This window comes from Martes martes (assembly GCF_963455335.1).
Source record: "Martes martes genome assembly, chromosome: 10".
NCBI classification, from domain to species: Eukaryota; Metazoa; Chordata; class Mammalia; order Carnivora; family Mustelidae; genus Martes; species Martes martes.
In genome coordinates this window covers 51,444,330-51,567,852 of record NC_137898.1, presented here as the reverse complement: position 1 = coordinate 51,567,852, position 123,523 = coordinate 51,444,330, and the positions used below count along the sequence as shown (strand labels likewise).

The window sequence follows — 123,523 nt, the reverse complement described above, 5'->3', positions numbered from 1 at the left end:
ACCGCTTAGGCCCAGACTGCTGCAGGATCTGCGCCGCAGCGGCACGACTGGGCTGGGCCGGGCCAGGTCTGGCCAGGCTCCGGAAGGTGTGGAGTTGGCGAACACCCTCCTCCACCGCCACCCCCCGCCCAGTAGCCTCCTCCGCCCGGGCATCCAGAAGGTGGGGAATTGCGGCGCTACCATCCTTATTCTGGGCGGCTGACCTCTAAGTCAGAGTTGTGGGGAGCGCTGACCGGTTTTCCTAGTGTGGGTCATCCTCTGCAGGTAATTGAAGAGAACCCTGGAGATGGCACAGTGTCTCCAATTAAAATATTTTTCAGTGAGTGGAGATAGTGTGGAGCGGGATAGTGGAAATGATACAGAGCTCATCACCACCACTGCAGATTTGCTGGATGACCTTGGGCAAAACACTTACCTTTTCTGGGCCTCTGGTTCTTGGTTCACTATGAGGAGATTGAACTCATCTATGGATTTCAAATTCTCGCATGGAATACCCATGTTTCTTTATTTAAACAATAGTAGTTAAAGGTAGTTCTTTTCCTAGTTTGTGGAAATGCTTTAATTAGAAAATTTTTTGATATTTTTCTCCCGTATGACTCTTTCTCCTTTACTTAAAAAAATTATTTTACGTAGGCTCCGTATCTAGCATATGGAACTCAAGGGCTGGAACTCAGGATCTTGAGATCTAGAGTCACGTGCTCTAGGACAGAGCCAGTCAGGTGCCCCTCCCACGTGATTATTGTTGCTACCAGAATCTAACACAGGGTGTCTGATACTGTGCCAAATTTATTTAGCCCCTTTCAGTCCCAAGTGGCAAGTGGTGCCTAGTCCCTGTTGGAACAGAGGGGTAGGACTGGATGCCCTTTCATCATAGCCCCTCCAGGCTGCTCTATGAAGGTACTGTTCCATTAGTGAAATGTTAAGTCTCTGTTGTTGGTGTTCTGCTGGCCAGGGAACAACCTTGGAGACACTTGGGGTTAAATGTGTCTGACTATGAGGCACTGTGGATCTGTGATTGCTAAAAGCAAGTTTGGGATCAATTTAGGGTTGTCTACGTCTGACAGTTAAACGGAGTGCTCACTCTGGCTAAAACCTTACAAGCCTTTTCTTCAAAATTGTTCTCTCAGGGACTTGATTGGGTGTACAAAGGCTTAAAGTAAATACATGGTAATGCCTCTGTCTGATGGGCCTTATCTGTTTAGTGAAGAATTACCAAGTACACTCATGGAAGTAGAATTTAAGTTAAACTGTTCAGTACAATAGCCACTAGCCACATATGGTAATTGAGCACTTGAGATGTGGCTAGTCAGAATTGAGTAGGTGTAAAATATACACTGGATTTCAAAGACTTCGTAAAAAAAAAACAAAAAACAACAAAAAAAAAACCTCAGTATTTTGAAGGTTGAAATATTTCAAATATATTGTATTAAAAAATTTATTAAAATAGTTTCATTTGGGCGTGCCTGGGTGGCTCAGTGGGTTAAAGCCTCTGCCTTCAGCTCAGGTCACGGTCTCAGGGTCCTGGGATCGAGCCCCGAATCGGGCTCTCTGCTCAGCAGGGAGCCTGCTTCCTCCCTCTCTGCCTGCCTCTCTGCCTACTTGTGATCTCTGTCAAATAAATAAATAAAATCTTTTAAAAAAAATAGTTTCATTTGTTTCTTTTCACTTCTTAAATGTGGCTACTAGAGAATGTAATATTTATGTTAGGCATCATTGTCCTAGAATATAGAATATGGCTACCATGAGTGGAGTGTGCCTGGCTGGAGACTGACTGAAAACTCAGGCTTGGGTAAGGAGAAGGGTTACTGGGAGGAACTGGCACAGCCAGAGCCAAGGGTTTGGGGGAGGTATATATCCACAAAGAAAATGAAACTAATTTTAGGTGATAGAATAGAAATAAAGAGGTTCCAAAAAAAAAAAAAAAAAAAAAGGAAGAGGTTAGTTCCTCTTGTTCTGCCCTGCTCACACCTAAATAACACTTTTCTCTAAGGTCAGGGATCTTCTGAGCTAGAAAGACTAACCTGACTTAAGTGCAATATAAACTATGTCTTCATATCTGCCTCTATATTCCCAGCCTCCACCCAAATATGGTGAGCTTTTTCAGGGCAGAAGCCTTGCCTTTTATCTTTGTACCTGGAAACTGGGATATTGTAAAAACTGATCAATGTTTGTGGGGACCCAGAAAAGAGAAAGAGTGAATGGGAGGGGCTTACAAGGTCTTGTCAAAGAACCAGGTCCCTACATGGTTCCTTTTCTGCCCATGAGAAGGTAATGCTGAGCCCAAAGAACTATGGATGGGCTCTGAGGTACCAGAGTAGGCAGGAGAGGAGAGAGTTCTGACCTACAGTCTTCCTAGATCTCTAGACCACATCAGAGTTCTTTTTACAGGCAAGGTGGACTTAGCACCCAATCTTCCCTTAGTACCCACTCTTCCCCTCCCTTTTCCTTGCTTCCCTGTGACTGTTTTTCTACTTCTTTTTTAAGGAGTGACACAGGTCCAGGGGCACCCACCCACCCGGACTGGGCTCTCTCACTTCTTTGTGAGGCCTGAAAAATTCCCTGGTGAGGGATTTAAGTGTGGAAGTCAGAAGGTTAGGAAGCAGAAGGGACCAGTTTTATGTATGTGGGACCATGGTTTTGCCAGGTCTGTCTGCACCCCCTCACTCTCTTTCCCCTCCAGTGATCAAACAGCTTTCTGGATGTCCCCTTCTTATTTTTCCACCTTACCTGATCTGCTCAACACTTTCCCAGGCCGTGCCAGTCCAGAACAAATGGAGTCATGCACAGCATCAGTGATGATGGTTTCCTTGGATTGTGCCTGTTAGTGGTTATGGCAGGACACTACACAACACACACACGCACACAACCAGTTTCTTCCAGTTATTTCTGAACATACCCAGGAATGTCTTCTATGAGCCATCTCCTTTACCATGTGCCTGGCCAGGATGCTTCCTCCTACTTGACCTCCTTCCATGAGATTTTCTGTCCTCCACTTCCTGTAAAGCCATGTACATGTGCCATGCCATCACTTGCTGGTCCCCACCTTGATAACAATAACGTATAGGGCAAGAATACTGTCTGTTCCTAGAGATGGTCCCCCTATTGCTGATAAGTTACTGAAATCCCTAGAATACCAAAGTAACACAAGGTTTAGTACCAAAGCAGGGAGAATTTTAAAACTTTCTTTCAGAGGAATGCTAAATGAGTATGGTTGGTTTCCCAGTGTCCTAAGGTAACACTTGAGGAAAACAGTCCCTCCTCTCTAAACACTAAGATTTTCAAATACATGAAATACATTATTTATATTTATTTTTACCAATATTGTATATTTTAAAAAATTGAACCACCTTTTTCTTATCTTTTAGCTATCTCTTCTGGGATATATCTCCATAATAATACGCTTATAACTAGTTCTTGATTTTTCAGTTTGGTCTATTATTCTACTTCTTCTTACAAGAAATAGACTATGCATATATACTCTAATGCCCTCTTGTAAACACATATATTATTTCTCTATCCTTCAATGTATCTCTATCACCTTGGGTAAATAACCTCAATATATTATTATGACTGTATGTATTATTCATAGTTGGTTCCATTAGCATAATACTACATTTTGGTTTTTTGACTGAAATTAGCCATTGCCTCTTTTTCCATGCTTTAAGTGGCTAGCACTTAAGTATCTATAATTCATTTATCAAAAACTCTCAATACATTCAAACACATCAGGTAGCCTATCAGTTTATTTTTCAAACTGGAGACAACCTCCAGGAGTCTATCATTAGCCTTCATTCTGGATTAGTTGTTCTCTAAGCCTGCTGTACAGTTTTTGTCCTAGGATAATTTATCATTTCTTCTTTTCTACTTCTTTTATTCTGAAAGATTTCCATATTCCAAGTCTTCTTTTAAATTTTTACATTTAAATTATCCTGTCTTGGGGCACCTGGGTGGCTCAGTGGGTTAAAGCCTCTGCCTTCGGCTCAGGTCATGATCTCAGGGTCCTGGGATTGAGCCCTGCATCGGGCTCTCTGCTCGTCAGGGAACCTGCTTCCTCCTCTCTCTGCCTGTCTCTCTGCCTACTTATGATCTCTCTGTCAAATAAATAAATAAAATCTTAAAAAAAATAAATTATCCTGTCTTACATTTAATAGAGTACCTTCTTGTCCACCCTTCCCTCACCGTTTAAATAGCATTCTGTTCCATCGGGGTATGCAATATCTTATTTCTCTGAGAATATATTTTTTTTAAGATTTTATTTATTTATTTGACAGAGATCACAAGTAGACAGAGAGGCAGGCAGAGAGAGAGAGGGAAGCAGGCTCTCTGCTGAGCAGAGAGCCCGATGCGGGACTCGATCCCAAGACCCTGAGATCATGACCTGAGCCAAAGGCAGTGGTTTAACCCACTGAGCCACCCAGGCGCCCTCTCTGAGAATATTTCTAATGTTGTATTTCTTGAATTGTCTGTGTTGAGTTTTTCAGTCCTTGTTTCTGTCTTTTGTGTTAGAAACTTTTCTTAAATGTCTGGAGATCCTTGACTATCCATTCATATGTAAGAGTGTGTTTAAGAAGGAGAGCTGATTAGAAGCCCTACGTACATAACAATGCTTGTAATTAGGACACCCTGCAGTATTTTTTGAAATTCTGGTTGCAAACCCATTAGTGATCTGTGAAATAAATTAGTCAGTTACAACCAACCTTCTTCCCACCTGTCCCAAATGACAGAGTAGAATGGAAAATATTACATAACATATAAAAAATAATTTTGTGAGGGGTGCCTGGGTGGCTCAGTGGGTTAAAGCCTCTGCCTTCAGCTCAGGTCATGATCCCAGAGTCCTGGGATTGAGCCCCACGTCGGGCTCTCTGCTCAGCGGGGAGCCTGCTTCCTCCTCTCTCTCTTCCTGCCTCTCTGCCTACTTGTGATCTCTGTCTGTCAAATGAATAAATAAAATCGTTTAAAAAATTATTTTGTGAAACTTTGGTTTTATGCATGTACACATCATATATGCATATTAAATACTGAGTCAATCCCATAAAATGGGGATTTGTTGTTGGTGTTTTTTCAAAGACTTTGTAAAATTACCACGTAGTGTGCTCAAGGAGATCTCCAAGTATCAAAATAGGTGAGTTTTTCTCTTGGAAGGAGAGGTAAGTTTCTCTGGAGAAAAATTCCTCCAAACTTCTGCTTGCTAGTCTGGTAGCCAGTGTTCATTCATTAAAGTATTTGCTGAATACTTACATGCTAAACACTGTTCTCAGTACTGGGTATACATCAGTATATAAAAAGACAAAACTCCCTACCTTCTTGGAACTAAGATTCTAGAGGGGAAGACAGACAATAAACAAACATGTTAAGTTACACAATGGTAAGGTACTGTACTACAGTAACACAGTAACAGAAGGGAAAGCTGCATATATGCATACAGATTCCAATAAAGGGGTAGATATGGTGGGGGTGGTGATTGTTACAATTATTTCATGAATGAAATTGAAAGCAAAGTAATCATCTAAGAGTGAGAATGGGGAAAGAAGTGTTAGAAATTTGAGAAGTAAAGAAGGTATGAAATAACCTAGGACATAGCCCAGCAAACTACAGCTGGGGGCCAAATCCTGTTTTTATATCGCCTGCAAGCTAAGGATAATTTTTATACTTTTAAATGGTTGGGGGAAAAATAATGATGAATACTATATTGTGACACACAAAGATTACATAAAATTCAAATTCAACTCATTTACATTTTGCCTATGTACTTTCTGCTACAATGGCAGAGTAGATTAGTTGTGAAAAAGACTGCATGACATGCAAAGCCTAAAATACTTATTATCTGGCTCTTTACAGAAAAAGTTAGTGAAGCTCTGATCTAGGACAATGGGAAGGGGAATGACTAGGAAGATACAATGTTGGGCAGCAGTAAGGGCCCAAGAGATATGGACATGAATTTAAGGTAAGACCAATCACATTAATTTTCGACAAAGGAGGCAGGAATATGCAATGGGAAAAAGACAATCTCTTCAACAAATGGTGTTGGAAAGCTGGACAGCTACGTGCAAAAGAATGAAACTAGATCATTTTCTTACACCATACACAAAAATAAAACCGATTAAGGATCTAAATGTGAGACTTAAACCATAAAAATCTTAGAAGAGCGTACTGGCAGTAATTTCTCTGGCGTCAGCCATAACATCATTTTTCTAGACATGTCTCCTAAAGCAAGGGAAACAAAAGCAAAACTAAACTATCGGGACTACATCAAAACAAAAAGCTTCTGCACAGCGAAGGAAACAATTGACAAAACTATAAGACAACTTACCGAATGGGAGAAGATAATTGCAAATAACATATCCAATAAAGGGTTAGTATCCAAAATATATAAAGACTTATGCAAATCAGCACCAGTAAAACAATCCAATTAAAAATGGGCAGAAGACATGAATAGACATCTCTCCAAAGAAGACATACAGATGGTCAACAGACACATGAAAAGTTGCTCAACGTCACCCATCATCAATGAAATGCAAATCAAAACCACAATGAGATATCACCCCGTACCTGTCAGAATTGCTAAAATAACTCAAGAAACAAGTGTCGGCAAGGATGTGGAGAAAAAAACTCCTGTGCTCTGTTGGTGGGAATGCAAACTGGCACAGCTAATGTGGAAAACAGTATGCAGGTTCCTCAAAAAATTCAAAATAGAACTATCCTATGATCCAGTAATTGTACTACTGGGTATTTGCTCAAAGAATTAAAAAACAAATTTGAAGGATATATGCATTCCTCTGTTTACTGCAGGATTATTTACCATATCCAAAGTATGGAAGCAGTCCCAGTGTCCCATTGGCTGATGAATGGATAAAGATGGAGTATGGGGGCACCTGGGTGGCTCAGTGGATTAAGCCCCTCCCTTCGGCTCAGGTCATGATCTCAGGGTCCTGGGATCGAGCCCCACATCTGCCTCAGCATCCCTGCTGAGCGGAGAGCCTGCTTCCCCCTCTCTCTCTGCCTACTTGTGATCTCTCTCTGCCAAGTAAATAAATAAAATCTTTAAAAAAAAAAAAAGATGGAGTATGTACACACACACACACACAGGAATATTATTCAGTCATAAAAAAGAACAACACCTTGCCATTTGTGACAACATGGATAGATCTAGAGAGTATAAATGCTAAGCAAAATAAGACACTCAGACAAAAACAAATACCATGTGATTTCACTCATGTGGAATTTAATAAACAAAACAAATAAACAAAGGGGAAAAAAGATAGACAAACCAAAAACACACTTTTAACTGTAGAGAACAGATGGTTACCAGAAGGGTGGTAGGAGGGGGCTGGGTGAAATAGGTGAAGAGGATTTAAGAACACACTTATCTTGATGAGCATTGAGTAATATATGGAACTGTTAAGTCACTCTATTGTACACCTGAAACTAACATAACACTGTATGTTAGTTATACTTAAAATAAAAAAGGATAAAATACATTTAAAAAAATAAAGTAAGACCAATCAGCATGGTTACTGCACAAGTTTAGGCAAAGAGCTGGCTTTAACCAATATTGTGGTTTTGTGAAATGACAAAAAGAGAGGGTAAATGGAGTTAAAAGTATATGCAAGTGAATCATTATACTGACTGATCCTGGGATCTAAACTGGTTATGAAGTGAGGAGAGGAACTCAGGAAGGGTATGGACAATGAAAGGTGGTAGTCAAAAGAGTGTTGAAATCAAGTTACTAGGAGATGGCTGGAAGATAAAAGGTGGTGGTCAGACAGTGAGATACATCAGCCTGACATTATGGAGGGGTTAGTTTTGGGAACTAAGAAAATCAAAGGTATGACCATGGGAATGAATGCAGGAAATGGGAGAGGATAATATCAGTGGAAAACTGTTATTCAAGGAATATGTCAGGATGTTGAAAGGATTATCCACGTATGTAATTTAATCACCAAGAATTAAATCAGGAGTAGTGTTGTGGGGAGTGAAATGAGCCAAGAGCTAAACTTTTTGAGAAATGAGAGTGAATGACCCAGAGATTTTTATGGATGACAGCAATAATGAAGGGAAATAAGTGATACAATTTGATGGCATGAGACTCAAAGCTGGGGAGTTTTAAAGGAATACAAAGGGAGAAATGTCTGGAAACAGTGATAAGGAACAAGAAGAACACCTACTTCCAACTCTTAACCAGTAATAGGACTGTGGGAGGAAAAAAACCACCTGAGAGGGCTGCAGTGAAAGCATTGTCCTAAGAAAAGAGCCAGGGACAGAAGTGCCTGATGCTTCAGAATGCTCAACTTTAAATTCCCATTTTCAGTGAGATGCCTCCTCCCAGGTCCCAGCTGTTCTTGGTGACTGGGAAGCATCCTGGGAAGAGTGAGCCAGTCAGACATGTCTGACCCCTTAACAAAAGTCTTACTGACAACACCTGATTAAAAATGTGGACTGAAAATACAATTTCCTCCTGAAACACCACTGAAATGACAGCAAAGCAATATTAAATGATATAAATCAATGAGGAAAGAACATGGGAGAAAAGATAATAGCACTCAAGCACTGTCAACAAAATCTTTGAATCTGGCAGGTGAAAGACAAGCAACAACTGTTGGAGCAGTTCAAAGAAAGCAGAAACCTAATGGGGGGTGGGGGCTGAGGGCAGGGGGACAATAATAATAATAAGCAAGCACATATATACCACAGAACCCCAGAAAAGACTGAGTGAGGAGTCTAATTCAGTTTCTCCAGAGGACAAAAGAATGAACAAATGAATGAGTAAGAGGAGAGGATTTCAGGTCTAATTTACTTTACAGTCTTTCAAGTAATCTTCGTGTTTTTAGCCCTCTACCCTTACCCCTTTCTATTCAGATAACTGATGTCTCCAACTCCTCACTCAGTCTTTTCTGGTTCAGACAGATCTGAATCACAGTGGTGGAATCAACTTAGGCCGATGCTGGGATTCCTGCTTTGTTTTTGTTTCCCTTTAATCATCACTCTTTTCATTGCTGCCCTTCCCCTTACTCCTAACTCCCGAGCCTTACTATTTCTGAAATTCTACTCTCCATGGGGCATGCCCAGCTGTTCATACTCTCTAGCTATCCTTCCTCAGAGCTTAGCACTGGCCCCCTTCACACACCCCTGTGGTCTAATTGGTCTTCATGAGACCTGTTCACTTTAATATACTCCCCACTGGTTCAAATCTGGCACTCAGATATGTGGGGGAACAGTTTCTGTAGAACTTTCAAAATAGAGCAATTGCTTCTTCATATGATCAGACCCAGCACTGATCAAATTCTCATGTCCTTACCCATTTTCAAAATAAGTACAGCTCCCCAAGTACAAGGTCATCCAGTATATCCATGGAGCCCAGCAGTTCATAACAGAATCCCAAGACATTCCACCTTAGTTTGTCACATGATGAAAGCAAAGTTAAATTCCTATTACTTAAGCTCATAATACAAAGATTTCATTTCCCCCTTCCTTTACCCTCCAAGTCTCTCCTCTGGCACAAACACAAGTATCTCCGCTAGGTCAGCCATACTCCATTTTCCCAACCTGTTTCTCCTGTTTCAGGAAACTGGCATGGTTTGAGTAAGTCAACATCAAAGTACGTGATTTCCTTAGAGAGTTAACTTTTCTGTATTAATACAAATTTGGAGGCTACTCTGGCTCTAGTAAAAGCAATGCCAAGGGAATGCCTGGATGGCTCAGTCGTTAATTGTCTGCCTTTGGCTCAGATCATAATCCCAGGGTCCTGGGATCAAGCCCCACATCAGGCTCCCTGCTCAACCAGAGAGCCTGCTTCTCCCTCTCCCACTCCCCTGCTTGTGTTCGCTCTCTCACTGTCAAATAAATAAATAAAATCTTTAAAAAAGAAGCTAAAAAAAAAAAAAAGCAACACTAAGATCGAATTACCCTTTCTGATTTTGGTGGCGGTGATTTGCTGGTTAGAGGCACAGGTCTAGGAAAGAGCGTGAAAGAGTGGGCTGAAAAGAAAGAACAAAGCTTGTAGTCATCAGGCTACTTGAATGTTTGGACTGATCACTACTAAAAAAATCAGATAAAGACCCATTTTTCTCCATTTTGGCCAGATATCTGGCAGCCCCAGTCTTCCAGAACATACCACGACCCATGAATAAACTTGTATTTAAGAAAACAGTTATCACAGTGTCCATATGCTTGACACAATGTGAGAAACAGCTGCCAGTAGGTCACTGGCCAAACAAATAAGACAGCAGCATAGTATAATTCAGGATGCACTAATAATGGAAGGAAGAGGTGGCAGCTGACAGAGGAGTTCAAACTATAATAAAAACTAGTTTGTCTCTGCTTTCTGATTCCAAGAGACCCTTCAACCCTTCCAATCTGGGTAAAGAAGATCATAACTCAAGGCCAAATTAATGAGTTTGTTTGTAGTGATGGCAGTGAGTCAATAAGAAACTACATTTGGTTTACAATGCCATTTAATAAAGATGTCCTAAATAATCAAAGAATTCTGGCATTAGAAATTACTTTGGAGGGACACCTGGGTGGCTCAGTTGGTTAAGCCACTGCCTTCGGCTCAGGTCATGATCCTGGAGTCCTGGGCTGGAGTCCCACATCGGGCTCCTTGCTTGGTGGGGAGCCTGCTTCTCTCTCTGCCTCTGCCTGCCATTCTGCCTGCTTGGGCTCTCTCTCTCTCTCTCTCTGACAAATAAAGAAATAAAATCTTTAAAAAAAAAGAAAGGAAGAAATTATTTTGGATGCTGTGAAATGTGTAAGCCTGATGATTCACAGACCTGTACCCCGGGGGCAAATAATACATTATAAGTTAATAAAAATTTTTTTAAAAATAAAATTATGCATTAATGAAAAGCCTTTAAAAAAAAAGAAATTACTTTGGGGGTCTCTTTATTCCACCTTCTATCGAATGCCAAAATCTTTCACAATATTGTTAGGAAATGATCATCCCACCTTTCACTTCCAGTGAAAGAAAATTTAGAGATAATTCATTTAATTCATTTTGCTAAATAGTTGTACCTTGATACCACTCTGAGCCTTAGCTTTTCCTTCTGCAAAACTATGACCAATACTACCTTCTTTGCAGGCATTCTCATAGGCCCTGGTTTACAATAGATGCTTCTCTCCAGTTGAGCCCAGGATATGTATGCCTCTCTGCAATCTCCACCTACTGGAAATGCTTGCCTTCTGGTGCCAGAAAGAATATTTTCCATGACAGCTCTGAAGACAAGAATCATGTTATCATTGTCCTTTTCTAGATGCTCCACAAATTGTAAAAATGTCTCTATCTTACAAATGACAACTACATACAGAGTCCTTAATACTTTTTTTTAACACCACACAAGCTTTATTTGTACAATCTGTAAGATTTCTAAATCTGTCAGTCCTTAATACTTTTATACTCCTTAACTAAACACCAACATCATCTTGACATAAACTTTTGTTAATCCAAGCTCTCCCCCACTGTATAAGAGCAATCGATTTTTTAAAAATGAAAGTCAAAATGTATTTTTTAACTCTTTTAAAACTTAATTTTCTTTATTTCATTTTATGAAGATGATCATGAATCTTGATTCAGTCCCTCATTATTTAAGGTTGGGTAAGTCTTTTTAATTTTTTATGTATTTTTTCATTTTAAATATTTTAAAAAAGAGTTTATTTGAGAGAAAGAGATCGTACGTGTGTACAAGTTGGGGAGGGGCAGAGGGAGAAGCAGACTCCTCACTGAGTGTGGAGCCTGATGCAGGGCTGGATCCCAGAACCCTGAGATCATGACCTGAGCCAAAGTCAGATGCTTACTGAGCCACCCAGGAACCCCCAATTTTTTATATTTAGAATAAATGGACAAAAACAAGACAAAATCTTTTGAGGTGGAATGGTAGTACCATCTAAGTAGTAGTGGAATTGTAATTCTAAATTGTGATAAGCATTGTCATAGCTAAAGAATGTTTCCTGTTGACTCTTTAATCTTACTGTTTCAATATTAAAATATTAATACTTAAAAATTTCTATCACCTGTAAAATGTATTTATTTGAAATGTCATTTAGGCAATGGCTTTAACTATATATTAAGGCTCATTCAATAGTTCTTCCCCTTCTGAAACCTGTCTTATTTGTTTGAACTAAATAAATATGTCCATTTCTAGAAAACTATTCTCTTAGACACTGCTGACCTACCATAAAAGATTGTTGTCATGTACTGTTAAATCTTTAAGTAACTACCACATGCCAACCACTTCACAATCGATACTGTGTAGCAAGTACTATCATCACATGTTTTATAGACTGAAAAACCAAGCTCAGAGAGGTTCACTGATATGACCAAAGACATATACCCAATAAGAGATTGCTGAAGGACTAGTAGCAATGGAAGAAATGAGGACCTCAAAGCCTTGTGTTCAGAGGACCCTATGAGAGAAACACTGATGCAATTAGGCTGTGCCTGGGCTCCCTCACCTTCCAGGGGCCCTGACACAGAGACTTTGTCAGACAAGCACACAGAAGGGAAGATTTCACTTTATTGTTACATCAATCTCACAAATAAACCCAACACAGCCAGAAACACTGAGCAGGTAGAAGTGCCAATGTAGAGGACTGGCAACAGAAGGAGGAAAGAATCCAGTTCATCTCCTCCATGTTTCCAGCCTGGAAAGATATTTCTATTACACAAAAGTCAGGGCATCTGACACAGTAAGTGATCCATTCTACAGACACTTTAGCTAAGGAATAGAAAATCTTACCAGGTGGGGTCTGTGCAAGGCAAGGAAATAGAAAAGTCAGAAAACATTTTTTCCTCATATAACTCTGGCACAGATATACCAAATAACAAAAAGAGTATTTTTCGAACTTCCTGTATTTGTGATGGACATCTAACAAGGAATGAGAGGGGTACTAGTTCTATAGGCTTACTTCCTGCTACTGCCTGTCTTCAGAATACAGTGTGGCTAGACACTTTCTTCCCCAATTCTGAGTCAGAGGCGCCAGAGATAATTTTCTAGGATTCTGGGAAGAACTAACCTTACCTTTTCACCTTGCCAGCCCCTGAAAGGTAGATCAGGCACTCCCTCATGAATATCAAGGAGATATGGGCTATCAGAACAATCAACTTGGCAGCATTTAAAGATTAATGAAGCTCAAGACTTCCCATAGTTGTCTTTAGACATTTTTAGGTACCTTTGTCAAGCCTGGGGTTTAAAGTACAATTATTTGGCTAGTGAATTCAAATGATCTGACTGCAGAGAGTGAGATTATGATACCATAAGCTCAGATCACCCCAACTGTTTCTACTCCAAAATTGGAAATTCAGTGACAGATTCTCAGAAGTCAAAAAGATCACTAAAGTTCATCTAATCATCCCTCTGATGCCAAAGAATCCTGAATTCAAAGGGCAGAATTAGTCACATCTTTCCAACACCTAAGAATTCCTGGCTTCACCTCATCTACACGGAATCCAAATAAGGATAAGCCAGGCCCAGGAACTTCCAACATGCCTTACTTGTGGCCAAGAGTCAAGGCTTAGAGTAGAATTTTCAGCCTCAGGAGGAAGGGGTGAAGTATTTCAACTCAGCCTTAGGATAAGGAGCAGGCCAAATTGGTGCCATGATAGGTAGAGGAGGAGAGTGGAGAGGCCTCAGTGGAAAGGCACAGACCCCCCTCCCACTGCCCTGCTCAGGCAAAAAGGGGGTGAATTTGGAGGGGGCACTGAAGGCTGATAAGGTGCGATCACCCCTGCTAAAGTTTAGATATGGCCTTCCCTGCTGTGGCTGTGCTTAGTTTTCCATCTTGCTTCCTCTATAAAGACTGATAAGGGGGTTTGGGGGTGACCCAGGCTGCAGTATGGCTGCCTAACTGTTCAAATGGGGGTCATTAAGTTCCTAGTCTTTAGGGAGCTTCTGTAAGTCTAAAAACATTCAGAGTTCCAAAGAGTTGTTTGATAGAGGCAGGAGCTGAACACTTGACAAGACTGTTGGTGGGACCTGGCAAAATTCAAAGTGGGATCCATTAAATGCTCTGGAAACTACTGCTATGAATCAAGGGCAGGCTTGGAAATCTCATAAGAAGATATTCGTAGCTGATTATTTTTCTGACTTCTCCATGTGCTTCTATGACCAAATTGAAGGGGAGATTTCATTACAGGTATCTGTGTGCCTAAACTGATAACCCCCCCAAAAGCTTTGAGACAACCCTGTGATCTCCAACATCTTGAGAAGGGTCAGCAGACATTGCGCAGCAGGAAAAAGTTGTCCTTAATACTGTCAGCTCTTGCCCTGCCTCTTTTCTTGAAGCAGAACAAGGCAGAAGAGTTTCCAACCTTCAGTTCCCTGTCTGGAAATTTCATTCCTGACCTCCAGCCCAGAAAGGTTTCCATAGGTAGGACTTCCCACCAACTGATTCTACTCAGTACTTCCTTCTATTCCGGATCTGCTTGGATTTTTTTTAATCTCCTTTCCCTTTTCCTGATCTTAGCTACTTGAGTCTGTGGCAGACAAATAACAGGCTGGGCAGAAATACTGACCAGATCTTGGGGGTAAAAATGTTTAATAATTATCCCCAGGTTATTTACCAAAGCCTTCAATTCCATCTCATAAAGTGATTATAGTTCTTCTTGCTGTGGTTCCTTCTCCTCCCCTCCAAGAAGTTCAGGTAAGACGTCATCCCACTCATTTTTGCACCTTCGGGTTTTAGGCACCAAAATAAGGTCCTAAATGCGACAATTTGGGGCAGAGAATTTTAGCAGACTTAGCACATGGGAGGAAGGGCTACCCAGAACCTCCTGGCATCCATCTCCAAAGCAGATCCTTCCCCTACCTTGCCTTTTTAAAACCCTTACCTCTTCATCCTCCTTCAAGGCCTGAACACAAAAGCAGCAGCAAGGGAGAATGAACATAGCCTTGGCTTGTCAAGTCTGAGTTCTAGGTTCCTCTGCCACTGACTTAGTATAACATTTTCGTAATTCATTTGCCTCTCTGGACCTATAAATGAAAAATTGGACTAGATAATCTCTCTGGGCTCTTTCAGATAAACTTATTCTTGAGAAATCATGAATGAATTAGAAGAAATTCTAATTCTGAGACATAGGTATCCTGCACCTCTTTGAAACAGCTGGAGGTAAAGATCAGTTTCCTGTTTATTATACATTTTAACTATAGGAAAAGAAGCAAGTGTATCTATGGAGAAAGAGAACCTGGCAGCCCCTATACTAATAAAAGCAAATTCCTGAAAGAAGCAGAGAAGTAGGCCACAAGTGAGACCTGGCAGTGTCAAAAGGTCTATAAATTAAGTGATCAGAGGAGTAAAAAACAATGGCTATAACCAGATAAGATCTCTAAGCACAGACTAAAGTCTAAAGAAGTCTGGGTGGGAAGGAGCCCCTGGAGTTTCTATTAGAGTGAAGGACTTGGTCCACAGCAAGTTGCTACTGCATTTGGTTCAAACCCAATTTTCTCAATCTGTCAACCTGGTATGTGTGCACACGTGCAGACACGCTGCAGTCTGTCGTTATGCTTCTGAAGTGCTGAAATGAGAAAGAAATAGAAGAAATGATACCAAATTCAAAGAAGTTAGGTTGAAGGCAAGTACAATTTTAGTTTAAAAGCTACTTATTTTCCCCACCACTCTGTGCAGTACCATCACTACTTATTCTGGAATGTGGGCTAGAGGGTTATTTAGGATGGTGAACTCTAGGGGTTGGGGATGGGTGTACTTGTGATAAGATTGAAGGACAAAGTCAAGACACAATCCAATATCCTGTGTGAGAACCCCTCCACTGAATGACAAATGGATTTTACTTGACCTGACCCATTTGGGCACTTACTTGTCTTCATTCAAGGAAACAGTCTCCACAAAAGGGATTTCTTCCTTGTCTGTCTTCCCCATGATCAGCCGGTGCTTATCCAAATTTATGATGCACTAAAAACAAAGGAGAATCACCGGTCACTGTCAGTGATCCCATGGCCAATGATCCATGTAAGAGGACCCCTGCCTCAGAAAGTAAGATTCAAAGGTAAAGTAGAATCAATCCTACCTTAAGGGATCGGAGAGTCTGGAGACCAAGGGACAAGTTTTTCTCATTGTCCTCTAAAAAAAAATTAAGATCCAACTATTGCTATGCTGGGTTAGAAGTCAGCCTTATCACCCTTGGATTCCATCTCATCTTCCTTCCTTCCTTCCTTCCTTCCTTCCATTCATTCATCCATCCATCCAATAAACACCTGTTAAGCATCTATTATATTAAGTAATTTTCCCAGATCATTATAGTTAAAAGGTAATAGAGCCAAGATTCAAACCTAGGTCTTTTAAACTCTAAAGGACAAAGGTCTTTAGATAAAACTCAGGAATCTTAAGTAGCCTGGAGTAGAGTACATAAGGGAAAAGAACATAAGGGTAGTCAACAATTTAAGGCAAAGGAGTAAGGGGATCTAGCCCTCTACCTCCAACTAGGTCAGAGAAAGCTCTCAGGAGCCACTTTCACTGGCACACAAAAACGTTTCTTGCTCCTTACATTTTTTTTATCCTGAATTACACACTCCTTTTTCTTAGTGATTCTAAATATTTTTTGAAGAAGTCAATATTTACAAACATGAGATTTTAATGAGGGTATGGTGGAAGTAGGGAGGGCGTTTACAATAGGAGTCCATAGGTCCAGTTCTCAATTCTACTCACCAACCACAGCTGCTGCACAGTCCAGGCGGAGGGAGCCCAGTGTGATCACCAGGTGCTCAATCTGGCCCACTACTTTCAGATGTCGGGGTAGAGAAAGCTTCTCTCCTTCATGCTTGTGAGATCTGACATGCTCCCTGAGTCTGCACCAGAGAGGGAGATATTGGAATCCCCTTGGCAGAGGTTTCTGATAGAATCGGACAATGTCTACCATACGACCCCACCCACACACCGTTGGACTTTTCCAGGGATTTCCTGGGATTAATTTACCAAAAAATGTGCTAGGCAGCCTATACTTTTGCTTCAGAACTTTGTCCTACAAATGCCAGGGGATATAAAAAAACAAAAGATTCGGCTCCTATTCTCAAAAAGCTATGTCACTATCTGTACTGGTGAAAAATGACAGTTGATACACTCAGAAAATCCTATTCTGCATCTTAACATCCCCACCTATATGCAAGGCAATTTAGTTAACATGTCCTGTTACCCATCTTTGGGTAAAAGATGTCAGAAAGGGCAGGAGTTTGTCCTAATTTTAGATGATGCTTTTTGTTCAGCATCTAATTTTCTCTTTGCCTTCTCTATTTCAGTTTATCCTCCTCAGTTAGTCCTCAGATACAAGATTAGTGGAAGCTGGTACTTATCTGGTAAGTGCACTGATATTGATATTGATATCAGCAAGGAGTATCATGGGGAAAGTCTTGATTAATTTAACTTGTCTCTGCAGGGGAGGAAGGAAAGGAACAGCACCCAGGTTTCACACAGTTATATAAGCAGATTGGAACAGCAAGCACCCAAGATATCATGGGTTGGTGGATAAAAACTTAATTATGGACTTTCTGTGCCAATACTTCTGCTTTACTCCATTTCCTCTCTTTTGGTGTTATAGCTCATCCAAAAGAAAAATAATTGCAGTTTTACAGATGGTTATTAATTCCTCTGGAACCATGGCAGACTGCTGCCTAATTATGCACCAGGACATTATTAGTCTTCCTGGAACCATCATGTTGCACTATATCTCATCTCTTCACCACATAAAAAAGCTCAGGATTCTTCCCACAAGAGCACTTGTGTCCTGGGCTTCTCCTGCAAGCCTAAATAGCAATGTACAAAACCCATAGAGCCAGCCTCAAAGAGTCACAGTGGTGGTGAGGGGTGAGGACAGGGTAGAAACAAAAGGGAACAGATCAGGTAACAGAGATCACTAATTATAAAAATCCAGTCTTGTTCAAGTCCTACCTAAGAGTAGTATGAGCAACTTGAAAGCAGCTTAGAATGAACCATCATATCTACCATAGAGATTGTTTCAATACAGAGATTAAGCTAGGGAATGATCTGTTGTTCTTAGGGCTAGGAAAGTGGAAAAGGACATAGGGTTGATCTTTACAATTCTAGGCTAGACCTTAGGGTCCACCTAGTACTTAGGAGGGAAGAAAAGGAAGAAGACATAAAAGTACAAATTGACTGAAAAGGAGGAAAGATATAAAATGGCTTTCTCTGACTACAACAGGAAGAACCCAATTCTAGCTGTTATAGAACCAAAGACATTCAATATATGAGGTACCTGCCTCACACGCAATCCCCAGCAGGGACAGCAGTAAGACTTGATTTTACATGTTCTTTACAGAGAGGAAAGGCGCTAAGAAACTATTAGTTAATCACACCATGATGGTTTAGGCCCAGCAGCAATAGCGACTCTATTCTAAGATCTGACTGATGCTTCTTCGGACAGGCAGTGTGGCCTCCAGAAGGACCCTGAGTAAGCTAAGACCAACCACATCCCTGCTTTTACTCATCTGGGGTATACCAACAGGACTGCTCCTTCTAATTTGTTGTCTTTGCAGGACATATATCAGGACCAGGGCATGGCTAACAATGAGCCAAGGATCTCACAGAGCCCAAAGGTCTTTGCTCAGAAATTAATAGGTGGGAGTTAATGGAAAATCTGATGCTTTCCTGGCTTGCTGATTTCTCTCAGGTGCCTGAGAATCCAGCTTATATTTGAACTCTGCATACTTTTCCTGGAACCTTGGTAGAGATCCTCACTATCTCTAACTTCAAAATAGATTCAGGCAAAGAGTGCATTAGCACCTGACTCCCACCCAGCACAAGTGGTTACTTACCCCAGTCTATCCACACAGGCTGAAGAGATGAGATTATATTGACAACCTGTGTCAACCAAGGCTTTCACATCTTTTCCAGCACACTGTGAAAAAGAAACATACTGCTCAGCAGGAGCCAGAGAAGCAAAAGGGAAGGGTGTAAGCAGCAGATGTCACATGAAAGCAGGGCTGGAGAGCATCTCATAATTACCGGTTGGTAATGTCTCAGCTTTAACCACTGCTGAGTCTCCTTTTAGGAGCCTTTTCCCACTGAATCTAGAGCTGACAGAGGATCCCAAAGGACTTTCTGTATTTAATTCTATATACCAAGTAGCTCTTAATTGTGCATGTGCGTGTGTGTGTGTGTGTGTGTGTGTCACACACCCTTTTGCAAATCTAATGAAAATCTGGTCCTTTCTCCCATAAAGACACACATACATAAAAATATTCCATACACTTCCTGTAAAACTCACTCATGAATTCTATGATAAGACCCAAGCTCTATATACTTTGGAGGAGGGGGCACCACTGTGGGAATCACAATGGGCCCACATCCTACTCTCCAGAAAACCCTGGAAAAACTATTCTCAGAACATTACCTGGCAAGAAACCAAAATCATGTCATCATCATCAGACTTCTTTAGTCCCTCAGACTTCGCCTGATTCAGTTTGTTGGTCTTGGAGGCCCAAGGGACACGACTACTTCGAAGTTTAGACAGGTTGGTTTCCATGAGGCGCCTCTGCAGAATGTTATGAGGTTGCTTGAGGAATAGAAAGCAGAAGATTCTTAGTGACGTCATTTCCCCATTTTCCCATTGTCCTCCAGGTACCACAGAAATAATAAAGAAGTCTCACATAACTGAGCTCTACCTTTGCTTCTTATTTATTTTTCCTTCAAGCAGAGACTTCATTGGTAGTTTCAGAGCAGGTACTATAAATCAGTTTGTAATAGGCCACCTTGAATGAATCAAAGAGTAAGGTGGAACACTGGAAAATGTAGCTAGAGCCAATGAATATTCTATGGCTAAAGAGAATTGAGGGATCCCTGGGATTTGGATTACCTAGGCCTGCTGTATTTCCTTCTCTTACAAGGGCATTTCAGGAGAAAAGTGACCCTAGTCTATGTGGAATAAATGTATCCTCCCAGGTAACTTATAGAAGAGGTAGTTCATTCTCACAGGCCAAAGAAACCTACCCAGTACTGGCTGTCAGAAGCTCTGCCTACTTCCATTTCAAGACTTACTTGAAGACTTACAGTCTCATCTTTTGGACCTAGTCTTCATAAAACTTGGTGGTCTGACTCTCCTGTGGGCTGAGTAACCCATGAGGTGGTTGGGGTGGGAAGATAGGAATTCCTATCTGCTGAGCAATCCTCCCAGGAGACATACTTTGGAACTTGTCAGAACCCACAGGAATAATCCTTACTAATATCTTCTGGACCTCAAGAAGTGTAATGAAACTCTTGCCATATTCTTGATATCCATTCTCTCTCTCCAATGGGCCAAAAAGTGGGAGTATAAAAGGGGCAGATACCAAGAAACAGGAGACTTAATTAGACTTTATATCTATGTCAAGATACCTAATAGGAGGCAGAATGAGGAATGTGAATTCAAGTCTGCTCTCTGACAGAACTTAGAGAGTTCACAGAGCAGCTATATCCATGCTCTGCTCTTTCTACCCAAAGTGGCCTCTAGAAAATATAAGTTACTTCATGATAAGGACTTATTTGACCTGAGGAATATCTATACACAAGCATCTTATCCTCAGTTTACAATAATATTTAAAATCTCTCAAAGGAAAGATTCCAAGTTTCTATGTAACACATACCAGATGCCTCTCAGTTTTAGGGGGAAGAAAATCACTCTTAGAAGCTCAGAGCCTAGAATTTTCCCAGGAAAGGGGGCAGAACTGGATAAGGTCTTCATTATCTACCACCTTACAATTTCTGAGGAAGAATGGAGTCAGAGCCATGACTCACTGTAACCCTGGTGAGGCGAAGAAATGGATTCCCAAAATACACAGATTCTTGGCAAAGCAGATTCTAAATTAGTATCTTTGGGAAAAGGAGAGAGAGAGGCACTTAAGAGAAAATGCAAGCTTCTTAACTTGATAAGGAGCTAGAGGAAGTGCTAACTCTGTCAGATTTCTTTGGAGAATGATTTGCTCCTCAAAAGAAACAAATTCTTCATTCTTATCTCTCTCACTAATAAGCCTGGATTCCTAGCTCAAGTCATATTAAAGCAGGGTGTTTGCTTCTGTCAAGTCCACACTCAGCAGAAACAACTGAATTTGTACAACTGTAAGCTGAACTTGTAGAACTGAAGATTAGAAAGGACTTCAAAGGCCAATAAATGAAAGCCCTCCTCACTGAAAATTTGGGGCTTTCCTTCCGCATCAGTCTTGCTGAACACAGCTTTACTTCTCTACTCCTAATCTTCCAAAGGAGTCTAATCATCATTGGACAGATGAGGCAAAGAGGAAAAATCTGAAATTATTTTCCTTGAAGTCATCTGTCTTCTAAATTTTCCTCTTTCCTCCTCAGGTTATAAAACATACTCAAAGTTCTCATATACTGGGGAGAAAACACATAACCTCAGACCCTGCCTCCTCAGCTCCTCTAATTACACCCTTGTCTTAAATGGTCATCTTTTAAAGAAGCCAAACATCTCCTGATATCCTTCATTGACATTACTTCTAATCCCACAACATCAATAAAAATCTCCTAATTTCCAGATCTGGTAGATATTTTTCAGTCTTCATTTTCCTTAACTTCTCTAAGGCATTTGACCCTGCTGACAACTCCTGTATTTGTTCTTTTCTTTAGTAATCAAAAAAGTATCAAAAATAATACACGCTCAGTGAAAAAAATTCAAGATTCACTGAAGTATATAAAATCAAAAGGGAAGGCCTCCCAACCTCTCAACCTTTTCTCGGTCCCACTCCCTACAAATAACCACCCTTAAATTTAGAAGTATAGGGGCACCTGTCTGCCTTCAGCTCAGGTCATGATCTCTGGGTCCTGGGATTGAGCCCTTTGGCTCACTGCTCAGTTGGGACCCTGTTTCTCCCTCTCACATTCCTCCTGCTTGTGTTCCCTCTCTCCCTGTCTCTCTCTCTGTCAAATAAATACATTAAGTAAATAAATGAATAAATAAATAAAAATTTAGAAGTATATCCTTCCAAAACTTTTTGTACATTTACAAACATATACAAAATAGGATTATACTATAACACACTGTTCTAAAATTTTCTATTTTAGTTTAACATATGAAAGACATTTTTTCTATGTCAGTACATATAATTCTCTTTGTTCATTTTCACAACTAAAAGTATTGATAGCACAGGAGTTGAAAATTCACAGCTGATAAACCCATATGAACCTCAGGAATATTTTTTTGTGGTCATTTTATTATGCTGACATGTTTTAAATGACAGTGTAACTGCACATTTACCTCTGCCCCCAACCAAAATTTTACTAAAATCATAATCAAGGAGTAAGAAAGGCCTAAATATACAAGAGCAAAAAAAAAAAAAAAAAAAAAAAAGAAAGAAAGAAAGAAGAGAAAAAGAAAACAACAATAACAAAAAGGAGAAACAAAAACAGACAAAATTTTGGAATCTGAGAAGCAAACAGAAAAGTGAAAACTGATCTAAGAGTAAAGAAAGCTAAGTGCTTCACACCATTCTACTTCACACAATGCTAGAGCGGCGAAGACTGCCAGTTGTTTACCAAAATCCATGTTCTCCTATTCTTACTGTATAAATACCTAGATTATGTTTTCCAGCCTTCTTTGCAGTTAGGCATGGCCAGAAGACTGAGTTCTAGCAAAGAGAATGTGAGGAGAAGTGACATATACCACTTCTAGACTTGACCCATAAAAGTGTTCTGTGAACACTCCTTCATTCTTTTCCTCTTCTGACTGGTTAGAATGGAGATGATCCTAGGGGTAACATCCTTGGAGGTCACATGTTGGAGACAGAAGAGCCACTGTCAGTCTAGGTTCCTAAAGTGACTACATGGAAGAGGGCTGTCTTGCTGACCTGTCTATTAGTACTGTTACTTAAAAAAATGAACTATCATGTTTGAGCTATTATATATTTTGGGGTTTAGCTGTAAAAGCAGTTTTCCTACTCAAACTAAAACTCAGAAAAGGCTGAGGAGTTAGAGGTATTAGAACTTCTACTGTTAGAGGGTGGGAAATAGATTAGTATAAAGCCTGCATAAAACTCCTACTTGACCCAGACAACCGAGAAGTATGCCAAAAGTTTATTCTTTTTGAAATAGTAACTCAGAAAACTCTGATTGGTTAATAGTTTGTCTAAGCTTAGCAATTATGTACTGTCAGATTTCTAGAACAGCTAAGGGTGAGGATAGAGTGCCATACTAAGCTAGAGCTGAAGGATATGGGTTTAAGGATTGAAAAAATCCTTCATATGATCCTTTCATATAATGAAAGAAAAAAGATCCACAACAATATCTCACATCACTATGAATTTTTGGAATATTATGAGTGACACAGATTCCAAAAGCTTCTAAGGAAAAAAAGATGATCCAAATACAAAAGACTAGGAAACAGAGTGGCATAGGACAATTCAACGGTATTAATGAAATCTAGAAGACAATGGAATACTACTTTTTAAAAAATCTGACAGAGCATAATTTCTTAACCTAGCCAAACTATAAATCAAGACTCAGGAAAATTAATTCCCAATCATCCTCAAGAAGCTACTGAAAGAAATGAGGGGAACCAATGAACAAAGAAAAAAATCATAGGGTTCTAGAATAAAGGACCCAACAGAAAAGAGAAGCAAAGGACATTCTGGGGATGGCCCTGAAGGAAAAATCTAGGATATAGGATGTGTAGCAGGCCTTGAGAGCAACCAGTACAAAATGAAAATTGGAGGATGGAGGGCTCCAGGAAGGATGTCTCCAAGAAAAAAAGAGATGGATCTGCTACATCATCTACAGTTTTAAGGTTCCTGGAGATTTAAATTTTACATAGAAAATAACTAGGCAATTATTAATTTTGAGAAAAAGAAATACTTGCATGGGAAAGGAAATATATGGTACATCATCTGAGCCAGCTGTGAATAATATGAGTATAGTCGTAATAACATAAGCAGTAAATGCTGATTGGACCCCAAACAGCTATTTAACAGAATATCGGTATAATAGAAGAGAGGGCATGATAAAGAAGTGTAAGAGAATTAAACCCTTACCTATTATAATAGAAAATCAATAGATTATGGTAAAATCAATAGGTCAAAAAATAGTAGTATCACCATTTACCTAGATATATGGAGATACCTAGCACAAGGAACAGTCAAAAATTTTTTAAAGTTTTAAATTATAGACATATTTTTTAAAAAGATTTTATTTATTTATTTGACAGACAGAGATCACAAGTAGGCAGAGAGGCAGGCAGAGAGAGAGAAAGAGGAGGACGCAGGCTCCCCGCCGAGCAAAGAGCCCAATGCGGGGCTCGATGACCCTGGGATCATGACCTGAGCTGAAGGCAGAGGCCTTAATCCACTGAGCCACCCAGGCGCCCCTAGACATACATTTTTTATAAAAATAAATATTAAGTGAAAAAATACATCCCACATATTAGGAAAGTGTTCAGTCACAAGAAAAACAAACTTACAATGACTTAAATGGAGGTGTATTTTTTCTCATATAACAAGAAGTCTGGAGGTAGGCAAACGTTAGCAATAATTCAGCAGTTTAACAGTTTCAGGGCTACTGTCTCTGTACTCTTGGATATCCCCTCATGATCATATGATGGGTGCCCCAGCTCCAGGTATTACATCTACATGTAGGAGGAAGAAGGAAGGGACTACATGCCATCTATCCCTTTTATCAAGAGAGCAAAAGCTTTCCCAGAAATCCCCTCAATACTTTCCCTAAATCTTTCTTGGTCAGAATTCCCATGGCCAGTCTTAACTAAAAAGGGGTTGGGAGAGAATCCAGCTTTTCTAATCTCTATAGAGGAATCAGGCAGATAGAAAAGGGCTGAGAATGGGTGATGATTTAGCTATCCCATAGTATCAGCCAAATCATGCAAAGACCAAAGTGTGTGTATGTGTGTGTGTGTGTGTACATACAATGTAACTTAGGCAGGTATAATGCCAGCTCACCCTTATAACCACCTTGGCACCTATTTTCTTACATCTGCCTTACTTTGTGCATTTTATTTTATTTTCAAGTATTTATCTTCTAGTTACTTAACATATATGGTAAAATTGGTCTCAGGTGTAGAATTTCATGATTCATCACTAACATATAAAACATCCAGTGTTCATTGCAACATGTATTTTCCTTAATACCTATCACCAATTCAGCCCACTACTTTCTGCATTTTAAGACAGCACATTATTGGGCCACCTGGGTGGCTCAGTGGGTTAAGCCTCTGCCTTCAGTTCAGGTCATGATCTCAGGGTGCTGGGATTGAGCCCCACATCAGGCTCTCTGCTCAGTGGGGAGCCTGCTTCCACCTCTCTCTCTGCCTACTTGTGATCTCTCTCTCTCTGTCAGATAAATAAATAAATTTTTTTTTTTAAAAAACAGCACATTCTTTGCAGACATTTGAGTTTGTGGTACAAATACACCTCAATTTAATTACTTAAATAATTTTTTAAGATTTATTTATTTATTTGACAGACAGATCACAAGTAGGCAGAGAGGCAGGCAGAGAGAGAGAGAGGAGGAAACAGGCTCCCTGCTAAGCAGAGAGCCCGATGCGGGGCTCGATCCCAGAACCCTAGGATAATGACCTGGCCTGAAGGCAGAGGCTTTAACCCACTGAGCCACGCAGACACCCCTAATTACTCAACTATTAATGGACATTTAGATTGTTTCCACATGTCTATCATTAGAAACAATACTACAGTAAAACTCAACATTCCATTTTATTGACACGCTCCTCACTGGCTTCTAAAATCACCTTTCTGTCTATTCTCCATCTCTTTTACCAGTTCCTTTGCCTCTGCTCATTTCTTAAAACATCACTCTGTCTCTAGTCCTTTTCTCATTGTACATATCCTTTCAAGGCAACCTTATCTACTTTCATTGCATATGAAATGATGATTTTATGATGATGACTATCTCATGCCCAGACCTCACTTTTGAGTTTCAGATGCACAGATCGAACTGCCACTTCGAATTTCCCACTTAGACATTCCACAGGTACTTTCAAACTTAACTTGTCCCACTGATCTTTGCCACAAAACCTGCACTTTCTCCCTTATTCCCTATCTTGGTGAATGAAACTCTGCCTCTTTAACACCTTATATTTCTCTCTCCATTTCTACCATTACTGCTAAATTCAAGCAATCTCCTAAAAGATTACTTTCATGGTCTCCTTACCCTACAGTGGTTCTCTTGCCAGCTATATTGAACACAAAATCTTCAATTTAACATTTAAGATCTTCCACTAACTACCCACTCATCTTCCTTCCCAATCTTACCTTTATTTCTCCATGAAGCCTATTTTTTTTTTTTTTAGGATTTTATTTATTTGACAGGGAGAGGGTGAGCACGAGCAGGGGGAGAGGCAGAGGGAGAACCAGGCTCCCCGGTGAGCAGGGAGCCTGAAGTCTTTCTACTTTCAGAAAAATGACCAGTTGTCACATACTACCTTGGGCAAATCGCTAATCTTGCTAGGCATTACTTTTCTCAAGCCTTGCTTTCTTCATCAGTAATAAAATAAATTTGAGCTCCAAAGTCCTGTTCACTTCTAACACTCTGGATTATTCCCTTTCCACCAACTTGTAAAATGGCACCACCATACACCCAACCATTCTTTTCTTTTCTTTTTTTAAAATTAAGATTCTATTTGTCAGAGAGAAAGAGCAAGCACAAGCAGGGGGAGCAGCATCCCAGGGAGAAGATTGGCATCCCAACACCCATCCATTCTTGATTCTTTTCTTTCCCTAACCCTCCCTCCCAAAGTGTTGTTGATTCCTCTAAAACAAATCTAGAATTGATCTACTTCTCCCCTCTTTACCTACAGTCTGATCAAAGCCACCATCACTTTTTTTCTAGTATACTTACAGAAAAGTTTCAAAGTTTGTTAGATCTTAAAAATGCAATGTAGGGATACCTGGGTGGCACAGTTGGTTAAGTGTCTGTCTTCCGCTCAGGTCACGAACCCAAGGTCCTGGGATCGTGCCCCACTGGTCAAGGAGCTTGCTTCTCCCTTTCCTGCCCCCGACTCGTGCTCTCTCTCAAATAAATAAGTAAAACCTTTAAAAAAATGCAATGTAACTTTAGTTGTCCTCATTCTATAAGTTTTATTTTAAATAATGCAATTTAAAAAAATTGAGGTATAATTACATTATACATACATTATATTAGTTACAGGTATATGACATAATGATTTCATATTTATATATGAAATATATATATATAAATGTTCACCACAATAAGTCTAGTTAATATCCATAACCACATATAGTTACAATTTTTTTCTTTTCTTATAATGAGGACTTCTAGATCTACCCTCTTAGCAACTTTCAAATATGCTGTACACTATAACTATAGTCATCATGCTGTGCATGATATCCCCATGGCTTATTTTTTTTATAACTAGAAGTTTTTACAATTTGACCACCTTCATCCATTTCACCCACCTGCCCTCCAGCAACCACCAATCTGTTCTCTGTATCTATGAGTTTGGTTGTTGTTTTGTTTTTCAGATTCCACATATAAATGAGATCATACAGTATTTGTCTTTCTCTGTCTGACCTACTTCACCTAGCATAATGTCCTCATGGCCATCCATGTTGTCAAAAATGGCAAGATTTGATTCTTTTTTATTAAAAAGATTTTATTTATTTATTTGACAGAGAGAGATCACAAGTAGGCGGGGGGGGGGGGGGGCGGGGGGGGAGGGGGTTGGAAGCAGGCTCCCCGCTGAGCAGAGAGCCGGATGCGGGGCTCAATCCCAGGATCCTGAGATCACGACTTCGGCAGCGGCTTAACCCACTGAGCCACCCACGCACCCCAAGATTTGATTCTTTTTATGGTTAAATATTATATACAACACACACACACACACACACACACTTTCTTTGTCCATTCATCCACAGATGGATACCTAGGTTGCCATATATATATTTCTCGACTCATCATTTCTTATCTGAATTGCAAAAAACTCCTAACTTGTTTTCTTCCTCTTTTCACCCTTCTTCCAACTCATTCTCTACATAGCAACCAGGGTGAGTTTTTAAAAATATAAGTTAGATAATACATTCCCTTACTCAAAACTCCTCAATGGCCTCCTATTGTTCTTTGAACAAAATTCAAACTTCTTACCATGGTCCATATGGTTCTGCATCATCTGATCCCTGTCCATTTCTCCAACCTCTATCTATATACCATATACATGCCACACTCCCTTTGTTCATCCACACCTTCTTGCTCAAAAACTTTCTCATTCCAGTGCTTTTGCACTTGCTATTCCCTCTCTCTGAAATGTTCTCCCACTAACACTTCAAGTAGTTAGCTTGCTCTCATCAGCTCAAATGTCACTTCATCAAAGATTTCCTTCTTGCCTATACTATTTAAAGTGGGTACCCCCACCACTTTAGCTATTAACATATCCCACTATTTCTTTTGTAACGATTATAAATTATTTTGCTTATTTACCTGTTTATTATTTTACTCCCCCACTAGATCGTTAATTCCACAAGGGCAGGGACCTTAACTGTCTTGATCACATCTGTATCCTTAGCTCTTGATACAGTACCGAACAAACAAATCTCTACTCTTTACTTCTTCAAAAACCCTTTCTTGATTAACATCATCTAGTTCTTTCTTTCAGAATCCCTATAATACTTACACATTCTATAATTTGTACTACCTACTTTCCCACTCCTTGACTACTGCTTTGTAAATTTACTTAAGTAGTTTATGTTTATTGAAATATCAGCTTTCTAAGAACTGTCTTCTATTTTCCTGATGTCCTTCAAAATACACATTAGTAATTAGCTAGACGGGTACTATAGGTACTCTGGTAACCTTTTGGACATAATTCTCAAGTCATCCTCCTGACATGGATCTTGCTTTATGCTTTACCTCAACAAGGTAACTACTAACCCAAGCAGTTCCTGGTTCTCTACTGTTCCTGGAATGTGGCTGCTAAACTCTAACCAGGGCTTAGGCATCTAAACCTTAGCAGTAAGCACAAATGTGCCGCCTTCATTATCATCAGGAGTTTCTGAAGGAAATGGGCTCTGTGGGCAGTGCTGTATTCTGGGTAGAAATAGCTGAGGTTCCTCAATCTGGCACCCAATATGCTTAAATATCTCTACTAATCAAGCTGTAGCGTGGGAAGAAAAGTGAGGTGAGAGGAAGTAGACTATACTGCAAGAATGCCACAAAATCATGATTTGAGCAAGAACTTCTAAGGCCACTTTCTCAATCCCTTTACCTATCTGCACTGAACCCAGACAGAATCAAACTAATGGAGTTTTGTGATCCACAGAATAGACCAGACTGGAAAATAGGGGAAATGACATAAGTCTACCTTCTTTGTAGCATTTACTCCCAGAGGAGAAACCCAACCTTTCTACCCAGCAATAGAACCACAGCTAGAACCACTTAGAAATAGGGGTTAGCAAATATGGTCCACAAGCCAAAGCCAGCTTGATGCCCATTTTTATAAATAAAGGTTTACTGAAGAAAAACCAACCCCACTCATTTACTGTCTATGGCTGCTTTTGCACTATGATAGCAGAGCTGAGTAGTTGAAACAGAGACAGTTTGCGCTGAAAATAGTCACTCTCTGGTCCTTTACAGAAAAAGTTTGCCAACTCTTGCTTAGAGTAGTGTTTAAAATATATGCTTTACAGAATTAGACCTATAAATACAGAGAACAAATTGATGGTTGCCAGAGGGAATGGGGTGGGAGGGGTGAGCAAAATGGGTGAAGGGGAAGTGAGAGATACAGCCTCCCAGTTGTGGAATGAATATGTCATGGGAAGAAAAGGCAAAAAAAATGATATTGTAATAGTGTTGTATAGTGAGAGATGGTAGCTACACTTGTGGTGAGCAAAGCATAACCTATAGAGAAGTTGAATCACTATGTTGTACACCTGATACCAATGTAAAAATAGTGTCATCTATTTTCAAATAAAAAATTAAAATTAAAGCAGTTTAAAAAATTAAAATTAAATCAATAAAAATAAAAATAAACTGTTGAGAGAAAACTCCACCAACCTCAAAATCTATACCTGCTAAATTATCCTTCAAAAGTGAAGAAATAAAGGCTGTCTCAGAAAAACAAAAATTGAAGAAATTTTTTGCTAGTGATGTGCCTTCCAAGAAATATTAGAGAAGTTTTTTAGAGAAGAAAATGATAAGTCAGAAAACTGAACCTCAATAAAGACAGGAAGACCACTATAAAATCAGTAAGTAAAACCAAAATAAAACCTTCCTTCTTCTTATTCTTAATTAATGTAACAGATAACAGTGTTTTCAAAATATTAACAGCAATAATATATTTGATTACATATGGATCTACTCATCTTAGTGATGCTCAAGACAAGCCTCATATGTAAGTTCCCTCTGCTTATTAAACTTGTCAACTATCAATAAATTAAATTAAATTAAGAAAAATAACAAAATAAAATACAAGCTTTAGAGTCAGACAAAGTTGAGTTCAAGTTAATAAAAACTTTGTAGGGTATCTGTGAGGATTAAATGAGATATCCATATGGAGCACTTAACACTGTGTCAGGTATACAGTAGCACTCAAATGTTGCTAAGTATATGTTTGTGTGTGTGTGTGTGTGTGTGTGTGTATATATATATATATATATATATATATATATATATATATAACTCTCACAGTCACCCTAAAATTGAAACTGATTACCATTCACCTTTTTTTTTTCTTAAAAGGACATGAAATCATCCTATTCCATTTTAGTCCTTATTTAAAGTTTGTAGATAAACAAATACTCCCAGTTGACTCTCATTTCAAGTCTAATATATATGTCTATCAGGTCTTGGAAATCTAAAAGAGGCACCAGTATCTGTGCCTTCCTCTTCTTTGTGTACTAGCTGAATATACAACATGTGACCCATTCTACCCCCTGGAAACATAGACAGATTTTCTCTGGGTTTACAGTTGCTCAAAAACACATGAGGATGTATCTAAAGCAGGCTGTCATATTGCACTAGACCTTCTGTGTGACCCACAGATATGTTATTTCAAAGAGAAGAGCCTTATTCCTGCTTGTTTTCTGCTTTGTGGATTGGTCTGAGACAGTGGTTTCTCAGGTGCCCATGGACTGCATTTTTGTTAGGAAGGTTTCACACATAGGCAGGGATTGAACCAGATAAACTGTTAAGTTCTTACTCTGAGGTTCTACAGGGCACACTCTGGCAATAGCCTCCTCTCTGTAACATCTCATAGTCGGCTGACTCACCATAAAATGATGAACCTGTAATCAAATGTTGATCTCCATCACTATTGTACCATCGGGTCAGAGTAACCACTTCTTTCTCTGAGCTCCTCTAATGCTTATTGACTGTAAGACCTTGGCAACTAGCATAGACTTCCTGGTGGTGTTACTTATTTTCTTGTGGACTGGTCTACTCAACAGCGACACTGGATTAAGAGATATTCCAAACTCAACTCATTCAAAAATCAAATTCCTGATTCTTATTCCTTATCCCTAATCTGCTCTTCCTGTAGTCTCACCCATTTCAGTAAATGGCAACTTTATTGTTCCAATTGTTAGATCAAAAACCTTAAGGTCATTTCTGATTACTCTTTCTTTCAGATCCTTAATCAAATCTGTCAACTAAACTTGTCAGCTTACCTTCAAAATATATCCAGGGCTTTTCTGGTCCCTTTCACCACCATCACACTGCTCTGAGCCACCTTCATCTGTCAACTGGTTACCATATAACAGCCTCCTAACCAGTCTCCTTGCTTCTACTCTTGCCCCTCTTCAGCCTAATCCACACAGCAGTCTGAATAATCTTTTTAAAAAATAGGTCATGTCATGTTACCCCTCTGCACAAAGTCTTCTATTGGTTTCCCAAAATGGATTAAAAGCCAATATCTGTACAATGACCTATAAGGCCCTGAGTGGTCTGGCCTCCCACTACTCCTCTGATATTATCTCTTATCACCCTCCCACTTGCTCATTTGGCTCTGGCCACAATGACCTTACAGTTTTTCAATCACATCAGTTACACTGACACTTCAGGCCTTTGCACTTTCTGTTCCTTCTGTCCAGAACATTCTTTCCCAAGATATTTTGTTCTCTGACTTCCTTCAGTATCTCCTAAAATGTAATCTTATCAGAGAAGCCTTCCCTGACTATATTTTATAAAGTAAGTTTGCACTCCACCTTACCCTGGCATTGTACTCTCTATTTTCCTTATCCTGGTTCATCTTCTCCATAGCACTTATTGCTACTTGTTATATTACAAATTTACTTGTTTTTATTTTCTGTCTTCTCTCACAACAATACAAGTTCCATTAGGACAGAAACTCCACTTTGGTTCACTATCATATCTTTTTTCTTTTTTAAGATTTTATTTATTTATTTATTTGACACAGAGAGAGAGAACACAAGTAGGCAGAGTGGCAGGCAGAGGGAGAGGGAGAAGCACGCTCTCTGTCAAGCAGCAAATCCGACAGAGGGCTCGATCCCAGGGCCCCAGGATCATGATCTGAGCAGAAGACAGATGCTTAACCGACCGAGCCATCCAGGCGCCCCATGTTCACAATCATATCTTTAATGCTTAGAGTACTGACCAACATGTAAAAAAAGCATTCAATAAATATGTGTGGAATAAATGAATGAATCTATCCTGTCCTTCCCCCTAATCTATATAAACCTCGTAGAAAGAAACTTTGCTATCTTCGTGGTCTGAGCACCTAGCACTGTATCCTGAACACAGTAAGTGTTCAAATAATGTTTCCTATAATTAGGACACAATCATGGCTCTGGAAATCTTCAGTTTGCACCAGATCCTGGCATTTTATTGGTATTTCAAGCTCCTCTTCTAAAGCTCCAAAGTTCTCTGATTAAAAACCCGTGGTATTATGGATGTCTTGTGGCATTCTGATCAGGTAGATCAGATACTCAGAGTACAGAGCTAGTCATTTCATGGTCATTTTGCTTTGCTATGTTTCATAATCCTTGCTCTAGCCTCCATTCCTAATTCTAGTGAGTATTCTAAAGCATTTGGCTATAAGCAGACTCAGTCACAGATAGGAAAGAAAAATGCTCTCTCTATTCCTGGACAACTAAGGATGTCAGTAATATCATACAGGAAAAACATCATGAGAGGACTGGTTTGTTTTTTGTTTTGCTTTTTGTTTTTTTGGGGACAGGACTATTTTTTTTATATCAAAAATACCATTTTTCACTTTTGTAAAACTTTTTCAGTAATACTGTTTGATATTTATTAGGTAGAGGTGAAACCAGGAAGTGAAACCATGTTGCTGGTGGGATATAAATTGACCAATTCTATAGGAAAGCAGTTTGGCAATGTTTCCAAAGTGATGAGACTGTTTTTAAAAATCAAAAGTCCCTACCTCAATGAAAAGGACATTTATGAAACTGATAGCTACGACAAAAGAAATTACAAGAGCCAAAACTCCAAGAGTGGAGATTTTTTTCTCCAGCTTCATCAACTTTTAAAAAAATAATAAATCACATAAAATATTACTCATATCCCTGAATTTGGTTCTTAATCTAATACAGAAAAAAAGCCATCACAAAATGAAAGGATAAGCAAAATAAGATAATCAGACATAAGAAATAGGATTAATATCCACACAAGACTTTGTAGCAGCCAACTACACACAAACAGGAATAGGACAAATGTACTCCCCTGGGGCCAACAGAGGACCACATCTGACTGTCTATGGGTGCTCTCTGCTAATCCAAACAAAAAGTTGGAGGCTGGTATCAAATAGTGAATGTTACAGAAACAGCATGGTAAAGGTAGATAATTCATAAAATCCAGGAGTATAATTCTAATATAGGTCACTAGTGTGAGGAAAACAACCCACAGTCTCCTCCACTGGCACAAACCCCAAAGTCAATTAAAACTAATTTGTCCTCTATTTCTAATTTGTCCTTCACACTATCTCCCTCTGGTGCCATCCATTCCTTTTTCCCTCTTCTGTTTAGTTTGCACTACAAACGTATTGAATCAGTTTTGGCATCCTCAGAATTTCACTTCGGTGAGAGGAAATTGAGTCAACACTGGTCTATGTTACCAGATGTATCCATGAAGTAAAGTGATCAGGTACCTATAAGGTTATTTCTTAGATTGTACTGAGGCAGCAACATCAGTTCTAAGAGAGCTTAATCATGCCACCACACCTCAGTACTCACAGCTTTCCTTTCCCTACCTCAATCTGCCTTGGTTTCTGTGACCTGTTCTAGCTCTTCTGTGCAATAATTTGCACATTAAGGGTGTGAGAACAGTGAGAAAGGGATATCAAGTCCATGGCAATGGTGGGGATGGAGGTGGGGAGGGAGAGAAAGTGTGAACTCCAATTCAGCGTCTCACAGTAAACTGCTGTGCGTCAGACCTATGGCAATAACTTGCTTCTTAAGGATGCTTCCTCATTCCAGCCTACTGCCTGTTTTATGTTATCAGCTCCTGTGTGGCTCAACTGACACAGACTGGAGTCAGAAGAGCAGATGGGATTCTCCCTACACAGGATGAAGTAATATAAGGAATGCTAAGCAGAAGGATAGAGTGGTCATTCCTCCGGGCCAGGGAACTCTGAAAGCCCAAGACAACCAAATTCAACCACTTCTTAAATCCAGTCTATGGGAGAAAAAAACGTTCCACACTTTACTTCTTTTCCTAAATACTCCCTCTTTATTCATTCTCGAGGCTTCTAGGAACTAGGATTATTTTGGTCTGAAGATAGGAAGACTTAGACCTGGTTTGCTAAATGAAATGAGACTACTTTAAATTGAAAGAAGGGAAAAAAGAGAGTTCTCTTTTCTAGGAATGTATTTCAGTCACTCACCACTCTGAGTAAGCATAAATTAGATTGACTATCCTGTGGCTTTAGCAGGAAAACTACCTCAGGGCGGGGGAAGGAGGAACAGAGCAAAATAACTGGGTAGCCAACCCCTGCCCAAAAATAACTAAAATTGGGTGCCTGGGTGGCTCAGTAGATTAAGCAGCTGCTTTTAGCTCGGGTCATGATCCCAGGGTCCTGGGATTGACTCCTGCATCTGGCTCCTTGCTCAGTGGGGAGCCTGCTTCTTTCTCTCCCTCTGCCTGCTGCTCCCCCTGCTTGTGCTCTCTCTTTCTCTTTCTTAAATAAATAAATAAAATCTTACGAAAACAAAACAAAACAAAATAACTAAAATTATTTTTTATCAAAATGGGGGAGGGCAAATCTGATATTAGTATCTGTCATTAGAGATATTTTTTAAAAAAGGAAGTAGATTCAGAAGTTCTTCATAGTCACCTGGGGTTTTAAATGGCAATTTCAGTGAACCAGGTGACACCATTCCTCCTTCCCTGCCAAATTAAATATTCCAAAATCTCAAAAAATACTGAAAAAATTGTACAGAGCACCTACCTCATTTGAACGACATTTAACTAATGCTTCACAAGTTATTGCCCAGATGCATAAAGTGATTGTGAAATTCGAGAAAACTACAAGACTCCAGATAGGGGCACCTGGGTGGCTCAGGTGGTTAATCAGCTGTCTCTTAATTTCAGCTCAGGTCATGATCTCAGGGTCCTGGAATGGAGCCTGTGTTGGGCTCCACAATTAGCAGGGAATCCTCTCTTTCTCTCTCCCTCTGCCCCTCCCCTCTGCTCTTGTGAGCTCTCTTTCTCACTTATAAATAAATCTTTAAAAAAGGAAAAGAGGGGCTCCTGGGTGGCTCAGTGGGTTAAAGCCTCTGCCTTTGGCTCAGGTCATGATCCCAGGGTCCTGGGATGGAGCCCCGCATCGGGCTCTCTGCTCAGCAGGGAGCCTGCTTCCCCCACCATCTCTCTGCCTACTTGTGATCTCTGTCTGTCAGTTAATTAATAAAATCTTAAAAAAAAAAAAAAGGAAAAGAAAAGAAAACTTCAGATAAAACCACAAAGCTAAACATATATTTGGCCCAGTACCACTACGGTGACTGAAGGATGAGTCAAACACGGTTCTTTAGTGACCCTGGACCACCCACCCACCCCCTGTAGAGGACAACATGGTCTTTGAACCCAGACCTCCAGTCCTAGAGTTCCTCCTTCTTAAGGCAAAGAAAGACCCTGCCAGAAAAAAAGCTTGCACCAGCTCCAGCTCCAGACGTTAACTGGTCAGTGAGATGGAGCAGCCTGATTTCCTCTCTCTATTCACTATTTGTGCGTAGGGGGAGAGATGAGATTGCTGAAGAAGAGATGTTTGGGGTTCAAGAAACCTCCTTCACATTCGACCCTTTCTCTCCACCACTCCCCCAGGATGGAAGGTTAAGGCAGATAAACCCAAAATCAAACGGAAAAGTTGATTTTGCATAGGGAGAAAAGGATTTAACAAAATCATCTGGGTACGGTGACTGCCAAGAGACCACCCCCTCCCCATTCCCACTTCTACCTCTCCTTCCCAAACCCATTAGGAATCACCTCTGTCTGGGTCACTGGACCAAGCAGCCCGGCCAAGCGAGGCTCAATCAGGCAATCAGATTCGGTACTACGAGTAAAAATAACGGGAAAGAAAGGCGCCACAGGGCCAGACGGCAGGGCAGGGTCTCCTACTCAGAGAGGAGAGAGGTACGAAGGGAAGAGGCAGAGCGGAAGGCAGCGCGAGCTGGTAAAGCTACGACGGAATCCCGAGGGAAAGCGAAGCAGGGAGATGCTGGATGGAGAGGAATTCGGAACAGCAATAGCAACAGAGAGGACAGCGCCAGGAGGGGGCGGGAGCGGGGGCCTGGCCGGTGACTCAGTGAAAGCGGCCAAGGGCGGGCCCCGGGAGCTGCACCGCGCGAAGGTGACCGGCCGCCGCGCGCGGGCATCCCGAGGCGGGCGCGGCCGCGGGGGCTCACCGTGTCCTTGGACGAGCCCAGCTTCTTGAGGCCGTCCAAGGGCAGCAGGTCGGCGGAGTCCTTATGAATGAACTGCACGGCCTGTTTCATCCGGCGCTGCTGCCGCAGCGACGCCGCCTCCCGCATGTCCGTCTCCTTGCGGCCGCCCTCGCTGAGGAGCCCTGAGTAAAACATCGCTGAGGCGGCCGCGGCCCAGCGACCCCCGTTGCTCCGCGCTCACCGGCCACCCTCAGCCTCGAGCTCCTCCAGCGCCGCGAGAGCCGCGCGCCGAGCATTTTATAGCCGAGCGTGACGTCAAGGGGAGCAGCCAGTGCGCGCGCGGAGGGGCGGAGCCAGCACGGTGCCCCACCTAGCGCGCAGCTCCCAGGCCTCCACCCGCGCTGTGAGTCTCCGCGCCGCCTCCGTGAAGGGAAGGACCCGCGGGGAAGGGTGAGGCTGGCTGGACTGGCTCAGAGCGCCGAGGGTCTACCAGGACCGCTTTATCCAACCGCCTCTCCCGTTGTGGGTGCCCTGCATCCCCTGCACCGGGATAGAGTGTGGTGGCCCCACGGTGGAGCAGCCTCTCCCACCCCAGCCGCCGCCGCCGCCCGCGACTCACGCTTACCTGGCCACGACGTGGCCGACCCCGGGATCACCGCCAGCTGCGCCATGCCCCAAATCCCTCCCTCCGCGCAGTTGCTCCGCGGTGCAAATTCCCACCTCCGCGCCCCTTGGGGATCCCCAGCGTCCACAGCGCACTTCAGAGTTGGGAAGGCTCAGGATTTCTGCAACTTCAGGTCGGTCCCCACCCACCAGGCCACGTGACTGGGGAGGGGGCAGCCCCTGCGGGCGGGCGGGAGCCGGCTTCCCGGGGACCCCACTTCAGTGCACTGGCTCTTGGCACCCTCTTTCCGCACTTGCAAGTCCGGGCCGCAGTGGCGGCTGGAAATCTGCGGGGTCAGCCGAGGGCTGAGAAGTGGCGATGGTCCCCGCCTCTGTGCAACTACACAGGAGTGCGTGCCCCACACCTGCTCTTCGGAACACAGGCTAGAAGAGCACTTTTATCTCAGCCAGCGATTCAGGGTTACCGTTAGGGAGGGTCTTTCACTCTACTCTCCAGCATGTTTCCAGAAGAAACAGGAACCCAGTATTCTTTTGAGTCCTTCCTACTCACTCTCAACCCATTCTTAAAAAACAACGAACCCCCCCCAAAACTAATAGACTTAAAATTTTTTTTATTTAAATTCAATTTTTTAAAAAAGATTTTGTTTATTTATTTGACAGACAGAGATCACCAGTAGGCAGAGAGGCAGACAGAGAGAGGAGGAAGCAGGCCTCCCGCTGAGCAGAGAGCCAGATGCGGAGCTCGATCCCAGGACCCTGGGATCATGAACCTGAGCTGAAGGCAGAGGCTTGAACCCACTGAGCCACCCAGGTGCCCCTTACATTCAATTTTTTAAAAAATTTTAAAGGTTTTATTTATTTATTTATTTATTTGAGAAAGAGTGGGAGAGCATAGAGGGAAAGTGAGAGGGAGAAGCACACTCCCGGCTGAGCAGGGAGCCAGATGTGGGAACTGATGCCAGGACCCTGAGATCCTGACCTGAACAGAAGACAGCCGCTTAACTGACTGAGCCATCCAGCCACCCTATTTAAATTCAATTTAGTTAACATATAGTATAGTATTAGTTTCAGGGGTAGAGTTTAGTGATTCATCAGTTGTATATAATAACCAGTGCTCAATACCCCAAGTGCTCTCCTTAATGCCCATCACACAGTTACCCCATCCCCCTACCCACTTCCCCTCTAGCAACCCTGTTTGTTTCCTGTAGTTAAGAGTCTCTTATGGTTTGCCTCCTCTGTTTTCATCTTATTTTATTTTTCCTCCCCTTCCTCTATGTTCATCTGTTTTGATTCTTAAATTCTACATGAGTAAAATCATATGGTATTTGTCTTTCTCTGACTTATTTCATTTGGCATAATACTCTCTAGTTCCATCCACATGGTTGCAAATGGCAAGATTTCATTCTTTTCAATGGCTGAATGATATTTCATTGTATACACAATAGCTTCTTCATCCATCGTCTGTGGATGGACATCTGGGTTCTTTCCATGCTTTGACTATTATGGACATTGCTGCTATAAACATTGGGGTGCATGTGCCCCTTCAAATTGTTATTTTTGTATTGTTTGGATAAATACCTAGTAGTGCAGCTGCTGGGTCTAGTTCCATTTTTAACTTTTTGAGGAACCTCTGTACTGTTTTCCAGAGTGACTGTACCAGTTTGCACTTAAGCCATTCTAATAGGTCCTTCAGGCTTCCTGGCTTCTGGCCTCTGTGTTGTGACTTAATACAAACCACATTTCCATCACCCCTGCCCCTCTCCCACCCTGTCTCACAGGAGGAAACAGAAAGCAGAAAGATCTGCGCTCTGAAGAGAACCAACAAAATAACAATAATGACATTTACTGAGCCTTTACTGTGTGTCACATACTGGCATAAGCACTTAAAATGCCATATTTCATTGAGTCCTGGCAATAGCTTTTGAGATAGTATTATCCAATATCCCCATTTTACCCGCAAATAACTGAGACCTCCTAACTGGTCTCCTGAATGTTCCTTGGTTCCCTTCCAATCCATAGTTCTTTGCTGCCAGAGAAACCTTTTCAAACTACAAGCATGATCATCTCACCTCTCAGTTTAGAGCATAACAGAAAAGTTCATATTGCTCTTAAGATTCACATTCCTTTTTTTTAAAGAATTATTTATTTATTTTAGAGAGAGAGAGACACAGTAAGAGGGAACACAAGCAGAGGGAGTGGGAAAGGGAGAAGCAGACTTCCCACTGAGCAGGGAGCCAGATCCAGGGCTTGATCCCAGGACCCCGGGATCATAACCTGAGCCAAAGGCAGACGCTTAATGGCTGAGCCACCTCAGTGCCCCAAAGATTCACATTCTTGCGTGGTCTATCCCCATGTGGCTCTCCAGTCTGTACTTCAGCCTCATGAGTTTTCTTCCAGTTCCTTGGAGGAGCCATTTTTGCCATATGGCATACCTTGAATATCCTGTTCTCTGTGCATGGAATGTCCCTTCTATCCTGTTCAGTAAACAGACCTCAGTTCCATTATCATTTATTTAGGAAAGCCTTCTCTGACCTCCCAGAGTGGGTGAATTTTCCCTAGATATAAGCTCTGCAACTCTCCTGGACGTTTTACTTTTCTCAGTGGTAATGGTGGGGGTGTTATGGGTGGTTTGATTCATATTTATCTCCTTCCCTAACAAGGCAACTGAGTCTTATTTTTTGCTCTCCATTAAATCCTTAGCACAGCACATAGAAGGTGGTCAATAAATACTAGTGTAAGCATGGCAAGAAGTTAAGGTCTGGCCCAAGGAAGGCAAGTGGTACAGCTGGAATTTTAAACCCAGACTGTCTGCCCCCAGAACCTGTGCTGAACTTCCCAGACCTGGAAGGACTGGGTTGCACTTCATGAACCTGCTCCTTGTCTTCCATTCCTATCTTCAATGCCTGCCCTAGATTCACAGCTCACAGACTGCTGTGGGAAAATAAATCCAGAAAGCTGCTCACCTGGCTTCAAGAAAGCCTGCACCCCCCCAGCCCCATTCATGGAGGGCAGGATCTCTTGGGAGAGACAGGCAAGAAGGAGGTGGGATTGCGACTCACCTTCCAGTCCCTTGGCATGCTTCCAGCAGTGAACAACAGTGGCTGCCCTGGCCCCTTCTGTCCTGTTGCCTGGCTTTCTGCCTGGTCACTCCTCCAGGCAAGTCTCGCCCAGGGAACAGTGAAAGACAGCCTTGCCTTGTCTCTCTAGGACAGGTACCTCCAAGCTCAGTGGCAACGCATCAAGGCGGGCCCAACAATTCCATCCCCTGGGGCTTACCCTGGGACAGCTGCTTTCCTCTGGGAGGAAGCCAGGCAGGCAGATTCCAGCTCCCCTCTCTTCAGGCAATTCAACCCAGTCTTACAGCCTTTTTCCTGAGGATGACCCAATGGAAGAAAGGGGCTCTTTTTATAGCAAGATTCCCCCCTCTGGGAACACCAGAAAGCTGAATGTCTCTGAATGAACTGAATTTGTCCATATCAAGTGTTGCTGAAAAGTAAACAGGGCTTTGACTGGAGCTAGGGATCTTTGTGAATGCAGAGCCCTTTGCTGTAGTGGGATTTGTGTTCTGCAACTGGATCTGTGGGGAAATCACAATTGGCCCCCTTATCTCTTGGAGATCTTTGTTAGCCAGACTGATATCATCAGCACGGGTCCATGTGGTGAGGCTAGCCTACACATATGAGTTTCTGCAGACTCCAGCCTGGCTGCTCCATTTGAGGAGCCTCACCTCTGCTCAGTTTATCCCGTTTGCCCAAAGAATATGAGAAAGTCACTTCCTGCCTCTAAGCCTCAGCTTCCTTATCTATAACATGGATGTCGTGAGATTGCGTATAAAATTGGGCTTTGTGAACTCTGGAGGGCTTTACCATCAGAAAAGATCATTATTATGATCTATTATTAATTCTCCATAAAGCCAACCTTCCCTGCCCTATTGACCTATCTTGAAAGAAGTATCATATAGTTGTTAAAAGCACAAGTTTTGTTGGAGTTTGACACACTAGGCTTGAGTCCCTGCTCTCACACTTACCAGCTATGTGACTAGTAACTTTACTTCACTGCTGTGTTTACGTTCCTCATCTAGAAAATGATGCCAGTAACACATCTACTTCTTAGGGCTGCAGTGAGGATTAAATAAAACAATATACGTAACACACGGTGGCGCATAGTAAGGGCTCAGCAGAAGGTATACCATCATCAGTGCTTGAGACAGACTCGGGAGAACCTGTAGGCTGCTGAGTCTCGAAGTAGGCCCTCGCCTATGCCTGCTGCAAGCCTTTCTATGAAACTCCAGGCAATGCGAGTGAGACCTGAGTGCCTTATCCCATCTCTGGAGCCAAGGCCTCCCAAGGCAGGGGCTGGCCAGCTCTCTTCCTGTCCCTAGTGCCTCTGGATTCTGAATTTCCCATGTCATGTGGTTTCTAATACTAAAGTTCTCTCCATCCTGCCTTGGCCATTGTAGATGATCAGTCCTTGAAAATTGTTCTAGTCAAGTCAATTGTTTCAATCAGGATTTTATTTGTGATGTTCATATGATAAGTGACAGAAGCCCTGTTGAAATTTTCTTAAGCAGAAGTGTAAACTTTTTGATTCCATTATCTAAAAGTGCAGGGACTTCAGGCATGGCTGGATCCAAGGGCTCAAATGACATAACCAGTATAGGCACCAAGGTGATGCCACCATAGGCAGGCTCTTCCTGTCTCTTCACTGTCAGCAGCTCCCTGCTTATAATCTATTCTCCCAACACCCCTCTTTTGGGTCTTCAGCTAACAAGGAGACCTCTGAGAATGGATACACGATGAGTGCTGGGGCCAGGAGGCCAGAATAGAAGAGAAGAACAGAGGGGAAGAGAGATTATCAAGAAGTTTTTATCCTTCTCCTCTCCTTCCCACCCACACAAATTTTGCTCTGACTTTGCCCTTGGGCACCCTTGGAAGTAATGGCCCTGCCCAGATCCCCCTTTGCTCACCACCCCCATCCTTATAGCTGCAGAGTCTGCTTTCTTCTCTGGTGCCCTCCCCACCACCCCATCTCCCTCTGTCAGGAAGATTGTTCAAACAGCTGTGCACTGCAGGTACTATATGTGTGCCAGGATCTCTGGCTACACAGAGCCCATGACTTGGCACCCAGCTCTGCAGATTGTGTCTACTTTGGCAGGTTAAAGCAAAGACGAGATATTTCTGTCTTCTTCCTTCGGAGTGATTCCCAGCATCACCGAAGCCTCATAAAACAGGGCTGATGGCAGCCCTGCTGGTGTTTTCCAAAGTTGGCTGAGTTTTGGATTCATTCCTGTTAGCAATGATTTTGTTTCATTTCTTGGGATAAGGACAGGCTGTGACCTCAAATCAGACAGCAAAGAGGAGAGAAAGAAGGGGGGGAAATCCAGTATGTGAAGCAAGAGAACCTGGGGGAAAAAGGGGAGACTGGGCTTGGCTTTGAATCTGTTCCTTGCTCACTGTGGGACCTTGGCCAAATTACTGCAGTTCTTGGAGCCTCAGTTTACCCATCTGGCAGGGCTCTGTGTGGTTTAAATAAAATAACATGTAAAGCACAGGGCTGGGCACAAATTGAGCCCTCAATAAATATGACTCCTCTCCTCATTTCATTCTCCTCTCCAAGATAGTAGAGAACTTGGAAAAAGACCAGCCCTCCAGAGGCCAATGGAGAGCTCTTCAGTCTGGAAACAGACCTCTGGAGATGGCAAGCCTCTCAGAAGGCACTAGGCCTGACCTTCCTGCTCCCAGCCAAAGGCGAGAAAGCCTGCAGGCAGCTCACACTGGTTACCTCCGTCTGCCTCAAGCACACGGAGGGCTCTACTGCCTTCCCCCAAGGTAACTTGGGGTGTGACATGCTGCTTGGGTGTGACAGTGGGAGATCAGTGGCCCGTGCTGGGCAAGCCTTAGGCCAGATGGGGCAAATAGCAGCCGAGAGACAAAACACCCTGTGGAACATGGGTAGGCACTTGGGTGTGCGGACCTCTACACACCATACACACTCACACAACATTCTCTCTGACCTGTTTTCATACAGCTCTGCACTGCCCAGAGAGAAAAGTCTTTTGCGATTATTTGCAAACTTCTTATTTGGAAATGATTTCAAACTTATAAAAAGTTGCAAAGACAAAAACAATCCAGATCCTTTAACCAGATTATTAACATTTTACTCCATCTGCTGTATCATTTGCTTTTCCCTAACACAAACAGGTACGCTCACATTTTTTTCTGAACCATCTGAGGATGAGTTACTTGTATTATAACACTTCACCACTAATACTTCATTGTGTATTTTCTAAGAATAGGGAGCTTTCTCTTATACAACCAGTGTATAGATAGAAATTTCATAAATTTACATTGATACAAAGCTTTTATCTAAACTACTGTTTATGTTTCAGTTTTATCAGTTGGCCCAATAGTGTCCTTTATGACATATTCCTCCAACACAGGACCCAGGCTAGAGTGCAATATTATATTTGGTTGTTGTGTTTCTTCAGCCTCCTTTCATCTGGAACATTTCCCCAGGTCTTTTATAACACTGACTTTTTTTCTAGTTCTTGGTTTATTTTATTTTTTAAATTTAAATTTAATTAATTAACATACAGTATATTATTAGTTTCAGAGGTAGAGGTCAGCGATTCATCAGTCTTATATATTACCCAGTGTTCACTACATCATGTGCCCTCCTTAATGCCCATCACCCAGGTACCCCCTCCTCCCACCCACCTCCCTTCCAGCAACCCTCAGTTTGTTTCCTGTGATTAAGAGTCTCTTGTGGTTTGTCTTCCTCTCTGGTTTCATCTTGTATTATTTTTCCCTCCCTTCCTCTATGATCCTCTGTTTTGTTTCTTAAATTCCACTTATGAGTGAGAACATATAATTATCATATGATTACCATATGATAATTATCAAATTATCATATGATAATTTCTCTGATTGACTTATTTCGCTCTGCATAATACCCTCTAGTTCCATCCATGTTGTTACAAATGGCAAGGTTTCATTTTTTTGGTAGCTGAGTAGTCTTCCAGTGTGTATATATACCACATCGTTATTCATTCATCTGTCAGTGGACATCTGGGATCCTTCCATAGTTTGGCTATTGTGGACATTGCTGCTATAAACATTGGGGTGCAGAAGTCCCTTCAGATCGCTACACTTGTATCTCTGGGGTAGATACCCAGTAGCGCAATTGCTGGGTCGTAGGGTATCTCTATTTTTTTTTATTAACATAATGTATTATTTGTTTCAGGGGTACAGGTCTGTGATTCATCAGTCTTACACAATTCACAGCTCTCACCATTAGTACATGCCCTTCCCAATGTCCATCACCCAGCCACCCCATCTGTCCCACCCCCCACCAGCAACCCTCAGTTTGTTTCCTGAGATTAAGAGTCTCTTATGGTTTGTCTCCCTCTCTGGTTTCATCTTGTTTCATTTTTCCCTTCCTTCCCCTATGATCCTCTGTCTTATTTCTCAAATGCCTCATATCAGATCATATGATAATTGTCTTTCTCTCATTGACATTTTGCTCAGCATAATACCCTCTAGTTCCATCCATATCATTGCAAATGGCAAGATTTCATTTTTTGATGGCTGCCTAATATTCCTAATATTCCACACACACACACACACACACACACACACACACCATATCTTCTTCATCCATTCATCTTTTGATAGACATCTAGACTCTTCCCATAGTTAAGCTATTGTGGACATTGCTGCTATGAACATTGGGGTGCATATGGCCCTTCTTTTCACTACATTTGTATTTTTGGGGTAAATACCCAGTAGTGCAATTGCTGGGTTGTAGGGTGGCTCTATTTTTAACTTTTTGAGGAACCTCCATACTGTCTTCCAGAGTGGCTGCTCCAGCCTGCATTCCCATCAACTGCGTTCCCACACAACAGGTCTTGTGTGAAGAAGGTTCCCCTTTCTCCACATCCTCACCAACACCTGTCATTTCCTGACTTGTTAATTTTAGCCATTCTGACTGGTGTGAGGTGGTATCTCACTGTGATTTTGATTTGTATTTCCCTGATGTCAAGCGATGTTGAGCATTTTTTCTTGTGTTTGGTCATTTGGATGTCATCTTTGCCAAAATGTCTGTTGATGTCTTCTGCCCATTTCTTGATTAGGTTATTTGTTCTTCGGGTGTTGAGTTTGAGAAGTTATTTATAGATTTTGGATACTAGCCCTTTATCTGGTATGATATTGACATTTTGAAGAACATAGTCTTCCATATTTTAGGGAAAAAACTGTTTTATTACGATATAATTCACATACCATACAATTCACCCACTTATAACTTCACAATTCAATGATTTTTAATATATTCACAGAGCTGTGAAAACATCACTGTCAAATTTTAGAACATTTTTGCCCCCCCCAAAAACATATGTACCCTTTAGCAGTCATTGCCCATTTCCTCCCAAACTCTCCAACCCCAGGCAGCCTGTAACGTCTAGGTTCTGTCTTTATGGATTGGCCTATTCTGTCCATTTCGGTTAACCAGGATCATACACGACTGGCTTCTTTCACTTAACATAATGTTTTCAAGGTTCATCTGTGTTATAGAACTTCATTTCTTTTCATGGCCAAATCATATTCCATTATTTGGAATAATAATATTTCCAATATTATCATATTTTGTTTACCCATTCATCAGTCGATAGACTTTCAAGTCGTTCTAACTTTTGGCTGTCGTGCTTACTGCTGCTGTGAGCTTGCATGTAATAACTTCTTATGAAGACGTATGTTTTCATTTCTCTTAGAGCGGAACTGCTGGGTCATATGTGTTTAACCTTTTGAGGAATGAACAGACTTTTCCAAAGTGGTTGCATTTTACAATCCCTACCAGCAGTGTGTGAGGGTCCCAGTGTCTCTTCATCCTTGGCAACACTGGTTATTATCTGACTCTTTTACTAGAGCTCTCTTGGTGGGTGTGAAATAGTGTCTCATTGTGGTTTGATTTGAATTTCTCTGGTGGCTGACTAAGCTGAGCATCTTTTCCTATGCTTCTTGGCCATTTGTTTATCTTCTTCAGAAAAATATCTTTCATATCCTTTCCTCATTTCTAAGTTACTTGTCTTTTTATTATTGAGCTGTAAGAGTTCTTTAAATATTCTAGCTACAAGTCCCTTGTAAATTTGTACAATTTTTACACGATTTGGAAAAATTTTTCCCATTCATGGGTTGCCTTTTCACTTTCCTGATGGTGTTCTTTGGACTACAAAAGTTTTGAATTTCATTAGTGAACCAGTTATTTTTCAGCTTCATTCCCTTTTTTAAAAAGTGAAATATTCCTCACTTTATTTGTATCTGAAATTTCCTTATATTGAGAATGAGGCTTTGCATTCTTGGCCTTAGTACTGTATAGAAGATATTATGCTGGGATGCCTGGGTGACTCAGTAGGTTAAGCAGCTGCCTTTGGCTCTGGTCATGATCCTGGGGTCCTAGGTGTGAGTCCCACATCGGGCTCCTTGCTAGGCAGGGAGGCTGCTTCTCTGTCTGCCACTCCCCCTGCTTGTGTTCTCTCTCTAGCAAATAAATAAATGAAATCTTTTTTTAAAAAAAAAGGTGTTATGTTTTTTCACGATATATGGAACCATGTGATGTCCTTATGTCCTTTACTGGAGATGATAATTCTGATAATCTGATCAAGGTATTGCCTGATTTCTCTTCTGTGTAACTATTAGATTTTTTTCTTCCCCGTTCATGATTTTTCAAAAGATGAAATTCTTTCTTTTCTAAGCTATCTACACTCTATCAGCACATTTGAGTTCAGTGCTCTCCAAGGCATGGGCTACATGGTAGACAGACCCTGTGACCTCATGTTTCATCCGGGACTTTGTCCCACTGACCGTGAGGGCTCATGCAGATTCCTCACTGTTTCCTTAAACCCCTCTGGCTAAGTGAATCTCTTTGTAGGCTTTATTTGTCTACAAGCCTGAGTACTGCCTCTCTGGAGTCAGAAGTTGGACTTTGCCATGTTGGAACATCAAACCTGAGTTAAAAATTTCTGGAGAGTGTGTTATTCCGGCCTCAGTAAGATGTGCTGATGTCCTTACACATCAGGGCCTGAAGGTTGAAAATAAGAAAAGATGAAGGATTGACAGGCCTGTGTGTGTATGTTTATGTGTGTGTATGTGTCTGTGCGCACATGTCCTATTCCTGACCTGAAACAGTCTTATGGGACTGGAAAAGTGCATTTCACTTTCTCTGCTCAGGAAGATAAGGGTTTTCAGAGGTCTTGTGTGAGAACCCAAATCAGGCATTGTGGGCTTTCTTTCCTGCTTCAAGCTCTAATTCTTCTGTTCCTAGAACACATCCCACCAGAAAGCCTATGACTAAAGGACTTTCAGTGTCACTGAAATAGGAGAGACCAGCAGAGTGTGAACCCATTAACAAATAGATCTTGGATTTAGGCTGACCCTTGGGGTGGCTGCACGGCCCAGGACAACCTCATCCAGGAGACTGACAGTAGACATCCCTACCCATCATGTCTCCTGAGGCAGGTGCGGCCCTTAGCAGGAGAGTTGCTTGTGGACTCAACCTAAATCCTTTCTCCTGGCACCGACATGGCTGGAGCTCTAGGGCCCCGGGTCCCTCTGTCCACCCTGGCTCAGGGAGGCACTCTGTGCTCTGACTATCCCATCCCATCCTCTTTCTTGTCAGTGTTTCTTGCCTTATCTTCTGAATATTAAAATAAACCCAGGAGATGTCAAAAAAATGTATCTTGGATTTAGCTTCTCAAGTCTGAAGAAGTGGAAGAGAATAACGGTGATGATAATAGTTAACATTTATTGAGCCCTTACTACATTCCAGGCAGTGTTCCAAGAGTTTTCCATGAGGAACTCATTTAATCCTCACAACAACCCTATCCAGTCAGTTTATGTACCATATGAGGAAACTGAGGCACAGAAAGGTTAAAATGACTTGTGCAAGGTCACACAATTATGATGTGGCAGAGCTGGGATACAAGTCCAGGTACCACAGAGGTCATAAGGGGAATCTTGGAGAAGATGAGCATCACAAAACACACTTGTAGAGATATCTTTCATAAGACAAACAGAGAGAATGCATTCTTAGCAAAGTACATTAGGAATTCTGGGAGGCGGATATTGGATGACTGATGCTGCTTGAGTCACCTCAGCTCCTCGTTGGAAGCCCTGAGTGAGGGTTTAACAAACCTCTGATACTTGCTCCCAGATCACCTCAAACTCCAGCTTTGGTACTTGTGTGGCTGCCGAAGCCTGCCTTCCTCAAGCCAAGTCACCTGGATCTAACGTCAGGGTTCTGGGCACATGTTCTTGCTTGGCCACCATTACCGTCTTGTCGTATCATCCACAGCTGTGTATGGTGGACAGGTGCCTGCACACACATTGGCAGTGTGTCCCAAGACCAGTTTGTGGTCACACAGCAAGATGGCCACAAGGCTGCAGAGGGCTGAGCACAACAGGCCTGGCCAGGGTTCACCACAAACTCCATTCCAACTGCCACACTGTCTTGCTGGATGTGGTCACATCAGTAACACGCCATCCTGCCTGCAGTTTCGGTTCCATTTCCTGCTCAGCAGCTATTAATTTTTCTGAATCACAAAGTGTGCATAATAAGGCAAAGCCAGCACCAAAGCTCAGATTTTTTAAAAAAAAGATTTTATTTATTTACTTGACAGAGAAAGAGCACATAAGCAGGGGAAACGACAGAGGGAGAGGGAGAAGCAGACTCCCTACTGAGCAAGGAGCCCATTGTGGGGCTTGAGCCCAGGACCCTGAGATCATGACCTGACCCAAAGGCAGATGTTTAACTGAGCCACCCAGATGCCCCCCAAAGCTCAGATCTGAGGTAGGTTTGTATTTCTGCTTTTTGCACTGTGGAGGGAAAAGACAGAAAACGCCAAACTGTGTCTCAAAGTTATCCCTCAATTGTAGGATAAACTATCAGAGGGTGGTCCAAGTCAGGGGGTGTGGTAGCTCATGGAACTATATGTGCTGAAATATTTCACAATATTACAGTTTGGGGACTCTCCCCCCTCATTCTTTCAACTCCTTTTCCCTCTTGTCTCAGCAGTATAGCGCCAACCTAGCATGGTGCCTAGACCATTACAATGAATGAATGAATATACAGGCTGGGGGTGTGTGTTTGGGTGGGTGTGTTTGGACATGATTCAGAGCACTGTTGATAGTTTGAAAAGACCCAAATCAAGGCCATCCCACTTGGTATTAGTCATTAGGCCAGGCAGAGAGAAGGAAAAAATCTAAACAGATACATTCTGAGGGCTGTACTAAACAACATGCAATCAATCAGTTGTCAAACCACAGCCCTGGTCCACAAACCTCACTGGTAACCTTTCCCCTTAAATTGTGGTCATTTAAGCTCCAAAGCAGGGGGATGACAGAGACACACGTCTACTCCACCTTACAGCCACTAGGTGGTGCCTGTCCCAGAAATTGCAAAACCGCTTGTTCACAGCTTGGAGCTCTGGTCAGCCTGGGGTGAGAGGAAATGTCAAGTGCTTGCTGGGTGGGTTGAGGAGCTTGCCAGGGCCTGTGCTGCCAGCGTAGGTTTGAGGAGCCAGTGAGTACCCCAGGAGAGGCCTGGATTGATGACTGTAACGATGAGCTCACCCCACCTAAAATAGCAACTCCTTCTCACCACCTACTCATCCTCTATCATTTTGCCCTTTACCTTCTTTAAGCAGTTATCACACTTGACTTTACAACTTCTGTTTGTTTATTTTCTGTCTCCCTTCCTAAGAACCTAAACTCTACAAGAGCAAAGACTTTATTTTGCTCACTATAGCACCACCTGTTCCTATGGTACCTAGCGCTTCGTAAGCCGTCAAGAAATATGTTGGATAAATGACCAAGTGAGTGAACACATAACAAAGAACTATTAGAAACCAAGGTCTGTGGTTACACTCCCCTGAGACACTCTGAAAACCAAATAATGCTAAGTTATTGTCATTGTTTGCAGCAGGAGAATTTGTGTCCCTTTTATTCAGCTAAGGCAACCTGGCTGAGAATTAGAGTGGTTTCATTTTTCTAAATCTCTTTTGATTCTACTGTGTTCTCTGGAAAGTGATCCCTGCTGAGTAGTTGGGTTTTTTGGCTGTCTGTCACAGGAGCAGCCTTGCTGGGCCATCAGACCCCTGAGGATGATCTCCTGCAGGCTGATCAGGACTGCCTGAAGGGAGAAGGAAGCAGGGAACCACAAATACTCAGGAAATTCAAGCTGGGTTCACAGTCCCCTGGAGTAGAAGATGCCACAGAAAGGAAGCCTCACTAAGGCTTTTAATTTCCTGTGGATGGGGCTCTCATGGCTATATCTAGGACCTGGATTTGGAGGATGGCTTGCCTACCAAGAAGGCCATAGCTAGGCCAAGCCTCCCTGAACTTGGTAAGGAACTGCTTTACTCTTCATCTAATCCACTTGCCTCCCAAATACTGGCTCAGAGTGACAAAGACTGGGGTAAGGCTGTCAGGACCCATCCTGCCATGAAAAAGGAAGCAAAGATGCTGACAGCCCTGGTAAGAGGCATCCCTTCCGGACTGAGGAGAGGACTGAGGCTGGGCTTGGTGTGGGTGCACGGATTTCCCGGTGCCCAGGCCCACCAGCTGTCGTAGCCTGCAGCAGGCAAGAGCCCTTGTGCTCTCCCCATAAAGATCTGCCCAAGGGCAAGTGAGTCTGTGCCTTGTGCTGGGCAGCCATGATCTCTCCCAAATTACCACAGGACAATTTTAAGATCACCTGCGAACCTAAATCCAGTGGATGCCTCAAGAAAACACACTTAACAGCTCAGAGAATGATTCAGAGGAAGCAATTTTCCACAGTGAAGATAATGATCTGGTAGTGTGAAAAGGCAAACACTCTTTTATTAGCATTGGAAACTCAAGGGAAACGTTGCTAAATCCATAAATGCGGCACTTGAGTAAACGGCTCAGGAACAATATCCACAGCTGGAAAGGAGGACTTGTGCAGATTCCAGTTCCACTCAGACTCTTCCCACAGAATGAGCTCCCTCGGAGGGCGGGGGAAACCGCTCTGACCTTTTCCTGTTGACTGAACAATCAGCTCCTCCAGTCCCGGTCCTGTGCCCACACAGGGAAACCCAGAATGCAGAGTACCCTGGTTTTCTTTATGTCCATACTTTTCCCAGGTGTCCTCAACCTCATGTCTCATGTCTTTATTCTGTGACATAAAAATTCATATTCCAGCGCTGATCTCTTCTGGGACTTCATAAAATCAGTTGCCTATCTGAGCTCTTGAGTTTGGATTCCTAAACAGGTACCTCATACTTGAAATGGCCCATCTGCTCCAGCTACCAGTTGCTCAGGCAACTAGGAGGTCTCCTTGGTGGCTGCTTCTCCCTTCCCCTCCATCCAGTTCTCATGCAAGTTCTCGACTCTGCCCTAAAACAGGTCCAGAAACTTTCCCTCATCTCCACTCCACACCCTTAACCCAGACCACCTCATCTCCCACCGGGATGGCGGCTTGGTTGGTTGCGATAGTTGACTGATGGCTCTCTGCCTCCCTGCCTTTTTCTGAAATCTATTCACATAGTAACCAGAACTATCTTTTTAAAACATAAATCAGCTCGTCCCACTCCTTTGCCCCAACCCCTCTGAAAGCTTTACAACATACAGAGAATGAAACCCAAACCTCTTGTTCTAGATTCCAAAGCCTGATGTGCTCTGGCCCCTGTCCGCTTCCCTCGCCTCATCTCGTCCCACTGCCTTCTCACTGGACGGTGACCACATACACACACACACACGGGCTCCTGCCTGCCAGCCTTTGCACTTGGCCTTCCTCTACCTAGAGCCCTCTTCCCCCTGCCTTGTCCCAAGCCTGGTTCCCTCCGGCCGTTTTCAGGTTGAAATGTCATTTCCCCAGAGCAGCCCTCCACAACCCATGATTCTAAGGTAGCAACGCAGTCATCTGCTTTGTTAACCTACCACATAACACAATGCTAGCTGGTACTTTCTGTGGTGATTTATTTGTTCACTGGCCGCCTAAAATGTAAGACACAAGAGCAAGGACCCTGTCTGTCTTGTCACTGTGCATCCCTAGGACCTAGAATAGGGCCTGGCACAGAGCAGACATTTAATAAATCTTTATTGACTTATAGGTAGCAACTGTGGCCACAAGCAGCCAGTCTTCCATAGCATCTCTTAGGGTGGTTGGTGGGGATAGAGAGGGTGCTTAGGAAGGGCCTCAGTTGCTCACACTTATACCAGGAGCACAGCTCTGGTGGGCAGGCCTGCTCCTGGAGGGGGCCTCCTACCAACCCCCAATTATTTCCATCCCTGGCCTTCCTGTGACACCCGCAATACAGAACCACACAGTCAAGAACACAAAGTTACCAACATGCTTGGACAGGATGGCACTGTTCCGCTCACCCCACCCCACATCGGGCAGGTCACTGACTCCGGTCATATTACGTTTCAACTTTCATTTTATGATTAGACTCAGAAATGTAGGCAAAGTTCTGCGATGACAAACTCCAAGTGCTTATTTTGATGATTATTTTTTAAAATGAAGATGTTTCAATTTTTGAAAAGAAATTTGGAAATGGGTACTTAGGACCCATCCAAATAAAGAAGAAAAGTTTGATTAGGGTTTTTTTTTTTTTTAAATCAATGTTATGGATAGGTTAAAAAAAAAACAGGTGAAACATGAGCTTAACAATAATGAAATAGTCTTTGTTTGCTTTAGAAATATTTGTTAACTATTCTTGAGTACTTTGGTGTTGAGAGTTGTGTGTCCAGAGTTAGTCTGTTACTGAAGTAACAACATCATAGTTGTTTGTTCTCAGTCCACTCGGGAATGGCAGGTTGTTTGATAGGTTTTTTTTTTTTAATTCACTGTAATAAGATTTTTACTTGCGGATTTAAATTTGTAAAAATTAACTGGTATTGAAAATTCCAGATTCTGTGGGAGAAAATGATTGTGAAGCCCCACTGTGCTGACCCAATGTTGACCGCAGTACCTAGAGAGCAGGATTTGTGTAGCTGCCTCTGACGGTGGTGTGATGGTTAAGAGAAACTCAGGGTTTATGAGGCAGTACTTCTCCTACCTGTAGGTGATTCTCATCCACCAAGGAGATCACGTCAGCCCTGAACTCTCCAGGCCCTAACACGGTGCCAAGCAGGGTGCCAGAAGGACAGCTGAAGGCGCTAAAACCAGCACTGTGCGTTTGCCGCCGAGCAGAAGCTGGCCACAAGGAAGGCCGTCCCTAGAGCTGTAGGATTATGTCTCTGGAAGTGCTTAGTTTTTATCTTTTTATTTCTAATTCGTTCTGTTTCAAGTACTTTTTTTTAAATGATCACTGCCTAGAACCCAAGTTCCTGTCATCCAACATAGGTCACACAGGCTGGAGAAGGCCACAGGGGAAACGGAATCCTCCCAGGTCTTAGGTGAGGCCTGGTGCCTGGAGCTCTCTCCCTCCTTCCCTCTCTCCCTTCCTCCCTTCCTCCCTTCCTGCTCCGCCAGGTCACAGCCTCGGTGCAGAGGGCTCCCTTAGGGAGGGCCGGGCAGGAGGAAGCTGAAGTTTCAGCCAAAGCAGCCCCTTTTGTGGCCTCCTTTCCACCACGGCCCCCTTGAGGAGGAGTGAGAAGCAGGAGGGACAGGTGAGTCTTGCCTGAGCTGACTAGAGTCCCGCTCAGCCAGCCCTTGGTGCATCTAAAACCTCTGCCCACAGCAGTGAGAGGTGGTGGGACTCACTGCCATTCTCAGTCCACATCCACAATGCTGGCAAAGAAAAACCAAGTTCAATTTACCAAAATATCTATATTATCTATAAAAATTGCACTCTAATGAGTCACTGCTATGGGAGGCAGCAATATCCAACTATGTTGGCCGCAGAGGCAGACAGCTGTGTCCCACCAGCCCACAGGCAGAACGTGGCACCGAGGGTCCCGTGGCGGGCTCACTTGTAAGGCCTCAAGAACCTGGACACTTTGGAACGCAGCAATCGGATGAAGGATCTTGGAAACATCTCCCGGGATTCCTGGGCTGTGTACTTGAAATAGTTCTGGGGGTGGGCCAGGACGTCAAACAGAGCCTTGATCAGTTTCTTATCCTAAAAAGAACAGAAGTTCTGTTGCTGGGCCAAAATACTTAAACATTCCAGCATTTTGCCAATGGAACTATAATGGGCCCAGTGTTGGACAGTAGGTTGATTAGCTGAGGAACACTTTGGGAAAATTGTTTCTTCTGATTTTAATCTTTTCTCCATTTTTATCTTCCCTAATTTTCTACAAAAAAGGTATTATTTTTATAAAGGAAAAGTGAATATATTTAAAAAAAAAACGGTTTTCTTTTTCTAAACCAAATGAGCCACAACACTGGGATTTGAAGAGTACTTACAGGGTTAGTGATGTGGTAAGTGTCTGATGATTACTTACAAGTATCTAAAATTTGGTGAACCTTGGGCTTGAAGGATAAGCAAGGAGCCAAACATCTTCAACTATCGGAAGAGTGAACACGGAAACATGACCTGCCGCTGGCTTGAATTTATGATCAGCAAGTTTCCCACTCTTCCTCCACACATTTCCAAATGTAAACAACTTCACTTGGCAACACTGAGGACAGCCACCTGATTTTTTTTTTTTTTTTTAATTAAGTCTAGTGAAGATATAAAACTGACCTCAGCCCAGAGCAGGCTTCGTGTCTGACAGGTGGCCAAATGTAGCAAGAGGAAAAGATTCCTCCAGCAGTGCTGGGAGCTCCGTGCATGCCGGGTGACTGCGGTGTCCACCAGGGCTATGTACTCACCTTCAGTATTTCCTGATGGTTCTCAGAGGCATAGAGCCTGCCATCTCGAACTATGTCTTCAATGAGCTCCTGGTAGTCCTCTGTTGGAACACAGGACATAACTGACATTCAGAAGGTTTTGTTATTTCTAAACTCATCCTTTCCTTCATTTTAAAATAAGGTTCTGAGGGGGCGCCTGGGTGGCTCAGTGGGTTGGGCCTCTGCCTTCGGCTCGGGTCGTGATCTCAGGGTCCTGGGATCGAGCCCCGCATCGGGCTCTCTGCTCGGCGGGGAGCCTGCTTCCTCCTCTCTCTCTGTCTGCCCGCCTCTCTGCCTGCTTGTGATCTCTGTCAGATAAATAAATAAAATCTTTAAAAAAAAAATAAAATAAAATAAAATAAGGTTCTGAGGAATGCCCCTTCTGTAGCTGTTATCTGAACAATGACCACTGTGATACTGAGAAGGTGAGCAGAAGAGAACTTCCACAGACGCCCACCATCATAGCCTCACACCTACCGGCCTCTGCACCTATCTCTTCTGTTCCATCTTCCCTCAGAGGAACCGTCTATGCAACCCGGTCAAGGCCCTTCCTCCACTTTGTCCACCGACTCCATCTTCTCTCACCAAGGCAAGGACATTGGTTCAGTAATTCTGCCCTTTCTTTCCTACACGATGACATTCTCTCGCCCGACCAGGCATTCCCATCAGCACGTAAATGTGCTATTATGTCTCTAATCCAGAAAAAGTCCTTCCCCCCTTGACCTCATTTCTCCCTCCAGCTTCTATCCTACATTTCTGCCCCCTTTATTGCAAAACTCCTCAAAAGAATTGTCACACTCCCTCTCTCTAGTCATTCCTCCTCCCGGATCCACTTCCTCATTCAGCTTCCAGGATAAGACACTCTGGTTTTCCTCCTCCCCCACTGGTCGCTTTGTCTGAGGCTCCTTTGCTTTTCTTCCTCCTCTCCCTGACCTCTTACTGTAGGAGGGACCCAGGGCTCAGTGCTTGGGGCTCATCTCTTCTGTCTATACTCACTCCCTCCTGGCCTCCTCTAGGCTCGTGGCTTTTCTCTTCTCTGCTTTTCTGCTTCCTGTCCTCCTCCCTTTCTTCTCTCTGCCCCCATATTGTGCAAAACAATTGAGCTTCTTACCCACCAAGGAAGACTTTTTACTTTTTTTTTTTTTTTGGATGGGGGTGGGGAGAATTTGGCTGCCTGGAGAGGGAAGAAAGCTACATTCATTTTCTTATTAATAATTTTTGGTCCTGACGTATACATTAAATGCAGTGTACATCACATAAGCTGTCTCCGAATCTAAACCCCCACCTTTCAAAGTCTAGCCTGTTTCCTACGGTCATAATTCAAGCCAGGCATATGCAAAACACAATCTTTTCCAAATCCCAGGCTGAAAAGAATGCCTCTTTGTATGCATATCATGTGCAGCAAAACCAAACAAATCATAAGAACATCACTGGGATCGTGTGGGAATAGTTCTTGAAAAAGTTTCTCCTAGTCAAGTGATGGTAAATGGAAACTCGTTAGCTCTTCTTAACTATTGCATAGTTCTCATAATGGCTAACTGAATACATGTACAACCCCACTGGTACCCTATGCGTGTGGTGTCTTCCTTCTTAGTCTTTTATTTTAATGAGTATAAAATATGAGGAAGGGTACTTGTTTTTCTCGAATTCTTCAGCTGCAGAGTGTCTTCCTGGGTGAAGCAGCTCCTTTGGGTGATGGGTGTTCACCCAAAGGAACACCAGCTGCTGTGCTGTGTTCGGGTGTAAGAGAGAGCGGAAGAGCTGTCGGCCGTTACACCAATGCTTCCAGACTGCTGTCAAAAAAATCTTTAAACGATTCTCTCCACTCTTAAGAACTATCGTGTTTCGTCACTTGCTACAACTGTCATGAGAAAAGCATTCGGGTGTTGTAGGTAAGAGCTCGGGCCCTGGAGTCCCGAAGACTCAGCAGTGTTGTCCTCCTGCGACCTCAGGCCTGTTGTCTACGTTAATCTCTAAGCCTGAGTGGCCTTGTCGGTAGACCCAGCTATGAATCGTGTCTACTTCATGGGCGGTTGTGAGGAATGTGCTGTGTCAGAGGCACTTAGCACATGCCTGGTACTCAGCACACGTACTCAGTGCATGTCAGCCACGACTACAACTCTCCCTGTCCTCCAGGGGTCAGTGAGCCAGTCTGTAGCAGCCTCCCCTGCCCACCCACCTCCCCCACCCCCACCCCCCAGCTTTAAAGATTTATTTATTTATTTGAGAGAGAGAGAGAATAAACAGGACCGGGAGAGGGAGCCAGAACCCTCAAGCCGACTCCCCACTCAGCAAGGAGGCCAACGTGGGGCTCAACCCCAGGATCCCAAGATCATGATCTGAGCCAAAATCACGAGTCACCCACTTGCTGACTGAGCCACCCAGGTGCCCTGCACCTGCCCCTTCTAAATGTGATTTCTATTTTTCTGGGCTTGGAAATCAGGTATCAAACTTGTCTGAAATACGTGTTTAAAAAAAAAAAAAAGATTGACTAAGCTCTGAGTGAAGACCTGCAACAGTTTTCAACCATTTTCTTCTGTGACGTGTAAGACACGTTCTCCTGGGCCTAACCGGGGTGACGTGTGATCTCCCTGGCTCAAGCTACAACTCTTTATTTCAGAAAATGAGAAAAACATTACCGTGTTTTCGTGTGTCAGAAAGGTAGAGTTGAGAACAGTCAGACTAAAATATGTGAGCTTTAGTGATATTTATTCTGGAGTCTCTGTGTCTTTTTTGGTTCCCTCACAGATTCCAGGGAGGGGAGGCTGTTGGCTGGCTGCTCTCAGACAGATGAGGTGCTCTGTCTCACTCAGCAGAGCCACGTGGGGGGAACTGCCGTCCACCCAGGAGTCTGACCCAAGAGCCCCTGTCTTGAGGGTCTGACATGGTTTCAGGCACAGAGATGATAATCCTGGCTTTTGTAACATGTTAGAAACAAACTATGTGAAATGCTTTTATAAAATCCATAGAACAGTATCTTTCCAAAACACCTACTTTTGGCACTTGTCTGCCTAAAAGCCTTCCGCACTGCATTCCAGGCTCTTCATCAGCTAACTCCACACCCTTCTCATCTCGTCTCTCCCTGCTAAGCCCCATGCCCCTGACCAACTGACCCAGTCAGGCTATTAATCAGTCCCCGCACATATCAGGTACTCTGTCCTGCAGCCTGTATCATTCTCTCTTCCTAATGTTCTTCTTCCCATTATAAAAACAAAAACAAAAACAAAAAAACTCATATTCTTTGGAGATGCAAATCTCTGGAGATTTTGCTGTATTCTTTCCAAAGACCCATGCAAAATTAATTGCTGCCCATTCTTCTCTCCTCACACAGAGCTCTGTATCTGCCATATTATAGCATCTATGAGCTGTGTTTCACCATTAACCCTGTGGTTGCTAGCAGCTTGCCCAATGCCTGGCACAGGAGCTGCTTGTTAAGTATTCATTGAGCTAGATGGATGACTGAATAAGTTCATGAATGAACAGATGACTTGTCCCTCACTGAATTATGACATCTTCTAGGACAAGGTCCAGTTCATTTTGTATTCCAAGCAAATGTTTGTCAATCAAGGTCCAGACTTGGGTAGGGCCCCAGGGGTCATGTGGACCACCCCTTTATTTAAGAAGAGGAAAAGAAAACCAGAGAAGTCATCTGAGTTGCCCAAAATCACACAGCAAATTAGTAGCGGAAACTGGGCCAGAATGTGAGTCTTTTTCTCCCCTCCTCAAGATGCCATATAATAAAAGCCACAGTCATAATTGGCTAGTATTTACTAAGCATTTACTATGTGCCAGGCCCTGCACCAAGTCCTTTATGGACTATCTCACTGAACTCTCACGTTTGGTCTAATGATTATCCTCATTTACACATTAAGAAAATGAGGCTTAGATGGGACAGCCACTCTGGAAAACAGTATGAAGTTTTCTCAAAAAGTTAAAAATAGAGCTACTCTACTGCACTACTGGGTATTTATCCCTAAGATACAAATGTAGTGACCTGAATGGGCACATGCACCCCAAAGTTTATAGACCCAATGTCCACAAGAGCCAAACTATGGAAAGAGCCCAGATGTCCATTGTTTGATGAATGGATAAAGAAGATGTGTTATATATCTACAATGGAATACTATGCAGCCATCAAAAAAGAAATATTGCCATTTGCAACAACATGAATGGAGCTAGAGGGTATTATGCGGAGCGAAAAAAGTCAGAGAAAAACAATTATCATATGATCTCACCATATGTGGAATTTAAGAAACAAAACAGAGGATCATAAGGGAAGAGAGGGAAAAAATTAAACAAGACAAAACCAGAGAGGGAGACAAACCATAAGAGACTCTTAAGCATAGGAACCAAACTGAGGGTTTCTGGAGGGGAAGAGTGTGATGGTAACTAGATGATGGGCGTTAAGGAGGGCACCTGATGTAATGAGCCCTGGGTGTTATATGCAACTGATGAATCACGATCTCTACCTCTAAAACTAATAATACACTATATGTTAATTAATTGAATTTTAATTTTAAAAAATGTCAAAAAGAAAGAAAGGGAGGGAGGGAGGGAGGGAGAAAAAGAGGCTTGAAGTTGATAAGTAACTCACACAGAGTCACCGAAGAGATTAGGCCAGGGCTGGTCCATGTTCTTACCCATGAAGCTATGCTCACTTGTATTTATTTTCTGAACTATCTTTCCATCCCTATAGACAGGGTCCCCAAATGCCTGTTTAAAATCTGGCAGTTGTGGGGGCGCCTGGGTGGCTCAGTGGGTTGGGCCTCTGCTTTCCACTCGGGTTGTGATCTCGGGGTCCTGGGATCGAGCCCCGCATTGGGCTCTCTGCTCGGCGGGGAGCCTGCTTCCCCCTCTCTGTCTACTTGTTATCTCTCTCTCTCTCTGTCAAATAAATAGATAAAATCTTTAAAAAAATAAAATAAAATCTGGCAGTTGTGGGTCAGCAACATCCTTTCTCCGTATCCCACCTTCCTTTCTGAGCATGTGTGCTTGTCAGCAATCCGCCAGGGGTTGGTTTGACTGAACACAGAGAAGCTCCTTGCATGGGATGGAGCGTGAGCCTCACAGTGCTTACCATCGTACGTCACATAAGGGACCTGGAAGCCCCTGGCACTGTTCCCTTCGTTGGACTTGAACTGAATCCACAGCTTCTTTGATCTGGAGGTGAAGGCGATGGGCCGTTCATAGGTCTGGCAGGTCTCATATGTTGTCACAGAATTGGATGAAGCTGCCAAGGGAATTTGGAGGGGGCGGGCTTCAGGATTCATCCTGAGCAGGTGGGCAGCAGCACTCATCTTTGCAAGCACGCCATACAACAAGCGATGCTCTAGAGCTCCGCAGGCCCTGCTTTGCCGTCACAGGGGCCAAAGCCCTGGAAATGGAGAGGACCCAGCTGGCGACCTCAGGTCCCCAGGGAAGGCTCACTGAAAAGCCCAGGGCTGGACAAACAGCAGCAGCCCAGGCCCCAGTGCTCCCTGCGGGAGCTTCGGAGGAGCCCTCCTATTCCGGAGCTACCTGCTGCCATCCAGAGAGAAACGCCACCAACCCCGTGGGCTTCCTAAGACTGGGCAGGCAGGGCGGGGCCCACTTCACAGAGTTTATCTCACATAACCCTCAGAAAACCATAGCAAGTTGTGTGGTTGTTAACTCGTTTACAGAGGGTTTAAGCACTTGCCCAGGGTCACTGAGTCAGTATGTGGCTAAGTCAGGATTCAAACCTACACCTGACTTCAGACACTATAACCACTAAGAAGAGGGGCCAACACACAGTGGTTCCATGTGTCATTATTTCTCTCAGCACTTTATGAATATGAACTCGTTTATTCCTCACAATGACTCTATGAGGTAGCAACTATTATTATCCCCACTTTAACAGACAAGGAAACTGAGTCACAGAAAGATCCAGAATGTATCTCCAAGATCACAGAACTGACAAGAGGTGAGGCTGGGTTCAGATCCAGGCAGTCTGGCTGCTGGGACCACTCATTACACTGCCTCTAAGTTGTGTTGATGGTAGCATCTCTCAGTGGACACTGGGTCATGCGCCAAGATGGGAGGAGGGTCCCTCCTGGCTGGACTCTGACTTAGCCTTTGTCAGTCCCCAAGCCCGAGTGGCTTCCCATGGTAAAGCAAGTGGTGGGGCTAGCCTTCCATGAGCTTCATTGGCTCTCCGTGACCTTGTGGAATAGAGTCCACGGTAAGGCTAGCGGGGAAGACTGGCCTACAGAATTACTACATCTGGGGTTCAGCAAGAAGCCTCAAGAGGAAAGGGCCCCAGCAAAATTGCACAAGATTTTTTTTCTTGGCAAATGCCATAAACTCATGTCCCATCTCTGTTCTAATATGGAGGTGACACCCTAGGCTTGCTGCTCACATTTAAAGCTGGGGAGCAGGCCAGCAGGCTTCCCCACCAGCCTTAGAAGGGGAGGGGGCCAAGGGAGGGTACGCACAGGTTTTCCGCATCACCAGGTAGTCTCCACAGTCGTCTTCTATGGGCAGGAAGATCTCAGGGACCACAATCAAGATTCGGCGCTTGGGCGGTGGGTTGATGGTCCATGTACACTCGGTGTTGGCTGGGTAATTGCCTGGGTAGTTTGGGGATTCAATGTATCCGGTGAAATCTCCCAGCTCCCCTCCACATCTTCTGTCTGGAAGGGGAAATGCCATGAGTCATGAAGGCACAACACTGTCATGGCCACCAGCAGCTCAGCTGATGAAAGCTGCTGCGTCCTATTGTCATCGAGGCATGGGGCCTGCAGATGGTGCCATTGTGGAATTAGTGTGTCCTGTAATGCCTAGGGCCCCCCAGGGGAGCCCAGCTACACTAACCCCCTTTACAGAGCTCACCCTATTGAGTCCCCCTCTGAATTACCATTTTCTCATTAACTTGAAGGTGATCTTGAACAGGCCTTAGTGAAACAAAGGACAACTTCAGTTTTCAATATTTTGTTTACAAATTCTAAGTGCCAGAGGAACCCATGACACAGAATTTCTAGGTCTGTCAAAACAGGAAGAGCAGAGCTTACTGCTAAATAGAGGACATTTGACCCCTTCCTAGAGACCTTGGATGAATTCATGATAGCTGTTTTCTTTCTCTTGTCTTTCTGGTCAAGACCACATTTTATTTTTGGTGTGGAAGAGAATTCCAATAAAGTATCAGCCAATATGGGGCATGTTGGATACTCACCTCTGGGAGGAACACACACATTTGCACATGTGCGTGCACACGCGCGCGCGCGCACACACACACACACACACACACACACAACCAGCTCGCCTATGTCTTCATTCACTGAATCTCCACTCATCCAACATATGTTAGCAAAAGCTCTGGGGGTTCAGAAATGAGAAAGACACAGTCCTTGCCCTCAAGGAGCTTACTGTTTAAAACTGTCAGGTGAGTGTGTACAAGAGAGGATGTTGAAGGGACTATCTTTCTCCTCTCTCATTGTAACTGGGAATTATTATTCCCATTAGGAAAAAAATAGTCTTTTCTTCTTGGAAGGGGGTCAAGTGGGGAGAGCCATGGAGCTCAGAAATCTGCCTTCAAGCGTGATGGACCTTCTGAGGATCTGCGCCACATGGCTGCTAAGGGTCAACCAAGGGCGGGGATGGGAGGGCAAGGAAACAGTTTCCATCTGAGTATAGGGAAAAAATCTAATTCTTTTTAAGATTTTATTTGTTTGGGAGAGAGAGAGAGAGAGAGCATGAGAGGGGAGAGGGTCAGAGGGAGAATCAGACTCCTTGCTGAGCAGGGAGCCCAACCCAGGACTCAGTCCTGGGACTCCGGGATCATGACCTGAGCTAAAGGCATTCATTCAACTAACTGAGCCACCTAGGCACCCAGGGAAGAATTTTCCAACACTGTGAACCTCAATCCCAAATTCCTCCAGTGTGGGGAGACCTTGCTCCCCTATACCACTGTCTGACTGACACTAGATTAGCTGTGATTTACTTCTGACCTCTCCTGGAGAATTTTCCATAATGATTAAAAACCAGCCAACCAGCCAACCATGTGGCAAGTCCTTGAATGATCTGCTTCCCCATTCCTATAGGATATATATCCAACTCCTTTGTGTAGCGTTCAAGGCTTCCCTTTTTAATCTGCCTCAGATTCCCCTCAGACACTCCATGGTCCAGGTTCAGGGGTCTCTTCCCAAAAAGCCTTTCACTTTTCCGTGTTTGCTCTTCCTCACGGCTGTTGTCTTGGGTATAAAACTCTTTGTCCTGCTCTCTCCCATGCTCTCCATCAAAACCTTCTCATGTCTTCCAGAAGACTTTCCTTATCTCTCCAGATAGAACGAAGTGCTCTTTCCTCTGCAACCCCACAGCCTGTCTACAGGGCCAGGGATTTATTCTGCTTATGGTGTCTAGCACGTAACAGGTCCTCAAACAATGTTTGCTGAACTGAAATTCTGCCCCTGGGAGGGAATGTTAGCAAGCATAGCCTGTCAAGGTGCCTGGAGAAGCAGCCAGGATCCACATGGGTGAGTACATGGGGGCCAAGCCTGGCTCTCCTTTAGTGCCGACCTGCAGTGCTGGGAGCTGGGATAACAGTGTCCTCATGGCTCTCGGTGGACATGGGACCCTGGCCCCAACCCCCTACCCCCCAGCATCAGGTAGACCCAGGCACTTTCCTCTGGGCCAAGACTTTGAAAGACTTAAGAGAGACCTACCTTTACACTGCGTTATGTTTGTGGAGCCATCAAAGTCAGTGGTAGTATTTCCTGGGCAAGAAACACAGTTATCTTTTCCAAATTCGGGTTGATATGTCCCTGCTGGACAGCGAATGCATCGGTGAGTGGTGGTGTTGTAGAAATGTCCAGGTGAACACTGAACTGTGCGGTGGGGGGAGAGTGGAAGGAATGAAAAAAATAAATAAAACTGTCTTTTTATTACCAGTCACATAAAAGTCTTCACAGTTGGTGAAATAAATTGTATGCCCAAACGAAGTACTGCTTTCCTACTAATCTGGGGCTAATCAACACTTAATTCCCTAAATAGCCGGCTTGGGTGGGACTTGTGACTCATGACACTGAGAAAAACACAAAGGGAACAAAGTACGGGTGTATCTTCAAAGTGTTTACAGTGCATGCGGTCAGGCCTAAATGAGCACAGCCCAGGCTTTCATGCAGAGCTTGCTTGTGGGTTGTGAGCTTGCCAAACTGATGCTGGGCCTGGGGCTGGGCGGGGGCCCCTGGAAGAGGCGGAGTTGGGGCTCTGGGGCCAGGTAGGACCTATATGAGAGAGGAGCTCCAGGGACGGGGACTGGGATGGAGAAAGGCTGGAAAGAAGGAGCCAAGAACCTATTGCACAAAAACTGCTCACCTCTCCCAGACCAGCTGCGGGGACCCCCCCCCTCCCCCGTCTGCAGGGGCCCAGGTGGCTGGGGGAGAGCACATCTAGGGAGTTCCCATGCTCTCTGCACTTCCCGCAGGGGCAGATGGAGCTGGGTCCTGACCTCCCCGCTGCTGGGATACCACACAGGGCACTCCGGGCCGGGCTTGGTCGGAGCTTGACCGGACTCTCGTCGTTCTCAAAAGGGAAATTCCATTCTGGAGAAAGGCAAGCTGCCAAGTCCTCACCTCTGGTTTCGCAGTCCTGGAAGGAAGTGGCTCCCAGGTGTTTGGTGGGGAGGCCTCCGCCACAGGGGAAGCAGGAAGTGCGGCCGGCCTCAGGCTGGAATGTGCCCAGGGCACAGAGCTGGCAGGGTGCAAAGCCATCTGCAGAATATTCCCCAGGTTGGCACAGACCTGGGAAACCAATGACCCTAAGTGAGCAAGGCCCCTGGGCAGACCCCTTCCCGTCTCTCTGTCGATGAGCTCTGAAGTGGGTCAGCCCCGTGGCCCCGTGCTGACCTAAGGTCCCACCTCAGGGAGAGAAGCCCTGTCCTGCCCTGCCACTGCCCCTGAGCAGATAGCCTGTGAGTGCCGATGTTTACACGATGTTTACAAAGCACAGTGCAGAGATGGAGACCAAGGAGCCCAGTGTTAATTGCTTCCACAGTGTGCACCAGGCCTGGGTTTGCTTAAGGTTGGGGACTTCACAGTGCCCAGCCAGTGCCTGCAGTTCAGGAACCCCAGGGAGGGCCCTCGGCTCTGGAATTATCTGGTAATACAGCCTGGAAGTGCACCTTCACACAGCAACCATAGGAATAATTCACGTACTACAGGCTGCTCGATGCTGGGCATAGGTAAGGATTCCATAAATGTCAACAACTGTTATTATTACTAGTATTATTGTTACTACAAATATATCTTAACAAGGCCACATACAAGTGTAAATAGATGCCCCAAAGTGCTTCCTCATCAACCTTGCAGTTGGACTGGGGGGAGGGGAGGGGCAGAGGGAGAAGGCGAGAATCTCCAGCAGACTCCCCGCTGAGTGTGGAGCCGGCCGCCCGGCTCTGTCTCACAACCTTGAGACCATGACCTGAGCTGAAACCAAGAGTTGGACACAACTCACTGAGCCACCCAGGTGCCCCATGACTTTTAAACCATTTGAAAGTTCCTGCAGTTGAGTCTGGTGTGGTGTAGGTGGGGACTAAAGCTGGGGACTAAAGCTCTGGGAGTCACTGGGAGGAGGAGCAGGGGCCACAGGGCACCCCATGGTCTGTGCCATGGACATCACCTACAAACCACAGTGTTAGGTCACACCTTCTATTTGAGCCCACAGAGCCTCAATATAGCTGGCCCTTCTTCCATTTAATAAAAGGAAGACATTTGTTAATAAAATTAATGGGAACCAAGCCCACAAAACCTAAGTAAGCTTGGCTCCAGAGTTAACATTTTATAAGGGACATTAAAAACTCTTCACAGAATTCTAGCAAAATAACCAGATGGATACTCTTTAAAAATCAATAAGGTATGAATTCAAGACCCAAATTGGAAAAATACTCAGAACTACTTTCTCCATGTTCACACTTTCAGATAGCCCACCGTACACGGGAAGGTCACTCCGGGAGATCACTCGGGTCTCAAGTTGTATTTATTTACAGTGAGTACAGATTGCAACAGCAACACTTACACCTTTTCTTCTGCCAATGTATTCTATCAGCTTTTCATTTATGTGTTCAAGTGAGCATCAGCCCAGCATGTGTTGGGCAATGAGGTAGGCACTGGAGAGCTAAAGATGAAGCCAATATGGTCCCCACCTGTAGGAAGCCCACGGTGTAGTACGCACTGTTTGCACCAAAATGCCACTTACGCCTTCTAAGTAATACTGGAGACCCAGGGAATAAAAAGGGGCAGATGGAACCCTTACCTCCACATTTGGATACATTCCAAGCTTCTGGAGTCTTCAGGGCTCCAGGATTTTCTGGTCGTGGGCAAGGTTCACATGTGATTTGTCCTTCCTCATTTTGGAAGGTTCCATTTGGACACAAAATGCAGCGTTCTTGTTCTCCATCATAGTATGTCCCAGCCCTGCAACTGACTAGCCAAAGGGGGAAATGATCTGGTCAGTGAAGGCACAGAAGCCAAGGAAGGATGATGTGAGTGCTAGAGATGAAGGTAAATAGATGGCATTGAGCCCACGCTCCTCCACACAAATGCCCTAAATGCAGAATGTACCACCTTTGGGTTTTCTGTGCACACCCCTTGCCCTGATCCCTGTCGCCCACTCTTTGAGGTGTCCACATGGTCCCTAGACCATGAGCTCCTTAGAAGCAGGGATCACAGTTGTCCTAATTATTTTTGAGCACAAGTACTTGATGACTTTTCCTATTTCACACGGCTGTCAGGACGATTATAAGGTAAAAATACTCACTGAACATAGGCCTAGTGCTTAAAGAGGGTGCTATTAATTCTGGCTGATGGCATTCCTGAAGCCTTCCTAGAGGAGACCACATCTGCAGGGCAACTTAAAGGTGAATAGGATCTCCCCAAGAAGGAAAAGGCAGATCACAGAAAGTCATGCATGACATATGGGAGGAGAGGGAAGAAAGGAAGGTTGGGATAGATTTTAAAAATTCTTGAATGGGGGTGCCTGGGTGGCTCAGTGGGTTAAAGCCTCTGCCTTTGGCTCGGGTCATGATCCCAACGTCCTGGGATCGAGCCCCGCATCGGGCTCTCTGCTCAGCGGGGAGCCTGCTTCCTCCCTTCTCTCTCTGCTTGCCTCTCTGCCTACTTGTGATCTCTGTGATCTCTGTCTGTCAAATGAATAAATAAAATCTTAAAAAAAAAAATTCTTGAATGCCAGGCATTTGTGTTTTCTTCTTCAGGGGGAGGAGCCATTGAAAGAAGAGGAATATGACCAGAGCTGGGTTTTGAAAAGCTCACTTTCTGGTGGCTGTGGGGAGGGTGATCTCGAGAGGCTTACCAATAAGGTCCCCAACACAATGTGCTTCATGTTTATAATAAGTTAACATGTTATGAAGAGTAAACTATGGTTAATGTCTCCCGAAAGAATAAACTATAAGGAAATTAATAAACTGTGTTTCTGGCTATATTTCTGGTACTGTTAGTTAAATGTAGATTCATACCTTGTTTTAGAATATGAATAGAAAGGAAATATGTTTAAGTGGGTTCTCTAGTATCATATTCAGACATCAACATCGCCATCAAAAGAGCCTTTTTAATGGCTAACATTTACTGAGTACTTACAATCTCCTGTTCACCACACCAAAAGCTTTACATATGTGATCTCAATCATCCCTAAAAACAACCCTAAGGACCTAACAACCCTGAGGAGTTAGGTGCTGTTATTAACTCCATTTTACAGAAACAGAGACTTAAGGATGTTAAATAATTTGGCCAAGGTCCCATAGCTAGTCTATGAAATACACCTACGGTGAGATGAAGAGCTTTGAATTTAAGGGGGAGAAAGGTCTTCAGCGAAAGTGCGGACTGAATCATAATTCAGGACTTTGCCAAGGATTCTCTCTGTGGCATTAGGGGAGTCTGACTGGAATAAACACAGTCTTTTTTGTAACTTAAACTGCTGAGAAACAGAAAACAAAATATCACATGATAAAATTAGCTATTACATCTCTTCAGTGTCTGTGAGGGGGATACCTGTTTTCACGCTATCTGACGAAGGCAATCTGCATACACACTTCCAGGGTTAAACATGGCCAAGTTCTCTATTACCATTCTTACAAATGTCTTTTCATTATTCACTTCATAATCTTAAAAAAAAAAATGCCCCAAACAAGGCTTTTTTCAAAATCATAAGCTAAAATATGCCACATTTCAAATATTAGGTCTATAACTAAATGCAATCAATCAATAAAGTCTACTCTAAAACCTAAAATTTTAATGCCTTTTTATGCTGTTTGGATTGTCTTTCATAATATTCATGCATCATTTTTATTTATCATATTAAAAAAATTAGAAGTGAACCAAGCTCTTGCTATCTCAGCAAACAACACTGTAACAAGTCTGATGCACAGACCTGTGGCAGACAGAGTCTATAATTTCAGACCTGGTCTCTAAATGCAGTCTCCCTGGATAGTGGTTTCCCTGACTCAGTTTCAGCTCATCTCCCATGAAAAGTTGGGCTGAATTATGTACTAGGAATTCATGACTTCTTATCCTGTGTCCCACTTGATTCTCCGAGGGCCCATGGTCCAGGAGGAAGAGGATAACTCCCTCATGGCTCTATGGGGTCAAGTGTCCTGAAGGCTGGCAGAAAGTAAATAAAACCCAGGCTATCTGGATCCCCTCTAGCCAAGCCAATACCATTTCTGTAACATTCTTTTGGCTAACGGGAAAACGCCGGATGATGGCGATGATTTCAAGCCTCACTAACCCTAACCTCGAGTCAGATGGCATGGTCGTAGTTCCTCTGGTGGAACACAGGTCCCTTCCACGGGTGCGCCAGCATGGCTCTGGTTCTCCCTGGAAAGCGTAACTGGATGGGCTCCCGCTGCTCCGGGCATCTGCTAGCTTCCTTAGAAGAAGGGGCGGGGTGGGAGGGTGGAGGAACCAGGTGGTGGGTATTAGGGAGGGCACAGATTGCATGGAGCACTGGGTGTGGTGAAAAAACAATGAATACTGTTACGCTGAAAATAAATAAAAAATTTAAAAAAAAAAAAAAAAAAGAAGTATTTATACCCCCCAAAGACTTTTCGAGGTTACATTTGGAGATGCCTCACAATGTCTCATATCTGTTGCAATTTTCCAACTGAGCAAAGGGCTGAGAAATGCCCCTCGGGCCAGCCTGCGGAAGGGAGGGCACCTGCTCTTTTTTATCCCCGTGAAACTCTCGCTTCACAGAAACAAACTCACATTGCTGTACACGGTTTCCATTCTCATTCCAGAAAGACCTACAGAAATCATTCCTGCCAAGCACCTTCTAAATTAATTTCTTTCGCAAGGTAAAGATGAGCTAAACAGCAAAGAGGGACTCTAAAGAGATGCCTGAAAACTGCTTTTTGCAAATGTGCTGAAGATCCGGCCTGAAGAGACCTCAATCACACATTCCAGTTGGTTCTCTTTTCTCCTTGAGCAGTCGGCTTGTTTTGCTGCCCCAGACAAAGGAGTCAATTGCCCCTAAACACTTCAGGATCACAGCAAAGCTTTTGTGTGTCTTCAGCAACCATTAAAATCCCATTCTCGAATCCCACACAGCTGTTTTCTCCCTCTCTTAAAAAAAAAAAAAAAACACAAGAAAGCTTTTCTGATGCAAAAGGGGGAGACTGGCAGGGACCAGGATTAATGTTGACAAAGAGACCTAAAGGCTCACCCTCTTTTCAACACCATGGCCTTTGAGTATTTCAGGCTATGGACAAACACCATGGTCTCTCTGTGGCGAAGATGGTGAACCTAATAAAAGAGGTCACTCTCTAGCATCTGACTGTTTTCTTAAGAGTCACGCCTTGACTTCTGAAGGAAAGCCACAAGCAGCCCACGTGGATTCCCAGGGCACTCTGGAACTGCTGCTTTGTCAGAGCTTAGATGCTAGGACCACATGGTGGCCTTGGGATCCTGGTTCAAAACCCCCTTAAATGAGTGTTTCAGGGTAACACGGGAGAGCAGCCCCTTGCCTCAGAGGCTGAGCCGTCCTACCTGTCCAGGTTTTTGGTGTGTGTTCAGGTTTGCTAGAGTTGGGGCAGAGAGCTGAGTCCAGCCTGCCGCCTTCCTGGCTGGGTTCCCCAGGGCCTGCCATGTTCTCATCATATCTAGTTAATGGGGGCCGAGATGTCACTTCCTTTCGAGTACCCCTTCTGCCCTCAGTTTAAGTATTTCCCCAGACATGTGCCCCTTGCCCTCTTTTCTCTTAATGTGGGTGGTTATCCTTGAGATTTCACCTGTTGTCCCTATGAAAATTCATTAATACTGTTTAATACTTAGCACTGACTATGTGCTGAGTACTGTTCTGAATGGAGCTGGAGCTATCACACAGAAGTCAGACACAGCCCTGCCCTAAAGGGATTCTCGTCCTAGTGGAGAATATGGACACAAATACAGAGTAGAATGCTACTGAGAGGTAAGTATGATGAAGAAAAGCAAAACAAGGTAAAGAAGGGAAGACAGGGTGGTGGGGGTGGAGTCCGTGTGTTTGTGGTCTCAGAAGAGTGGCCAGGCTTTCCTCTCTGAGCAGAGATCAGACTGAAAGGAGCAAAATGGTCCTGCAATGGTATTGCTTAGTAGCAAAAAATGCCAGTGTAGGAGGAACAGAGTGGAAGGGCCAGAGTGATAGGAGAGGAATACTAAAAAGCAAGCAAGGGCCAGACGATGTAGGTTCTTGAAGGTCATGGTAAGGAAAGTAGACCTTACTCAAAGCGTGTTGGAGGTTTTACATAGAGGAATGGCCTGGTCTGACTTATGTCTCCAACAGAACTTCTGGCTGCTATGTGGACAACACAGGGAGTCAGGCAAGGGTAGGAAGCAACTCAGAGCCTGTCACAACAGACTGGGCCCAGGATGTTGGTGGTTTGGAATAAGAGTGGTAATGACGGAGGAAGACAAAACTACTCAGAGTCAGAATATTACTGAGATGAGGGAGAAGCAGGTTTTACTTGGAAGGGAGGGAGGAGGATAAAATGTTTTGTTTAGAACACGCTGAGTTGAAGATGCCTGTTGGCCAGGCGAGTGTTGATACTGAGAAGGCATTGGTTTTACCAGGGGTCTCCAAGGTCGAATACTACACCTTGGGGGTTTACGAAATGATCCCCTAGGTGTGGGCAAAGCCTTTTCACGCTATGCCTGTTATTTTTACCTAAAAATAAGAAAAAAGGAAATGTTCACTGGTTCAGTGTATGGTGTAAGACAGGTCCCTCAGTCAGTCCACATCTCTGTGAGGCATAGACACATGTGAAGATATAAGGTCTCCAAGGAAAGAAGGATGGGTATTCCCCAGTTCTGAGGGTGGGAAGGTCCTGACTGCTTGGCTTCTTTTCAATGTATGGAGAATTGTAATTTGCCTGGTTGAACAGGTTTCCGGATTGTATTACCCACCTTCAACCAAACTAACTGGCACAAAATAGCCAGCAACTTCAGAAAATCCTGCAAAAACCCTGGCCCGAAGGGTTTTTGCTTCCCTGAGGGGCAGGGAAGCACCAGGGAGACGCAACTTTTACTCCAGGATGAGTTCTTTGTCAAATATCACGACACAGAAACAGAAATCAGATCTGACGAGAGCTGAGCCAAAACACCAGCAATGAACAAAAAGGTTATTTGAAAGATGGATTTACAACCTCTACTGCTAGCAATGGAACTTGCCAGACTATAAATGTGGTACTTAAAGATGCGAACCAGTTATTTTAAAAATTTTGTTTAATCTGTACCTCCTTCTTTTATCATGTATGTAATATATTAGCCAATAGAACAAGTATGTAGTTTTTAAATAAGTAAACGTTCATAAATTCAAAAATATTTTACTTTCAGTGTGGGTGTACCAGCGCATGGTGGTGGCAGTGAATCAGGTCAGATAGGACAGTGTGAAGGACTGAGCCCGGGGATACCCGGTGTTGAGAGATCAAATTTAGGGGAAAGCCAAGATAGGAAATAAAAAGGGAGCAGCCAGGGAGGCAAAAGGAGAACCAGAACAGTGTGCTGTCTGAACCCCAGAGAAGAGGGTGTTTCTGGGAGGAGGAGAGGGTATCCCCAATATTTGAATGAGAGTCAGCAATTGGGTTTGGTAACATAAAGGCAGTTAGAAATCTCGGGAAAAACAGTTTCAGTAGAGACCCTGGGAACACAAACTCCAGACTGGCTAGAGTTAAGGAGAAAATGGGAGGGGAGGAAGTAGATACAGCGAGTTTAGACAACTCTTTTAAGGAGTTTTGCTCTGCAGGGGGGGTCAGAGAAATGAGGCAGTATCTGGAGAGAAGCATGAAGTCAAAGGAGGGTCTGTTTGGTTTTTAAGACAGGAGATAGGTTGGTGTGCTGTTGGCAATGACCCAGGAGAGAGGAAGAATGCTGAGCTGAGGGGTCAGTGGGGACAACAACGGGAGCAATGTTCTTGAGAAGAGGAAAGCAGATGGGCTCCAGAGGCCAAGTGGAAGAACTGGCCTTGGTCGGAACATGGGCTGTTCATCCATTTTAACAGGAAGTAGGATGGAGTATGTGTGGACAGATGCAGGACAGGAGGTTTGGTCTGCACGTGATAAGATAAAGTCATTTCCCTAGATTCCCAGAAGCCTGTGGACATCACTGCCTGGAAGTCTCGTTGCAACTTAAACTCAACATGCTCAAGAGAAATGCTTCCCTTCCCTTCCTTGCCCAGTTATTTCGACCTCTCTGGCAAACAGCATCTCTGCTCCCCCAGTCACCAAGCCTCCAGCCTTTGCAATCCAGCCCGTAGTTATTATTCCAGACCTTTCCTCCCTGCTCCATCAGTCAGTCAGCTGCAGCATTCTGCAGCTGTGTTCCCTTGGTTCATCGGCTAATCTTCATCCCTGTGGCATCAGAGTGCTTTGATCCTTGCCATCGCTAGATTCCTGCCATAACCTTCCAACGACTTCCCTTGACTGTGTTCCTCCTTGCCTCAGCCCTGTCCCAGCCTCCCGTCAGACTCACCTTCCTGAAGTGCTTCTCTGACTACTTCCCTCCCTGACTCCAGAGTCTCCTTGACTTGACTCCCCGCACTCCTCTTGGTGTCTTTGATTGTGACCTCAGACTTCAGTCTCCTTTTCTGCATCTGAATTTTCTTTCTTCTTTGGGCTTTCTCTCAAGAGCCTATTTTTTCCTGCTTTTCCTATAAATCTTTTCTGATTATTTCTTCCCCAGTGATCACATTCATCCAACCCTTCAACCAACCCACAGGCTTTCTCTCCATGCCTCCTGCATATGAAACAGGGCCGGGTGACATGAGGGACACGTGGGAAGCAAGGGATGGATCAGAGGCAAAAATCAGAAAACTCTGAGCTCACCCCAGCTCTTTCCTCTTCTAAGTCCCCAGTCTAATTTACCACCAAATGCTACTCACATTTTCTCCTAAATATTTCTAGAATCTATTGCTTCTTTTCTAGTCCATCTAGTCCATCTATATTCTAGTCCACGTCTCGTGCCATCATGTTCTCAACATCTCTCATGCAAAGCATTCAGAACTTCCCAAGCTAGGTTTTCTGTCTCTGGTCCTAACTCTCAATCCAGTAAATGACATTTTGCTAGAATACAAAGACAACCTGACCCATTCCCTGATTCAACCCTCTCATGGCACCTTGTCACCTAGATATAAAGCCAAGGCTCCTTAGTAGCGTACACAAGGTCTCTCATGACCTACTGTGCTTCTCCCACAAGCCAAGCCGCCCACCACATCCCCCCTCGTGCTCAAGGTTTAGTGATACTGAGGTATCAATCACCTCCTGGGTCCATCTTGCTCAGTCACATTCCCCAAGGCTACTCCTCTGCCTGGATACTCCTCTCCATGGACACACCACCTGTGTATCTCTCAAAACTCAGTTTAGGCTTCTTCGTTTTGAGCAAGGCTTCTCTAACCCTTCCCTGGGAGGACCAAGTGTGACTTGAGAGGGATGTTGTCTTTTTTTTTTTTTAATATTTTATTTATTTATTTGACAGACGGAGATCACAAGTAGGCAGAGAAGCAGGCAGAGAGAGAGGAGGAAGCAGGCTCCCTGCTGAGCAGAGAGCCTGATGTGGGGCTTGATCCCAGGACCTGGGATCATGACCTGAGCTGAAGGCAGAGGCTTTAACCCACTGAGCCACCCAGGCACCCCGAGAGGGATGTTGTCTTATTTATAAAGGCCTCTTCAGCACCCACCACAGATCTGGCCCATGGAGGGTTCTCCACACAAGTGCTATTGGAGTTAGATACTGACATGGCACAGGCTGTACCCAGAAGAGAAAGCATTCCCATTGAGAGAGTTAGGAACACAGGCTCTTGAGACAGATCTGGAGTGGAAACCCTGGCACTGCCTCTTACTTGCTGGGTGACCCTGGGAAAACACCTTACCTCCCTATGCCTTAGTTTCCTTATCTATTAAAAAAAAAAGGCATGATGCAAAATAGACTTACAATGAGGATCAAATGAGATAATATATGTAAAGTGCTTAGCACAGTGCTAAACATACTGTAAGTGCTCACTAAATGTCAACATTTTACTAAATTATGTTTTGTTTCGTTGTGGGTTTTTGGGAGGGGTTAGAAAGAGAGAAAGGTGGTGAGTGCTGTGAAATGTGTAAGCCTGACGATTCACAGACCTGTACCTCTGGGGCAGATAACACACTATATGTTAATAAAACTAATTAATAAAAAAAAAAAGAGAGAGAGAGAGAAAGGAAGAGAGTGAGTGGGGCGGGGAGGGGCAGAGGGAGAGGGAGAGAGAATCTTACACAGGCTCCATAACCATGGAGTCCCACACAGGGCTCGATCTCACAACCTTGAGATCATGACCCGCGCCGAAGTCAAGGGTCGGACACTTAACTGACTGAACCACCCAGGTATCCCCTAAATTATGTTTTTTAAACTCTTCTAATCAAAAGAATTTCCTACCCAGTCTGTGTGATAAGTATTGGTCTAATATTGGTCTATATTGCTAATACAGACTTTACATCTTCCATGATTTAAACAGAAAAGAAAATTTCTGCCTGTTCGATTCCAAATAATTTCTCAATTCTGAAAAAATTAAATAGAAAATGCCTGGCTCATTCCTACCTCAGGCCATTTGCACATGCTGATCCCTCCTCAGCCAGAACACCCTCTGCCCCCATCAGAGCTTTACAAGGCTTTACTTCTCACTTAGATCAAATGTCACCTGCTCTGAAAGCCTTGCTGAACACCTGTGGGAAGTAGTCCCTCCTCCACTCTGTCCTTCTCTGTACTTTTATCTTCATAATACTTCTAACTTCTGAAACTACCTTTTTCTTTACTTTTTAATTGTCCATGTCCTGTAAGAATGCGAATGTCATACACGCCGGGTCCCCACCCTTTATGTTCTCACAGCTTCATCCCAAGATCAGAGTATCCCAGAGTGGTATCTGAATATATACTGGTGGAATTAATTTTTCTCTACTGCTACAGAGGGAAGCTACTGCTCTTGAGAGTTGAATTAAACCCTCCCAGTCTCTCTCAAGAGCCTAGGCACAAAATGCTTCCCTGGTTTGCCAGTTGTCTGGATGTGTCTTCTAAAAATTTCAGCAAGTTTTAAGAATAATCAATATAAAAATAGATATTTAGGCAAGTACAGACCTTAAATAATTCACCCTTTATGAAGGGATAAATAGCTATGAAAGAAAAACAGAAATCCATGTCATCATTAATTTTTCTTTAGATATAAAGGACTTTAGGAATTACTATGGAGATTAAGGAATTTGTTCCTCAGCGAATATAATCACTATTTTTTTCCATCTTGCTAGAATTGAACACAGATGGTAAAAAGATCACCTGCAGCAGGCTGTCCCCAAAGTCCTTAAATGCCAAATGAATGAGACTTTTCTATGCAAAATGATTATAAAAAGAAAGAGTTTAATTGGTCAGAAGTGATTATGTTCTTTGATAAGACTTGGAATTTTAAAATTAATTTTTTAAGTGTATTGGAAAAACAAACAATTCAGTGGAAAAATAGGCAGAGAATGTGGATACTCTCAGAATGAGAAAACCAAATGGCCACAGACATTTGACAGTATACTCAGTTTTACTAAATAATCTAAGAAAAACAAGTTAACATTTGACTATCATTTTTGCTTATTAGATTTGCAAAAATTAAAAATATCAATGACGGGGCACCTGGGTGGCTCAGTGGGTTAAAGATCCTTAGTTGAGGGGAGCCTGGGTGGCTCAGTGGGTTAAAGCCTCTGCCTTCAGCTCAGGTCATGGTCCCAGGGTCCTGGGATCGAGCCCCACATGGGGCTCTCTGCTCTGCAGGGAGCCTGCTTCCTCCTCTCTCTCTCTCTCTCTGCCTGCCTCTCTGCCTACTTGAGATCTCTCTCTCTCTGTCTGTCAAATAAATAAATAAAATCTTAAACAAAAAAAAATCCATGGCAAGCAACCCATGTTAGCAATGATGTGGGACAGTGAGCTCTCAGCTACAAGGTTGAAGGGAGTCTATAGAGGAATGGTCTTTTTGCAGGATAATTTGGCAGCGTCTATTAAGGTTTTAAGTCTGCATGTCTTTGACCCAATAAGTGGACTTCTATGACATTTCAGACATGTTGGCCACATGCACACACACAAAAAACTTCACTGAAGCATTGTTTGTAGTTTAAAAATTAGGAATAACTTAATTAAATGTTCACCACAGAGGTGTCATTAATAAATACCGGCATCTTAGAACAAATACAGACTAGGAAGCTTTAAAAGGAATAAGGTAATTCCTCTATTAGAAGGATGCTCATGATCCACTCTATCATTAGACACAACCCAGCACTATTCAAATAGTATTGATATATTTTTAAGGTGGGGGAGGGGCAGAGAAAGAGAGAGAGAGAGAGAGAGAATGAATGAATGAATCCGGAGCAGCTCCAGGCCCAGCGTGGAGCCCAATGCGGGGCTCGATCTCACAACCCTGAAATCATGACCTTAGCCGAAATCAAGGGTCAGAAGCTTAACTGACTGGGCCACCCAGGCGCCCCATATATTGAGACATGTTTTTAAAATAGGGTTTCTTCATAGGTAAGCTGATAGCTGCCAAAGTTATTCTTTGAAGACGTCAGTCAGAAAGCCTGTTACTCTTCTGCTCAAAACTCTTCACTGGCTTTGTTTCTCACTCAGATTCAGAGTCAGAGGCCTCACCCTGCTTCCCATTCCCTCGTGATCTGGCCCTTGGCGACTGCTCTGACCTTCTCCCTTCCCCTCTCTCCCTCACCTAGCTTTCTGGCCTTCTTCCCCTTGCCTCAGGGCTTTAGGTACTTGCTGTGTCCTTCACCTGGGACTCTTCCCCCAGATCTCCCCATAGCTTGCTTCCTTCCATCTCTCACATCTGGGTCCACGTGACTCTGCAACAACCACAGTCCCAACCATAGTCTACATTTGGGGGGGATATATTCTTCCTCAGCCCTCTTCCTGCCCTGCTGCTTTCTAGTCCCCTTCCCCACTTACCCCTCACATGCCCTTACCGCCATCTGCTCCACAATACAGTTCCTTCTTTACTGGTTTGTAACCTGACTCCCTCTTCCTAAGATTTTTACCTTTTTGTTTAATTACTGCATTCCCAGCACCTAGAATAGTACCTGGCACACAGTAGGTGCTCAATAAATATTTACTGAATAAATAAATAAAATCTCATTTTTACATGTGCATGAAAACAGATGAAAAAAAAAAATATCGAACCCACTGACAGTGATTCTTACCGAAGAATAGGATTAGGAGAAATTTTACCCTCACTGTATACGTTTCTGTACCATTTGGAACATACACTATTTTGGTAACTGGAAATGAAGTAAAAAGTATTTTAAAGGAAAAATGTAACCATTCCATCTGCCTGTCCAGTGACTTCAAATGCTTTTGGGGGATCCTTTTGGCCGACACTAAAAATAATTTTCAAAAAGAACTACCCTAGGCATAGCTCCACTGTGTGTACCATCCAGAGTTCAGAAAATACCAATAAACTTGGTTTTTATGAGGTTCTAAGACCAGTCAATACTCCAGGAATATAAAGAATATTAGATATACTCCCTGCCCCTGCACACTTACTCACTCCCTAGCCCCAGTCTTTCTTTTTTCCTGTGTAGAACGCAACTTTCTTCTTTTTTTTAATTGAAATTCAATTATCCAACATATAGTATATCGTTAGTTTTTGATGTAGTGTTCAATGGTTAGTTGGGTATAACACTCAGTGTTCATCACCACACGTCCCCTCCTTAATACCCATCACCCAGTTACCCCATCTTTTTAATTAACATATGCAACCCCTCCTTATACATGCCTCCTCCCTTCAGCAGGAGGAAGAAATTTCACTGGTAATTCTTTGTGCTGTTTTCTCTACATGGTAGAATCTTCAACACTGCAATCAGACAGGGTGAACGCCATCTGGTTCCATGGGGCTACAAAAGTCATCCATTGCTAGAGGGAGCTCTTGAGACAAGACGCATTGTCTCTCAGCAACAACCCAACTTAACTTAGCATGACAAGCATCTCAGGACACATTTACACACACAACAGCCACAGTGTCTTTTCATAAGCTGTCATGGTCATGAGGCCTCTGTGAGAGTAACTCCTGATCCTCATTCCTGGGCCTTTTTCCCAGGAGCACAGTCATGGTAGTGTTGGCAATACTCTAGTTTTGCCTGATTTCTTAACTGGCCACGGAGGATCCCTGGCAAGGTTGCAAGGCCTCTCCCTAAGAGGACTGCAAATGCGGAAGGGGCTCCAGGTTAGCTCCGAGGGGACAGTGGGAAGACTGGCCTGCCTGTCCCTGACAGCTTTCTGCAACTCACCCTGTAAAGTAGGTTAGCAACAGCCAACTCTCATCACCATTTTGGTATGGAAACTGGAACTCTTAGAATTTTAAATGAGAACAAACCAACCAGCTGGGTTGTTTCTTTCTTTCTTTCTTTCTTTTTTCTTTTAAAGAGAGTCAGCTAGAATAAAAGTCAAGACTATTTGAGAAGCAGCCCCTGGTGGACAATTACACTTGATTTTACACTTGCTTTTTACTACAGTTTGGCAAAGCAACAGATTTGGGCTGGGGGATTATTGCTGACAAGTCTCCTAAATGAGTGCCTTAGGCTCAGCTTTGCTTCTTCAGAAACACAGGCTTATTACTCCTTAGCTCAAGCCTCACTTCTAGGGCCTTCTAATGACGCTTGAGAAAAGACATCAATTTATTCTGGAGGGATCTGGTTATCCAAACGCACCTTACTTGGGTCCAAAGCCCAGGCTTTGGAGTCAGATCATCAGTGTGATCTAGAGCAAAAGAACCTATAGCCCTCTGAGCTCTGCTTTGTTCCTCTGTTAAGTGAGTTAATAACACCAGCCTGGAAAGATGACCATTTGGGTTGAATGGGATAATGCAGGTACCATCTTAATGTTGTACTTGTGTCAGATGAAAACTCAAGAAATCACTTCCAGGATTATTATAAAGTGAGACTATAAAGGGATTACCTACAAAGGTAGAACCTCCCATAAATGTCCAGAAAAAACAAGTCTCAAGACTGACCATCCTAGAACGTCTTGCCCAGGTTCCCCTTGCCTAGAACTTCAGGAGTTGGTATTGTTCAAATGCCGCGTCTCAAACTTAATTCTGAAACACACACACACACGCGCATACACACACACGCATGCACACACACACAACCATATATGGTACTGTCACTACCAGTAGTCTTGGGCTGATGCTCAGAGATCGCATATGAAACAGGACGCGGGGTTGCCTTGCAGTCCTAACTGATGGTCTGCTAAGCTGTGCTTGTGTTCTCACAGTTGGTTTCCTTAGAGCCAGACTGTGAAGTACCAAGCACAGGAGTGGAAAGGAAACCAACTCCCAGACTTGCCTCTGCACGAAACTATGGACAGGAGACTGTTCATGGCCGCCAGCAGCTGGGCCAGAGGGAAATGATGGGAACTGACAGTGGGGCACGCAGAAGGCTCATGGGTGCCTCACACCTATAGTCCTGCCCCTGCCCAGGACCACAGTGCTCTAAAGACCACTATTCCTCAGACCCCTTAAGGTCAGCACTCCCTCTCCTCATCACCCTACCTCTTCCTTTCCATTCTTCAGCTTGGCAAATGTTTATTAAGTGCCCACAGGCCAGACACTGTGCCAGGCACTGGGGAGCTCCTGGTCCAGCGGACACAATAGGCCCCAACATGGTGTTCCTGAATGACAGTGGGTGTCCACAGTGTTCTCCAGAGTGAGTCCAGACAGGGAGAATGGGCCACACTTTTGGCGACCCCGAGTCTTTACAGAGCTCAAGACAGTTCCATCGGCAAGAATATCCCGGCCAGACGGTCACTCACCACATTGGTTTCCTGCACGGCCCTGACCCACTCCACAGGACTGCGCTCGGTGTTCAGATGTCCTGGGAGACTTTTTTGCCTCTTCCAGGTCCACGCCTGAGAGCTGGAGGTGAAACTGCTCCCTGTTGGCAGCCTTCCGGAGTGCACGGATGGCTTTCCGCAGCCGCTTCTCTGTTCGCTTGACGATGCAGCTCAGGTCACAAGAAGCTATTGAAATAAGAGGGATGGCTGTGGGTGAGGAGGTCAGGCTAAAGCAGTGAGGACGTCCAGACCCACTGCGGGACCCACCAGCAACACCCGCAGCTCCCTGAGGACAGAATGGGGGAGACCTGGGGCTGGGCACCTTGCAGGCTGGGCAGCATTTGATTCAAACAGAAATTGGTTGACCAAAATGGAATCTTTGAGTTTTTAGGAAACAGATGATACCATGAGGTTCCAAACTAATTCAGTTTAGTTTGGGAGTGAAAAAGAAAAAACAAAACAAAAAAACAGGAGATACTTCAATGGTTGCATTACTCCCCCTGCCACCCCCACCCCCCCAAGGATGACATAAAGTGAAAGGCAAAGGAATAAGGAGCAAGCTGGGAGAAGCCTGGCATCAAAGACTGTTTTCAAACCAACCTGTCACCTCCTTTTGGTTAGTTTCAAGTTCAAATTCAACAGTGATAAACATTTCCTTAGTGGCGCTTGGGCGGCCAGGGGCTCCGGGGACGTGCTTGCTGGAGCCGCATGTAAGGTTTGCATAGCGGAAGCTCTCTTTTACTGAGCTGTGCTTCTCTGTATGAAGAAACAAAATGATCGGAAGCCAGATCCTGGCAAAGCACTCAGCTGAACATTCGCTAGAGCTCAGTAAACATTTCATTAAAACGACTCTCAAGGGACAAAGTGATTAACTCCAGATGCCAAGACGCTGTAAGCCTCAGCTTGGAGCACGGTGACATTTTAATTTTGAAGAGCCTCCTATATAACTTAACAATTTAGCTCTCGAGAATGATTTTCATGGATGAATGCTGGATGTGTGCAACTGACCGGCCCCCTATGTGGAAACAGGACACGGGGTTGCCTTGCAGTCCCAACTGATGGTCTGCTAAGCTGTGCTTGTGTTCTCACGGTTGGTTTCCTTAAAGCCAGACTGTGAAGTACCAAGCAGGGGCTGAGGCTTCGAACAGGGAATGAGCACAGGAGTGGAAAGGAAACCAACTCCTGGTTTCAGGCAAACTGAGCTTGGAGTAATTCCAACCCGAAGGGAAGCTGGAAAGCACATTAACAGTGATGTTTCGTTTTGGAATAACCAGGAGCAACATACGGCAGAAGGCATCTAGGAAATCAAAGAGTATCATGAAGGAAGGCATCTAGGATGGGAGGAAGTGTTGCATAAGGCAGGGCTCTGCACACCCCCATTCCAGACTCTGGCTGTCTCTCCCCCCACCTCCGCTTCCAGTGGATCTTTTAACTAATGACTGTGAACCCAAACCAAAGAGCACTTCTGTGTATCATCCACACAACTGACCTGTCTCTAGTTTAAACTCTTTATTCAACTGAGGTGTCATCTGTATCACATTCCTCTTCAACATTACAAGGCTGTTCAAAGCAATAAGTCATCAGGAGCCAAAGGAAGGAGGGGGCAAATCAATCCCACCCCACCCTACTCTCGGAAAAGTCCCCTTACCTTTTCAAAAGGCTAACTTCAAGCCTCAAACTAAACAGACATTTTGAACCTTCTTCTCTTTGAATTTTCCCAAATCTATATTTTCAAACTTTCTTTTTTGAAATAAGTTTAGATTTGCAGCAAAGTTACTTAGATAGAACTGAGAGTTCCCATATACTCTTTAAGTTTCCCCCAGTGCTAACATCTTACATTATCGTGTACATTTATCAACACTGAGAAATTAACATAGTACAATACCATTAAGGACATGAAAGACCAAGACTGTTTTTAAATAATGCTTTTTTCCTGTGATCTAAAAGCATAAATTCTGGGGCACCTGGGTGATTCAGTTCATTGAGCAGCTGACTCTTGATTTCGGTCATAATCTCAGGGTCATGGGATCAAGGCCCACACTGGGCTCCAACGGTCAGTAAGGTGTCTGCTTGAGAGTCTCTCTCCTTCTCCCTTTGCCCCTCCCCCTCAAATAAATAAATATTTTAAATTAATTAATAATATATAAATATATTATATTATATAGAATATATAATGAGAAATATAAATAATATTAAATAAACATAAATATATAAATACATTTATATAATAAATAAATAATAGAATAAAATAATTAAAATAAATAAATAAAGTAAATGCTCACTGTAGAGAATTTGGAAAATCCTTAAGAAAAAAATGAAAATTTCCTGTCATCTCCCCACTGAGCTGTAACTACTATAATGATATGGTCAGCTTCCTTTCTTTTTCTTCTACTCACACTTTTTCTAACACAATCTGGGTTGTATTAGACATACGACATCTTACTCTCATTATACTGTAAGAACATTTTCCTATGTCAGTAAACATTCTTTAAAAAGACACAATTAATAGCTACATAATATTCCATCAAATGGAGGTACCAAAATTCATCTCAGTTTCTTAAAATATGCAGTCATAAGTGACTATAGTGAGCCTCATGTTTGTTTGTATGATTTATGTGATGGCACACCGGGGAAAGAAGCAGCCCTAAGACATGAGTCATGATTTTTTTAATCTCTAAAATTATTTTACGAAATAATACTGGAAATGTGAGCTGGGGGGAGAGGAGTGTTGGGTTCTGCTCTCCTCTACAAGGCCAGTTCTACTTGGATGGTGTTCGTTCTGCTGAAGCCAATGGAGTCACTGCCTCCAAAGCCTGGATCCAGCAGGAAAGCTGGATATCATACCCTTGTTCATCAGAGATTATCTGAACCAAATCTTTCTCATTTCTTTGGCTTATATTCCAAGCAAACTCTGAGATCTAAAAAATTTAACCCAATACAATCACAAACTGCCAATCATCTTAAAGCCCTTACTGATTGCTATGAACTTGGGTTTCTCCAGGGCTCACCATGTGTGCCTGGCAAAGGAAGCCCTGAAGTGTAAGTCCAGAGCTCTACAGGGGTGCTAGGCTAGGCTCCTCTTCCTCCTGTGGGGAGAGTCCCTGGAGTTTCTGGACCGTTCGATCCAATCTGAAGGGCTCAGCATGTTACAGGCCCCTTTCCCAACAAGCAAGCAAGCTCCCTACACCAGCTATCTGATTCCATACCTGGTAGTGCTGGTCGCAGACCCTCGGGAAACAGCTCAGCCTTTTTCAAACTACACTTGCCTTCATTTAGTTTAAAGGTTACACTTGTCCTGATGGTGGCGACATCTTCAGAAAGAAACAAGTGAGAGATATTACCTTCAGAGGCAAAGGAATGGAAAGACCCGGATGGGGTGGGTAATGGCGAGCTATCCCAAGGCTGGGTCCCACCACACTCTGCATATCCTGAGCCGCTCTCTTCTCCTGAGACCACAAAAAATTTGGCTCATGACCCTGAGGCTGGGAATGCCAGGAGCCTCCTAAGAGTTACACTTGTTGTTCCAGCTGAGATGAATCCAATGCTCAAATATAATAAAGAGAGGGCCCCAAACAACCACAACACTGAAATGAACTATGAGGTCACTTCTGTGCCTTCCTGAGAAAGAAGACCAGAATCCCCTAGTTCGAATTTGGACACGACTGCTGAGGGAAATGGTGGAGGGCAGATTCTCCTGGAGAAGCCTTTCCTGGGAGGACAAGTTTGAGGGAGCAGACAAGGATGGCACTCACCAAATGCAGCTAGGATGTCTGGGCTCTGGGAGGCAGCAAAGGTCCCACTTTGAGGGCCTCGTGTGCAAAATTCTGCTCTCCCCCCACAATCGGTCTTAACCATATGTCAAGTCCTGGAGCCAAAGCCCAGGACTCATACGCTAGTTCAATGACTTGTAATGAGAACTTAAGCAAGTTCCTAAAACTCCCTAAGCCTCAGTTTCCTCCTCTGTAAAACAGACAAAATTGGGGTGTTTACATTAAGGTACCTATATTATTATGAGGATTAAATGAGATGATGCAAAAAAAGAATAGCTTAGCCTACTGTCTGGCACACAGTAAGAACTGAATAACTAGTAACTATTGGTTTGCCCATCCTGGTTAGAATCCCAACTCCACTGTGTCCTATCTGAGTCACTCTGGGTACATTATTCCACCTCTCTGAACCTCAGGTTCTTCATCTGATTAATGAGAAGAATAGTAACATTTTCCTGAGCACTGCAGTGTGGATTCAATCAGCTCAGTCCTGTAATACAGTGGCTGGTATATTTTAACTGCTTGATCAATATATTTGAGTATTATTATCATGGTTCAGGTCTCTAGCTCTGCTCATATATGTAATACGGCCATCAAGCAAGAATCAGGGGCACCTGGGTGGCTCAGTCGGTTAAGTGCCTGCCTTAGGCTCAGGTCATGATCCTGGAGTCCTGGGATTGAGTCCCACATTGGGCTTCCTGCTCGGCTGCTTCTCCCTCTGACCCTCGCTCTGCTTGGGCGCTCTCTCTCTCTCTCTCAAATAAATAAATAAAATCTTAAAAAAAAAAAAAGAATAATTTTTTCATTGATGTCCTCATGATGTAATCACAGAGATCTCTAAATCTGGGAGGATAAGGCTACTTTAAATCTTTACATTTCATTCTATGTCTTCTGACAAACAGAAAGGGTTTGGAACTGTTTCTCTGGACAGAATGTTTGCCCCTGTCATGCCTATGTCAATCTCCACCAACGCCATGTGCTCCAGGCACACGCTGCCCGCTGGGCCTTTGAGGTACAGGGAGTTTGGGAGACCTGAGTCTGCCGGTCCCAGAGCTCTGCGGGCCTCTGCCCAACAGGATGACCCACCAGGGCTGAACACGGAGCCTCCGAGCACACAGTGGACACTCAGTAAATATCTGTTACGTGGTGAGTCAGTTTTCAGGCACCAAGGCTGTGGACAAGTACAGCCTGTAATGTGCTCGCAGCACTGAGGAGATTAAGAGAAAAGAAAATAAAGCCAATGCCCAAGAACAGCACCCCAAGAACGAAGCCCTTTTAACACAGTGAACACCAGAGAGAACACGCAGATTTGGTAATTACCCCCGAAAGCTGAGTCATTTGATTTTTGCTGTTTGCTCCTGAGAGAAGAGGAAGAGCCACAGGCGACAGAGTAGGCCTCTTGCAGTCCTGACAGACAGAATGTGGGTTGTCAACATGTAAGCAAGGTTACAGTCTCTCCTGGTAACAGCTATACTCACTCCCCACCCCCCATGCCACAGAAACCACAGACAAATGCCCAGCATATGGGGTCTCAAAGCATGAGCCTCCCCGATGGTCAAGTGGCAGCTGGCCAAAGACCTGGAAACCCTTTGAGGGCATCGAACACCTAATGGCCGGGAAGGCCTGGTCCTGGCACGAGGACTCGCCCAGGGGACTGGGACCCACTCACCTGAAGAGAGGTGAATGCCCGAGTGACATCTGAGGAAGCACCTGTCTCCTCCGCCACTCTTACCGCAATGCAGGGACACATAGGGTGATACGCTAGTGGGCAGGACCCCCTTCACCTCTGGACAGGACAAAAAGCAGACACTTACAGAAAGAGCAGGACACTTCCAGGTGAGTCCCAGACACCCAAGGCCCCAAGGAAAGAAGGGAGGGCTGATACCCAGCACAGAACACAAGACACAGGGCACTATTTCCCTCCAAGGTAAAGAAGCTACTAACGTGCTCTTTTTTTTCCCATGCAGGAAAACAGAAGGGAGTTCCCACCTACACAGAAGCACAGACGGAAACACCGAAGAGCCTGTAAAGTATCTCCTGTTTTTGAACTATTTCAAGAATGGCTGCTGCCATTGAGGGGAGAAGCATCAGGGGCAGGATGAGGGCGGGTGCACTCCGGGCCCCGTGGGGACAGAGCTGCCTGCGGACTGAGAGACGTGGGACCCCTTACCCACACAGTCTTTTTTATTCCAGTGGAGCTTGTATGCAGAGTGGCATCGACATTCATAGCTGCCCACTGTGTTCACACAGACCTGCTGACAGCCCCCGTTGTTGACGCTGCACTCATCAGTGTCTGCAGAACAAAACACTCTCCTGTCACAGCAGCCTGCTGGGGACCAGGCTCATGCCATCCCTCCCCTGAGGAAGGAACAGCAGGGAAGTCACAGGGTCGAAACCCACTAACCCAAGGGAAGGTGCTAGCTGCCTTCAGGATGTGCACTAGGCACCAGCTGACCCCGCTCCCCACTCTGGGGGTTTCCTGGCACGCGCTTCACCGGGATGGTCTCAAGTTCCATTCTGGACCAAAACTTTCCCCCATTGAGGATACTCAGAAGGGGACACACTCCACTTCCACGTGTCCAAACTCAAACACTGCACAGGCCTGCGATGTGAAGTTCTACCATCCTCCTGGCTACATGCTAAGGGAGACAGAGTTAGGACTTCTCACTGGACAGTTCGTATTTAGTAGTTGAATTATAGAGAAGGGAAATTACTTGCTTTAATCCCCATCTACCCAAGACCGAGTCCAGGTTGGAAGGCAGCTCCGCCTAAAGCCCAGACACACATTCGTATTCAGGCCACACATCCTTGGGGTTTTCTGATGGACTGGAAGAGGATGTGTATAGTCATGCCACGGATATATTGAAAAGAAGGAGAGATGGTGCTATCTACACCAAATCACTGCTATTCATTCTTCTTAAGCACAGGATACAAGAATTGGGCAGGAAGTATTTAAGCCCCAGGTTCCCAAATATTCGGATACTCAGGATCACCGTGGAAGCCATAGCCATTCTGAATCAGAATCTGAATCTGTATTCTCAAAGATCGTTGAATGAACCTGATGATCATGTGGGGCAGGGTGGGAGTCATCTGAGGTCAAATCCGATTTATGCCATAGTCTACATGAGCGTCAGGACAGATGACATCAGAACACAGGGCTACATGGGCACAGCACAGACAGATGGAGTTGATAGTCCACTTCCAGCTCAAAGATCAGCTCAGATCTTGAAACAGGCTTCTCAGCTGGTTCCTGGGCACAGCAAGGCTGTGGAAATGGTTGATGCCCTGCCAAGTCTCTCTGAGGACTGTGACTTTATGATTCACAGGGAAGTTCCAATAGACAGGGTATCAGCTCCTGAGAGATCCTCCCACGGTCTGAATATACTACATCAATAAAGTCAATAAAGAGTTCGCAGTTGATTAGCTCAGTTCTTCTCTCTGTTCCGTAATGTAACATGTTAAAGGGATCAATGTGAATAGAGATCAATGTTTTTAAGCCCTTAGCAGATGTTTCCCTTGAGTCGATGAACTCACTACTGACGTCCTAGAATGTCCCATTCATTCCCCAATATGGGAAACTTGACCGGGACCTGGGGAAACTGTGGGAGGTAGGCCCGGCTCCCCTGCAGGACCAACTTCCCCTGCCTCTAGAGGGGCCTTCTGCTCACCTCCACAGTGGGTGAAGCCATAGAGGGTGTACCCTTTGTTGCAAGCACATGTGAATGTTCCGGGGTGGTTGAGGCAGCTGTGGTCACAGGTCCTATCCAAAGAACATTCATCCACATCTGTAATTGTCAAAGGGAGAGGGGAGCTGAAACCAACGCTGAGGGGTGAGTACAAAGAACAGGTTTATAACTCCACTCACTGACCAACAAGAAAAACAACGTAAACAGAATTTGAAAAGTGTCCATCAGTTCTCCTGCTCGCTTGTGTTACAGAAAATGTTGAGCAGCCTACAGTAAGTATACTCACAATCAGAATCCTTATTTCTAAATTCTGTTGTAAATTGCAGTTGCCTTTAAGCTCAGTTGGTTTCTCTCTATCCCATGCTTATCTGCAGGGCTGAGTAATTTAAAATATTTAAATGAAGCTAAATGAGATAACATTCCTTAAAAGGGTTTGCAAATGATAAGCTAACCCATGCATTGCTGTTGTTACATCACTATTGGTAAAACAACAGTACTGATTATATGAGCTATAGCAAATGGAAAGGAGAAAACAGTTGGGCGTTGGAAATAAATCTGGTTCTTATCTTTCCAGAATTAGTCTTTGGGCCCCAAGAGGTCAACTGGGTTATAATGTCCCCTGCACTAAAAGAATGCATGAATGCTAACATCCTCAGTGATTTTCTATCACAGACACTAAAATTTGGTGATTAAGCTCCAAACTGGATCTTGTTGGCCAATCCCTTGGCTTTGTTCTTCTGCCATGGTTCAGCCCCACAGGGCCCCTCCTGTCCTGGTCCAATGTGGAGGCATCGCTGGCTCCAGCCAGGGTCCTGGAAACTAGCTTAGGAGGCTGCCTTTGTCAGTCTAATCATCTCTTCTTCCCTGGTCTGCTCCTCACATCTTTCCTGTAGACTAGAATTTCAGTGCTTCACTTCTTCAACTCTTTGGAGGGTTTTAACAGAGTTACAACTTGCATCTCCAAATGGATAAACCAGGACTAGTGCAGAACTCAGTGGAAGCCAAATATTCCAGAGCTAGATCTCTTTTTCAACATCAAATGTGCCATAAGAAACTATGTTAATAAAAAACAAACATTTGGAAGGAACTGGAGGGATGAAGAAATGAAATTAAAAAGGGCAAATTCTTACAAAACCTCTTTATCACTAGTTTTTCCCAGAAATCCTGGCAGTTTTCTTCAGTAAATCTGTTTTGTGAAAATATTCTTTCTACCAAGACCAATCAGTGAAAAATAAGAAAAAGTCCATTTCTTTCCTAGTAATTGATGTTACTCTATGAATTCTGTTATTAACATCAGCCAGTTGTCGAGAAAGTAGACTTGTTCAGTAGCTGGCTTTGGCTGCAAATGACGGGCTGTTGCTTTGCCAAAAATAATGAGATCACTTTTCTAATTTCTTTTTAATATGTTTACACAGCTTAAACAGTATTTCTGGCTCTATACATTCTGAAACATTATGTGGAATATCAAATTTGCTTTCCAAGTATAATGAAAGAAAGCAATGCAATAGTCATCTAGAATGAACTTGTTGAATTTAAACGGGGCTATACTTGAACTGCCTGAAAAATTATGTATTAAGAGAAAAAAAAGAAGAAGAGAGAAACCTAATTCACACACTGTAAGATTAAAAAAAAGGGTAATGTTACATTTTTATTACCTGAAGTGAAAGTAAAGTAAATATTATTTTCTGATTTTAATTCTGGGATTTCTAACAAAATAATTTAGGCTGTTCTTATTCTCAGAAGTGGAACAAGACTACATGACAGCAAATCTTTCCTGAGAGCGGCTTCCTGTATATCCATGGGGCATAAAAGGTGTTCATCTGAAAATATCAATCACGACTCGTATCCAACACAGCTTACCACCACCCCAAAGAGTTATTAATAACAACAACTGCTCCCCAAAGATGTTTCCTTGACACCCCTTGTGTGGGAGCAATGCATCTAAGAGGAGGTCTGTAACACTGCCCGAAGACCAACCAGCATTGCCTCCACTCAGTCCCCTCCCTCCCTCTCCACTGTCCCTCTCCCCAGGCCCCAAAGGCTGGTTGGTCATTAAAACAAGGGCTATAAGGAAGAGACCAACCAGTACATGACCTTGATTATGGGTTGACCCCAACTTTTCGCTAGGAAAAAGTAAGGTATGTTAACAGAATCTACATATTTTTGCCACCAAGTTTTATCATAAAATCCACAAAACTAAAGGAAAATTTAGAAGAGAGAAATTATTCATAATCTCAACACCCTAATGCAAACCTGTTTACGCTCTGTGATCCATGCCATTTCTGGCAGCGAGCTCTGCTGTAATCACACCAGATGGATGCTTTGAGGTATTCTCTAATCATTAACAGCTTAATGTCCAAAATACACTTGTGAGCTACATCAGTGTTTTTATTCTACCAACAGATGAAATAAGTGAAGCATGGGCTGGAGGCTGGATTAATGACTCTGTCCAGAAGCCCAAGGAGCCAGTCTCTGCCAGCGTGGGGTTTCGTCTTCTCGGCTCCAACCAGCGGGCCTTGCACAGCCCGGCTACGTTTCAGCACATACCTTGGCAAGACTTCTCATCTGTTAATAATTTAAATCCCTTTTTGCAGCTGCAGTCAAAACTGCCCACGGTGTTTTTGCAGAAATGATCGCAGCCTCCGTTGCGGCTCTGGCACTCATCGATATCTGTAACAGGCAAGCATGGGCAAATCAGAGAGCGAAATGGGCCTGCCTTTCCCCAAATCCCTGACGTGCTACTGTGTGCGTGCTTCGTTCCTCTCCGCTACAGAAACAGACCCGTGAAAGCATGGAAGGGTGTTTGCTCATGTTTTTAATCTTACACATGTTTTCTTGTTTGGCTAAACCAACTGGGAAAGGCAAGTGCCTCAGCCCCTCAAGAATTCCGACTTGTGCTACCCTTGGCTAGCATTAAGGAAACAAGTTATGGGAAAAGAATGATAATGTCCTGTTATATTCTCATCCTTGCACGGCTCTCTCGAGATAAGGGGGCTCCCTTCGGTATACTTTCCATTCCAGTTTAATGATTAAAGTTATAAGGAATTAGGACATTTGTTTGGGCAAATTATATGATGATCAAGTAGCCTCAAAGCTTTTAAATGATTCCTGATACTCAAATTAATCCTATCTTCTCTCAGTTTCATTTGGTAACTGGTTATCTGCTTTGTATCATGTTAAAGTACTAAGCCTTTGTACTCTTGCCCGTGAAATACTAGCAGGTCATTGAGGTCTCTATTCATCAGTAAAAGTTAATTGTACAGCTATTCATTAAGTTCTCTGGATAAAAATCTTGGCTGTTATTTCTATAATAATCTCTAGGCTGTTATTTATGAGATGCTGATATTATCACCTGCAAATGAATGTTTTCTTGAACTTCTGCCTTTTTTCTAATAAGGCCGCTGCCTGGGTTATCTGATGTTTGCAGAAGCTGACCTTCTCAACAGTTAGTGTAATTAAGTTGGCTCTAATTAAGCTTACTCAATTATAATCTTCCACTAGCCCAGGGAAGAAAAGCTTCCACCGATATGAATCATAAGCTTTCTGGAGTCTCTCTGGAGGTATGGAGGGGACGAGCTGCCTTTATCCCCACACATTAGCAGCTTGGAGAAGCACAGGCTACCTTTACAGGTCTTCCCATCCAACTGGAGTGTGAATCCCATGGGACAACTGCAATGAACACCTGTCGAAGTATCCTTACAGGTGCGATCACAGCCTCCATTGTTGACAGCACACGTTTCTGACAAGGGGGTAAGAAAGACAGTTAGTTTGCTAAAGGAGCACTGATGCAGCTGGGAGAGAGGATAAGACTGCAGGATTAATGCTTGACAAAGTTCACGGAAGCCAAGAAGCCCTGTGGGGCACTCACAGTTGTAGCCCAAGTCTCTACCACCTGCAGGTAAGATAGACGGAGAGCCAGTGCAGCTCCTCTCACCCACCTAAGTGAGTGACATCTCCCAAAGAAGCTTGATAGAGGGTTAAAAATGTGTCTCCAGCCTGCTAAGGCTTTCCCCCCTCCACTGGCAGATCGGAAGCTACTACGTGTTCCTACTGATCCATAGCCACTGACCCACGCAGTGGGGCCACATCTGGAAAGCTAGATGCAAATGCAGAACAGGGCAAAGGAAGATGGTCCCTCCTTAATCCAAAACCCTCTCCCTTCAAAATAAGTAATGGGCAAAGCAAGAGAGGGCAAGCTTCACCTACTCCAACCATTCCCTTGCTATAGAACAATGACTTCATCCTTGCAGCTGTCGGTCAACTCAGATTAGGGGTTTACCTTTCCCTGAAAGGAGAAAGAATGGTCAGAAGTACATGAAAAATCAGCCACAGTCGGTAAGTCGCATCTATAGAGAAGAGAAACAATGAGCAAATTTCCTTCTAGTTTTACTTACTGACTTTACTTCCATAGCTACCTCAATGTGGAGCCTTGGATGGAAAGCTTAGTTCTAATTAAATATGCCAGATAGAATAGGTTTATCTCTGTTTCCTCTCAAAACCTAACATGAGAGTAAATAGATTTTTTAAAGTATAAATTCTTTTTTTAAAAAGATTTTATTTATTTATTGGACAGAGAGAAATCACAAGTAGGCAGAGAGAGAGGGGGAAGCAGGCTCCCTGCCGAGCTGAGAGCCCGATGGGGGGCTCCATCCCAGGACCCTGGGAACATGACCTGAGCCGAAGGCAGAGGCTTAACCCACTGAGCCACCCAGGTGCCCCTAAGGTATAAATCCTTAAGAACTGGTATAGCCACTGTGGAAAACAGTATGGAGGTCCCTCAAAATGTTAAAAATAGAACTACCCTATGATCCAGCAATCACACTACTAGGTATTTACCCCCAAAATATGAAAACACTAATTCAAAGGGATACATGCACTGCCCCCCAATGTTTATAGCAGCACGATCTACAATAGCCAAAGTATGGAAATAGCCCAAGTGTCCACTGATTGATGAACGGATGAAGAAGAGGCAGTATATATATACGATGGAATATTACTCAGCCATAAGAAAGAATGAACTCTTGCCGTTTGCAATGACACGGATGAAGCTAGAAAGTATTATGCTAAGTAAAATAAGTCAGAGAAAGAAAAATACTATATGCTTTCACTCATTGTGTAGAATTTAAGAAATAAAACAAATGAGCAAAGGAAAAAAAGAGGGAGAGAAGCCAAGAAACAGACTCTTAACTACAGAGAACAAAGGATGGTCACCAGAGGCGAGGTTGGGAGGGGGGGTGGGTGAAATAGGTGATGGGGATTAAGGCGGGCTCTTGTGTTGAGTACTGGGTCATATATAGAAGTGCTGAATCACTATATTATACACCTAAAACTAACATAACACAGTATGTTAACTATACTAAAATTAAAATATTTAAAGTTAAAAGTAACTCCTGGGGCGCCTGGGTGGCTCAGTCAGTTAAGTCTCTGCCTTCGGCTCGGGTCATGATCTCAGGGTCCTGGGATAGAGTCCCTGATGGAGGGGGGGCGGTCCTTGCTCAGCAGGGAGCCTGCTTCTCTCTCTGCCTCTGCCTGCCTGTCTGCCTACTTGTGCTCTATATCTCTGTCAAATAAATAAATAAAATCTTTGAAAAAATTAAATAAAAGTACAAATCCCTAACAACGAAGAAAACGGAAGCAAAGACAATAGATGAAAAACGTCAAACATTCCGGAAGTGGCATGTCAAGGAGGGGCAGTAATGGACAAAGCAGAAAGCTAAACCCTAGCAGTCTGCAGAGGGGGTGCCAACAAATGGTAAGCTCAGGTGAGCCACAGAACCCCAGAAAGGCCCAGGAATTGGAGTTGCTAACTTACCCCAGAGGCAGAGGTGAGGAAGAAGTTAAAAATAGGAAGATTGATCATATGTCTATATAACAAATGGATAAATCCTCAGATCCCCTCCTAAATTCCACAGCCAAGTGACTACCCCTTCCCTATTTGGGCCACAGCAGAGAAATTCATCTTCTGAAGAAGTGGGACCAGAGAAGCACTAGACTCGAGGATACGAGGAAGAGCAGGAGGAAGGAGGAACACTGTCAGGTGAAAGTCTGTACCCTGAAAAGAGAGATCTCAAAGCCTCACCCCAACTACCCCCACCTCCCTAGCTCCAGAATCACACTGGTAGTCAAGTCTATGTCCCTCGGCAGGAGACTGAAGGATTCCTCTCCATCTAAACTGGCCTGGCCAAGTGAAAAGACATTTAGACACTGGAATTTCAGGGTCTCCAAATGAAATGGCTAAGTCACTGTCTGGTCATCCAAGTTTAAAGCCTATTGGCTGGTAGAACACTCAGTTAACTTTTTAGTATTTCACTATTAAATATGAAGAGTCAGCCTAGAATCACTAGACATTTCAGGAAGGCCTTTTTTTTTTAATTAAACATTTTATTTATTTATTTGACAGACGGAGATCACAAGCAGGCAGAGAGGCAGGCAGAGAGAGAGAGGAGGAAGCAGGCTCCCTGCTGAGCAGAGAGCCTGAGGAGGGGCTTGATCCCAGGACCCTGGGACCACGACCCGAGCCGAAGGCAGAGGCCTCAACCCACTGAGCCACCCAGGTGCCTCCAGGAAGGCCTTTAATATTAAATAAACACACCCAATCAAATGAAAAGGGAAAAGAGAACTTGGAAGAAACAAAGACAATACAAGAAACAAGAGAAAAGTTTTAAAAACCTCATGACTAATTTCCCCAGAGAGCTAAGGAAAGCATTCATGAAATATGAATAGGCGCCTCCAACAGAAGACTTAAGTAACATTTTTAAAAAATTAAAATATGAAAGCGGAAATTTAAAAAGGATCCTGTAGAGGGTTATAAGAACGAAGATGAAAAATCTAGGAAGTAGAACAAAAATTAAAGTTAAGAGAAGAAGAATTAGCGGAGTTAAAACAGCCAACGGACAGAAGTTTCAGAGAGAAAGAATAGAGAATATGTAGTGAAGAAAATTTATCAAAGAGGGGCATCTGGGTGGCTCAGTCTTTAAGCGTCTGCCTTTGGCTCGGGTCATGATCCCAGGGTCCTGGGATTGAGGCCCACGTCAGGCTCCCAGTTCCACAGGAAGACTGCTTCTCTCTCTCTCTCACTCCCCCTGCTTGTGTTCCTGTTCTCACTCCCTCTTTCTCTCTGTCAAATTAAATAAATTAATTAATTAATAAAAATTTTTTAAAAGAAAATGATCAAAGAAAAAAAATGTAAGGAACTTTCGCAGAACCAGGGTTCTCAACTGTCCATATTGGAAAGGCATTCGGCACAACAGGTGGGAAAAATCCCATCATGAGGGTCGTTATTGTGAAATTTCAGACCACCAGGGACAAGAAGAAAACCCTGAAAACAACCGAAGAGAAACTTTCATGGGTTCCATTCAAAGAATCAAGAATAAAAAGGACTTCAGACTTCTTGAAACAACACTGAATCCTTGAAAACAGTAGAGCACTCACTACTCACAACTCTGAATTCTATACTGAGCCAAATGCTCAATAAAAGTAGAGTAAAAGGCATTTCCAGGCAGGGAGGTTTTGAACAACCTATACCTACCCACATGAACTAACAGCAGGGAAGACATGGGGTCCACAGACACGGGAGCAAGGTGAAGGGGATTCCCAGGCTGGAGCTAGCTGGAAGACTGAGATGAGAGGTGTGCAGCCAGCCCCGGGGTCAGGCCCCTCTAGAACAGAGGAACACTCAGGAAAAAAAAAAAGATTTTATTTATTTATTTGAGAGCGCATGAAACAGTGAGTGAGAGCATGAGCAGAGGGTAGGGGCAGGGGGAGAAGCAGGCTCCCTGCTGAGCAGGGAGCCCAGTGAGGGGCTTGATCCCAGGACCCTGAGATCATGACCTGAGCCAAAGTCAGACGTTTAACTGACTAAGCCACCCAGGTACCCCCAGAAAACACTTTTTAAGAAATGGAATTAATAAGTTGATTGCTGTATTTGAACACATTGAAAGGGTTTTAGAACTCTGCTCAAGATTTGTAAGAGGTACTTAGAAACCTAGGCAAACAAAGACAATAATAATCACAGCCCATTACATGGTGGGGGTGACTCACATTTAGATACTCATAGTCACGATGATGTAAATATGCAATGTTGATTTCAATAGTGATAGAACTGCAGTGAATGTGTGGGAGAGGGAGAGCGTGTTCATTGGGGGAGGGGGCAGAAGAGAGCTAAAACTTGGTGTGCTCTGGAGCAAGAAGTCCCAGCTAATATCCAAAACTGCCATATCAGGAAATAAGTGTACAATACAATAAAACAAGGAAAAGAGAAATAATTGTATCCACTCTTCAGAAATATGGGGGAAGGGGAATGACAAGAAGAAACAACTGGGAGAAATGGAAATTGCAACCTCTGGCAAATGGGATGAAGGAAAGGGAAGTTCTGAAGCAAGGAAATGATGTTTCATTACAAGCTTAATAGCACTAATTAGGTTCTTAAGGTTTTTTTTAATATATTATTCATATGTAGTATTTTAACTTAACACAATTAAAAATAACTTTGAGAGGGCAGAAAAGAGCTCAGAAATGTCACGTGCCCCGTAACCAGTGGCTGCTCAATATATTACCTGTTAAATCTAGAAGCTATCAAAAAGTCGGCTTTGTTCCAGTCAAGCCAAGCTTTCTCCAGAATAACAACACGACCAGGGATCTGACGGCCGCCCCCACAGCCACGGCCTCTACTTCCGCTCCCGTCTCCAGCTCTGCCGGCAGACCTTCCCACACCCCACTGCCAAGTGCTGCTCTTCTGCATTCATCTCTTTTGCCAGCAACACGGGCTGAAGTCAGAGAGACAAGGACTTCGCTGACAAAAACCCCAGACACATGGCCATGCTGAGCCAGGGACGGCCCAAAGCGCCTCCCTGGTCACAGCCGCTCAGAAGAACTAGAGCCTACATTCACTGACCACCTATGAAGTCCCAGGCATTGGACTCTGGGCACTTCCACACATTATCATCCTCACTGAGCTTGCTGAGAACCTTAAGAGGTAGGTTTTATGATCCCCAGTTGAAAGACCCGAGACACAGGCTCAGGGCCGTTTGCCAGGTGGGGGCAGTGCTGCGACCCTAACCGGGCCATTCTCGTGGCTGGTGCCCTTCCCACAACTGCTGGGTCCCTGGATGGGGACTGAGTGACAGCCATGGGGGAAGAGCAAACACACCTGGCTTGACAGGAGCTGCTGACCCCGGTCCAGCTGATCTGAGGGGGTATGGGCCCCAAGTGCAGGCCTGAGGTAGTAAATGAGGGAGGGAGAGGGTCAACAATGGTGGCCAGGGAAGGGTGGGGGAGGCGCCTACCCATAAGCAGCCGCCGCTTCACCCGCTTGTCGCCGTCCACCACCAATGTGGCATTGCTCTCTGTCCCCTCCGGAGCAGAGTCTTCTTGCTCTGTAAGAGACACCAAAGAGCACAGTTCGCAGAGTGAACGAGTCAGATGACTCACCCCTGCACAACCCCTTCTGCTGAAACCCCAGACGTGAGAACAATGGAGGATATGCAACTCTGTTCGCTCAGTAATAATGTGTTGTAATGAGGCTCTGTGGGGAACAAGGCTGGTTACATGGCCACAGAGCCTTAGTTAATGTTGGAAAAGAGTTTTGAAGCATATGGCAGTGACCAGAGACACCAGGGAATGCAAGCTTCAGATTCCCTCCAAAGCCCTTGGTCCAGAACAAAAAGAATCTTGGGCCTGGGAACCTCTAAATGGAGCTAGCGAAAGACATGCCACGAAGTACAGGATTGGCATCCTGACAGAAGTATGCAACCTTGTCTTCTGCTCACCATGATGGCAACTGAGTCATCACAAATGGCTAGCTTTAACTTCACATTGTCCTGGCCCCTTAGGATGCAATGTCCCAGTCCTGAGAATACCACCTTCAGTAGCCCCCTCATCTAGGAGAGAAAGGGCTTTCCGAGGTGGCACAGGAAGAGAGAGAGAGACCCCCTCTCAGGACTAGACCACTCACTCCCACTGTCACGTGTAAGGTAGCACGGGACCTGTTTGGAGGCAAATGGACGAGGAGCACCCTGAACCTGGTGCTAAACACCATTCTAGTCTGGGGCAGGGTTAGGGGTTAGGAGGTTAGGGGGCTAGAGGCTAGAGGATTAGGGGTTAGGGTTAAGTTTAGGGGTTAGGGGTTAGAGGTTATTGTTAGGGTTATGGGTGGGCAGACCCTTACCAAGTATTGGGGTCACTCACCGAGGCAGCTCCTCCCATCTGTATGCATCTTGTACTGTGGATGGCAGCTACACTCGGGGCCTTCAGCGGTGTCCTCGCATGAGTGCTGGCACCCACCGTTTCCATGGTTACAGGTCACTGAGATGAAAAGGAATCAACATGTTGAGCCATGCATTTTCCACAACTGGGGCTGCTTTTGTTTCAGAAGGTCTCTGATAATCATTCAGTAAGCATCTGAGCACCTCGTATGTGCTGGCCACGGTGCATAAAACAAGTAACTCCGACTCAGACAGAGCCTGCCGCTATCTATGTAGATAGAGTATGAACCCAGGAAATCCCAAAAGACAGTTTTGAGCAATTACTTAGGAAGATGGGGATAGGAAGGCATTCCCCTTTCATTTTTCAAGGGGAATTATACCAAAGGATACTAGACTACTGCTTTGGTCTATCAGGAGAATTTTACATATTAATGCAGCTGTACTGGGCCTATAGAAAATGTTATAGCACTTTATGGCTGGAAGAAACAGATAATGCTTATTTGTACATATATGTTAAGATTTCTCTCATCTGATTCTATCTAGGTTAGAAGGGAGGATATTCAGAGGAAATGATGACTCCGCACACAATTAATGCAACATTACCCAAGAATTATGAAGACTGTGTATGAATTCATTGATGATCAGCCAAAAAAAAAAAAAAAACCTATGTATTCATCAAAGTGAACAGTGGTTACCTCTGGTAGGAGAAATGGGAGAGGGAAGAATATATTTTCTCTACATCCTTAGAACTGTTTGAATACTTACACAGGCATTTTGTAATTTTTCCAGTTAAAAAAAACCCTAAATACATATTTGTGATGTTAGAAAGAAACTCTTCTGAGATCATAGTGAGGTAAACACTGTGTACACATGAGATCAACTAAATAGGAATATGAAAAAAGTGAAGGGGCGGGAAGGAAGAGTAAAACAAAGTGAAACAGCTGGTTATGTGGTACAATTCTACAGCTTTTTTTTCTTTTTGTTCTTTCCCCAAATGTGATTATAATATTATTTGAGAAGTGACCTCTTAAAAATATTTTAATATTTTAAATTTTAAATTCCAGGTATTGGGACGTCTGGGTGGCTCAGTCGGTTAAGCGTCTGCCTTCAGCTCAGGTCGTGATCCCAGGGTCCTGGGATCAAGTCCCATGTTGGGCTTCCTGCTTAGCAAGGAGCCTGCTTCTCCCTCTGCCTGCCACTCCCCCTGCTTGTGTTCTTGTGCATTCTCTGACAAATAAAATCTTTAATAAATAAATAAATAAATTCCAGGTATTCTACTGGTCCATGAAAAACTGAAATGCCCAGAGTCTCACTCCAGAAGAGAATCTCATCTGGAGACCCAGGTCCTCCTTGTGAAGAGACCAGGAGCCAGGAAGGCAGTTTCCACTTTGCTCAGCCCACTGGAAGCCCTCAGGGACAGCCTTACTTTTAGGGGCCCCAGGTGGTGGTTGTGGTGGTGGTACCAGCCCTGGTTTGACAGGTTTCAGGGCTGCACACTGCTTTGTGGTGGAAACTGGAGAGAAGGCCTTCACCAGAGAAACAACCTCCTCCTCTCTTAACCACTAAGGTTGACTCGCTGTAAACAACCATCCCTAGCAAACTGCAGGGGAATTATAGAAGGTCCATGGCTTTGGGAAGACTTGCTAAAGGAAAACCATCCATGTTTCCTCTGGCACAAATAGTGGTTTAGGAACACCTTTAATGGCTGGTTGTTTCCTATGACCAGTTGGAGTTTCATTCTTGTGTTTCATCATCGTGGGGCAGCTGTGTCCGGACTGTGGACACCATTCATTCATTTAGTAAACAAGTATGTAGCACATCCTGTGCTGGGCACTGGGGAACGACTGGGGGGCAAAAATAAGAGGAGGTCCCTGACTGGGGGTGTTCGCAGATGGGGGGACAGACACATAAATGCACAATTCAGCACACGTGTCATGTGTTATCATTGAGGAACCAACAGTGTTGTGAGAGCCAAAATACAAAGTTGCTGCCCGGCTGGTCAGGGCAGGCTTCTGGGGACAGTTAGCGAGGTGCGCCAGCTGTAGAGCTAGGAGGACCTACATCTAAACCCCAACTGGGTACATGCTCCCTATGCGACCTTGTTGCTTTACCTTCTCCACAATTTTCTCTACTAAAAATGAGGATAATAATACTTAGCTCAATAGGGTGGTGATATTAAGAAGTCAGTGGAATTGGTACCTCTTTGGACAAGCCTTTATACGTAGTAAATGTGCTCTCAATAGTAGCTAATCTCTGGGCACCTGAATGGCTCAATTGGTTAAGCATCTGTCTTCAGCTCAGGTCATGATTCCAGGGTTCTGGGATCAAGCCCTACTTGGGGCTCTGCTCAGCGGGAAGCCTGTTCTCCCTCTCCTTGCCACACCCCCTGCTGTGTTCTCTCTCTCTCTCCCTCTCTCTCTGTATCAAATAAATTAATAAAATCTTTTTTTTTAAAGTAACTATTCTGCTTGTCATTATTAAAAGTTAAGCAGAATATTAAAAGCTGAGTGAGAATTTACCAAGCCAGGTCTGGAAGAGTGCTTGGAGAAGGCTTGGAGGCACGAATGGACACGGGCTGTTCTCTGACAGGCAGAGGTCAGGTATTGGGAAAAGGAGGCAGATGTGGCTTGTACAAGAAGCAGGACCAGGAGGCACTTGGGTGGCTCAGTGGGTTAAAGCCTCTGCCTTCCGCTCAGGTCATGATCTGGGGTCCTGGGATCGAGCCCCAAATCAGGCTCTCTGTTCAGTGGGGAGCCTGCTTCCTCCTCTCTCTTTGCCTGCCTCTCTGCCTACTTATGATCTCTGTTAAATAAATAAATAAAATCTTAAAAAAAGAAAAAAAGAAGCAGGACCAGGTAGCAAAGAACTGGGGTTGCCAGATGACCATATCTGATTTTATTCTGTGGGAACAGGGAGACCGGCCCCAGCATTCACGGTCCTTCTGGATTTTATTTCCTTCTGATTGGTTTCCTTAAAAAGCATCATCTTCTTTCCTCCCTTCCCTAGGGGAGACCACCCCCGGTGCAGCGAACTTAGTCCTCAGTGGAGGTGAGTATCCCGTGACAGCCACCTTCCCTGACGTGACCACTGTGCCATGAGGTGGCGTTTCTGATGCTGGGCTGCACAAGACAGCATCTGGGGCAGGCTGGATCCCAGCACAGGCATGTGCTAGACTGTACTTACAGACACAGTCTCTCTGGTTCTTGGCCAGCTCGAAGCCTGGCCGGCACTCACAGGCGACGCTGCCCCTCGGGGCCTCCTTGCAGATGTGACTACAGCCGTGATTCTGATTCATGCAGCTCAGACCCTCTGCAAAACAGCAGCATGCGGCCAGTGACCAGACTGTGCATACAGTCTGCAGCCCCAGGGGCATTGCCAAGGGCTGGACGGTGGGACCTGACTGCCTGGGTCTCCGTCAGCCCCACATTTTAAGAGAACATGTCATTAAAATCCAATCAGGTCAATTAACAGAGATATGACAAATTTCCTCCGTCACCCAAGAGATACGATGTCTCAAGTCTCCTAAAGCGGAAAGAGCCCTCTCCCAATACACGGAAAAGAAAGCGCCCATCAGGGGCTCGCCAGTGGTTGTAGAGCCATGCCTGCAGACCCCAGGAACCAGCTCTTAGACTCTCTGCCAGGTTGTTACCCATGCTGACCAAGAAGACAAAGAAAGAAGGAGAATCTCTCTAAGAAAATCTGCAGATAGTGGCGCCTGGGTGGCTCAGTCCTTGAGCGTCTGCCTTCCATTCAGGTAATGATCCCAGGGTCCTGGGATCAAGCCCTGCAGGAAACCTGCTTCTCCCTCTCCCTCCACTGTGTTTCCTCTCTCACTATCTCTCTGTCAAATTAAAAAAAAAAAATCTTTAAAAAAGAATAAAAAAGACAGAAAAAAGAAAATCTGCAGATAGATGAAGATGGGCAAAGTTTTCACATAACTCTTGAAGATGATTTTCTGAAAACATCAACCCTCTTCTCTCCCCTAACCAAATGCACACTTTGGAGGTGACTGTGACTACTGTATTTTGGCATCAGCACATGAACACTGGCCCAGGGGCCTCTCTTCTGTGAGCACTCTCATTTAATCTCTGCACCCCACCCCCCATAGCGGGCTTGGAGCACACCAGCAAGGGAACAGAGAGAGCCCACACACAAGTGGTTTCTGCAGCCACTGTAAAATTCTCTCCTGGTAGACTCTCATTTTCATTGCAGTCCAATCTTGTGGTAACAGTGCAGGGAAGGGGGGTAACTTCCCGAGCTGGTTTAACATGCATTTAAATGAGGGGGGTGGTCATAACATAGTGTACGTCTGTGTAGTTTGCCAGAATCCTGCCTCTTCTCAAAACCTATTCTTTGAGACCCTGCCACGTGCCAGCACTCTGGAGGAACTATTATCACATCCAACAGTATTCTCAAGACCTCTGCTCCGTTCGAACTGTGTTATTGACTACACACCCATCTGATACTTCTTTGTATCTGTGCAAAGAACATCTTTCAGAGTAGGTTTTTTGGTTCTTAGCTAACAAGACACTCTCTAATGTGGGAAGTAGTAATGCTGTTTTAAACATGAGTACAAAGGGTATGTGGGTCGCTCAATGGGTTAAGCCTTTGCCTTCGGCTCAGGTCATGATCTCAGGGTCCTGGGATCGAGCCCGGCATCAGGCTCTCTGCTCAGCTGGGAGCCTGCTTCCCCTTCTCTCTCTGCCTACTTGTGATCTCTCTCTCTCTCTCTCTGTCAAATAAATAAATAAAATCTTTTTAAAAAAATAAAATAAACATGAGTACAAGAAGTTTTCATTCAACTCTTCCAGGATCCTACACTGTTCTGTATTGTGTCCCTGAAACCTTAGCTGAGTGGTTCTAATTAAGTCTAAAGTCACTTCTCTCCAATTCTCACCACAGAGCTGTTGATCTGTGCTTAACTGGAATAGCCGTTTTAATACAAACAGATGTCATTCCTCTTCCAAAAGACAGTGTAACGGTTAATACATCCCATACTCTCTTAAAACCATTTTGTTTTTTTATCTGACAGTTACAAGCTGTTTGGACTCTCGCACTCTGTCTGCGGAAAGTCGCTGAGATTCATTCACCCGTGCCAAGGCTGCTGCCCATTAACACAGAATGGGGCTCATACTCGAGCAAAGCTCTCTCATAGCTCTGGCTGGTGATTTGTGGAAACGTTATTTGCTTCTAATACTGCGACAGCACAGGAGGTGAGAGCTGCCCCCAGAGGCAACGTTCCATCCTCCAAGGAAGGCCCAGCAGGAATTACACTTGTCCTTGGGTCAGCAGGACTTTTGGGGTCATAGGTGCCAGAAAGCACCCAGAGCTGAACATAACAGCACCCCAGAAAGGGCAGCAGTAACACCTGCCATGCACACTCCTGGAAGAGGTCAGCTGCCACCGCTTCTTCTCACTCTGTCTACAAGTCCGGGAAGACATCTGCAAAGTGAGCTTTCCTGCCTTAGAGCAGCAACTCATTCACACAAGAAATATTTCATAGGAATTGAGTGTTTAAAGACAAACAAACAAACAAACAAAAACCTGACTATGTGCCAGATGCTGTGGGGATACATGAAAATTTGTCCCCTGATGCCCTATCCTATTGAGTTACACCAAAGTTACCAGGAGATAATAGACATTAAAACGGCTCTGGAACTGCTGGGGGCTTTTCAAAAGGGGCCCCTGAAGCTGTTCGTAGTTCCCCAATTCAAAAAAAAAAAAAAGCCACTGCTAGGGAAGCAGATGGGTCTGGTCCAAACTGGGAGGTCCCACCACGGTTCTCACTCCCCTTGCCCAAGAAACTGGGCTGGCAATCATGTTTAGGGCTGTTAGTTCACCAGGAGGGAAACAGCTCAAAAGCTTTAGAGATACACTATTGCGGTGGTCCCACTGAGGAATATCTCTGGAAACTGGAGAAAGACAGGTCTTGCAAATCCAGTGGAAACATTCTATAAAAGACGGAAACAGTCCCTGCTGAGAGACAGCCCCTTCCTCATGGTCCTGACACCTTCCTCCTACTCTGAAAAGGCAGTGGTGCAAACATCGAAAAATATTCTCAGAGCAGACAAAACGAAAGAGGAATGCTCATTTTGAGAGCCTGAGCACCCATGAATAGGGACAAAGCCTGGCTGGGGCAGAATGGCTCTCTCCAGCCTACCCCCATTACATGGGTGAAAACACACAGTCTCTTTACCAGAGCTTTGGTGTCTCTAAGAATAAAAAATAGAAGAAAAGAAAAATCAATAGCTTAAGCTTTCCCTCAAAATCATCTACTATGATCCCCTGAAGAACATTTAGTAAATAATTATTAAAAATAACCACAACACCAAAAAGATACTAGCTTGCAGGATTACCTTCTTTTAACCAATTTTGGACTATCAATGGGGGTTTTCAAGTCCACTTTAATACAGTTTCTAAGGGCTTAATGTGCACATCAAGGAGGAAGTCCTAAAGGAACACTGTTTACACACTGTTTTACTTGAAGACTTGAAACCTTAGGATGGTCAGGGTCTCAATGTTATCAATGCTATAATCTGTTGGCCCAGGCTGCCGTGAATTCACCAAGAAATCAGGCTGCAACGGCACAGACAGCACTCCCAGACCACAGCTCAAATCCTTGGATTTTGGTTTTAGCTCCAGACAAGTATGTTCGTTTTAAATACTCTTCAGGGACTCCAAGAATGTCTGAATTGTAGAAAACTTAGAAAACACAGATTGCAGAAAGGAACTGCTTTTGTATTTACTTCTGTTAGGAAGAGCCTGTGTCTGTAATCAGTCTGGAGGTTCTGTGGGAGGGGACAGAGGAGCTGAGCCACTGCTTTGGAAGCACAAGGGTAAGAGATGATCTTAATTGCAGTGAACTGCTTTGGGAGTAGGTGGGGATCTTTCCTGTGTTCAAGCAAAGGCCTGACCCACAGGTCCCCACTCCTGTTCGAGGCACCTGTAGGGAGAGCGAGTGACTTGAGGAGGTGCCCTGAGTTAGCTCTTCCTGCAGGCTTCTTAATCTTGCCTCATCCCAGATGTGAGGCTCACAGAAAAGTCCAGAGAACCCACCAGGAATATGAAACCCAACTGCTACTCTGTTAAGGGCCACACCTGCGTTGAGATAAGAGATCTGCCAGTTAGAGTCAGTGTGTGTCTCTCCTGCCCAAACACAGAACCAGCGGGCTCAGGGTGGTAAGACTCATCAAACCCACTGGCCTGTGACCATTCCTTTTTGTACCCAAACAGCCTTTTCCGGTCAGGTAGAAGGAAGCACCCATCATTCTTAGAAAATGAGGCAAAAATCATCTTCCACAAAGACACTCTTGAAAAGTCACAGAAGGGGCACCTAGGTGGCTCAGTCAATTAAGCAACTGCCTTCAGTTCGGGTCATGATCCCAGGGCCCTGGGACTGAACCCTGCATCGGGGCTCCCTGCTCGGGGTGAGTCTGCTTCTCCCTGTCCCTTGACCCCTTCCCCTGGCTCGTGCTCTTTCACTTTCTCTCTTTCTCAAATAAATAAATAAAATAAAATAACTAAAAAGAAAGAAAGGAAGGTCACAAGAACCCTGATTCAACAATAAACCTACAAATGTGTGATTAAATAGCAAAAGAACTTAAACTCGCTTCATTCTTCAGTGATGAGAATGAACGAGCAGCACATGCCAAAAGGAGTTAACAGTCTAGTGTTCAGAGCACTTCCCTCACAAACATGCACAGGCAACCCCGGGATGACATAGTCACCAAAACGTAGCCCTTTGGCTTAAGAAAGAGCAGAGAGTTAAAAACACATCATTTGGTTAAAAGTGGCTGATCGGCCACGTGTGCTTAATGCCTTCCCCCCAACTCCCGAGAATCCACTGAACTAACAGAGGAATAAAAAATGTACAGACCCAAAGCAAAGAGAACAAGATGGCGGCCATCAGAAGAGCCGTCTACAAATTTCTGGAGGAATGGTAAGCAATGGCACGGGGAAACCACAGCATCGAAAGCCCATGCCTGGGAGGGGGTCCCTCTGAGCTAGAACCCCAGAGGCTCAGAGTTCAAAAATGGGAGACCCAGGGAAGGCTGGATCCGGGGCTGCAGTCTCTCTAAGAAGGCTCAGCTCCTCCCCACCCGCCCAGGGCCCCGAGCGGGCTTGCACTTGGGGCTGGCTGTGGTTTGCAGCACCTTTTTGAAAAACTTGGCAGATTGTCCATTACATTTCTCCTGAGACATCTAGTCATGTTTGAAATGTTCTCTATTTAAAGATTAGAATCAGGAATGTGAGAGTTTGAAGAGACTCAGAGCTCACCCCACCCAACCTACTTATTTTGCCAGGTGAGGAAGTGGAAGCTAAAATAGCTTGCCCAGGGTTACCCAGTGGCAGGGACTGGACTCATCCTCATGCCTCCAGATTTTCGCATACTCCATGAAAATCACTGAGTGAGGGGGAGGGTCTCAGAGGTGACCCTGCCCCCCAAGCACCACCCACTACCCACCCACCCCTCCCCCCCTGCCCACAGCAGAGCCGAGGCACCTTCCAAGCGGTGAATGCACGTGTGCTGATTGTCACTCAGGAAAAATCCCTCTTTGCAGCGGCACTCATAGCTCCCCATGACGTTGACACAGGTGTGCTGGCAGCCGCCATTGTTCTCCAGGCACTCGTCCACATCTGGAGAGAGAGGAGGATTAGCCTTTGCTCTGGGGACTGTTTCAAATGCCACCCCTCCCTGCAGCTCAGGGACACCTGCTAAGCAGAGATGAGGTCTCTCTGCCTTCCCTGCATCACAGCAGTTCTCAAAACTGAAGTCAGCAGGGTCTGGGGCTCCCTTAACCAGGCCTTCCTCCTGAACACACGATAATCAATTGAGTAAATATTCATTGAACATCTTCTGTTTCCAAAGTACGGTGCTAGAGGAGATAGTAAAACACAGATGAGTAGGATCAAATTCTGCTCTAGGAGCTTACCCTTCAGCAGAGGGAAATGCAAATAAAATAATAAAATGCAAACTCCCGAGTAATTGTGAGATCCGATAAAAGAGGGTGCAAAGGAAAAAGAGGCCACCTGGTTGTGGGGTATCAGAATGGGTTTTATGGAAAAGCTGATGAAAGAGGGGCCCTACAGTATATCTTCAGTTCTAAATCAGGAGAAGGGAGTCTAGGCCAAAGAAAGGGCATGAGCATAGTACAGATGCTGGGGAACATGGGTATGTTCAGATAAGAGTGGCCATTCAGTTTGGCTGCAGCACAGGTCCATGCAGGGAAGTTTCAGGAGATAAAGCTGGGAATAGATTGGGTCACAGCATGGAGGACCTTGAATACCAGACAAAGAAGTTTAGCCTTATTTGGGAGGCAGCCTGGAACCACCATAGCAAAGGTGGCTTGAATTGGGAAGACCCATGAGTTGGGAAGAAGATGGTAGCCAAGGAAGGGGTAGGATGCAAGGAAGGAGAAGAATCAAAAGCCTGGGAGTGGGGCTTCACATGTGTGCATGAAATAGCCGCAGCTGGCACTAATGGGGGACCAGACCCGGGGCCTGGCCATGGGGATGCCTAGGAAGGAAGAAATAGAAGAGGACTGTGGGCGGGGTGCCTGCAGGGTAGAAAACCACGTGGGCATCGGGGTGGGGGTGGCCGAGAAACATGAAGACCAGAGCTGGGTGGGGAAATGGGGGTGGAGATGGGGTTGGCCCCCACCACGGCAGGGAGTTGATGTGTGTGAGATGCTGACCTTCAGGCCTTGGTCCAGTAGGCAGGGGGAAACCTGAGTCTGGTGTTGTGAAGACACCTCTGAAAGCCGTTGACTTGTGGTGGCCTGATAAAGCGGTGGATGTAGATGAGAAAGCCACAGGCAGGAGTGGGAAAGGAGAGAAGGGCTGCAGAGAGCACAGGGCCAGAGGCAGAAATCAGGAGAATAGCAGGGGCAGGAGGATGCGGAGGAGAGAGCAGACGACCCAGAGAAGGAGTCGTCAGAAAGAGAGCGGGAGGGAGCCCTCCGCCACTGGTCTTCATCCACCTCCCCAGGGGTGGGGTAAGGGACTTTCCTTCCACTGTGTCATGTGTTACTCCGTGCCTGGTTCCATCAATACACAGACCGTATTGCATTCTCAAAATCTTCTTTTTTTAATTTGTACTTTTTGACCCCTCAGAATCTTCCACTTATCCATCTCCACTAGACTGCAGGCTTCTTGAGGACAGAGATTTTTGTTTTATTTAGCACAGCCCTGGAACTGCAGGTGTACATTGCTCAGTGCATGAACAAAAAAATAGGAGAGCAGAGCATCCCCAGAGCCAAAGCAGAGGAAACTTCCAGAAAAGTCTGAGACATGACAAGGCTCAAGGAGAAGACTGATATAAAAATAATTTACTGGGGCACCTGGATGGCTCAGTGAGTTAAAGCCTCTGCCTTCAGCTCAGGTCATGATCTCAGGGTCCTGGGATCAAGCCCCGCATCCGGCTCCCTGCTTGGCAGGGAGCCTGCTTACCCCGCCCCCCCTCTCCCTGCCTCTCTGCCTACTTGTGATCTTTGTCTGTCAAATAAATAGATAAAAATATTTAAAAAAAATAATTTACTTTGGGGTACTTGGGTGGCTCAGTCAGTTAAGTGTCCGACCCTTGATTTCAGCTCAGGTCATGATCTCCGAGTTGTGGGATCAAGTCCTACATCGGGCTCTAAGCTCAGCAAGGACTCTGCTTGTCCCTCTCCCCTTGCTCCTCCCCCTGCTCACTTGTGTGCATGGGCTCTCTCTCTCTCTCAAATAAAGAAATAAAATCTAAAAAAATTAAAAATAAAAATAAATAATAAAAGCAATTTACTTGTCCAGCCCGATTTCCCATGTGCCTAACACTAGCTTCTGGGCACATCCATAACAAGAAAATTCACATTTAAATATCTGTTATCTGGTTTCAAGCTTCAGATCTTATAGTCATGCATCCTCCCACACTACCAGGCAGATGTCTTTCTAAACAGATGGGACTCAAGCCATCCCCTCAAGCCTAACAAACTTGCTCTTCTCTATGCCAAAGGGTAAAGGAAGCACATTCCAAAGGTTGAGCCGCACAGGAACACACCTGGCTGGGGTGTTCCACGATGAGGACTTGTGGTGAGCAGGAGAGATCTGCTCCCCTAAACGCCAAATCCTGGGTTGGTTTTGAGTCAAGGTGAGCTCCCTTCTGAGCTGCCACTCACCCACCCTACACTTAACCTACCATTCCTTTCTCTAAAGCCATTAGAAATGTTCCACTGAGTTGGGGGATGTACTCTGACTGAATTAATACAAAAAGCGTGCATGTTCCCAGGCACAAAAAGGTATCGCTCGCTTGGTCAGTTTCACCAGACTGCAAAACAGTGCTTCAACCCTGCCTGCGTGTTAGCACCCAGATGCCGGAACCCCACCTCCTGAGACGCTAACGTAACTAGTCTTGGATGAGACCTAGGCAATGGTGTTGTTTTAAACTTCTAGAATGTTCTAACGCGCGGCCAGAGTTAAGAACCACTGCCACAACACTGAATAGCTAGGAAGCACTCCTAGACGCTCAATAAAAGGAAACTGAATTCAGGAAGGAGAGCTACACAGAAGAGCTGCGTTTCGTTTCTCAGGCTCCCAGACATTCAGGACCTTGGAGCATTCTGGGTCTGGTACCAGAGTTAAGTGGTATGTGTATTGTATATATTCTGGCGAATATATTTGTGGCTAATCTGTGGTGAGGGGCCGAGGAGAGGATCGTGGTCAGCCCAGGGAATGCAAGAAAGTGCTGCTCCTGAGAACTGTTGGCCCTGAGCTTCCATGTCACAAAATACTTCAGCCCTTTCAAGTCTATTTATTTGACAGAGATCACAAGTAGACAGAGAGGCAGGCGGAGAGAGAGGGAGGGAAGCAGGCTCCCCGCTGAGCCGAGAGCCTGACGCGGGGCTCAAGCCCAGGATTCTGGGATCATGACCTGAGCCCAAGGCAGAGGCCCCAACCCACTGAGACACCCAGGCGCCCCAGCCCTTCCAAGTCTAAATGGCACAGAAATCTCTAGGTCTGCTGGTCCTGCTCTTCTTATCACACCACTTCCTTTTCTCTTGGCTTCCTTTAAAGAATCCTTAGCCCCTTCAGATACACTCAGCGGATCTTCAGGATATTTCTGCTAGGCAGATCCTTGCTACCAAGGCCACAAAGAGACCCCAAGGAGGGGAAATGGAGATAGTCTGATGAAATACCTGTGTTAACAGCCAGGGCAAGGACAGACTCCCAGCCTCAGGACTTGACTGAGAACCACCCGACTCAACCTGACCCAGGTCCCACCCCAGGACGGTTTGCTCTTAGGAAGCTCACACATTCCCCCAGGCACAACTTGGGGTGTGACAAAACTGTGATGACTGGATCTGCCCTTAGACATAAATTCCTGCAAATGGCACTTTTGGCAAATCAAAAGGAAATGTGAGATTCAGCCCCAGAAAAATGGTAAAATAAAACATACAGCATGTGTCCCCAAAACTTACACACTGAAAGTGACTTCTTCTTTTTTTTTTTTTTTTGAGTTTTTAATTAATCTCAATTGACTGCTTTTCTCAGAATTGGCTCTCTAGTGTCTTTTTGAGGTCCTGACTGCCCTAGGCAGTCTGCAAAGGGGTTAGTGAGGCCTTGGCCCTCAATCAAATCTTCCTGACAGCTGCCGGCTTGCAAGGCCAAGTGTTCTGGCCCAAAGACTGGTCTCTCACACAGGGTGCCAACAGGAAGGGCCAGAATCTATATTAGCATGGGGCTCCAGGGGACACTGAAGTAGGATAAACATCATACAAGGGTTGATTCCCAGATAGAAAGTCTTCCTTGGGGTGCCTGGGTGGCTCAGTGGGTTAACCCTCTGCCTCCGGCTTGGGTCATGATCTCAGGGTCCTGGGATCAAGCTCCACATCAGGCTCTCCGCTCAGTGGGGAGCCTACTTCTCCCTCTCTCTCTGTCAAATAAATAAATAAAACCTTTATAAAAAAAAAAAAGTCTTTCCTTCTCCACCACTTGAAAAACGAGTTCTGTCTGTACTTATCCAGAGGCTTTTATGCTGAACTCTTTTATGTTTAATCGAACAGCCATTCCCCCTGTACTATAATGGGGCATCTCAATAGCTGTCCCCTCCATGTCAGGGCCTGGCTCAAGTTACTCCTTGGTCAGCCAAGCAGACATCAGCAGTTTAACCACACAGAGGGTCATCAGTGACAAAGGACCTTGATGCCATCTGTCTCCCAGGATGTCCTTCTGTACAACTGATCAACCAGCCTTAAAATGCAAACAGACCATGAACACCTGTCTGCCACGTGTGCTGTATCCTCTAAGACTATTCAACACCCAGCCCACTCAGCCCCATCCAGTTGCTGGCTAGTTCGGAATTCTGTTTTATTCCCAGCATAAGCAACCACCATAAACAATGCTCTTTGCAGTCTCTAACTCCAGGACTAAAACTCCAACAGATGGTCCCGTTTTGTAGGGTCAAAGGAGGTTGTTAACGGAAGGTTTCTGTCTGAACTTTTCATTCTCTCAAGCAAAAGGCCGTTGGAGGGGGGGTGGTTACCTAACTGAGATCCAATCACACATTTGAATTTTCAGAATAAGCAGTTTTACCTAATTCTAGGACAGAGATACTTACAGCATTAAAGAAATGGTTGTAAGTCTTTCGAATCAAGACCAAAGATCGTAAAGGGGACAAGTCAATGCTAGAAATGAGCAATAAAAATGATGTCTGTCTCTTTAGACTAATGGAGAATTTATATCATGAATGATCCCATAAAAACTGAAACACTTTACCTGGTTTTCTGTCAGAGAGTGTGATTTCTAGGGGGCCAGGAAACACAAATCTCTGATCCCCTTTTTGTTTTAATGAGTATGTTTTCATCAAAGGAAGCAAAAGGGTGGGGCACCAGCCGATAAGTGAAGGAGCACTGCCCTTTCAACTGTTTTCCTTACCAAGACAATTATGACCATCATGAGCCAACTTGAAGCCATCAAAACAAGTGCAGCGATAATTGCCTGGAATATTCAAACAGTCATGGACACAGCCTCCGTTGAGTTCATTTTCACATTCATCAATGTCTGAGGAATAAAACAGAAGTAAGTAAGAAGAAGTAAAGAAGGGGCCATTTCTTTAGGATGGAGATAGAAGTATTTACCCTCTAACCAGTCATCCCACTTCCAGGGATCTACCCTCAAGATACATCTCCAACAACAGGAAAAATAACATGCATAAGGTTACTCACTGCAGTATTCTTTGTAATCACAAAATACTAGAAACAACCTAACTGCCCACACATAGGAAAGTGGTTGAAGAACCATGGTATATTTATTCGATGAAGTGCTGTGCAGCTATTTAAAAAAAAAAAAAAAGAATGAGAAAGATCTCTGAACTGATTTGGGGTGATTTCTAGGATATGCTACTAAGTTAAAAAATCAAAATGGAAAAGAGTATCTGTAGTTTATTATCATGTCAAAAAAATCGGGGAATATGAAAAACACACACATTCCAGAGTACTTTTTGGCAGAACTTGACAAGCTTATCCTAAAATGTATACTGAAATGCAAAAGACTAAGAAGAACCAAAACAATATTGAAAAAGCAGAACTTTCCTTTGATTTGGAGGACTTTCACTTACCAAAAAGCTACAGTTATCAAGACAGTGTGGTACAGGCATAAAGAAAAACATACAGATCAATGCAACAGGACAGAGAATCCAGAAATAAACCAACATATATCTGTGGTCACTTGATTGTAGACAAGAGAGCTAAGGCAATTTTTTGGAAGAAATGATACTCATTTCAACAAACGGTGCTGAGACAACTGAATGTCCATATGCAAAAAGATGAATTTAGACTATTAACTCACACCTACACAAAAATCAACTCAAAATGGATCAGGCTCCTAAATGTAAGAGATAAAACTATAAAACCTCTAAGATAAAACATAAAGCTTTTATGAGGAAAATCCGAGACCTTGAATTAGGTAAAGATTTCTTAGCTACAACACCATACATACAATTCATAAATTTTAAAATTAATGAACCACAGTTTATAAAAATTTAAAACTTTTAAACTTTTAAGGAATGCCTGGGTGGCTCAGTAGGTTAAGCATCTGCCTTTGGCTCAGGCCATGATCCCAGGGTCCTGGGTTTGAGTCCCACATCCAGCTCCCTGCTCAGCTCAGCAGAGAGCCTGCTTCTCCCTCTGCCTGCTGCCCACACCCCACTTGTGCATGCTCTCTTTCTCTGTTTCTCTGACAAATAAATTAAATCTTAAAACACACACACACACACACACACACACACACAATAAATAAATAAAATGAAGACAAGCCACAGATTGGTGGAAAATATTTGCAAATCACATACCTCATAAAGGATTTACAAAGAACTCTCATAACAATAAGACAAACAACCCAATATCACAATGGGCAAAGGATTTGAATAGACATTTCACCAAAGATGATATAGGAATGGGTAATAAGCATATGAAAAGACGTCAACATCATTAATTATTATGGGAATTCAAATTAAAACCACAATGAAATACCATTTCACACTCACTAGAACAGTTGATAAAAAGACAATAACAAATGTTGAAAAGGATGTGGAGAAATGGGAACCCTCATACATTGCTGATGGTAAAGTAAGATGGCACAGACACTTTGGAAACAGTGTAGCAGTTTCTTTTTTTTTTTTTTTAAAGATTTTATTTATTTATTTGACAGAGAGAGAGAGATCACAAGTAGGCAGAGAGGCAGGCAGAGAGAGTGAGAGAGGGAAGCAGGCTCCCTGCCAAGCAGAGAGCCCGATGTGGGACTCGATCCCAGGAGCCCGAGATCATGACCCGAGCCGAAGGCAGCAGCTTAAACCACTGAGCCACCCAGGTGCCCCAGTGTAGCAGTTTCTTAAAAGGCTAAACATAAGTTTCCCATGCAATCTAGAAATTTCTATATAATTCTAGGTATATATTCCAGAGAAATGAAAAATTATGTCCACACAAAGACTTGCAGGTAAATGTTCATAGCAACATTATTTATGATAGCCCAAAAGTGGAAACAACCTACATATCCACCAACTGGTGAATGGATAAACAAAATATGGTATACCCATTCAATAGACTATTAGGCAACAATAAAAAGGAATAAAATGCCAGTACAGGCTACAACATGGATGTGTCTCAAAAACATGGTAGGTGAAGGAAGCCAAAAGCAAAAGACCACATATTGTATGATTCTATTTATATGAAATATCCAGGAAGGCAAATGTGTAGAGGCAGGAAGTAGACTAGAGGTTGTCCAGAACAGGGCTGGGAATAAGGGATCTTATTGAGAAGAAGAAAATGTTTGAAAATTGAATTATGTGATAGTTGCACAACTCAGCTAATTTACTCAAAATCAATTATTTGTATACTTACTTTGAATTGGTGGATTTTATGGTATATAAATTAGAATTCACTAAAGTAGTTCAAAAGAAAATACACATTTATCAGGGCACCTGAGTGGCTCAATCAGTTAAGCATCTGACTCTTTTTTTTAAATTTAATTTAATATAATTTTTTAGTGTTCCAAGATTCATTGAAGCATCTGACTCTTGATTTCAACTCAGGTCACGATCTCAGGGTCGTGAGATGAAGTCCCATGTCAGGCTCCACACAGATCGTGGAGCCTACTTAAGATTCTCTCTCTCCCTCTCCCTCTGCCCTCCCCCACTCACTCATACTTATTCTCTCTCTCTCTCTCTCTCTCTCTCTCTCATTCTCTCCCTCCCAAAAAAAAGAAAGAAAGAAAGAAAAGAAAAGAAAATACACATTTATTTGCAAAAGAAATCTAGGAAGCAGGGAAGATAAACCTGGTTTATCTTCTAGAAACTAGAGAGACTGGTGATCCATGGTGTGTAGGAAGAGGTTGAAAAGGAAGAAGGAGATACAGGGGAATAGGAATGGGGAGAGGGAGTAATACTTCTCTGTGTATGTCATTTTGTATAGTTCTGAATCTCAGAACCATAGTGATATACTCATGAATACATACATACATACATAAGGACATACCTAGTACTTATGTACATACATACAATCAACCAGTATACAGAGGTGGGGGGAGGGGAACAGATAAAAACAGGGTACAAAGAGAAACAAATGAACTTAGCTATATAACAAATGAATAACAACCATACTGAAGGATATGTAGAAGAAAAGTACTAGCCAAGTAACTTTGAAAAACATCTTGACTGAATGTTGTAAGGCTAAAAATAAAAAGAGCTGTATACAGATACTGTACTCTAACTAATAAATCTGTTTTATTTGCAAGGCTATGGAATAGTAGTTTTGTAAATTATTTATGTGTATACTTGGATTGAACAAACAGGTAACTAACTGTATTGCAGATAATGAGAGTCATCTTTTTTACTGTTGGAGAAAGAAGTTATGAAAAAGCAAAGAGGGAGATTGGGTAGATTTTGTAGCATTGCTTTGGAATCCAAAGCATCAGTGTAAGCCATTGTTTTTAATATAGATGCAAATGGATATATATAAGGAATAACTATAGATAAATGTATACGTATGGGTTAGGATACGTACATAGATTTCTTAGGTCTGTGTACTGGGAGAGCCTAGGAGCAATGACATCCCAGTAACAATGAGAATACCAATCTTGGCTTCTGTACACCGTTTTCCAATCAAAGAAACCAGGGCTCGTTGGAGAAGTGCTTAGTTCCAGGGTCGGGGAAGGGAAAACACGAGATGAGTCTATGGTATCTTATGGTACCAGAAAACCAGGAATTTCTCAAAAAAGGATGAGAGCATGTCAAAAGGACATAGGAAACAATGTGAAGGAGTGCCCAATGGGTAAAGCTGGAATAATTTAGGTCCCAAATAAATTATTATACATATAATTAAATACCCATGAGTCCATCTGGGCATAAATACATAAATCAATGTATAAACAGGGGAGAAGCAAAAGACCTTCCTTACAGAAGAATCTCAATTAACAGATGTATAAGGGATGAGGGAAATACAAAATTACCAGTTATTACATCACAGTAATAACTGTTTCAGGCAAGATCCACAGTTGGATGCTAAAATCAGTGGGCAAAGATTTGAAACAGGATATTAACACAGACTAAAAGTATCTGCCCTAAGATGTGTGTTCACTGCAAAATGAAAAAAATTGTAACATTGCAGTGGAGAAACCCAGGATGTACCATCTTAATCAGGGGATCAAGGTTAAATATCACCAGTAATGGGACATAGTAACATCATATGCCTCTTCCCCCAAATACCCTCTCCCCATAGGATACGCTAAAAAGCACACAATAGCACTTTTGCAGCAGCCTTGCCAAAAGCTTTACTTTTTGTGTTATTGCAATGCATAATCCTTATTTTATTGTGAGAAAACATGGGACATTCTCTTATGGGGTCAATTCCTACTGTATCAATTCTTATCATGAAAAAGCAAGGTAAACAAAAGAACTGAGCCTCACTCATCCCAAGTGTCGAAGTCACGGAAAAACTAGGAAAAGACAAGAACTGTCAGGATTGGAGGAGACAAAGGAGACACAACAACTAAATGTAATGTGGGACTCCGAACTGAAATGGTCTGGGGGTGGAACATTAAGAAAAAAACTGGTGAAATCTGACTGAGGTCTATAGCTTAGTTAGCAGTATTGAGCCAATGTTAATTTCCTGGTTTTGATATTGTACTATGGTTATATAAGTTGTTAACACCAGGGTAAGATAAGCTTAAGTCGTGTGTGAATTCTGCACTATTTTTGCAACTTTCATGAAATTTAAAACCATTCCAAAATTAAAAAAAATTTTTTTTTAAACAGCTCCTCAATACAAAGACCAAGTTTAGATTCATCCTTGTTAAATTTGATTCAGTTCCCTAGACTGAGAAGTAAGAACGACACAATGAACACTGACCGCCGAAATGTCCCATCTCCAAAGTCTGGGATATAAACGAAGATCATTTAGAATAAAACTTCATTTCTTCAAAGCCACTTTGGAATTATAGTATTTTTAAAATACTTATTCAGGGTCCATATTTTCATTCCTCCAACATTTTGGCAGAAAAAACTACGGAGGATAAAATTCTGGCCACTCTGGGCAAACCCACTTCCTATCCTTATACTTAAACAGCAGCAGTGAAGCTGACAATAAACACAACAGAAATGATACCAGGGTTGGACCCAAAAGGTTTAAAGGAGTGAGCCATGGAACACACATAAAAGAGTTACATCTTTAAAAACCTACATCTTCGGGACGCCTGGGTGGCTCAGTTGGTTGGACGACTGCCTTCGGCTCAGGTCATGATCCTGGAGTCCTGGGATCGAGTCCCGCATCAGGCTCCCAGCTCCATGGGGAGTCTGCTTCTCCCTCTGACCTTCTCCTCGCTCATGCTCTCTCTCATTGCCTCTCTCTCAAATAAATAAATAAAATCTTTAAAACAAAAAACAAAAAAACCTACATCTTCGAACTCTTGCAATCTTTATTTTCTCACCTTTTCTTTCTTGGAAGAAAGTTTCTGCTTCCCAACGCTTGTGCCAAGAAATCTGAACTAAACAGGGACATCCTTACTCACTAGCTTTGTAGGTATTCAAAAGTATTACAAGTATGTAAAAGATCATATCCCTCTGGTGTTTTAGTTTTAAATAACATTACAAAGAATATATACCCCTTGTTAACAGTGATTACCTGTGGATAAAGGAATACGAGGGTCTTTAATTTACTATTTCATATATTTTCTGTATTGTTTGACTTTTTATAATAACAATATATATTATTATTATTTTAAAGCCAATTTAAATACATAAAAGCAACAACTCCAGTCAATCATTATTTTAAACTCAATAGTAGACTTTCCAATGATAAACTGTCAGTGATTCAATTTCATGTGTTATATGTTGAGCTCAACAGTTAAGAATAAGGAAATTCTTTCTACTTGTCATTCCACATCATTTGCTAAATATGTACTCTATCTCAAAGAACCCATGGCAGTTTCTGCACCCCCCCCCACTCCCAGAGAATATTCAGTGACTAGAACACCAATGAAAAAGTAAACATTTTCCCCCCCAAACAGGGTAAGAACATGTGTGAATTCCAGTACTGTAAGTGTAATATTTAATACAGTGAGGATATGGTAGAGAGGAATTGGCGGAGAGATGTTTCAGAGAGAGGTAGCCTTTTGGCTTCCCATGATGTAAGACAGAGAAAGAGAGATGGCTGCCTGTCTCTGGGAGGACGTGATCTTAGAGAAACGCAAGGGCTCTAAGGATGGGCTACCAACCTCATTTGCTGTAAATGTGACTTCGAGCATGCCTCCTCTGATAGGAGAAGCAAGTTTTGCTTCTCATGCACAAAGAAAAATATAAATATTGGGATTTCTCACCCACCAATGAAGGACACCAGGATGCTGAGTGAATATAAGAGATATAGGTCCAGGGACAGAGCTAGGGTAGACATCTTACTTTCTTCAACCTGCAGATTAGCTCTGTGGTTATGGCCACAAGTCCCTTTCCCAATTCCCCAGGGGTCTCAGTGTCTCGCATCTGAGGGATGGGAATGGCTCAGAGCTCCCTGAAAGAGAAGAGCCCTGCCAGCTCCAACATGCCATGATTCGATTCCCAAGAATAACTTCCTCCAATGAGTGCCCAGTGTCTGGATAGTTCTGAATTCCAGAGTTCCTGACACTGGCCCAGAACACAAGGTGGCAGAGTCCAGACTTTTGGCTCAAAGATCTAGAACTCTAAGGGTTTAAAATACCCCTTTGCACACCTTTCAGGTACGAGCATGCAGCTCCAAATGAGGCAGGCCCTTGGTATAACTCTAAAGCTTGGGAGGTCACAACACCAAACAGCCCAAAGCCATGAGCAAAATGGAGCCTCCAGAGTCAGCTGGGGAAGGCAGGACTCCCACCCTCAAACTCAGGGCAAGGGTGTAAACTGCCCCAGGCAGGGGCAGAAGTGGCTGTCCTGATCCATAGGGCTGTTGACTTTCTGCCCCCAAACTGAGTAGGACCAAAAATGCTAAAGCACCTCTTTTCCTTTTCACAAGCTAGACGAAAGGGCATTTTGGAACCACATAAAACTGTATGATCTATTGGGGAGGGTATGTGCTATGGTGATGCTATGAAATGTGTAAGCCTGATGATTCACAGACCTGTACCCCTGGGGCAAATAATACATTACATGTTAACAAAAAGAAATTTACTACTTTCTGGGGGGGGGGGGTGAGGGGAACTATATGATCAGCTCTAGGGAAGACCTGGTATTCCTAGTGCTCTAAAGGTCTGAAACGTACTTCAGAAGGTGGGGGTATGACCTGGGGGGCAGTGGAGGAGCACTTTTACCACCATGAGTGGCCACCACAAGAACTGAGGGGGTGGGGGCCTTCACCTGCTGGCCCACTTACCATGGGTCCCCAAGTTGCTTACCCTCACACTGCCTGCCCTCTCCCTGGTAGCCAGGCTTGCAGGAGCACTTGTAGGAGGTGAGTGTGTTCTGACAGAGGGCATTGGTGTGGCAGTCATCCAGCCCTTGGGCACACTCGTCCACGTCTGCAAAAGAGCACAGCAAGCTCCTGGTACGGTGCCCCAAGCCCTTCCTGATCTGGTCTAGGCTGTTCTCTAGCTTCACCTCCTGCCAGCCCGTCCCACCTCACTCCTCACCCGCTAAACTCCTCAGGAAACCCTGGGATGAACCATTCCACTTCCAGCCTCCTGTTCCCAGGCACAGCCTGTTCCCTCTCACCAGACTACTTCCCCACACACCCTTTCTATTCGTCTGCAAGACTCAGCTCCAATCTACCTTCTCCAGGAAGCCTATCATGATCCCCCAGTGTAGGTGGTGTCCCCCACAACATGCTGTCATATTTATCTCCTTTCATAGCACATATCACACAGGATTGTCACTGCTTTCCTGCCGGTCCTCCCCTCTAAATGGTGTCCTGATTACAGACTGCATCTTTGATGCCAAGCACAGTGCCTGGCACATGATTAGGCACTAATAAATGCCTGTTGAAGGAAAAGACCAGGTTGGCAAAAACAAAACAAACTGGAACAAAAAAAACAAAACCTGAGAACAAGCAGTGTCAGCTTTCTCAGGGGTGGGGGTACGCGGGGAAAGCTGGCCCTGGGCTCTGAGCTCACCATCCTGAGCTCTCAGATGGCGCAAAGTGGGAATGGTTTCCACACCCCATCAACTGCTGCCCACCCTCTCAACCTGGAAACCGGCCTTGGCTGAAGTATTTCCTGGGTTGACACCACTCCAGGATGTTAACTAAAAAACAAAAGTTTTGAAAATACTGCAAGTCCAGTTAGCGCAGCACGTCCAGAGGACTTACCTCCGACCGCGGGTGGAAACCCAGGCTTGTTCCGGCTTAAGGCTCAGGATATAACAGGATCCTCAACCCGTGCCCGTTTCTCAGAGAGAAAACCAGAGCCGACCCTGAAGCCTACAGAACTTCCTGGCTCCAGAAGAAAGAAGGAGCAAAGCTGCCAGGACTTCACCGAGGTACCGTGGCCGGGACCTTCAGTTTCCCCATCTACACAAATGAGGAGCTGGACCCCGAGAGTTGGATGCCCTCCATCCTTCTCAGTGGGCGAGAGACGGCCCAGCAGGCGCTCTCCGGGAACACCCGGCAGCGGGACTGGGGCGAGAACTGTCATGGGCCCGGGGTCCGGGGCCGGGCCGCGACACTCAGGCCCTGGGCCTCTAGCCCAAGCGGTCGTGGTGCCTTGGCCGGGCCACCGGGTGAGGCCCCAAGGGAGCGGGGGCCACGCGGAGCTCCCGCAGCGAAGCCCACCCCGGCCCGCCCCGCGCGATCCCACCGGGGGACCCAGGACCCCGTCCCGGCGCCGGCCCCGCCCGCGCCTGCCAGGTGCGTGCCGAGGCCCCGGAGGTGCGGGCACTCACCTTCTGGCGGCCCCGGGGAGAGGCCCCGGCCGGGCGGGATGGCGGTGGTCAGCAGCAGCGGCAGCAGCAGCGGCAGCAGCAGCGCCCGGACGGTCCCGGGACAGCCGCGGCCCAAGCCCCCCATGAACGGCGCTGCGGCTGCGGGCAGAGGCGGCGAGCGTGGCGGCGGCTCGGGGAGGTGTGTGCGGGCGCCCTGCCCGTTGTGCTCTGACACCCCCGGCCCGGCCCCGCCCGGCCCCCGAGCCCCGGGCCTCATTTTCACACGGTCCTCCCCGGGCCAGGGCGGGAGGCGCGGGGGCAGTGCCGCCCCTCCCGGGCCCCCTCCCTTCCCCCTCCGGGCGCTGGGCGGAGGGGGCGCGGCCGCGGTGGCCCGAGGGCGGCTGTCAGCCTGGCCAGGCAGGCCGTGGCCCCAGCGCAGGCCCCAAGCCCCCTCACCAAACCGCGGGCTCCCGCCCCCCCCCACCCCCCTCCAGCCTTCAGAGCCTCGTGCTCTGCCTGTTTGCAGTGTCCTACAACTTGACCCAGTCCCTCTTGTGGGACAGATAGCACTCTGTCTATTCCCACAGGAGGCTCCCAGAAAGTGTCCTGTGTAGCTCAGAATCTTACAGTCCCCCAACCCTAAAGCCACCTGTCGGGCTTTCCCACTCTCCACTTGAGAAGGGTAATGTGGTTGGAGTGAGCAATTCCACATACTTCTGACCTTCAGGAACCTCAGAGGAGAGGACAACCCCAGCTTGCTGCTCACCTTCACCTGCACGCTGCACCCTTTTCCATGCTGCCCAAGCCAGGCCTTTTGTGAGCCCCAGCCCCAAGCAGGGGCCCACTGGTCCCATGGCCCTGCAGCGTGCTTAGACTGTTCCTCTCTGGTACACCGCTGGGCCTAGAATCACAGCAGAAATTGTTCATCTCACTTAACACTAGTTAAATATATCTATAGGGCAGCCTTAAAGGTGGAGAGAAAGGGGGCTAGCTGTCAAAGGTGAGCCAGCAGGGACAGGAGACAGCACCAGTTTTGCCTGGGTCACACATGGTGTCTATGACCACCTGAACTCATAAGCATCAGGTCTGGCCAGCTGCAAATACAGGCAGCTCCTGGCAGCCAGCTCTCCAAGCAAGACAGTCCTTACAAGGGAACACATGCATACAGGAACGTCCCACACGTCCTCTTGCCATGAGCCCACTACACTCAGCATCACTCCAGGAACAAATGTAGCAACGATTCTGAGATGCTGTTGTTGAACACCATACTGAGGGGTTTTAATCAGAGCGTCTCTTTATTACATTTTCTCCTATGCATACATATATATACATGCATGCATATACATGTCTGTTTGTATGTATGTGTGTATATATTTACAGGAGAAAATTTAATAATGAATGTATATGAATAGTGAATACACACACACACACACATACACACACACTCCTTTGGTAATCAGAAAAAAACAAACAACACAAAAAACACCCACCTAGCTCATGCACAAGAAGGTGTCTTCCTAGGGTCCATCCCCTTCCCAGAGCACCCTGCTTTGTAGCACACCCCCACCTCCCCCCCCCCCCCCCCCCGCATCTGCTGCCCCTGTCTTTCCCATGCCTATGGGTCTATGCGAAGAATGCTTCTTTGGGCCTTCATTGCTAGTGCGGCTGCCTGATGGAGAATCTGAGAAAATAACTTTTCTGTGGTTGTTTTTCTTTTGACCTTTTCATCCCCCAGTGAAGGCAGGCAGGTTGCATCCCTTTTTCTGTCTTTTGCCCCTCCCTCCTATCCCCTTTTGTTTGGTTCCGAGAGAGACACTCAGCTATTTCTGGTCATAAGGATGGTTTTTACACATTTGTAAATCTTCACTTAGTGAAACGTTCCCTCCGCCTTTGTCTTTGTGTCCTTAATGGTAGCCATAAATTACCGCTTTCTTTTCTCTGCGCTGCATCAGGCTTCATTGCTTTTGAAATGATCAAAGTTATTTTCTTTTAAAATCCAACTAGAAACTGCCCATTGTGTGGCACAGACCTCTTTAGCTCCAGTCAAAGCATATAAATACATAAAGCTGCCCATTAAACTCTACGGGAGCCTCCTCCAGCCCCTGTGCCTGGTAAAGAAATAAGACATGTGCTGTTCTTTCCCTTCACTATTGCCCCAAGTTTATGTTTCAGTAAGAATACAAATTAATTATGATAAGACCCAGTGCTTTTTTGCCTAAGAGGGTCAGTTTTTGTCACGTTTCCCGGAAAAGTTCACCACTGGCGTAAATCTCAAAAAATGTTCTGAATTCTATTTTGTTTGCCCCGACTTCCATACAAATGTGCTTTCAGCTAGTTGGCTCCCAGACTCCTGGGCAACCTTTCTGACACTTCAGATTAAAGTCAGTATGGTTTACAACTGGAAATTTCCAGAGGAGAAAGGCTCCAGGAGAAGTTTGTGTTCTAATGTCAATGTTTTTGGTGTTCCAATGTCAAGAGGGACTCAGTGGGCCCTGCACTAGCTGCCGTCTGCCCTCTAT

General features: G+C 44.2%; 2 protein-coding genes across 3 annotated transcripts; both read right to left on the bottom strand.

The window, feature by feature from the left end:
* Nucleotides 1-14,581: 14,581 nt before the first annotated feature.
* Nucleotides 14,582-37,438, bottom strand: NRIP3 (nuclear receptor interacting protein 3; the record flags this gene model as incomplete). The annotated part of the gene is made up of 8 exons (XM_080816291.1): nucleotides 14,582-14,660; nucleotides 15,803-15,897; nucleotides 16,013-16,065; nucleotides 16,651-16,790; nucleotides 18,771-18,853; nucleotides 19,349-19,510; nucleotides 36,789-36,949; nucleotides 37,393-37,438. The coding sequence occupies 8 exons, from the start codon at nucleotides 37,436-37,438 to the stop codon at nucleotides 14,582-14,584; spliced, it is 819 nt and encodes a 272-aa protein (XP_080672417.1).
* Nucleotides 37,439-52,942: 15,504 nt separating this feature from the next.
* SCUBE2 (signal peptide, CUB domain and EGF like domain containing 2) lies at nucleotides 52,943-121,298 on the bottom strand. Of its 2 annotated transcripts, XM_080815478.1 has the most exons (23): nucleotides 121,026-121,298; nucleotides 119,546-119,668; nucleotides 112,070-112,195; nucleotides 106,664-106,798; nucleotides 101,345-101,470; nucleotides 98,145-98,261; nucleotides 97,244-97,333; nucleotides 91,582-91,698; nucleotides 90,507-90,629; nucleotides 87,942-88,058; nucleotides 86,444-86,566; nucleotides 85,943-86,059; nucleotides 85,594-85,680; nucleotides 83,713-83,817; nucleotides 81,107-81,262; nucleotides 80,486-80,692; nucleotides 66,447-66,617; nucleotides 64,769-64,936; nucleotides 63,860-64,021; nucleotides 61,634-61,831; nucleotides 60,259-60,411; nucleotides 55,164-55,243; nucleotides 52,943-54,468 (listed from the first exon to the last, which is right to left on the bottom strand). In XM_080815478.1, exons 1-23 carry the CDS (start codon nucleotides 121,279-121,281, stop codon nucleotides 54,316-54,318), a joined length of 3,210 nt encoding a protein of 1,069 aa, XP_080671604.1. In that variant the 5' UTR covers nucleotides 121,282-121,298; the 3' UTR covers nucleotides 52,943-54,315. The 2 variants fall into 2 exon arrangements, with proteins under 2 accessions (XP_080671604.1, XP_080671605.1); XM_080815479.1 differs by lacking the exons at nucleotides 81,107-81,262; nucleotides 83,713-83,817; nucleotides 85,594-85,680; nucleotides 85,943-86,059 and having other exon boundaries at nucleotides 121,026-121,248.
* Between the last annotated feature and the right edge of the window lie 2,225 nt (nucleotides 121,299-123,523).

Coding starts and splice junctions, on each gene's coding strand:
- SCUBE2 (XM_080815478.1), bottom strand. CDS start 121,281: ATGAGGCCCGGGGCTCGGGGGCCGGGCGGGGCCGGGCCGGGGGTGTCA. Junction 91,699..97,243: donor GAAGCGGCGGCTGCTTATGG/GTAGGCGCCTCC, acceptor CCCCCTTGTCAG/AAACGTGTGCTGTCAACAAT. Junction 83,818..85,593: donor AAATGACTCAGCTTTCGGGG/GTAATTACCAAA, acceptor TTCTTTCTGAAG/ATGTCGCCACCATCAGGACA.